Source organism: Podarcis erhardii, assembly GCF_964252035.2.
Source record: "Podarcis erhardii genome assembly, chromosome: 8".
Taxonomy (NCBI): domain Eukaryota; kingdom Metazoa; phylum Chordata; class Lepidosauria; order Squamata; family Lacertidae; genus Podarcis; species Podarcis erhardii.
In genome coordinates, this window is record NC_138499.1 from 58,698,723 (window position 1) to 58,817,628 (window position 118,906).

The 118,906-nt window shown below is 41.2% G+C and overlaps 8 protein-coding genes and 2 long non-coding RNA genes across 22 annotated transcripts; 8 read left to right on the top strand and 2 right to left on the bottom strand.

Annotated features, from left to right (window-relative positions):
* Positions 1-4,054: 4,054 nt before the first annotated feature.
* Positions 4,055-55,560, bottom strand: SLC66A2 (solute carrier family 66 member 2). Of its 3 annotated transcripts, XM_081873469.1 has the most exons (6): positions 55,268-55,552; positions 53,031-53,369; positions 42,398-42,531; positions 39,116-39,169; positions 19,610-19,826; positions 4,055-4,379 (listed from the first exon to the last, which is right to left on the bottom strand). In XM_081873469.1, exons 2-6 carry the CDS (start codon positions 53,258-53,260, stop codon positions 4,172-4,174), a joined length of 843 nt encoding a protein of 280 aa, XP_081729595.1. In that variant the 5' UTR covers positions 53,261-53,369; positions 55,268-55,552; the 3' UTR covers positions 4,055-4,171. The 3 variants fall into 3 exon arrangements, with proteins under 3 accessions (XP_081729595.1, XP_081729596.1, XP_081729597.1); XM_081873470.1 differs by lacking the exon at positions 39,116-39,169; XM_081873471.1 differs by lacking the exons at positions 19,610-19,826; positions 39,116-39,169 and having other exon boundaries at positions 4,219-4,379; positions 55,268-55,560.
* Positions 55,561-59,338: 3,778 nt separating this feature from the next.
* Positions 59,339-63,648, top strand: HSBP1L1 (heat shock factor binding protein 1 like 1; the record flags this gene model as incomplete). Its single annotated transcript, XM_081874995.1, has 4 exons — positions 59,339-59,574; positions 62,026-62,092; positions 62,671-62,765; positions 63,589-63,648. The coding sequence occupies exons 1-4, from the start codon at positions 59,530-59,532 to the stop codon at positions 63,646-63,648; spliced, it is 267 nt and encodes an 88-aa protein (XP_081731121.1). The 5' UTR covers positions 59,339-59,529.
* Positions 63,649-63,772: 124 nt separating this feature from the next.
* Positions 63,773-66,310, top strand: LOC309348363. The gene is made up of 2 exons (XR_014159351.1): positions 63,773-63,899; positions 64,206-66,310. It is a non-coding gene; the product is annotated as an uncharacterized lncRNA (long non-coding RNA).
* On the bottom strand, positions 66,145-71,854 carry TXNL4A (thioredoxin like 4A). 3 transcript variants are annotated; one of them, XM_081873508.1, is made up of 4 exons: positions 71,742-71,854; positions 70,502-70,674; positions 66,758-66,861; positions 66,145-66,390 (listed from the first exon to the last, which is right to left on the bottom strand). In XM_081873508.1, the coding sequence occupies exons 2-4, from the start codon at positions 70,652-70,654 to the stop codon at positions 66,219-66,221; spliced, it is 429 nt and encodes a 142-aa protein (XP_081729634.1). In that variant the 5' UTR covers positions 70,655-70,674; positions 71,742-71,854; the 3' UTR covers positions 66,145-66,218. The 3 variants fall into 3 exon arrangements, with proteins under 3 accessions (XP_081729634.1, XP_081729635.1, XP_081729636.1); XM_081873509.1 differs by lacking the exon at positions 71,742-71,854 and adding an exon at positions 71,524-71,584; XM_081873510.1 differs by lacking the exons at positions 70,502-70,674; positions 71,742-71,854 and adding an exon at positions 68,721-68,797.
* A 47-nt stretch (positions 71,855-71,901) lies between these two features.
* On the top strand, positions 71,902-79,965 carry LOC309348325 (putative 2-ketogluconate reductase). 4 transcript variants are annotated; one of them, XM_081873441.1, is made up of 7 exons: positions 71,902-72,036; positions 73,071-73,271; positions 75,064-75,448; positions 76,130-76,320; positions 77,827-77,986; positions 78,636-78,732; positions 79,616-79,965. In XM_081873441.1, exons 2-7 carry the CDS (start codon positions 73,104-73,106, stop codon positions 79,770-79,772), a joined length of 1,158 nt encoding a protein of 385 aa, XP_081729567.1. In that variant the 5' UTR covers positions 71,902-72,036; positions 73,071-73,103; the 3' UTR covers positions 79,773-79,965. The 4 variants fall into 4 exon arrangements, with proteins under 4 accessions (XP_081729567.1, XP_081729569.1, XP_081729568.1 ...); XM_081873442.1 differs by lacking the exon at positions 71,902-72,036 and adding an exon at positions 72,546-72,851; XM_081873443.1 differs by lacking the exon at positions 73,071-73,271 and having other exon boundaries at positions 71,961-72,036.
* Positions 79,966-81,308: 1,343 nt separating this feature from the next.
* Positions 81,309-87,520, top strand: LOC309348333 (glyoxylate/hydroxypyruvate reductase B-like). 2 transcript variants are annotated; one of them, XM_081873457.1, is made up of 6 exons: positions 81,309-81,822; positions 82,170-82,583; positions 83,371-83,542; positions 84,333-84,511; positions 85,044-85,140; positions 87,012-87,520. In XM_081873457.1, exons 2-6 carry the CDS (start codon positions 82,202-82,204, stop codon positions 87,166-87,168), a joined length of 987 nt encoding a protein of 328 aa, XP_081729583.1. In that variant the 5' UTR covers positions 81,309-81,822; positions 82,170-82,201; the 3' UTR covers positions 87,169-87,520. The 2 variants fall into 2 exon arrangements, with proteins under 2 accessions (XP_081729583.1, XP_081729582.1); XM_081873456.1 differs by having other exon boundaries at positions 81,309-82,583.
* Positions 87,521-90,144: 2,624 nt separating this feature from the next.
* On the top strand, positions 90,145-97,590 carry LOC309348224 (glyoxylate/hydroxypyruvate reductase B-like). 3 transcript variants are annotated; one of them, XM_081873260.1, is made up of 6 exons: positions 90,145-90,217; positions 91,083-91,467; positions 92,562-92,733; positions 94,391-94,569; positions 95,041-95,137; positions 97,180-97,590. In XM_081873260.1, exons 2-6 carry the CDS (start codon positions 91,086-91,088, stop codon positions 97,331-97,333), a joined length of 984 nt encoding a protein of 327 aa, XP_081729386.1. In that variant the 5' UTR covers positions 90,145-90,217; positions 91,083-91,085; the 3' UTR covers positions 97,334-97,590. The 3 variants fall into 3 exon arrangements, with proteins under 3 accessions (XP_081729386.1, XP_081729384.1, XP_081729385.1); XM_081873258.1 differs by having other exon boundaries at positions 90,161-90,386; XM_081873259.1 differs by lacking the exon at positions 90,145-90,217 and adding an exon at positions 90,582-90,656.
* A 2,218-nt stretch (positions 97,591-99,808) lies between these two features.
* Positions 99,809-105,605, top strand: RBFA (ribosome binding factor A). Its single transcript, XM_081873257.1, has 7 exons — positions 99,809-100,209; positions 101,543-101,585; positions 101,698-101,874; positions 102,295-102,407; positions 103,769-103,853; positions 104,804-104,880; positions 105,194-105,605. Exons 1-7 carry the CDS (start codon positions 99,824-99,826, stop codon positions 105,588-105,590), a joined length of 1,278 nt encoding a protein of 425 aa, XP_081729383.1. The 5' UTR covers positions 99,809-99,823; the 3' UTR covers positions 105,591-105,605.
* Positions 102,415-103,296, top strand: LOC309348226. The gene is made up of 2 exons (XR_014159301.1): positions 102,415-102,984; positions 103,229-103,296. It is a non-coding gene; the product is annotated as an uncharacterized lncRNA (long non-coding RNA).
* A 2,815-nt stretch (positions 105,606-108,420) lies between the features above and the next one.
* On the top strand, positions 108,421-112,459 carry LOC309348407 (nuclear transport factor 2-like). 3 transcript variants are annotated; one of them, XM_081873555.1, is made up of 6 exons: positions 108,444-108,555; positions 108,846-108,940; positions 110,246-110,353; positions 110,867-110,938; positions 111,198-111,296; positions 111,683-112,459. In XM_081873555.1, exons 3-6 carry the CDS (start codon positions 110,255-110,257, stop codon positions 111,794-111,796), a joined length of 384 nt encoding a protein of 127 aa, XP_081729681.1. In that variant the 5' UTR covers positions 108,444-108,555; positions 108,846-108,940; positions 110,246-110,254; the 3' UTR covers positions 111,797-112,459. The 3 variants fall into 3 exon arrangements, with proteins under 3 accessions (XP_081729682.1, XP_081729681.1, XP_081729683.1); XM_081873556.1 differs by lacking the exon at positions 108,846-108,940 and having other exon boundaries at positions 108,421-108,555; XM_081873557.1 differs by lacking the exons at positions 108,444-108,555; positions 108,846-108,940 and adding an exon at positions 109,480-109,630.
* Positions 112,460-118,906: the final 6,447 nt, after the last annotated feature.

Here is a 118,906-nt window from a genome sequence, read left to right on the forward strand (position 1 = left end):
TGGGCTGCAAAGAAAGATTAAACAGATTAAACCAGGCTTAGAACTACTGGAGATATGCCCCGTGCAGTGTCGCAGAAGCTGTTTGCCTTGTTTTTATTGAGCTGTATTTTCACACATTTGTTCTGAGAAGCTGGTGGAGATTTTGTAAGAAATAAAATTAAAACATTTTCTGTCTTTCCCTGCAGAACTGACTGGTGGAAATAATTTGACAACTATTTCTTTTCCATGTGCCCCAGTCTCAAGAAAGTTACTCATACCTAATACTCATTGATTACATCTGGCCCCATTACTTTTTCTGGATCAAAATGGTTATGTACTGTTGAACATAGTTATAAAGTATGGGCTGTATCCAACTAACTTCTATACAGAGTAGAGCCACTGACATTAATTGACCCAAGTTAGCAATGACCATTGATTTCAATGGTACTACTCTTAGCAGAAGTTGAATACAACTCTATATTTAATTGTACGAATGTGTAACCCTGTTTACTCCATAAACTTAATTGCAAAATAATTTGCTGCAGCTGATATGTGAGAACTTAAGGAATAAACATAAGACCTGGTAAACCATATCCATCTAATACACTCGCCAAGAGAGTGGATCAGTGCCTAGTATGAGCCTGTGTGAATAATGTGTTGGATTTTCAATCTTGGGGGAAAGCCTTGCTCAGCTACGTTCCACTAGATAGCTGAAGCACTAGACAAGACACTCCACTTCATCAGCATAATGTACACCAAAAAGGGCTATACAAATGATAAAATAATAATTCTGATCTGTTATTTTAGGAAACCAATTTATGGTGTCTGGCGCTCATTCACACCCCATCAATTTGTAGGATGGTGAGACAAACTGATTTCTACTGACATGCTGAACCCCCGCCAAAAGGCACTTCTCTATCTTACATTTGAAAGGAACAACAACTAATTCTGTGCACAACTGATTGGTTTATTTTTAAAAATTGCAATTGATAAATCAACATTAGTGCCATTGAGATATTCCATACATTCAGCAGAAAGATGGATTTAAGATTTACTTAATCTCTGAACCCTGATGCAATCGTGGTTACACAGATTTCTTTACCTGTAAAAAGAACTGCATTTTTTTTAAGCCAGTGATTCATTGACCTTTAGATGGTCTCCTGAATATGTGGGATCTGTTTGTATGCAAGCAATTAGTTCACCTGTGGCTGGGAAAATGTTTCAATGATCCAACCATGGAGCAAGAGTGATGGGTTCTTTTCTGCAGAACTTGCACTGGGTCATTTAAACATTCTCCCAGGTACATAGAAGCTGATCACGGACTAGCATTCCTACACACCTGGGAGAATGTCTAAAAGACACCTGAGATAGCTGTGGTCCCACTAGAAATGTTGTTAACTGGCATGCCTGAAAACAGCCCTTGTGCCTTTCCCTAAATACCTTGAAATCTGGGATTCATGGGTTCCCCAGCTCCTGTTTAGATGCCACAGATGAATGTAGCGTTTTTAGACACAACTCTATTGGCTTTTCTTCTGGCATCGGCAATCCTGGCATGAAGGAAATTGTTTGGATATTGACAACAAATGGTTATCAGTTTAACAGATCTAACTGTGAATCTGTGCACAGCGTCCTGGGAAATATTACCAATTTTACCATCAATAATACTTGTTAAACAAAGAGGCATGGGGGATATGCACAGACTAAGCTAACACACACTAGCTGAGTCTTAAGCCCCTTTTCAAAGAACAATTGGGCGGAGGGAAGGACTGCCCCATACAAAAATAAAGCACAGCGTTGCAAGTTACTGTTATGAAATCCTGTTGTACAAGTAGAAATACAATCCTCATTACAGCAGCATACAAGGGAAATAGAACTGTGGTGGAAATTTATAATTTAAAAGACAAATGCCCAGAAGTTCTAACACAGCCAGAACATTTGTGAAAAGGAGAACAATTAAACATTCATATTCTGCCATGCCACATAACATCAGCTAGGTAAGGTCACTTCAGGCATTAGGGAACAAGCATGGTAGCCAATCAATAGCACAAAGTCTGAGGTCAACCATAGCGCTTCACACTAAGCTCTCAATAAAACAGTTTTCATGAGGTTCTGTTTATATGCCAGCCAGGGAGGGAGAGATCCATACAGCTACTGCAGGATGATAGTAGCCTCTCCTCTTTCTTCTTTTAAAAAAACAGTCTGATCTCCAGGACAATTTGCTCCTCAGACATAGAGTGTCTAACTGGTTAGAAGAGGAAGTCCAGCCAGTTTTGAGGTTGTTCCGTACTCAACAGACGAAGAAATTAGAAGCAAATGTGCAAGTGCAGAAGGCAAATAATTCCTTTCCTTTCCTTTTTAAAAAAAAACCTGATAACAATTATGAAACTTCTCTGCCTTTTCAGTACAGAGAAGATTTGGCACAGCCAAATCTATTAAACGAGGAAGATGTCCAGCTAAAAACAGCTTTCGTAGATCAGACGTGCAAGTGCATCAAGTTCATCCATTTTTTGAAAACGTTTTAGTGTCTATTGCTGACCCAAAATACCATCCACGTAGCAGTTTCATCTAGCATTGGAGAATATATGTTTCTGGACAACCATGGCTTGTGGAGAGGAGAAAACAGTTCCTGAAGCACAGCATGACTGCATATTCCTTACCGGGTCAAAGCAGGTTCCTCCTGGCAAAGAGGAGTGGTCCGAAAAGTGGAACAGTTCAAGCTGTGCAGTTGCTGAATTCTAGATCAAGTCTTCAGTAAAGGAAGTATGCAAGTCTGAAACTGGCAAACATATTTTAGGTACAGATTTTCCCCAATCTTCATCTATGTTGCATGTAGATAACACAAATTCCCACCTGTATTTCATATACTATCTCAATTACCAGCCAAGAAGATTGCAAAAAGGAAGCAATCTTCATGATCTTAAAGGGCTAGAAATACTGTTAGGATTCTTCCTCCTCCTCAATATTTGGCTAATGCAAAGAAGACATTTGGCAATAAATAATACTAAGGAAAGTGTCAAGTTTCAGCTTTCTTTTTGAAAAAGACGCCTGCTGTGTTATTCATCACTAGGCAATTGCTCTTCTTCCTCCGAGTGGCTCTTGCCTAGCTTGGTCTACCTTTCATTTATTGAAGCAGACCGCACACCCAGGTAGTTTATTTTAGATTAAGATGCAGTTATATAGACAGTGCTCCCATTGTCAGTGCAGCTTAAGACTGTATGTCGGAAGGCATTTCACTGTGCCCATACTGGAAAGTCTCAGCTATGTAACACTGCTGGCTTCACCGCCAGACATATATGGGCACAGAGAGTTCAGATTAAGGCCTAGGCTACACATTTGGGTTCTTTCTGGCTTCCAAACGGCTACTGTCATAAATCCTTCATTGGGTCTTTTGGCAATGCCTCTACAGGGTTTCTCAACCTGCTCGGCATTTTTCCTCAGGTCTCTTATGACTGTAGCCACTTCAGAAAGAAGGCTGAGTTGTGTTAGACGCCTTCCTTCCCTTCTCTCTTCACAGCAACAAGTTGAATGCCAATTCATTATTTTTTTTCATCTGGCCATAGCATCAACCACTCCACAACCACACCTCACACTTTGATCTATTAATTGGACACACTGGTCCAGCAGTGTGTGCTTAACACATTTACACTGAATAAAATACATTTTCTTTACATCATTCATTTACCCCTTTCTTCCTAGCTGCAGCCTCCATCACCATTTGGAAAAAACAATTTTAACATTTCTGCCGATAACTGCATTGCCTTCATGAGCCCTAACTGAAATATAACAGACATTCCAAAAGTATGACCCTTATACATTTTATATAAATAGGTAAAAGCTTCAGACAAAATACTCCGATTCTTGTGATTGATTTTTTAAAAATAGCACTGACAAACATCCAGCACATATATACGAAGCGTGATGAGTGAATAAGACTTATAGATATGTCCATATATATATATATATCTTTAAAAAGCACCCTCATGTGAGCCCCAAAAAGAAAAATCCATTCCAATGGATTTGGAACACAAGGAAAGCAAATAATTAAAAACAATGCCAGGTCTGATACCTGGCTAGGTTTCCATGTTTGACGCTTCTATTTGCAGCCCATCAGAAACACAGTATTTACAACTGAAAGTGAAGCTGCAAGGCTGGCTCCAAATATTTTGACTGATAGCTGCCTCCACTTTGTGCTTTAAAGTGCCTTCGTACTGGCTGGGTGTGTTGTGTGTGAAGCTGGCTTTTGTGGGTAGCAGCTGTAGAAGTAAACCTGCAGCAGGATGGCCATATCAACAAAGACCTGTAGAAGTCCGCAGATAGAGAACTGGAAGGGAGCCTGGTTCACAAGGAAGTACATGGTCTTGAAGGTGTCACCACTGGTCCACATCAGCACCATCTTGACACTTAACAGGGAGAGAAAGGGAAAGCACTTTTAAGAAGAGGAAAAATGGAAAACTGAAACAAAAAATTATGACCGTAGCACAGCTACAGTAACTGTAACTGATTAAATATGAGTGACAGTTAGGATAAGCAAAGCACAATCATCAGCAGACTTTATTATCTTCTGCTATAATGCATGGCAAATCTAACATGAATGTGGATAGAGCTTTTGTCTACTCTTTTGCAGAGTAGCCAGTCATAAGCCATATAGTTCATACTAAAAATCAAAAGAATGTCACAGTACATAAAATAGAGAAAGCAAAATGTCTCTTTCAAACACACACATACACTTTTATTAATTTTTCAAATGCATAAACCGGTTCCTATATTAGAAGCCGTGATATTTAGCTTTTCAAACCAGTTATGACTAACCCAAGGTTATTGAGAATGAGCTGGTTTGGATCCTATTTTGGCTTAATGCATGAACTTTTTACCCACACAAGCAGCTCAAATCATAATTAATCTAGAAAGTATCCAATTAACCACAGTTTCCTGTTTGACCCAAAGCAGATAACTATGGTTACCATTTTCAAAAAAGCCAGACTCTTAACCCAACTTCAAACCATGGTTTTAAAGATTGTGTCTGGTTCCAAAACTGGCAAACACAGTTTCCTAGCTTGGGTGGAATGGAAAACTTTGGTTAAACAGAGCCTTCCTGGTTTAAGTGAGGCTTATGTGAAGAGAGAAGTCATCTTTCTACTTTTAGCAGCAAGATAGTCATAAAGCCTTGCTTTGGATGAGCATAAGATAGAATTTTAACTCGAGCTTTCCAGGTTCACTCCCCCTTCCATTTATTTATAGCTTTATAGCTTATCCCAACTCACTAGACAATCAGATTATGCACACATACCAAGAAATAAGAGAGTGTCTCCAAGTATATAAATAATTAAAAGAAGGAGTACCTTAATCATCATTACTTCGTATAAACTACCCTTGTGAGTCCTAAAGCACACACGGCTACCTATCTGTAACAATATTATTGAAACTTTTCTTTCTATTCAGGTATAATATTGAAGTGAAGGAAGTCAGAGATAGCTTTTATAATTTAAAAAATAAATTTTCATTAACACACTCTCAGTAGTGAAAGTCAAAACCACTGCCAGTTTTTAAGTGCCTGTAACAGTCTTAATGCATTATAAATGGACATATTTTTAATGGAATTATAAGCAGGGCCCAGTAAAAGCTTTGGAGTTCATTGTTATAATAACCTAAAATATATTATGCAATGTGTATGAAATATAATTGAAAGCGATGAGCACTTCAGCTCTTATTTACAAGTAATCAGACGCAACCATGTGTGTGACAAAATAGAGAAAACGTCCAGCATTTCTCTAACCAGTGAGAGAGAAAATGGAAGCAAAGAGAAAAGTGAAATGAGACAAGTTTATACTCTAGTTGACAGCAGTCCAGAAAAAGAAGGGAAGATCCATGTTAGGGATACGGTTATTTGTTTATGGTTCAATACAAGTCATAAGTAAAATAAAATATGAGGTGTGTAGCACAGTCCCCAACGTGGCAACTAAGAAATAAGCTCCACTGCATTCAATGGTATTTAATCTGTATTAAGAGGGCTCAGGATTACAGCCTAAACACAAGTCAACTTGTGTTTTGAAGAGAACAAAACTATCACAGCCGTGCATACACTTCATACAAACCCAGTTATAGAGATCACAAAATAAGCTTATGCAACAGATAAATTAATGCTTTAAAATGATCAATCCTGAAGGAAGGGTCTTCATGCTACGAGAGTTGCAATCCTCTCACAAGCTACTTAAGAGGCCCTGATATCTCAGTTTCCTGGGGATGGTGCCTGAAAACCCAGAAGCAAAACAGGAAGGACTTCATAGAAGAAGAGGCAACTTATCATAGGATCCCGAGCTACTGTCATTGGTGGTGACTGTTGCAAATGTAACTGCAGTCCATTCTGCTCATGCTAGGACTAGCAGAAAACAAGCTACATGCTCACACACCACATGGGGCATGCACTGGGAAACTGTTGAAAGCCCTGGATGCAGATACAGCTCTCTTGCATGAATCGATACCAAGGACAGCAATCAAAAGTGCAGCGGGGGGTTGCTTTCTGCCTTAAGGAAGACTGCCATTGTACTTGCACAGAGCATTTCTCAACATTTTAGTAACCCATAAGCTCCAACATTAAACCCTATGTATGCTTTGACGTTCTCATTAAAGTATTGAGACAACAGTGTTTATGGTAGCCTTTGATGCTGTATTGTGTGCAGTCTAAGAACAGGAATGATTCTACACAGTGTTTCAGTAATATTCACTATGCATCTTCAATCCCAACCCATGGGAAGCACTGTGGAGGCAAGACAAAACTTAGAAATGGATACATGGACATGCTAAACTTCTTTTTAACCCTGAACAATAATAAACCTAGGCAATTTATCACACACACACACACACACACACACACCCCGACCGTCTTATTTGACTGTGCTTTTTAAATGCTGCTTTAAAAAATATTTTGCACCCAACCCTACAGCCCTGAGTTTTTGCACATAAATACAAAAGAAAAACATTTTCAGATGTTTTAGTTAATGCCACATATTTTTTCAATATGCCGCAGTCACTCATTTATCAGTGCTTTGTATTTCAAGCCCACTTAAAAGGGAAGAAAAGATAAAGCAGTGCAGTTACAACCCCCTCCAGTTTAGTAAAAGTGTGTTTGGCCAGAGGGCCAGGGAGAAAAAAAAGGGAAAGTTGCCCCCACTCCATGCCCCCTCAGGAACTCATCTGGTACAATTAGTGACACTGGAAATTTCTGCTTCATGTGTGCCCCCATTTATGATATTATTGTCTCTTCACTGCACAAACTCAGCTTCCCTGATGAATAAGGGAATGACTTTTTTTTTTTTTTGCATATATCTAAGAAAACCAGGCTAGCTTTGCAGACACACCACTTTTTCCTATTCAGTCATTTCAGAATTTCATATGGGAGAAAGAGACTTTTGTAAGCTGAATAAAGCGTTGCCTTCTGTGAAGTCCAACAGCCGCTCAGAATTCTTTTTTCTTTTTTTTAGGATGGGGTGGTGGGAGAAAGAAACCCCAGAAAGGCAGGAAGCTAGAAGTAGCACACAATCTGCCTGGAAGCAAGAAAGAAGCCAAGTGCATGGACAGATAAGGAGGATTTCATTTCACAAAGGTTATTTTCCCCATTTTGAGCGGCTGTTCTACGGAACAATTTTCCTCTCCATTAGTAGAAGGGGGAAGAGATATGCAACAATGCAATCGTTTAATGAAAGATACAGAAGGCATTTTAACAAGCTGGGAATAAGCTAAGAAGACTTTGAAACCCTGCCGATTTAAAAATAAAAGGTCCAGAATGTGTAGAACTCAAATTTTATTTACCAAGTGTCTAGCAACCATGTAGTGTGCAGATCCATGTATATCAAACGTGTAACAAGGCTGTGTTAATGGTAAAATTCCAAAGGGAGAATTTAGTCTGACCCAAATGCTGCTATTACTAATACACTAACATTTCTATATTGGACTATAAAATAAAATATAGACCCAGGATTCTGAAGCTTCAAACAGACAGCAACAAACAAACAAACAAACAAACAAGAAAACTTGTTGCAGAATTTGGCAATCTCAGAAGTGTAAGATTTAAGACAGAAAATGAATGCTTCCACTATAGTACTGCATGGTCAACTTGAGGACAATCCCCAGCTCCTGGAGTTTGCCACCAAGTTCGATTGGTCAGTGGCCCTACAAAACCAACATTCACACTATACAGCTCTGCAAAATGCAAGTCCTGCTGCAGCCTCCAAATTTCCTGAAAAGCAGAAAACAAGCAGTATATGCCAGAACCCACAAAGTTAATACAGTGGTACCTCAGGTTAAGAACTTAATTCGTTCTGGAGGTCCGTTCTTAACCTGAAACTGTTCTTAACCTGAGGTACCACTTTAGCTAATGGGGCCTCCTGCTGCCGCCACGCCGTCGGAGCACGATTCCTATTCTCATCCTGAAGCAAAGTTCTTAACCTGAGGTACTATTTCTGTGTTAGTGGAGTCTGTAATCTGAAGCGTCTGTAACCCGAGGTACCACTATACATTTACAGCTTCAACTTCGTTAGTGTGTATTGATCACAAGAGGCTCTCCTCGCAGAATTAAGTTTTTCCAACTGCAGAATTGAACACACTTTGTTGCATATCTCCAGTGGGCTGCTCTTCCAAGTTACTGTGATCTGTCACCAAAGGACCTATCAGTTAGGGAAATGTTAACGGCTCCATGGCTGTCAGGAAAACAAAGCAGCAGGGCCAGGCGGGGATCAAGCATGTGGTGAACCGAGCCGCAACATGGCTGGTTAACTAGCAAGAGGTGCACGAGTAACATCGGGTCTTGCAACAACACATATGCCAGAGGGAGCAAAAGAAGCAGGAGCTGCTCTGAAAGAGATGTTATTGCCAGAGGCTCAAGCAACAAAAATAGCACTTCCCAGCGATGTAATGCACTCCAATGGTATCCAGTGACAACACACCTCCCCAGTACAAGCGCTTTTCTTATAGCTGAGCTCTTCAAAATTACTACTTTTAAGAACGGTATGCAAATGCAACAATCCAGTTATGCAACGCATAAAACTGCATTTACCACACACTGGCCTTTTTCCAGCAGTACAGCAATGTAATTTAAAATATGACAGAATTGATATTTATGCGACTGCAATTTATTCTCAGAAAAAACACCCAGCACCCCCCTCTCACTTTCTTAGTCAAGTACCTATGATACTACTTTTTCTGCACTGGCAAGGAGCACCCTACTATCCATGGGAAAGATACATTTTATTTTATATTTTGCATGCCACATGCCACATGAAAAGTAAAAACTTCAGTCAGTCAGATTTCTACTGTTTGTAGCCAGTGGCCATTACAACATTAACATACACAAAAACAAACAAGACAGTCCAAGAGAAAGTTAAACATAGAAAATATTCAGAAATGCAAAAAGTCAAACCTTGAACATTATTATAAAGTTCTGCAAGTCATTTAATATATTTTTTAAAATTTCCTTTGACAGCACTGCTTTGGGTCAAACCTAATATGATTGATATTTACACCTGCAATGTTTAAAAAAGCATGCTCAAACCTAGTCATCTCCAGGTTTTTCTAGACCTAAGCAAGACATCATGGATTCAGGGCTCATATTGAAATATTTAAGAAAAGGTTATTCTGTAAGCTACCCCAGGCAATGCAGTCCATTGCCCTGCTACTATTTCCTTGAGATTTTAATGTATATTTCCCTACATTCCACTTTGCACACTGTCAGGTTAGCACTTAACCTGAAACTCGGGAAGCACTTATGAAACAATCTTTGAATACAGAATTAACCCATTTTTGAGCTTCAAGCATTGAAGAGCCAGTTATGCAGACTGCCCAAATCGGACCACGGTGAAGCTCTTCTGTAATATGGACTGCCAAGAAGGTGCATGTATCTTCATTGCTCTGGAAAAGCATCAAGTGTCTTTCAAAAATAGATGAAGATGTGTCCTAAACCATTTCTATTTAATCCCTTCTCTGTGTCTTTCTGCTAACAAGAATGGGAAACCATTGTAGCTTCTCTCCTTTGCAGTGGCCTCTAAGTGTTCGGGTTCCAATCCTGAGCCAAAGCAGTGGTAGAAGCTGAAACGCCAGAAGTCAGGGCTGGCCAAACTCTGAAACATTAAGATAGCAGCTGGATTTCAGGGCAATCCAGAAACACAAAGTCTTAAGGAGAAGCAGAGGTCAAGCACATGAAGCAGTTCCAAAGTGGGTGCTATCAGATAGCATGGTTTAGAGGTAAAGCAGAAATCAAACACAAAAGTGGCTACATTTTCAAGAGCAAAGTACAGTGGTACCTCGGGGTACAGACGCTTCAGGTTACAGATGCTTCAAGTTACAGACTCCGCTAACCCAGAAATAGTACCTCAGGTTAAGAACTTTGCTTCAGGTTGAGAACAGAAATCACATGGCGGCAGCGGGAGGCCCCATTAGCTAAAGTGGTACCTCAGGTTAAGAAGAGTTTCAGGTTAAGAACGGATCTCCAGAACGAATTAAGTTCTTAACCCGAGGTACCACTGTATTAGCAAAGGTCCAAGGCCCAGGGTCAATGAGGGTAGTAGGAAGCAGGAACAGGAAGTTGGGTGCACAGAGCCAACGACTAGTGTTGTTCCAGCAAGTGACAGTCTTCATTGGGGAGTTATGTAGACTGGTCACCCAGTCCCCACCGACATCTCTTAGCCCAGCCTTCAAGGTTGTCTGCTTCTAAGGGGGTCCTTTTCTCTTGAGAAGTCTAGTTCTTTTGGACTTGAGCTGTACACTCCGTTAAACAGTGGATGTCAGTGCCTGCATCTTCTGGTGCCAGTATTCAACAGCTGAAAGAGCAGCAGCAGGTCAATCGAGAACGTCTTTCATGGGTCTTTCTGGTCCTCTACTGTTGATGGGCCTGGCGACACTTCTCCAGAGATGTTGGGGGTGTCTGGGGTAGCACTGGAGTCAGGAGATACCATAAGGTCTTCAGTCTTCATGTCAATGGGGTTTTCATCTGACGGGTCATCCTGGCTTAGGCCTGGATGACACTTAGCCAAATGAAAATTAGCACAGGGCATGGTTTATTGTTGAGGACACATTCTATGTTAGATGGAAGAAAACATCTTTTACTGGAGACCATGTGAAACTCCCTATGGATTACCAATTCAGACATTTCCACAGTCTTCCCCCCCCCCCCACCCCAAGGCATAGAGGCCATATTGTAACGTATGATGACTATATTCAGGAAAGCCAGACTTACACTCAACCAATTTGCCAAAGACAATTTTCATTTAAGCAACTTGGTAGCTCTTAAGTACATGTACCTTGGGTAGCTCAATAACAAAGAGAAATCTTGCAAGTGGGCATTTTTGTGACTGTGCTGCGAGAGAAACTGAATCTGCATACAGCTACTAAAATGGCAAAGGAGTTATTCTGGATCAAGTTTGTGAACACAGACAAATGGTCTTGCTTCAGTTACATGCTTGCTCCCAGGATAATGGCAAATTGTTTCTTAAATCCAAGCCACAGAATTAGACTTCAAAAATATACATGACTTTCCAGAACTTCTCTCTCTCTCTCTTAGTGGGTAAAGACCTCAGGTGGGTCATTACTACACTGTGGTACATCTCACTGTGCAAAATGTTTGTTTCACTAGTCTCAGTTATAAGACTCCCAGTAGAAATCTCACCATTATTAGTGTCATCTATCTGGTCTGACTGCTTATGCTAGCTTGCATCTGCCCTGAGCAAGTATTTTTACTGTCAATTCTTTGAACTTTCACTTAACCATTACTTACACTTTTCTGCTTGCTACTTGAAATGCATTATGAAAGATTGAGTCTACAGGGTTTTGTCTTCCCATCAGCTGCCACCACTTTGTGGAGAACCACCACCTCTAGCCCCTATTACTTAATCCTACGTAATCCTACGGTTAACTAGGGATAGGGAGGAATTTGGTTTGCATATCTCTGGGTGCTTAGCAATTTCTAGTTGCTAGGTGTTTAATATCTGTAGGTACAATATCCCGTTTTCTATTTATACACTCTTTTAAGATCCCTGCCTCATACAATTTAAATAAAACCTCTTAGATTACCAATGCAGCATTTTAATTCCAACTTGTTTCTTCAACCGCCTTTTACTACACATAGTAGCAGAGTATAGATATGAGACAAACAGAACTGGAAAATATGCCAAGTTTATTAAAGATAATATAAAATAATAATAAATGGTTTGCTTGCAGATTGGTTATTTAATAGTATGTGGTATAATAACTGTTCGAAATAAGTTGCTGTTGTTTTAAATCTGCTACTGTCACTTGGGCTTTGACTAGATGAGCCTTGTGGTTCCTTCCAACTCTAAACTTCTATGATTCTTTGACTCTTGAGACTGCTGCTGTCCACCTGACAGACATACATCAGTTTTCCTCTGAAGTCTTCTTTCTGCTGAAGGACTTAGCCAGAAAGGTCTTAACAGGTGTCTTCCTGTGGCCAGCTACTGACTAGTCAGAAGTTAAACTGGAGAACTGACTCTGGGGTTTCGCTTTCCTGGGTGGCTTCCCTAAGCTTCTGCCATCAGGGATTCTGAGCTCACTTTCTGCATCTTTAGTCTTTTCAGTATCTTCACCCTCTGACCAACCAACTGCTGCTTTAATGACTGACAGACTTCAAACAGTATTTTGCCCACCCTTATACTGCCTCCAGCCAGAACCAATTTTACCAATCATCAGGTCCTTCCTGGAATTCTGACTCCTCACTGGTGTACACCTAAGGACAAATTCTGAACAGAATAGCCACGAAAGGGCCAATCACAATTTAACCCTTGTCAATTCTCTTGACCCACAGAAAAGCTAGATTCTGTTATTAACTGCAATAACAGAAAACCTTGCATGTTGACAAAACACCTAGTTGTTTCTCGGCATACTGCCACATGTACATTGGCCTGGTTTGCATGTTAAAACTAAGCTGAATTATGGCTAAGCATGAACAAGTGGGTACAAAAAACCATGTCTAGTTTGCTTCTGCTACCATCATGCCGCTATCATGCTACCCACAGCCCTGCTGTGGTTTGCTTTAGTGTTACACAAGAACCCACGTTCAAGGTTTGTCTCACTACAGACAAAACTTAAGCTGTAGCCAAAGCTTGCTCTTTGCTTACTGCCCATGGTCTGTCTGGGAGACAAAAACCATGAGCTTGGGTGTGGATATAAGAAGACAAATCATGGCTTAGTTCTGGTTAGTGCTTTGTCAGGAAGGAGCAAAACAGCTGCAATTTTTGCAATAAGTACTCACAAGCTCAATTCGTTCATGCTTAACCAAGGATTATCACTTAGTGTGAATTAGGCCTTAGTATCTTTTCTGGCTTCAGTCAGAAGTGAACTGTCAGTTTTTCCCTACACAGTTGACCCTTTACACAACAAGGTACATTGACATTTTTGCTTACGATGCAACAGTTTCTTCACATATGCAAATACTGCCAAGAAAATAGAAGCAAAGAGGGTCAAGAATGATAGTTTCCTCTCTAAAATTCTAGAGTGCTTTCAGAAATTTTACAGAAATTTTAAAATGCTACATGTCTCTTCCTCGATGTAATGACACCCTAACTATATATATGCCACGAACATCAGTGCAAGTGTTATTTATTGGACAATTAAGATGCCCAGAAACTTAAAAGGCTCTTGCAGCAACACCCACCCCCCAAATATGCTATAATAAATGTGTTAGTTTTCAAAGTGCTGAAAGAAACTTTGCTGTTTTTGTAAGTAAACTATGCACATGATTGCATCCTTAGTATGGCTTTATTGCAGAAAGTCTATGACATGTGCCATCATAAATTTATTTATTTTATTTACTTGCTTGATTTATCTCCCAGCTTTCTCCCAATGCAGGGCCCCAAGGTGGCTCACAACATGAATTAAAAACAGACAACAAGGAAGCTAGTTAAAGGAAAATGCAAGCCATGAAATCAAAGAAGCTGTTGGGAATTTAATGGCAATCAAAATTCCAGATTGGTAATAATAATGCAATCCATGTCCCAAGCTTCCAAACAGTGTGCTTTTATTAATGGGGATGTTTTTAAAAGAACTGGCAGCTTATGACAATTTCACATCAGACTGCACCCTAAAAATATGGAATTCCTGAATGAGCAGGTAATCGTCCCTCTTTAAAGGCTGACGGGATGCAAAAGTTGGTCAACCACTAGGAGTTCTAAATTTGAAACTCATTCCGGCATGCCAATGTGCACAACCTCAGGAAGGAATTTCTTATGTCACTTTGCAGCAATCTCTCTGGCATTACAGCAACACTGACAATCTCAAGAGGAAGCAGTATGTCCAGCCCTCGTCTATCACAAAAACCAGTTGACCGGAATTGGGAAGGAAGAGCTCTGGCAGTTATTTTTAGAACATTGGCATGAAGCAGAAACCATATCCCTGAGTGAGTGCATAACATAATATCAGTGGTTTGTTACAGCATACTTTTTTTTGGGGGGGGGTATACACAGCCCTTCAGTAATAACATATGATAGAAGCTTCACAGCCGAGAAAGATGATCCAGAGTGAAATCTGTGTCACGCTCATGAAAGAACTACATCAACTTGGAATGTGTTTACCATTGATGGACTTGCCTCAGAGTGGGTGGGAATTAAGGTCAAATTCATCTACCAATCACAGAGAAGCAGAAGTCAGCAAGAACCTACCCACGTCAACATCTCTCTGGGTGGTTAAACACTGGCATCAAGTAGCACATGTGCGGCACGCAGATTCTAAGGATTCCAGGGTATTTTCTCATTTGCAGTGGGTTTCCTTGGTGTTGCTAGATTCACATTAGCAGCTCACCCCACAGGGTTATATTCCAGAAGCAGCCTTATTCCAAGGATAGTGCATAAAGCAGACCTACAGGCAACAGCTGCTTCATGAACACAGATGGCTTCTAGATTTTCTCTCTGGGTGTGCGCGTACACACATATATATTACCCTGTTGTTATGATCAGAACAATATATTGTGAGTTTTGATCTCATGCAACCAGTTCTCCCAAGCAGATACATGCTGAATCTAATGGATACCCCAATGCTCTTTTTTTGGAGGGGGGGTATCTGGTAGCAGAGTCAGCAATCTTGCCCATGGAATAGCACAAGACATGAAGCCATCAACACAATTGCACCCAAGTTCCCATTTCCAATGCTGTGAAGCTTCCTGGTACGTCAGAGAGCTCCAAACAATGACACAGGCACAAGACCTGTCATGAAGACAGCACTGTGTGACCGTGCCACAGCCCCCTGGCAAACCGTGGGGTGCTGCAAGGCGCTACACTGCATCCAATGCTATTTAACATCTATATGCAGTCACTTAAGTTATATCTCCCTATGTTTGCAGGAGAGCAACGTCATTTGGAAACAGGGGCCATGAAAATGGATGAGTTGTGCACCCTAAACTCCAGGCCATGGTGCACATAAACAAGCGCGGGTTATTTACCTTTTTATTCATAGAGACAATTGAGAACACCAAGTGCAACAGCGTTCTACTTATTTCTAATATGAATTCTACAAACAATTTAATGAGAGATTATTATTGCTTTGGGGAACAATTCTTGCAGGCTGAGGGTCACAGCAGAACCCACTATTATTAAATATAAATTTATTTAATCCTTCTTGCAATCCCCTCAAGAAGATATGAATTTATAGTGGTAATAAAATATTTAAACCCCAAGTTCAATTTAGCTGGTACCATGCCAATGATTCATATCTTTGTCTTATTATATTCTCTACACGCTCTGTCCATGCTATTTAAATATTAGGAGGTTTTCAATTACAGTAGAATATGAAGTCTCTCTCTCTTGTAAATATAAATATATATTAAAGTTTTCCTATTATAACTTTAATACTCCCCATAGCCTGAATCAATGGTCTTAAAATACAAGTGTTCCACACGAGAGCTAGTGAAAAGATCCTTAGTTAATTTTTGTGTCTTAATCACACCCTTCAGCAAGAGAAAGCTTTGGTACATTTAACGCCAGGGACATATAAAACTCCATAAATGGTGTTCTCCTCTACTGTTTATCTCTTCTCCCATGGCCATCATCAGACATAAGGAGCTTCCCACAATGCATTCGAATTCATCAATCTCCTTGTAGTGCTAAATCCCGCTTAATGTTACCAACAAGGTAATAAGCTGCAAGCAGTAATTTGTTTAGAGACTGTAATGTGTGCTGACTGGCACCAAAATTGTTCAACTGACTGAAGGGTAGAGGAACAACAGGGCCACTTTTAAGAGTTCTTTGCGTTGCCATGGGGTGGTGAAACTCCAAAGGACCAGTCCCTAAAGCTGCTGCTGCTGCCTGGCTGAAGAGCTAGAGGACCAGCAAGTGAAAGCATAGCCTGGATCGTTTATCCAAGCAGCACCAGCTTCAGCTTCTTGGTTCTGGTCTGGCCTTCCCACACACAGAGGAACAATCACAGGGAGATGTCCCCTGGAGCCACAATTGCTCCTGGATGGAGCATGCAGGAACATATACAAGCTCTCTTACAAGTGCACTGTTCCAAAGCATCACATGAAACTGTGGGGAAAGGGAAGCTCAAACTCTGTGAAGTTGCACAGCAACCTCTCCTTCCTCCCTTCTCCCACACTGCCCAGTCTTTCATCTGGTGAGACCATCTAACAACTAGTGAAATTGCAGCTACTGAGAAAATGCAAGAGCAGAGCCAGACCTGGCCTCTGAGGAGAGCTGGAGAGGGGTGGTGAAGATGTTGCAGAGGGGGGGAAGGGGTTGGCACGCCCTGCCTCATCACACATACCACCCCCTCAAATTGGTGGGCATTCTGCAAGTGTATGTGGTCAAACAAATAAATATAAGCAATAATATTTATTTTCTTACGTTTATATCTCACCTTTCTCCCAATCATGGAACTCTAATGGGGAGGTGGTATCAAAAAACCAAAGATATTCTAATGAAAAAAACTGGGAAATGAGTCACTGTCTAGAGCAGGAATGACCAACATGCTATCGTACAAATGTTACAGGAGTACAATTCCCATCATCCTTGAGCACTGGCCATGCTGGCTGGTGCTGATGGAAGTTGTAGAGTCCAACATCTGGAGGACAGCACATTAGCTACCATGCTCTTCAAATTTCACACAGCAAGCACCATTTCCTGCTAATATTGAATAAAGTCAAACCATTGACCTCTCTAGTCAAATATTATCTGTTCTGGCTGACAGTGGCTCTCCAATTCTCAGGCAGAGGGCTTTACCATCACTCGCTACCCTTTTGTAACTGAAAATGTTGAGGATTGAACATGAGACCTTCTACAGGCAAAGCCATTGCTCTTCCACTGAACTACAAAGTAACACCATCTCCTTCCAAAAAATAGAAAACAAAAAAGGGGTTCCTGCTTACTGCATTCACCACTCCTTTGAACATAAACAGCTACTTGAAAGAAACCATCCTAACTCTGAAAACTGTTCATATTTCAAAATTGTTCTCCTGTTTCATGCTGATGTAACAAAACGAAATAAAAAAGCAACAAAAGACAAAAGCAGACAGTTTCAGCCACCAGATTTCCCTGCATGTGCTGCCAACAACCATTAAAAAACCTCTCAGACCCATGACTCATCGGCTTCTGCTGGTGCACCTCATTCATAACTGCAATCCATTCATCAACACCAATGTGGCATTTAGTGATTAAATGAGGCTGGTTCTTTGCAATTCTTCTTTGAAAGAACATTCCTGAAGTGATTAAAAAAGAAAGAAAAGGCCCTCGCCTTGCATTAACCTTTGTAGAGCTCAAATCTTAATCAGCTTTTTTAAAAGACAAAGCAAAACAAAACAAAAACCACCGGACAAATGGCCATAAGAGAGTTGCCCAAAGTGTAAATAAGAAGTGGATCTCCAGAGTTTCAGAAAATAGTCTACATGGCCACGAGTGAGCTGATTAGCACACGCACAAAACAAAGCAGCTTTGGAAGATAGAGTAAAATGGTTAGGCAAGGATGAGGAACCTATTGCAGTCCATATGCTGTTGAACTCCAGCTCCCAGCATCTCTGACCACTGGCCATGCTGGCTGGGGCTGATGGGAAGCCCAACAACATCTTGGAGGGCCACAGATTTCCCATCTCTGCAGCAGAAGAAAAACCGAAGAGCTGGCAAAGAGTTTGGTAAAGAGTATGGTAAAGAGTAATGGCTAAGGCAGCAGGTGAGGATATGATGGTTATGAAGGAAGAGTGAGGAACGGTTAAAGGGGGTGTGGTAGAAGTTAAAGATGAAGAAGACTTCGTAAGAAAAGGAAGTTTTAGAGGTAGATACCCAGTTTCGGACACCGATACCATTTTATGAACTATCATCTTTCCTTTTCTCAGACATCACATTCTTGCAATATGTTAACATCCGGGAACTCTGAAATGCTGCATTTATTTCCTAGTTCTTTTAATCAGATGATGTCAAAGAAATTAAACATAATCTAACCACCAGTGATAAATTGAATCCTCTCTTAGAAAACAATTAACTTCCATTAAAATACTCATTTATAACAAGAAATGACTGGAGACTTACTGAAGTCCTGAGATGAATAGAAATTAAGCAATTCTTTACTTGATAGATATTACTAATGTGCTATTCTGGGAGCTCTAGTACTTGGACGTCAAGATTAGAATGGTCATTAATAGAATTATAACTTCTCTGCCTAAATTCTCTGCTCTGCAACACACTCTACACCCAAAATGAGCTCCAGAGTCTTATTAAATAGCAACTGCAATGCAGATCATCTAAGTGGGGGTGGGGGAATTGGTTTATAAGTGATGCAGGCTTTCCTTAGCATATATTCCAAAAGTATATTAAATTACTGGAAGATACTCCATCTGAGCTCACTTGGTAAGCTTCTCAGGCCTACAGTACAAGTATCAGTGGCCAGGACAATTACTATTCCTCATACACTTCACACATTTTTAACTTTTGGCTTATTTCCCTTCCTGTCCTTCTCATGAATTTCAGAGAAACTCCAGAAGCTGTAGAGAGGAAAACAGCTAGGTGGACTGGACTCTGGTGCACTCAGATTTTCAAATGTGTGTGTTTGCATGGGTAGATAGACACACTTGAAACCCCAGGGTGGTGGTGGGGTTAAAACTGCTTGGGAAAACAATTTCAAGCTGAAATGGCTAACAAGAGAAAAGCTACACATATCCTGTGCCTCCACTTTGCTTCTCCTTATCAACCCTCCCGTCCTGGAAGCAGCTTTTTTCCTTTTCTGAAGGGGCCATCAAATGCAAGTTTGATTGCAATGTTGAATCTGGACACTGATGGACTCACAGATTTTCAAATGGATGTCCTGCATGTGAAACCCCAGGGTGGAGAGAAGGGTGAAGGTATAGGTAAATTACCATAACCCAATGGTCCTTTTAAAAAAGGGAAAGGCTGCTTCAGAGAAAGGGGGCAATAAGAGAAAGAAAAGTGGAGGCAGAAAAGTTCTGCAGCCCTTTTCCCTGTTTGCCATTTCCAGCTTGAAATTACCTTTCCAAGCAGCTTTTCCCCCTCGCCTCCCCAGAGAGTTGTTGTGTTATTTTCCTATTTTAATCAAAGTAGTTCTGGGAAGGCTGCCGAAGCAATGAGAAATAATTACGTGTGTGAACAGAGCCAGAAACGTGAGTGAAGTATTTTAAGAGACATGCATACCATCTTACCTCATTCCTTCCGTTGACCTATTCTGATAGTTACGATAGAGCTGAGGGATGCCCAGCATGGCTTCAGTGAACACGGCAAGGAAGCCCAGAGTTTCAACAAAGATAGTTGAGTCAAGAGAAAGGTAAGTGATGTATCCTGTGACTCCAGTGAAAGCCAGAACACATTGCACATAATCTGTAAACTTGTTCCAGTGCCAGAAATAGTTCAAGTCAAAATCTGAAAGACAATGTTCATATTTATAAATAATAAACAAAAGCTCAAAAATAACCAATTCAATCAATAGTCTTTAGACATAAGGGGGTGGGGAAGTAATATTAGAATACTCAAGCAATGTAAAGAAACCAGCACAAACACTAAACTGGGAGATAAACTTGAGAATTTGACACACACACTAACAAAAAATCATTAGTAACGAGCAGTGATAAGAAGGGTGAAGGCGGTAAAAACCAAGCATGTGGTGATGGATAAAACTTAGAATATGTTCATGGTACACTGCAGGGCAGCAGAATGAGGGATATTTAGATGACACAGGGTTCAGAGACATGCTGCTATGATTTGCCACTAACCATGAGAAGGTTGCATCTGTATACATGAGAGAACAGAAAAGGGTATCATAGTGCCAAAACACACTTTGCGTTATTTGTGAAAAGTATTTCAGCCCAATTCCAGAATCTACCTAGAATGCAGCCCTCCAGGCCTCTCTACCTTGTCCTTGGGACCCCTCCCTTCTATTTCCAGGCCACATCCATGAATGGCTCTGCTCCATGCCCTCTTCAAGTGTTTTTGTCTGTTTTTGTATGGCGATAATAATGCTTGCTTGCTTGCTTGCTTATTTACTGACTTGCTCACTTGTATGGATGGGTGGGTGGAGAGGTGTAAGTATAGAAACCTCTGATTTTTGCATACCTGGAATGTAACCTACTGCATCCCTTGCTACAGCCAGTCCCCCCCCCCCCCAGCTCCATCTACCACTGGTAAAAAACAACAAGATACTGAAACAAAAGCCATGCTGATAAAGCACTGAGATATTACCACAGAGTACCACGATCATGCCACAGAACGAATGGCCACCAACACAGAAGTCTGAGAATCTCACACATACATTGTCTCACTTACAAATTCCCTTTTCAGTCAGTGTGGTTTATCTGGTCTTAGAGCTTGTTTAGAATATCTCCAGAGCCACGGTTTGGGGCATTGTACAAATGACCTTTGCAAAGAGATGCATGCACTCCCAATGATGGTACAGCTCACAAGCATATGTCCCCTTTCAAGGTACAGCTCATACAACTCTCTTTATCAGGAATGGGGAACCTGTGGCCCTCCAGGTGTTTTTGGACTCCAGCTCTCATCACTCCCACCCCAAATACCCAACGGTCAGAAATGATTCTCCTATCCCTGCTGTATGGGGGAATATGAGCAAGTTTTACATTTGCATGCTACTAAGACATGGAAAGCGGATGCTAATCATTTCCTCATTTTCTTTGGTCCAGAATTGTATCTAAAGTTAGTGCACACTGATGGGCTTGTGCACATGTTACACTGGAATGAGAGGGAGATATTACTAGGTGCTTTACTGGAGAGAAATCAGTTATCAAAGTTATGCTAAAAGCAGTCAAACGCATTCTTAAGGGTGCAATTAAACAGATGTATTTTTTTAAAAATGCAAGTCTATTTTGGTGCATAATAATTTTTTTGCTCCGTTTCGGATATCACCAGCCCTTTCTTCCAAGAAGAAGTAAATAATGTCATGTTGCTTTCCAGAATTTCCTTCACCACTCCCTAATGTTGCTAATCTTTCCTCAGATAACTAAACTAGTATTTTAAATCATCACAAACAATAGGGTTTGAATATTCTGCAAAGCTGTTCTAAATAAGTCACGTTACATGGCAAAATAATTACTTCTAAATGCCTTGGGGAAATATAAATAAAATGATATAGCAAATGACACACCTGTGAAACATTGCTTCCAAAATTCACCCAATACCTTTGTGGCTTTAAAATATATTTTAAATGACTGCATCAGTCTAGATTTGGGATGATTGTTTAGCAGCAGTTTATTTAACCCTTCCGTGCTACATCTATGATGGCTAACAACTTTTTAATGATATAGATGTCCATAGAAAATGTAGACAAAGACCATAAATCGCACTGTTACAACTTTTAACACTTAACTTGATGTTCTCCAAACATTTAATTTCACTAATTTTGATGGATAATGTTTTAAGAGTGTTGAAGCATACTGTAAAAATAAATAGTTTTTTAAAAAAGATATTGTCTTCTATAGAAACCAGGTTAAAAGAACCAGTTGTGTACACACTACCAAAAATAACAACCCAAAGCAGGTCTGAATGTACACTATCTCCTAAGAAGAACAGGCAAACAAGAGGAAATAAAAGACAACAGGAAAATACTGAAAGGAGTATTTGCTCAGAACATTAAAAATGGAAGGAGTTTCTTCTTCCTCCCTCCGAGTTCTACACAGATGAGCATTAACTTTCAGAGGGTAGCTATAACGAAACTCCCTACCCTATTACAGTCCAGTTACCAGCTGGCTATCTGCTCTAACAATATTTCAGAAAGCAGCGTGCCAGATTCCATGTGCTTGTAACAGAAAAGCAGGCTTGAGGGGTCTGGTGAGTACCAGTTTAATTGTTGCCAAGTGGTCTGTGATAGCAGGGCTCATCAAACACAGAGGCAAGCCATGCACTTCGGCTTCCAAAAAGGGAAGCTGCGCTAACGAAAGAAGCAAGGGAGGCAATCCGCTTTACATTTTTAAAAAGGAATAAAAGGCAGAGTGGCACTGAAATCCTATCCCATGGGTTAGTGCGTGTGATCAATAGTTTAAAAGCCGATTAAAACTTCACTCCTTCTACACAATGGGGAGCTTGAGCAAAAGCCTCCGCCATATATTAGCCAATGTGTGGCGGGAGCAGCAGAATCATGTTGGCCAGCTCTACTCCTAATCTACACGCTGCAACATCTCCTGGCATCTGCAGGTTGAGAAGAAGATTGGCGAGGGAGCCCTCAAAGCTCAAAGCCTGTACACTTATGGAGGGGCAGCAGGGCCAGCACCTGGCACTCTTGAGCAGGTGCCAGGGCCACAGCACCTGTCAAAGCCTACTTCTATGCCTGCTCTCGGCCCTCCTAACCCTGAACAGCCGTATCTAAGCTCTGTTTTAACTCCCAGCAATACCTGCAGCTTTGCATTATTCTGGGACACTGTGAGAAACCAACAACTCTTGCTTGGAGTAGGGCTGGGCGATATCTGTTTTTCAACATTGTGATATATCACCAACTAAACATAACGATTATACCGATATATCGCAATGTCTGAAATAAGGATGGAACTATGTAAAACAGGCTTCCTCAACCTCAGCTCCCCAGATGTTTTTTGGCCTACAACTCCCATGATCCCTAGCTAGCAGGACCAGTGGTCAGGGATGATGGGAATTGTAGTCTCAAAAAATCTGGAGGGCCGAGGTTGAGGAAGCTTGATGTAGAGGCATTGGCTGGCTTCCCAGCTTTTCCTGCACTGTGATTTTTGCATAGTGTGTGTGCACGCGCGCGCGCACACACACACACACCAATCATGAGTTATGCTATATCACCAGGTAAATAATTATGAAACCAATATCATAATATGGACTTCAAGCCAGTTTTGGACAATATATTGATATATTGCCCAGCCCTAGCTTGGAGCACTGCCATTCCAGCCAAACAAGGCTGCTAAGACCATTGACAGGGAAAGCCACTGCCCTAGACCCCCCTCAAGCCCAAAGCCAGCCCCAAATGGGGGTGAGGAGAAGAGCACGGGACAAGCACATCCAATGGGTAAAGTGAAAAAGCGCAAGCTTGCTTCCTCGTTATTCACAGCTTCTAAGTACCATGAAGTTTGCCCAACCTCATCGTCTGAGCTGTACATCGGCTCCAGTCCACTTGGCAGCCTCCCTTGGCTGTGTTTCATTGGAAAAGTGTCAAGAGATTCAGTCACAAATCTTCTACATACCTTGACGTTTGGCTTGTCTTCCTCTATCAATAAATAGGCAATTGCCAGGCCTAAATTAATGTATATTGAATACCAAACATCCTCTCTGAGGTTAGTCATAATACCATTAACTTTTCCTGCTTCAGTCTTCCTCAGTTACCCCACTCCTGCCTCTATGGGCCACTTCTACTCCAACACCTTGTGGTGTGAAGTAGAGTCTATGGGCTAATTCACAATATGAGCTGGCAAGAGCTGCTTTCCCAGGCCACACTATACATTGTAATATAGGTATTGTGAATTAATAATCTAAATCATAGTATTTTTTTCCCACTGATATGAAAAGGAACACCTGATTTCCCCCCCCCAACACACACACACACACACACACACACACACACACACACAAAACAACAACAACAACAACAACAACAACAACCCATATTGGTAAAATGGTTTGATGTTACTGAAGGTTTGATATAATTCACCAGCGAGCTGGCCTTTCAAAAGTGCAATGAAAAAGGCAAAAGAGACTTTGCACCAATTTTAGTTGCTAAGAGCACGCACGCTCTTGAGCTTTAGGCACTTCAACCGAAAACCACACGCACACACCCAAACACAGAGCTTTATAAAATGAGAAAGCTGCAAACTGATCTATCTGTTCCATCCAGGGTCACATCTCCAATACAGCAAGAAGAGGGGGGGTAGGGGGGAGTGGTGCAAAATGACCTGGCAACAAGCCCTCCCAAGAACCACACACAGACTGAAGTGAAATCAAGATGACACTGGTTTGCAGTGAAGTTAAATAAGCCCCTCAATGTGTATTCATGATGTTTTTTGCACAGCCACGTGCACAGAATTGCCACAGCACTCTTTCCTTCTTGCAAAAAGGAGCAACTGAAAGCACAGGTATTGGCCTGGTTCATATGCCACGTTAAACTAAACGTGGTGCTGCAAGCTACTGAAATCGTGGGTATTCCTCTCCACTCCTGCAGCTGGTCTGGCTCAACCTTACGTCTAATCCTGGGCTCATGGTTTGCTCCCCACAAATAAAGCATGAGTGGTATGACAAGAATAAATCTTGGTTACAAGCTCAGGGCTTGACTGCATAGAAGGAAACCATGAACCTAGATTTAGACATCACACGAAACCAGGCTATGGGTTAGTTCCTGACAGTGTGGAAGCATGAGTGGCAGAGGAGCAGAGTGCCCAGGGCCCAGGAGAGGGAGGTGCAACGGGTACATTGTACCCTTGCACAGGGTCTAAAAGGGGGCCCGATAGCAAAAAATTCCCTGGGACCTCAGAAAATGTTTGCATATACAGTGGTACCTCGGGTTACATATGCTTCAGGTTACAGACTCTGCTAACCCAGAAATATTACCTCAGGTTAAGAACTTTGCTTCAGGATGAGAACAGAAATCGTGCGGCAGCAGCGCAGCAGCAGCAGGAGGCCCCATTAGCTAAAGGTTAAGAACAGTTTCAGGTTAAGAACGGACCTCCGGAACGATTTAAGTACTTAACCCGAGGTATCCACTGTAGTGTGAAGACTAGCATTTACATTTTGTGCAATCCTACATTAAATGCCATGACATGTCGTCCAGTCCCCGTCCCCCCCGCTTTCTCTTCTGCCAAGTGCCCCACTTCTTTCAGCCAATCAAGAGGCGATACTAAAGTTCCAGCGAAAGATTTGAGAAGGCAGGCTTGCCTAGCCTCTCCTGCAGGCGATGTGCTCCACCTACTGAAGGGACTGCCATCTGTTGGCGAAGGGCAGCAGGTGTCAGCACTGACATCAGCCCGCCTTCAAGCAAAGGAGGGCAAAGCAACTCATTGCCCCCAGTATCATGAACAGATGAAGAGCAGACTACATCTGGCAAAATTATTTTTCCCAAACAACTCTCCTAAGAATCAGGAGATAGTTGATATTTGCACTGATTCAAATTATATTTGTAAAGGTCTTGATAAAAGCAAAAACAAAAAACCCCAAAAGAAAACCCCACCAAAGATATTTATACTTACTGGATTATTCTTCATCTCTGTGTATTTTTATTTGGACATTTTCTGACAAAAAGTGTTGTTAAATTGGAATTACTGGTTAACTTGAGAAACAGTGTTGTACAGCTCAAGTTATTTTGGCCAACTTGCAACAAGCTGCAAAGTTTGCAGGGGAGTTCTTGCAGCACTGTTGATGTTTTGGCCAAGTGAGCACAGCTAGGTGCTACAGTTTTTACTTATATTTAAAATTTTGCTTACTACAAATAAAGCTGAGACTGACAGAAAGAATGGTGAAGCCCGGAGAACAGTTTTACAGTTGAACAAAGGGAGATCAGATTCAGGTAGGTAGCCGTGTTGGTCTGACACAGTCGAAATAAATAATAAAATAAAATAAACTGCCCAGTAGCACCTTAGAGACCAACTAAGTTTGTTCTGGGTATAAGCTTTCGTGTGCATGCACACTTCTTCAGATACACATGAAGAAGTGTGCATGCACACAAAAGCTTATACCCAGAACAGACTTAGTTGGTCTCTAAGGTGCTACTGGACAATTTTTTAAATTTTTTATTAAAGGGAGATCAGTTATAGCATGTAATATTTTACTACAGAGGAAGGCGGCAGCTTTAGTCACATCCCAGCAGTGCCCCCTTTAATTTTATCTCGTATAAATAAACTGGAAACAGTGGGCAAAACAACTCTCAGAATTTTCCACTCCTGTTTAGGAGCAAATCAAAGTATTAAATGTATTTGAATTTACATAGGAAAACCCTCACTACTGTATCCCTACAACACTCCACATCTGCATTTCTGCCTTAAGGTCTTAAAATGCTAGTTTTGTGTGAGCTTTATATATCATAGTTCATAGAAATCATGATCCATAAAATTATGTATGTTGAGAAATGTAGTGGTATAATGAATAATATCACTTACTTTCAAAATAGCATCACTTTATCAGTGTGATTTAACCCTTAAATGGATAAGTGGGGTGATATTTACCCCACTACTTTCCCATTCTATATCACCATGGCAACCGCTTCAGTACTATTTTATGACAGAGTCTAACACAGCATTGTCACATTTGGTACTAATGTACCAGATATAGTAGAATTTTAAATACTAAAGTACAGAAATATTACTACTAATCTGCTACCATTACTTCTACTACTACTACATTATTAGTATATAATATTTGTCTTTTTATCTTTCCCTCTTTTTTAAAGATATAAAAATATTAATTTATAAATCATCTTTCCAAAATGTATTCTCATGAATTAGGAGGCCAGCAAAGAAAATACAAGAAAAATGAAAAGGGGGGGGGGGTCAACACTCTTTCCATGTGGATTAAGTGCGGCATCAAAACATTTTTTCAATGAACTCACCTATAGAATTGAAGCAAGAGGAAACTGTTGGAAATCTCATCACCATATGAGGAGCGGTTGATTTGGTTAATCATGTACAGGATTTTGATGAAGGGGCAAATGCAGGAAATGGAAATGGAAGACAGAAAGAAACAGACATACAGACACATATGGAAGTAAATTTGGAAGATGAGAGGAGTAATCACAATGTAGGCCTTGACATTGGATGTATCACCACTGAGATCCCATCTCATCACAAGGAAATTCATTGGGATACTTTTATTGGTAGATCAGGCAATAAGAAAAACAGTCAAAAATAAGGAAAGGAGTCAAATCTGGAAAAAAGAAAAAACTAAAACTTTATCTCGATCCACGTAAAAATAATAAAAATCTCCCTATATCCCAGCAAGGGGACTTGAGAACAAAATGGCTGTTGTATCTCAAACTTAGACCAGTGTGTCGCTAAATCTGATGTGTAAACGATTATGTTGGCAATTAAACCAAATCAAGAGCAGATGATCCCCAAGATTCAGGCTTCACTGTAACTGAGGACATTGGGGCAGGATTCATCAATGTTGTGATGACATGTGTTACTATATCTTTAAGCTGAAGACAATCTAACAAACTAGCCTGTCAGTTAGCGCTTTACTTCAGTTGATTTGATATTGCACAAATATGACTGCTTGTTTATTGATGGCATTATCTGTTCTAAATTACTACACTGAATATAGAACGTCATATGGGCGACAGCACAGGTGTCAACTGTCCAGCCCATACAGAAATGAAGTGAGGCTTCAGCCTGCAGGACTATGTTACATGGCCTCAAATGCGAAACTGATCTTACTTCCCAAGGTCAACTACCTGCAAAATGTTTTCGTGGCCTTGTAGAGAGATGCAAGAATAAACTGTTTGCTAGATCCTATAGCCATGGTAAGCCCACCAACAAAGATTCTAAATCCCAGCTGAGGGATATGACACTTTGCTTCCTACGCTATTGTTTCAAATACAGTGGTACCTCTGGTTACGAACGGAATCCATTCCGGAGGTCCGTTCATAACCAGAAACCGCTCGTAATATGAGGCACGCTTTCGCTAATGGCGCCTCTGGTACGCAATTTCTGCTCACATCCTGGGGCAAAGTTCGCAACCAGGAGCAGCTACTTCCGGGTTAGAGGACCTCATATCCCAGAGTGTGCACAACCAGAGGTACCGCTGTACAAAAAATTGGGGGGCAGGGTCCTAAATGGACTTTCCTATTCCAAATGCCGTTTTCTGATTTTATTTCCAAGACACACTGCATTCTGCGAACACTAAGTATGTACCATCTCCATTGGACTGTCGAGGGAGGAGCTGCCCTCCCTTAAGTTTTTATTGCTAAGTATTAGTTTGGGTTTTTCCAAACATACTAGAACTTCCTTTTCTGATTAGTCCAGTTTTAGCTACAGTCCTGTCAGCACTTACCACCCGAGTTTTCTGTTAGGAGACGTGGTACCAGGTGCTTAGTAAAATATTTTATTGTAATCTGTTATTAAATCCAGATGCAAAACCTACATAGAAAAGAAAATATTGACTTCTGAACAGTAATGAGTTAGACAAAAGGAAGGAAGTTGAGAGTAGGAAAAACCCTGTGCAAACACAAGGAGGTTAAGCCTCAGCGAGTCAGCAAGCTCAGAAAGCCTTCACAGCAGGATTGAACTTGTGTTTATCCCATTTCTCTAACAGTTGGCGGAGAGGGAGAAGGTTTGTGCTATCAAAAGAGATTTCAAGGTTAAGAAGTCCTGGCAAAATAAGAAAGATGCATACTCATCACTGTCAGCGGAAAAATAATTGGGTAGCAGAAAGAGTGTGTTAAAAATACAGGATTCGGCAGCAGGAGAGGGCAGAAGACCGTTGAGAGCTCAATTAAAACTGTCAAAAGAAAAAGTTAATGTTTCTCAGTAAATTTTAAATAGAAATAAATACCCCACAAACTTCCACACAAAGTAGAGTTAAGCTCCGAAATTGTATGGATAGCATTCTCAACTAATGTGTTTTCAAGTGCTTTCTCATAATGAATAAGAATTTTTATTCAGGAGAGATTTGTCGGATCCCTTTTATTGATCTATTTGCTTGCTCAAAACGGGGGGGGGGGGGGGGAGAGAGAGAATTAGAAGAGAAGCCAGGCAGGTTTAAAAGAAAAAAGAAAGGGAGCTTTTCTTCAGCTCATCAACTGTTTCATCCATTCACTTGACACAGAAACAGAAACAGACAAAAGTTCTATGGTCATAACATTTCTAAACAGGCAGTGTTTGACTCTGAAAAGCAGAGATGGCTGGACCTACAGTTTCCTTTACAGTGGTACCTCAGTTTAAGAACAGTTCTGTTTACGATGGATTCAGTTTACGAACTCCGCAAAACCGGAAGTAGTGTCCCTGTTTGCAAACTTTACCTCGGTCTAAGAAAGGAATCTGAATCTTGGGAAGGCACCGGTGGCGGGAGGCCTCATTAGGGAAAGCACGCCTCTGTTTAAGAACAGTTTCGGTTTAAGAACAGACTTCAGGAAAGGATTAAGTTCATAAACCGAGGTACCACTGTACTAGAAATTCTGACCCCTGTTTCCAAGCTCTGTGGGAGCTGGTTGTGGGACCCAGTAAAGGCACTGAGTCGGATTCAGAGGTACCCAGAGCAGAACTCCAGTAGATGTGGAGGAAAAAGCTTTAAATTCACTGGGCTTGGCTCAGTCGAATGGAGGGGGTGAATATACCAATGTATCCCAAGCTGAGCCAAGGGGGCAGGGTTTACACCAGCGTAGCCTGCTTGTGCTGGGAATGTCCCAGCTCAGCAGATATCCATTGGATCCTAAGCCATTTCCTTAAGACTTGCCTCCTAGATCCTGAATGGCTCCCTGATTCTCCAGTTAGCTTTCAACATCTATTTTATACTGACCAGAGATGAGTCTTAGCATATACTGCCAACAACAACAACAAAAAGATAAATCCAAGAACGTACCTTCAAGATCAGGGGTAGGCAACCTAAGGCCCACGGACAGTCCGGGAATCAGCATGTTTTCACATGAGTAGAATGTGTCCTTTTATTTAAAATGCATCTCTGGGTTTTTGTGGGGCATAGGAATTTGTTCATTTCCCCCCCCCCAAAAAAAATAAAGTCCGGCCCACCACATGGCCTGAGGGACAGTGGACCGGCCCACAGCTGAAAAGGGTTGCTGACCCCTGTTCAAGATGCTAACTCTGAACCCACCTTTAAGATGCTTACTCTGTTAGCATCCTGAAATATGAGTCAAGAAGATCACTGCTGAGAAAGGAAGAGTGGGGAAGAGAGTGGAGTAAAACAACCTAGTACAAGGGTCAGCAAACTTTTTCAGCAGGGGGCCGGTCCACTGTTCCTCAGACCTTGTGGGGGGCCGGACTATATTTTGGGGGGAAATGAACGAATTCCTATGCCCCACAAATAACCCAGAGGTGCATTTTAAATAAAAGCACACATTCTACTCATGTAAAAACACCAGGCAGGCCCCACAAATAACCCAGAGGAGCATCTTAAATAAAAGCACACATTCTACTCATGTAAAAACATGCTGATTCCTGGGCTGGATTTAGAAGGCGATTGGGCTGGATCCGGCCCCCGGGTCTTAGTTTGTCTACCCATGACCTAGTGTATACTGAGTCCATTTTAACAACCACCTGAACACCCAAAGGCTTTGTTGGGTCAAAGCCTACGGAAATGAAATCCAGTGAAACATTCTGAGAAGCTAGGTGTAAAAAGTGCATATGGAAAATAAATACATACACCCACACACATATTACAGTGACTAACAAAACAAATTTTAAATCCTAACAGCAAACCATTTCAGCTTCTGCTTCATCCCTTGCTCTGATTAAAATGATGCTGTTTCCAAGGTGGCAGTTCTGGAGCTTTGAAGGTGGGCTATTAGAATGACCCTCATTTGCTGAAGCCACGTGATGCTAGTACTATCATCTAGATTGAGGTCATGTGGTGCTAATGGGTGCACCCAGTTGTGTACATCCCTTTTTGCTAACATTGCTGGATCTGTTGGCATCTCTTTAGCAATTCAACAGGCTGTGGTTCTCAGAAGTGGATCCTACCAGGATCCAGAAAAAACTTGTCTGAAGTACTGTTTGATGCCAACATGAGCCAACAGTGTGACGCGGCAGCTAAAAAAGCCAATGCAATTCTGGGCTGCATCAATAGGAGTATAGCATCTAGATCAAGGGAAGTAATAGTGCCACTGTATTCTGCTCTGGTCAGACCTCACCTGGAGTACTGTGTCCAGTTCTGGGCACCACAGTTTAAGAAGGACACTGACAAACTGGAACGTGTCCAGAGGAGGGCAACCAAAATGGTCAAAGGCCTGGAAACGATGCCTTATGAGGAATGGCTAAGGGAGCTGGGCATGTTTAGCCTGGAGAAGAGGAGGTTAAGGGGTGATATGATAGCCATGTTCAAATATATAAAAGGATGTCACATAGAGGAGGGAGAAAGGTTGTTTTCTGCTGCTCCAGAGAAGCGGACACGGAGCAATGGTTCCAAACTACAAGAAAGAAGATTCCACCTAAACATTAGGAAGAACTTCCTGACAGTAAGAGCTGTTCGACAGTGGAATTTGCTGCCAAGGAGTGTGGTGGAGTCTCCTTCTTTGGAGGTCTTTAAGCAGAGGCTTGACAACCATATGTCAGGAGTGCTCTGATGGTGTTTCCTGCTTGGCAGGGGGCTGGACTCGATGGCCCTTGTGGTCTCTTCCAACTCTATGATTCTATGATTCTATGCTTTATCTATTGAAGATAAAGGAAAAAGAAATATACTCAACAAGAACTTGCCTTTTTAATGAATGCTCCAATTTGTTATGCGTCTTCTATACAGTGGTACCTTGGGTTAAGTACTTAATTCATTCCAGAGGTCCGTTCTTAACCTGAAACTGTTCTTAACCTGAAGCACCACTTTAGCTAATGGGGCCTCCTGCTGCCGCTGCACCGCCGGAGCACGATTTCTGTTCTCATCCTGAAGCAAAGTTCTTAACCTGAAGCACTATTTCTGGGTTAGCAGAGTCTGTAACCTGAAGCGTATGTAACCTGAAGCGTACGTAACCTGAGGTACCACTGTATTTTGCCTTTGCTTCCAAGTAGAGAGAAGGAATCACCACCAATGTATTAATACAGGAAGATGCATACATATGGCACAGCTATTTAATTTAATCATTGCAGGCAAATACTATTTAATTTCAATGTTAAGTATCATTTGCTCAATTCACTGCATACTGAGCAACAGGCAGCATCATTGCACGATCCTTTAGAGATAGGCGTAAAGAGGAACAATTGTGAAAATACATGAAGCTTGTCCAGCCAAGACAACTATGAAAAGCGAGGGAGGACAGAAAGCAAGATAAAATACTAACAGAGCAAACTGATGCACGTTTACTCAGAGGTATATCCCACAATACCAAATGGGGCTTACACCCTTGCTAGTGCTTTTAGAATTACAGCCTAAGTCATTTATTGTCTGTCATGTAATGTGGGGTGTTTCAAATACCCCAAGAATGAGCAAACTCTCTAAAATACAGCCACTAAAGCATTTCACATGCAAGAGAGCTTTTTCTGCTCTGCTGGGAAGATTACATAAGGCCCAGATGCTGTAGTAAGATGCACCACATCTCTAATATGCCACATTGAGACTAGACATTTAAAAACGTCAGCAGTTTCTTCTGCATTCTAGGTCTCAGCAAGACCAGTTTTTGCCTTCTACCAGGTTGTTTTGATCTTTTCTTAGGATAGATCCAAATAAGTCAATGTTCAAATAATTTCTCCCTGTTCTATACTTGGCCTACAATACATGTCCTATAACATGCTTCACTTCCAAGGGATTTCATGAGCAAACTGTTTCCTTGCAATGGTTTTCGAATATTAGGGCTATAATGTATGAGCCAGCACTGTGGTAGCATAATACTAACAATACAGCAAAATAGCTGTAGAGTACTATAGGGGCACACCCTTTGGGAATTGGTCACATCCTGGTCCCCATCTTTTCTGGGTGCTTTTCTGCATGTGACAATATTACAGGTGGTAGCAGTGACAGTACTTGCAGGAGGTGATATATTTCAAAAGCATTAGCATATTTAACATATATGTAATAACATACAAGCTACATATGCCTATGATTTTGAAATGTGACTAATCTTGCAATGCCACCACCTGAATTAGGTCGTACGTATGTTCCTATAAACAGAAAGCTGTTTGCCATCTAAAATACAGTGGTACCTCGGGTTAAGAACTTAATTTGTTCCGGAGGTCCGTTCTTAACCTGAAACTGTTCTTAACCTGAAGCACCACTTTAGCTAATGGGGCCTCCCGCTGCCGCTGCACGATTTCTGTTCTCGTCCTGAAGCAAAGTTCTTAACCTGAGGTACTATTTCTGGGTCAGCAGAGTCTGTAGCCTGAAGTGTCTGTTACCTGAAGCATCTGTAACCTGAAGCAGGTACCACTGTACCTGCTATTTGACAAAGCTGAGTCTCCAGAGAATATTTTATCTTGGAAAGTGGGAAGGGGTAGCGGTGGCAGGGGCAGTGAGAATTTCTCCAAGGCATGGAAATACAGCCTGCTCTTCCTATAGGCCCACTGAAGCAATGCAAAGTGAAGAAAATTCAGGGTTTAATCTCTAGCCATTCGTGGGGGGTTTTTTTTACTCCCAAAATCATAGCATTTTGGCTCCAATAAATTTTATCCTAAATGTATACTCATCATGCTTACATAAATGCTTTCAATATTTAATGGCTGCATTTGTACATTTTTTCCAAATATAAAAAATAAAATCAATTCCCTCCTTTCATCATCCCTCCCCTATTCTGTAAATCCCAACATTTGAATGCTACGGACGAGCTACATCTACCAATTACATCCACTATCAGAACCCTGAATACCAGAGAATATTGGTTCTTGTTTTCCCTTAAGAGCTGAAATTGCTTCTTTTAGTTTAACTTATACAAACTGAAAACAGTAGTTTCAAGATCTAAGAGCACCCTCATGTGGTTAGATACAGCAGTTGCATCATTTTTAGAAGTTTAATTGGGATTTTCTTTTCTTTTCTAATAAGACCTCATTTCACTCTTGCGGGGGGGGGGGGGGGGAATGTTTCCTGTTACCCACAAATGCTCTTTTTTGAAATCAAAACCAAGTGCTCTTTCAAAGTGCAAGACTTATCTGTGTCTGGAATTAATCACAGTCAGCTTTCTTTTCCATCTCCTTATTTTGACCAGTTTCAGGATGGAAGATTCCTGAAATTAAGAATCAGACTGAATTCCAAAACAACTGGATGCTCAGCTTAGTCTCATCATTGGCTATGGAAAAGGAAAGGAATGCTAGCAAGAGAAGCACCTCAGCTGAACTCAAATAGTGGACTTGGACACATACACACACTCACTCTCTCTATTGTTTGCTTTGACGGGTAATATGTTAATTGGTTCGCTATTTTGGCTTCTAGTAACAGAAGAAAGCAGTCAGGAACAACAGGCTGAGCTCCAAAACTGTAACTGCTTAAAGTAGGACCTTGCAATACACGGCAGAAGCAAAATAATCCATTGTTGAAATATTCATGTGTTCTGGTATCAACCAATTAAGGCAGTCACATATTTAATTCCATATATCTGAGGATCATCTTCTTGAGGGAGCCTGAAGCAGTGGCTCTCAAACAACACAAACGCTTTGACCCTCATTAATCTCTATGAAATGGTAACTAAATTAACATTCATAACTGGAAGCAGGCTGATCATTTCAACAGATGGAGACGAGAAAGGAAAGGAAATTGGTGGAGGAAGTGAGGACAGATCATTTTAAAAACACAGGAAGAGGTGAGTGGTGCCACCTGGTTGTTTTTAAATCAGCACAGCTTTCCCCCCCAGCTCCTCAGTACATCCTATCATTTTAAATTTGTACACGTGTATAACTTGGAACATATAAATGCAGCAATAATTTTCTCTCCACATATATATAGCAATCGTTTAAAAAAAACAACCAAGGAAGACGGATTAAGGCAAAAAAGGGAGGAAATACCAGCACCAAAATTAAAATAATGGATTTAGCCATGGCACTATTTTAAAGCACTATATAAATGAAATTTTATGATTAAAAGATATAGCACTCCCATGCTGAGTTGGCAGCAGCCAGTAAGAACAAGTGCCCTAATACTCCAGTCCTGGAGATGGAAAATGGTCCCATTACAAATGTTCATAATTAATCTCATTTTAAAACAGGAATAGCCAATGTGGGGCATTCCAGATATTGTGGACTACAACTCCCATCATTATTGACCATTGACCATAGTGGCTGGGGGTGACAGAAACTTAAACCCACAACATCTAGAAGGCACCACATTGGCTACCCCATTACATATGACAGGTATTTCCTCGAGGGAGTGGAAGGTTCACTGATGATAAAAGCATGAGGACTGGTTTGGAGGTAGTTTGGTTGCCCTTCCTGACACTATTGATCCTTATGTAGACAATAGTGTTTGAACCCGCCCCCCAAAACCAAACTGCATGCAGTATTAGCACACTAGTATCATATATTCATGGAAGTGTAGACAGAATCATTGAAACATAGACTATTGAGTTGGGAGGGACCCCAAGGGTCATCTAGTCCAACCTGCTACAATGCAGGAATCTTGCCTGCAGCTGTCCCTGGGTGGGCTTGAACCACCGACCTTCTGGTTAACAGCCAGACGCACTGAACCATTGCGCCACAGAGATGCCAATAATCTTGAGCATGGTAATTTGAACACACTTTATGACTAGTGGAACAGGGGGAGAAGAGGTCTAGCATTATCCTCTATGTGCAGATTGCAAACACAACTGAGGAATTTTGATGGCAACCAAGAATGGCTAGATACTGCAGCAGGGTATCCATGAACTGCCATGAGATATCATTACTAGATCCATATAATAAAAGGAATTTAGCTTCTCAAAATCTAGAGACTCTGGTTCTCCAGTTTCCTTGGTAATTACCAAATCAGCTGGCTGGGGATGGCAAGAGCCCTACAAGAACTATAATGTTAGAGGTCAAGCAAACTTTTCATCTCACCTGTGACACTAAATCCGCAACAGCATTAACAAATGACTAATTTGTTCAGAGCATTGTTGTAAACAGCTAGCATTCTCTTTATTCAGAGAATGATTCTTCCAAGATGATAATCCAAACATGTTACAAGTGTGTAACTTGTTGTTTAAAGGAAAACATTAATCACCTTCAAAATATCACTAGCATTAATGAGTTAAACAATGTATTGGGGGGGGGATCAAGTTTTTTTTAAAATAAAAAAATACTCTGTTAATTTATTAAGAGGACCAAAGGCTTAATTTGAATATTAAAATTTGCTTGAAATGTTTTATTCATTATCTTTGCTCTTCATTTGTTTCCTAAGTTGTTTCTATTCGAAAACAGAAAGCTATCCATATGCTTAAGAAAATAAAGAGTCCACTTTCAGAATAAAGTACTAGTTAAAATTGTTCTCCTAATTTTTCTTTTTGGGTGTAGAAGAATCAATGACACTAAGTGGTTTGCTAGACTGCTGACAAATATGCTCAAGAGGGACCTCAGAGAGCATAAGGAAGTAGCTCAGTTTGTGACTGGAAGGTAATACCAAATGAGAGCTCCAATATCATATATCAGGTTTACTGAACTTCTATTCATCTAAACCCCCTAGGTAACATTGTCACTCTAATATACTATAGCGTGAAATAGTAGTGACAGTTTCCAAGGACAACGGATACTCAGATAAAGTGGAACACATCCTTCTTTGAGCTAACAGCACTTTACAAAACTGTATGATCACCTAAAAACTCTGGTTTAACCAATTTCAAGAATAAAAAATGGAAAGTATTTATTTTACCAACACATACATTTTAAAGTGCATTCTGCAATATGCAGGCATAAACCACTCTCATAATTTAATCGAAGCACACACAATTTAGATATAAAAAATGCTTTAAATATGAGAAAAAGCAAATTGTTGCTCACAGAAAGAGGAAACAAACCACCCCAGAATATGATTAATAGTTCTCTTTAACTTAATTGTCCTTCCTTGTATTCAGGAATCCCATTATAGAAAAGTTTTTGTCTCAGGAAGATCTATGCACAGCAGCTTCTCAGCCAGCAAAGTGAGGAATGTCACATGATCCTTCCCAACTGGTTGGCAACATGCACAGTGTGGGAGAATGTATAACATTGATCTGAATGGCATGGCAGCAATATGCAAATCATTCACCTCACTGGCCATTACTTGGTTCCTTCCCTTTGCACCCACCCCAGGCAATATCATCAGTAGGCAACATCACAACACCAAGCCCACCAGTGGCATTCTAAGGCACTGGTCCCTGAGGTTGAGCCCCAAGTACCACCTGACCCTCAGGACTCTGCCCAGATCATGCCCCATCCCAGGTCACACCTGCTCCATGGCCTCCTCAACACACACAAACACAGATACCACACATATATAAAATGCCACATATTAATATGCACACATACATCACACTCTGATTTTTGTGCGGCTAAAATGTCGCCTATTGTTTAAAAGTAAGAGTCATTTCCCTACCCTCTGGTGCACAGGCTGCATCATTATCATTTTTATAGGATGCAAGTACCCCTCTCCTTCAACCCACCACACTTCATTATCAGTTGTCCGTTACTGCAAGCGACTATACAGAGTGTGCTTAGTCACAGATTCTGGCATGAAAGCATAACTGGCAAAGCTCTTCTTCACCTTTGAAGGCTACATATCCATTTCAAGTAGGCATGTTGAGAACTCGCACACCCATTTTAATGAGCTGGAGCCAGGCCTGTAAGCACACTTGAGCCGCTAAGGAAAAATATTTGGCTTTTTGCCCCCACAATCTGCAAGTTTTGCTAAAGCACTTACTTTTCCACACATTCACAAAGTGCACATTTTCATTTAAACCTTGAACCAGGTTTGTGTGACTCCCAGCACATGCCCTGATTGATACTGAAATTAGCTGGCAAGTCTGCTAGTTGAATATTGGTACATAAATATGCATTAATGCAACACTTAACTTTCTCAGGCTGTATTATTTATTTTTTTAACTTGAAACACTTGCTAATAAAACAACTTTAGTAAGCTTTTTCTGTGTTACAGGAAAAAAGACAAATGAATAATATTTCAAACCTTCTAAACTTCAACATATTATTGTTTTCAACCATGCACCACAAATAAGAAAGGAAGCAGAAATGTAAACAGGGAGTTTCAAGCAAGTTTACATCCTGTGAGTTAGTAGATCTTTGCACAGCACACTGGTAAAGATCACTACAAGCTAATGATGGAAATCAAAGAACAAAAAAAGATGCAGCAAAGGTTTTGCAAAAAAGAAAAACCCTTTTTTGGAAAAAGATGCAGCAGAAAATGTTCTGAACAATAGAATAATTAAACTCGCACACTGAGAAAATGTTATTTCCTCCAATTCCAAAATGTAAGGAATATAAAATACTTTGCAGCCTCTTAAAAAAGTGCCTCCTATTGCAATCCATTCTCTTCCGGCTGCTTCAAGTTTTGCAACAGATTCAAACCTCTTATAGGCTTGGATTATATTTAATCTCTGTGGCAGAGTTGTCACACAGAAACCCATCTGTTCAGCTCTAAAATGCAATAGCAACATCTGCAGGTGCCATATCTCATAAATCACCTGGATTTTATTTTCCATCTCCTACAATTTACCAGATGCTGGCAAGGGAAGTTGAAAGAACCTTGCTATGGAACTCTTACTCTTGAACTTCAGGCATGAGAAGAATACAACATTATTATTGAGTGCATAAAAAAGGGGAATAAAGGGAAATAAAGATCAATTAAGAATGTGCACATCAAGGGACCTAAAAATTGGCCAGAATAATATTTTGAAGATAAAATATGTGGAAAGGAGTAAAAACTTGCTTGAGGAGCAAACCTGAATGCATCTTTTTCCTCAGTCAGTGTTAAAACTGAAGAGGGATTTTATTATTATGAAAAATGTAGCACAGGCATCGTCTTCGTAGAAATGATAATCATGCATTCATTTCTAACATGACAAAAATATTAAAAGGGCAAAAAGTAAAAATAAAAAGCAGTGAAGAACAGATGGTGTTCAGATGGCAACCTCATGCAGCTTGGGTTTGTAAAGTACATACCCAGAAAGGATCTCTTGGGAGGTGTTTTGATTTCTTCATCCTTACTATCTGCAGCTACATTAAAACATTGAAGAGAAAGCAAAGACAAAACAAACTAGTTGACTCCATATAATAGCCAGCCTCTTAATTTGCTATAAATTAGTTCAGGGTTAGTATATTTTGCTGGTAGTCATGCTGGAAGGATTTGGTTATTTTAGTTCCTGTGCTGTCTACATGACATTCTCCCCTGGATTTTGAAGCTAGATACAGTAATAATTGAGTCACAACGCACTGCTTAAAAAACATCTGAGAAATAATCTGAAATATACCGTATTTTTCGCTCTATAACACGCACCAGACCATAACACGCATGTAGTTTTTAGAGGAGGAAAACAAGAAAAAAAAATATTCTAAACAAAATAGTGGATATATGATTTTGGTGGTTCATGCTGTGGCCACAGACATGTGATCTGACAGTGAGTTTGGAGTAGCCCAATGCAAAAATCCTGAGGATCCATGTGGATCCATGCTTTGTAACCACGGAGGAGGGAAGGAAGGGGAACCATGGATCCTCTGCTCACGACTGCAGCAGATCCCCCCCGCCACCCGCAGGCATTCGCTCCATAACACGCACAGACATTTCCCCTTACTTTCTAGGAGGAAAAAAGTGAGTGTTATGGTGCAAAAAATACGGTATATTTACATAAACATAAGAGAATCCACAACTTGAGCAAGTATTTAATGCAGTATATACATCAATACCAAACATGAATTATGTTGTCTTTTTACACTACTCTTAAAGAAAATCTAAGAGGTTCTGTTACTTTATTTTGCTTCTGTTACTTTATTTTGCTTCTTCTAAGGCAACAACAAAATCAATGTTCTAGTCAGCTCCATGGCTGAATTAACCTTGATTCTACCTGCAAACTGGCTAGCCTAACTTTGCATTCTAATACCTGGGCTACAAACACACACACACACACACACACACACACACACTCAGGATACCAAATCTGAGCAATTGTACAGCTTTTCGACACTGGAACACAGTGACCTAGCTAGTACAGGCTAGTCAATTAAGTGCAAAAACAGACAGATCACAACTACATATATGTCTACTTAGAAGCAAGCCTCATTGAGTTCAGTGGGACTTATACCAAGGTAATCATATATAGCACTGTAGCCTTAGTGTTTGCTACAGGGGTGTTTCAGGTGTTCATTTTCTTTCTTCTTCTTCTTCTTCTTCTTCTTCTTCTTCTTCTTCTTCTTCTTCCTCCTCCTCCTCCTCCTCCTCCTCCTCCTCCTCCTCCTCCTCCTCCTCCTCAGCAACATAGCAGGCATATCAGAAACTCACAGATCAACTGTGATACATTCCAAGATTCAAAGTCTTGAATTTTGAGGAAACAGACACCAACAGGGTTTTGAAATGGGAGCCCTCTGTACACATTGCTCCAGAAAGTAAAGTATTACCACAAAGGTGAAACAGGACATGATATTAACTGTGCAAACACAATTACCGTAAATGTGCAGGTTCTTGTTGTGTAAACAGCAATCACAGTAAAGTGTGAGAATCCAATGGAAGCTTTCCTTTAATTGCAAACAGCATTAAACAGAGGCCTTTTTACTAGGACTGTGGCTGGGAAATAAAGAGTTAAACTACCCCTCCTCACCCTTCATAACCCCAAACCTGCTCAGGCTTTCCTGTTACATAACAAAAGGCATGCACATTATTTGCATTCACACAATTAACACCAAATCTAATTTAGCTCTAAAGCAGCTGGAAGTTGAACTTGTATGAGCCCTATGATATTTGGGGGGGTTAGGCTGGACTTGTAAAGAGAATTATTTCCAGAGTGAAAAGGAACCCAGCAGGAGGAATGGCTCTCTAGTCCAGCACTGCTGGCCTGATAACTATATCAATGTGATGGAGAAAATGTGAGGGGAAAACTTTTATTTAATAATAATAATAAAATAATAAATTTTATTTAAATCCCGCCCTCCCCAGCCGAAGCCGGGCTCAGGGTGGCTAACAACACTAAAATAGTGCAACATTATAAAAACATTATAAAAATTAATTAAAAACAAAATTGATGGCAACCATAAACTAAAGTTTTGTAAAGTTTGCCAAAGGAGGGAGTCAGGCTGCACCCTGACCAAAGGCCTGGTGGAACAGCTCTGTCTTTCAGGCCCTGCAGAAAGATGTCAAGTCCTGCAGGGCCCTTGTCTCTTGTGACAGAGCGTTCCACCAGGTTGGAGCCGCAGCCGAAAAAGCCCTGGCTCTAGTTGAGGCCAGCCTAACCTCTCTGTGGCCTGGGACCTTCAAGATGTTTTTATTTGAAGACCGTAAGTTCCTCTGTGGGGCATACCAGGAGAGGCGGTCCCGTAGGTATTTATCGAATTTCAGCCATGACCCCCCAAAAGTCCATACAAAAGCAGAGCAGAAGTTGCTCGCAATTTCAGCATTTATTTCCAGCTTCCCAAAGTTATCTTCTTAAAAGATACTTATATTGGAATTAACAGAAAAGCATCTCTTCCTACCACCTTTCCTTATTCCTCCTGAGGAAAAGGGTATTTCTCCATTATATGCAAATGAATGAATACAATCAAGGAATACCTTGTGCTGATCATTTCCATGGTGCCAGCATTCAGAAGAAAAGCTCCAAAGGATTCCCCCCATCGGACCCAAATACAAGCACACAGAGTGAGTTTTGTACTACAATATGCTTCATTCTCTCACATTATCTCATAGCATATTTCATTAGAAAATGTAAATGCCCTAGGCCAAGCAATTCATAAATTAAGGCAGCTATCTTGCATTTTAGGATTGCAGCATTTTCTTTTTTAAGTAAGCATATATTGAAGAATCAAAACAAACTGACAACCAACAAAGACGTAATCAAAACAAATTAAAACTACAACCTGGAAAGTATCAGGTTGCTCTTAGGATTGGAGATCAAAAAGTGAGACCACCCTTCTCCTACAGGCAAAATACCATTTTGTTCTGCAATTAACCCAGAGCTCAACTGAATTAACTTTTGCAACAAAACATGACACCAGCTACTGAATAGGATTTGGAATATTCATAAGAAAGCATTTTTAAAGCAAACAACAAATTTCCAAAAAACAGCCGATTACCACAAGTCAGGCTGAATGTTCTTTTACTACAGGATTATTATTATTATTTTAAAGACAGTTTTATATAACATGTGCCAAATTACAGTTCAGTAACAAAAAAAAAACCCAACTGCAAATGCAGAAGGGAAGGGCAGTACATAGGATCACTGGCCAAGGGCTTCAACTAACCTGAAAAGGAGCGCCGTTTTATGTTCAGCTCATTTGTCACACGTACTTCAGTGCACAGTTTCAGCATCAGTAACATTGTAATTATCATAATGATGCTCTGCAACAGTAGAGGGGATTCAAAGTGCCTCCCAAACCTGGAAGAAAAGATGACAAGTCAAATCATGAACATTCATTCTACCAACTTCAACAGAAATAGTCACACACACACAAATGTGGATCAAAGAATATTTATACTCCATACTAGCCCAAGTGTTATTCAACAGCCCTAACCCTAGGATGCATCTGGCAAGCTGCTGGCCGAAGCTCAGTGGTAGAACAACTGTTTTGCATGCAGAAGGTCCCAGGTTCAATTCCCAGCATATCTGGGTAGGGCTGGAGAAACACCTCTCTGAAACCCTGGAGAGCCAATGCTACTCAATGTAAACAAGAGTCTGACCCAGGACAAGACAGCTTCCTATGCCAAGACAGGGCTATTGCAGCACCAGACATGAGCAAAACATTGCAGCACAATGCTAACCAGAAGTCAGTCCTACTGAGTTTATGGGGTCACTTCCTGGTAAATGCAGGCTGGATTGCAGCAATGGCCAACTTTTTAAAAAATAAAAAATCCCTCAAAGCAGGCCTTTTCAAATGTGGATGTGCACTTCTTTCTAGGGGCATAGGTTCCCCCCAGGGGAGATGTAAAGGTTTTTTTTTCAGGTCTACCCTACGTGGCTCTTTCTGACCAGGCATCAGACGACGTTTACTTTTACAAGCAATTTGCAAAATACAGTGAGTAAATGTAGAAAAGGATTTTGAGGATATAAATTTTGTTTAAATAACCCCATAGAAACAATCCCAGGAAACAATCCCACAGAAGTTGCTTAGCTGGGTGGTGATCCTTCGCGTTAACTAAAGGATTCATTGCAGTGTTTGAAACTCCCATTGTTCTAGGTGCATTTTGCGACCAGGAATTTCATTAGCGCAAGCAGTTTCTGAGCTCTGGGCACTGTAGTGTCCCTAAGATTTCAGATTAAAACTGCAGAGTGGAAGGAAAGGAGGACCTTTTTCCCGCCTACTCACTTCCAGCTACTTTCTGAAGACTGAAGAACAGACCCTCTTAAGAATATTAGGGGGTGAAGGACTAGAGACCATGTGAAAAATAAACATAATATTTTAGCTGCAGTTCATTCATTTTTGGCTTTGTATTCTTGTTATAAAAAAGTGCGCCTGGACATTCCATTGTTGCGCCCATAACCTAGGTTTAAGGTCTGTTTAGCTTCTAGCTTTCTAACACTGATTCTTTGGAGTGATGGGGAAATCGGAGGATTTTTGAGGATATTTACAGTGAAATGGTTGAGATTATGTGGACATGACTGCCTTTCTTCTGTGCTTCTTGGGGTCACGTGATACAAATGAAATTATGTAGGGTTAGTACTTCATCTTCTCAAGAACTGCTTTTAACAAGAAGAATGCTTTCCCCTAAGTTTAAACTGATGTATAGAATTCAGTCTCTCGTGAAAACCACTAGAGGGAGATCTCTTCACTTCCTAAGCTTTAAAAATAATAATTGAAAGACACACTCACAGGAACAACTAACTTCCAAAAGATTATCTTAAATATATATTGCACATGCACACATAAACTTACTAGCAACCCAACCATGTGAATGTGTGCAATATGTCCAATCCTTCAGGGAAAGGATTTCAGACAAATGGGGATTTGCTGCAGTCACCAAGGGACAAATCACATCCAACATGCTGAAAATCACATATATGCTGCACTTAATCTCCACAAACTTCTCACCTTAAAAATGGTTACAGAGATAATGCTATATGCACATACAACCTGTGTCACATGCTATGCACCATACTGGAAATGGGGAGGGGCTGTTTTCTGATGTACAACATGTGTATTAGGGGAGAGTTTCAGCAACCCTACAGTGGTGAAGGAAAGGTTTCTACATAATGCCTATCACTCTTTATTATTCTCACATTCCAAAGCTGAGCTGTAGTTTAATCCAATTCTAAGTTAGGTCCCAAGTGGGGTGGGGAGGGAGAGAAAACTAACCATGAAACTTCACTGAAAACACTACACCATAAATAGCAGATTCTTTTAGTTCTGTCCTCCTCCTTTCCAAACTCAAACAAGCTTCCCACAGTTATAGCACATGATGTTCACAAATCTTCTAGTACTTTGAGAGGACTTGCTAGAAATGATATGTTTATGAACAGTGTCACTTCTATAAGCAAGTTTAGAAGATGGTAGGAGGAGCAACTGGGTGTGGGGCAGATGAGGAGGCTGAAGACTGGTAAGAAGGCCTAGGATGTAAAAAAAAAAAAAAAAAAAGGATAAAGGACAAGGGTCCAGAGTTAGGGTAGCTGATAAAAGAACCATAGCAACAGTACGCTAAAAATAGGCAGCCGCGTATCTTCAATAAGTATTACTGAGAGCCAAGCAAAAATTAATTTAGGAAGCATAGGAAATCAACTAAGAGTGAAATTAAGAAACAAGCCATCCAAAAGAAATTAATTTACTACTGTCTTTTAGCTATGTTTCCTGTGGATCAGGATTTGGATATCAGCCAAATGTTACAGGATAGTCTACCTTTTATGGCTGCATTAAATCCTAATCATAAAACCTGGGCATGACCTTCAATAAGAACTGGCTGCTATCCAAATTCTTCTTCCTGAATTGCATAGAAGCCTCCATAATCCCCTAATAAATCTCATGGGTAAGCACATGCAAAATTGAAGGGTTATAAAAGGAAAAAAGCTGTATCATTCACTGACTATTCCGAAGACTATTGGATCTGCAATATTTGCAGTTCTACGTATATTGCAGTTAGTGCCAGGTTAATGTATTTCATCATCCTAAATTCAGTTATGGCCTATGGCCAAAAGGCAAATGAACTGTAGGAAACATATGCCTGAAAATTGGAGGCTCCCACTTTCAACTTAATTTTTTTAAGGAGTCTTAAATCATAACAATCACCCTTCTCCATAAAAACCCTCTGTTATCCTATGCTAACTCCATTTACTTTCTGTCATTATCACACCCTCCATTATGTAGACATGTAGCAGGCACTAGCACAGGGGTGAGAAACCTCCAGTTCACAGGCCTAATTAGAGACAGCACAGATCCCCATTTGACCTGACAGACAGTTTTCCACACCACACTTGCTCCTGATTGTGAACTAACAAGGCAGCTTTGCTAACATCACAAATCAGCTGATAGATGCAGACTTCAAGCCTGCTGAGGTTGGCTGAGCTACCTGAACTTTCCATGGGGAACTCCGTGGTGAGCAGATCCCAAAAGAAAAGTAGAGCCTGAAGTCAGCATCAAACAGCTAATCGGCAGTCACTTCAAGCCCTGCTTGGCTAGGTTCAGATGCTCATTTCTATAGTGCAGCTTGTTGCAATACGAAGGGAAAATGGATCAACTGGCATCATAGTGATGTCAGCTGATTTGACTGGTGGGCAGGTACTTCTGGCCTCTCAAACTGGCCTGAAGGTAGAGGAGCCTACAATCTAGCCTGCTGATTAAAGCCAATTCCCCACTCCTCCACTAGCATAGTACAAACTCCCTGAGTAGATCAATGGTCCATCTAGACCAGTATCCCCTCTCTCTGAGTAGACAATACTGGTGTTCAAAGGAAGGGTGCAAAAACAATGAACACTAATCTAGTACTCCATTTCCTGTTTTCACTTCCAACACCAATCTATATAAATTCTGGAGAGAAACTGCCAGGTATATTGCTCTTATCAAGCTAGGCAACAGATGTTGATTTGGTGCTTGCTAAGTTGGTTTGTCATTTTTTGAATTGTTTAAAACCAGGAAGTAATACTGTCACACTGGTCAATCAATCTTTTACATAACTTGGGGGGGGGGGGGGAGTCTTGTTATCCTTTAGTCACCAGGAAGTCTGGAAGTAGTATGCCGCTTTCCACACACTGAAATCTAATGCAAACACTTGCCTTTATCTTATCTACGGTAAGCAGGTAAGATGCTAACAGTAAGAAAATGTGTTGCCGTTTAGTTAGGTTTGCTGAAAATCTGGACTTGAGACGTAAACCAAATTTTATTCCCTCATTTCAATTCTGACAGCAGCTTGAGATCCATTCCAGAAGATGCAAAAACAATAGGCACAGATACAGTAAGTCGATTCACTCTCAGCGTCTCTGAAGGTATGTTATGGAAACGTGACCAAATAAATTATGGGAAATGTGTTATGTGGTGTTGTAGTGGGTGGGACAACTATGTGAGGAGAATTGCTTCCACTCAGACATGGATATCATTAAATCCAGTTCAACTAGCACTGAGGTTCCTAAACAGCTATAAATTACAACAGGTTTGTCATGCAATGTCATTTGCTTGTTTGCAAAGATAAAGCAGCACATATTAAAACTTAACAAACAAATGGGTCCAGTTTTCACAAAGCATGGCAGAATAGTAAGCCTCCCTTTAAGAAACAGCAAGTGATATTGCTGTGGACCCCAGCGGCTGTTTGAAATATCAATTTTTTAAAATAGCAAACCTGAATGACGTCATACTCCATGGATGGGATTCATTCAAATAATAAGCATGGCCACACACAAGGACTTCCACTAGCATAGAGGTTTGTCCCTAGCTCCCCTCACTCTCCCCAAATTGGCTTGGAGAACCCTCAGAACAGCACATGGGGGAGAAGAGGGCAGACCATTTTATCAGAAAAGCAGAAGTGTTTGCAGCGATGAAGCAATCTGCTTAGCATTACACTGAATTCTTCCACATCTCTCCAACAGTTCTGGGATCAGTTTTCCCATGGTATTTCAGCTTCCCCCCTCCTTAATTCCTTAAAAAAAGAAGAAGTTTAAATCCATTTTAACTTATTATGCTACTGAAATGGAGGGGAAAGCGACACTACTTTGGCCCTATGGATAGTGGACTAAAAGTATCATCAGCCCATGTCTGCATAGCCAACAGTGATTGGATGTGAAGTCCCAAATCATCTAGAAAGCCATCAGTTCTGATCCCTGTTGGCTTTCAGAGTATAACTGGAGTCCACTCTTATCTCCACCAATTTTCTCAAAATTATACCACTTAGAAGTCTAGTAAATACTATTTTATTTATTTAACAAAGTTTATATACTGCTTGATTATAAAACCACTAAGCAGTTTACAAGTGTATAAACTTCGTAAATAAATAAATAAATAAATGGTGGGAAAACCTTAGAATTTTATCTCCATTATAAATTCAATTTTTATGCTGCTACAAAACTTCAGAAACATTATAGTAGTAGTTTATTGAGCTAGGTGCTCTCTTCAACACAAGAGTTTTAACACTTTCCCAGTTAAAATTATGGTGTCAAATGTATCTCAGCAGTTTTGCTGTTAAACAATATTTTTCTGTTTAAAAAAAAAACCTGAAGCCAACTGTGGTCTTTCTTTCCAGCTATAATTTAGAGGGTCCAGTGAACCTCAGAGCAGATGGATGCTGTTAAAATAAAAAAGTGGCAGAGAGTTAACCTTGGATCTCTGCTGCTTCTCCTAACCCTTCCTTGTGTCCCTTCCATCCCACTCAATATTCCTGAGATGTCTTTAAAGATTGCAAGCTTCTATTTCTATGCTTTGTTCTTTTAAGCCTAATTTACACTGTGGCACCTAATGCTGAAACATTTCACTATTAATAAAAAATATTATTTATATTAATAAATAAATATTATTTTTAGCTTTGACCCAGAAATTCTTAATAACCAAGACATTTCATTACCCTTGGGTGGCCTCAGTCAATTTTTTGCAATTTCCCAGATGTCAGTATGTGACCTAGATCTTTCTTTCTTTCTCTCCCCCCCCCCACCTCTCTCACATACATACTGCTGAGAAGCAACATGAGTTTTTCCATCCTTTGGCAAATCTGTCCTGCCCACCCGTGAATAAGTTATAAATATGGAATGTGAAACCGAGAGGTTTCTTTCCCCAAGAAAAATGGGATATGCAGTATAAGGAATACAGGCAAAGGCAAACTCGGCCCTCCAGATGTTTTGGGACTACAACTCCCATCATCCCTAGCTAACAGGACCGGTGGTCAGTGATGGTGGGAACTGTAGTCTCAAAACATCTGTAGGACCGAGTTTGCCTATGCCTGGAGTAATATCTGCTCCCTACCACTACCAAACTGACTCTACTTGGCTTCTTCTTTGCTCACTCATATTATTTTTTCCTGAAGACCTGTCATAAATCAACCTTGCCCCACTGACTTTTAAAATAAGCATAACTGGGTGTAGTATGGCTGCTCATATTGCATTGCCTGTCTCCCAGTCACTGCTGTAGAGGGATGCTGGAAGATGATTCTGACAGGCCAGACAATACCTCTTGCCTGAAGTCTGCCTCCATGTCTTACCAAACCTCACTTCCCCAAACTTGGGTGTGTGGGTGTGTTTTTAATTCATTATGGCTCTTTGCCTCTTTCCTGTAAGCCTTTTCCTGAATAAATTCCACCCGAAATTTCTTCCCAGTCCTGTTTGTTTCCTTCCAGCCTATCTGCCCTAGTTTCATTAAATCTCTGCAACCAAAACTTAATCCACCTCAGGTCCTGTAGCAACAAATGCTGCTCTTGTTACAGCAAGCACCCCAGACGTTTTTCTCTTTTTTTGCCTCTCCAACAAGTTCCTGGGGAGCGAAGTTTGCATTGTCCTCTCTACAGCTTGAGACTTTTTTAGACTTCCCCAAAGTTTCCCCTTACCACCATTATGCCAAACCAGTTAATTTGTGGAGGGAAAGTTAGGTCAATACTGTATGACAAATTTTTAGCTGAGATACAAGTCTTTCAAACAAACTTCGTGAAACAGTTTTTAGATTGAGTTTACAGAGTCTGGTTCATAGCATTACTGCTAATCAATTAAGATGCAATTTCCATCAGCATCAGAAGTTCTATAATTTAAGCATGAACATCATAGACTTGGCTCAGACAGAGCAGAGTGCAAGACTTTTAATCTCAGGTTTATGGGTTCAAGCCCCACGTCGGGCAAAAGATTCTTGCGTTGCAGGAGGTTGGACTAGATGACCCTTGTGGTCCCTTCCAACTCTATGATTCTATGAAACAGAAATAAATACATCTATGAAATTTTGACCATTAGTAGAAGCATAGCAGAAGCATAACCACACAACGGATTACAACTGACTATTGTGCTGATTAAAAGCCAGTTTATGCTGATTCAAGTAGCAAAGCTTTCTCTGTCGTCACTGAACGCTCAACAACTTTTAAACAGGGAAAGGTATAAATGAAAATCCAGTTACAACTCCGCATGTTTAAAAAGTGACTAATGAGTTAACATTTTTGACCTACAACACACACCACTAAAAAGCTAGCAGCACCCATCTTATTCTCCTTCAGGCGACACAAGATGAATTTGGACAGTGGCCAATCCTCTGAAGGTCGGATGCAGGATTTACAGTGCAATCCAATGCAATCAACAGAGAAGAATGCTCTTCAGTAACATTTGGCTTGTGTCCAAATTCCTGGTTTCACATTACATCCATGAGAGCTATAGCAATCCGACCTAAATGGCCATCCATAAACAAATTAAAATCGGGGGATGGGTTATTTCCCCAAGATTCATGGATCAATAAATAAATAGCTTGGTTGCAGTGATAAAAATAAGACATTGACATGGGGAAAACACCCCTTAAGATCAATAATAAGATGATGAGAGTGCACTGAACAGGACCAGAGTGATGGTAGAGAAATACTGGCATAGAGGTAAAACTGAGTTATTCATTCACTGACTTAAAGTCCCAAACTCCCTAAGCCCAGTGTTCATTTGACATTAAGATGAAGTATTGAAATTGTACATTACAATAATCCTAGGGCAAACCCAGTTACCAAACCCAGCACTCTACACACAAATGCCTATCCACTTTACTGTGTTTGCCACAGACAAGTATGGCTTATCAAAATGAAATGGGCCTGTTTATTTCCTGTGTCTTTTCTCATGTTTCCCAGAACTTAGAACAAACACCATGGCTGTCCTTTGATAGGGGGCAAGGGCAGGGAGCAGCAGGGACATTTAAAAAATACAGATGCATTTTCCAACACTGCATCAGAAGAGTATGATTAGTTGTCTGACCTTGTGTGAGGGCGACAAGAGCAGTATAAGGGCTCAAAAAAGGTCCCCAGAATGTGCTTCTTGTACAGTATTTATTTAATACACTGCTGACTGTCACCTTGAAGCACCTATCTCTAACATAGAAGAATACCTGCTAGGAATCACATTGCTAGAAAAATAATGATGGGAATTCAGAGGTCTGTGAAAAAATGTTTAGAGGACTGGAAGTTAAAACTACTTGTTTTTGTATCTCTTGCAGACAGCTGAACCACATACTACTATCCCAGAAAAACAGGAGTTAGAAATAATTTGTAAATATTAGATTTGTGACAGAACTATTAAATTATAACATTATTTTCCAAGAGAGGTGGCTGTGTTAATTTGCTGTAGCAAAAACAAAAACATTTTGTGAAGCCAAATTTATAATGACACAAGCTTTTGTGAACTAAAGTCCACGTAATCAGATTCTTCTTCTTATGTTTCCTTTGTCGTAGGAACTTTCCTGGTTTATGATGTTTACATTTTATGAAGGGAAAGGAATCAATGTTCCAAATAAAAACGTAACTATACAAATAGACCAAAGCAGTAAATAAACATAATGGCATGTGTTATGGTGTTACCCTACAAGGGTAACAATAGAACCAAGCAGCATGTCAAAGCAATGGTTGGACATTGCCAAAGCAATGGCAAAATACTCTCTCACTATACTGTAAAATTTGTTAACTTGCAATAGCTATTTGAGACATATCAGGGTGACATGCACTACACATCTAGCTAGCTATGGCTTTTCAAGCAAAAGTTTGCAGACATAGGAAATAATCCAAAAGAGTCTTGCAAAGAGTCAATCAAACACGGTGGGTTTGTTTGTGTATCTCTATCTCTATCCAACAAGTTACTGTAAAAATCTCAAGTGCCTAATCCAAAGTGGTGCATGGGCAGGATAAACATTTTATATAAACAAATAATCAAATACTGTTACGAAACCATGAAGCTGAATGATGATAATCAAGCTACCCTATGCACTTTTCACTTCAGTTAGTAGACTATAACCATTGGGGGGAAAGGCAGCAACGACACCAGATTTGCCAGTTGCACTCATTGCTCCAATTAACTATGCTAGCCTTCTTCAACTTGCTGCCCTCCAGGTGTACAACTCCCATCAACCCTCACTCCTGGGTCGAGCTGGCTGGGGCCAATGGGAGTTGTAATCTAAATATCTGGAGGGTATAGGGATGGGAAAGGCCGACTTCCACAACTGACCTCTATTATTTAGAAATTAGGAAGTTTTAGGATCTTGATGCAAGAAAGTTACGTATGTGGAACAATCTTCTTTGAGGTTGGTGGGTGGGGCATCAGTCCACTACCCTTTGTCTCTTCCTCAGACTGAACTTCTCATAAATTGAGTTGTTGGTTAGGGATAGTGTACAAAGTTAATTATATTTTATTATGAAGCAAAGTTCACCATATAAAGGATTGGTTATGCTAGCTTTAATGCTGGAGCCCATTTTGACACCTGTATACTAACAGCAGAAAAGTGGGAAATATTTTAAGAACAGTAGGAGGGCCACAGATTGCACACAGGAATATTGTAGCCCAGAAGATTTCTACAATAAATGACTACACAGATCAACTGTTAGAGGACAGCCTCAAGATTTACTGAGTTACTTATAAGCATAACCTTCTAATAGATGTGCCAAAAAATTCACATTCTGTGGACTCCAGCCATAACTGGAACAGTAGAAAGCAAAGCAAGAGATTATTTTTGGGAACACAGTGCAAAGCAACACAAAACTAAAAATTAGGAAGACAAATCTCTTCAGCTCCAGACCCTCAACCACTTACATAAAGAATCCTATGGGTTAGATCCATACCAGGGCTGTAATCTAAACCACACTTAGAGTAAATTGGACTAAGCCCTATTTAATTCATATTAAAACATAGTTGGGTTTTTAGCTTTATCCATGCCTACTGTAAATCCACTGAAATCAGTAAGCATGATTAAGTCTGGATCTGACCCTATGTGTTTGCAGCCAAATGGATAACAAAACAAAAAGAGGGTATACCTGGGCAACAAAGCATGCTGTGACTCACATAGATAGCAAGAAATCTGTGAGACTATTTTAAACTCAATATTCTGTTTATTTTATTCTCCCATTTTAAGTTTTTCTTAAAAATATTGTGTGTGTGTGTAATTAAACTTTTCAGATTCAGAATCAAAATAGACTTTTCCATAATATTTTACTCTCTCTGCTGTTGTATTACTGATAGCCAATGTGTTGCAGCTCAGAGTGGATTGGGATTGGGACCAAGAATCAAATCTAGGATGAATCCTTCTTCTACTTCAGTTTTGTATGACCAATGTAGAATTTATGAATGATAATTCACAAAGCTGTTCACAATCAACCACTGAGTAAAAGAATTGTGATCTTCAAGCAGATTTTATGTTCCTTCTGTGAAGATTTCTTTGTGATGTCCAAAAGGCACTTAATCTCACAGCATCTCTCACATCAACATCCAGAAACTCAAGAATAGAGAAAACATTCAAAGTGGTATAAGAGTCAACTTACCAGAAGAGTATCCTTAAAATGTTTGCCACTAATAACACTAAACACACGTAGGTTGAAAAGCCCTCTGCATTCTGTGTCCTTTTAATATCTCGGTATTGTGGCATGTATGGCACCACACCTCCAAACACCATGGCTGCAGATGCACCCCAGGATATCAGCTGCTGAATCGGAGCCACTAGCCACTCCCAGCCATCCGCCTCCATGATGGGCAAAATGAAGTCCCTTAACATCAGGGCAGCTGCTGCAAAGGGATCCCCCTTTTACTTCTTCCTCAGGCTTTATTGGCTTTTATTCATATCTAAGCAATCTGTCATTCCATGTGTCCTTCTTTATGCAGCCCTATCAAACAAACAAACAAACAAAAATCAAAGATAAAATCTCAAACTTGTACTTGTGTAGAAAATGATCTCCTGTTACAGCAAGTTGGGCAAATCACAAAGCACCACAGAAAGTCACCCTTCTTGAAGCCAGTCCCAACCAGTGCCTTTTCTACCATGTTCAACAATGGATTGGTTGAGTACCAGGACTATGGAAGTCTAGTATCCCTAGAAATGAAATCCTCTCAGAAAGAACGTATATAAAGGTGCACACACAGTCACTATAGGCTTTTCAGAAAATAAAGACCGCTCATTCATTATGCTACTGGTTCCAACACATCTCTCAAAATGTAGCAAAGTAATGTAGTTATGGGATCTTCAGGTTACTCCACAACAATAGAGCAGGCAAGATGACTGTGCAAGTTACTTGGCATGCTCCATTATTATTTACAGGAATAACATGCAGCCACTTTCAGGGCTTAGGATAACTGTTTAAGATAACTAGAGTGGTACCTTGGGTTTATTACTTAATTCGTTCTGGAGGTCCGTTCTTAACCTGAAACTGTTCTTAACCTGAGGTACTTTAGCTAATGGGGCCTCCCGCTGCCGCCAGCGCGCGATTTCTGTTCTCATCCTGAAGCAAAGTTCTTAACCCGAGGTACCATTTATGGGTTAGTGGAGTCTGTAACCCGAGGTACCACTGTACTGCAGAAACCATACTCAAAGCAGAGAGTTCTTCAATGAGTTGCTTCTCTGTGGTTAAGAATGACTTGTGCCTTCAAGTTCCATCTCTTTTGATATTACCAAACACATATCTGCACATGTTTTCCCCACCCCAACTGAAGATGACATGACACAACCTATGTGGAAAGCATCTTGTGAATGGCTCAATACATTTTCAGGTTGTAAGAGAATGCTTGTCAGGTCATTTCACTGGATTTTTGCCATAAATTATTGTTATGACCTGCACTATTCAACCATGAGTAAAATCAGCTCAATTGGAAAATGTTTTTAGACTATATATACATATCACTGCTGCTATAATCTTTGCAGAGGCATTTCCTCCTGTGTGTGTGTGAGAAGAGGGTATTTCTGTTAGAAGACAACACTTGACAGCTGCACTTTTATAACTAGTTGATTTTTTTATTTTAAATCAATTAAAATCTGCTGCCCAATCAACTGGGAGCACTTTCTGAAAAGTCACATGAAATCAAATATCTAACCAATTAATCAGTGAAATATATCTCTTTGAAATCTTATTACCCCACTAACTGCTTGTATGGTGTAAAGACTATAGAGAAAGGAAAGGGAAGTGACGGCTCTAACAAAAAACCCAAAAAGAGAGAGAGAAGAGAGGATCCCAAAGAAGTTATAGTAAAAAGAGAAACCAGATGAAGGAAATGAAAAAGGCATGTCAAGTGCTACCGAGGATGGCTAGACTAAGATGCACAGGAATAGCTGTGACAGCTCTTCTACATTCTATTTTTGAGGAAACTTTGCAGACTTCCCATATACGCATCCTACTGAGCCTGCATGATCAACTGTGAACTGCTGCGAAATTAAATGACTGAGACTCCCGCACAGCTGAGCCATCTCAGCCTCCAGAGGACAGGCAGGCTTTGGGGGAACTGGCCGCAGCCTTCACAGGAAGAGCCTTAAAACAGTTCGGGAAAGGAAGGGGAACTTTTTGGAGAGAGACATAATTCGCTTATCCCGACGTGACTGATGCCTGCCTTTTGAATGGCAGCCTCCTGCTCTAGCACAAAGCCACCGTTCCACCTTCGACTTCCCTCATACTCATCCTAGCAACTCTCCCAAACTCTCCCCGCCCCCGCCTCAAAAAGCAAAAGGAGCTCTGCGCGAGCTGCCCAACAGCCAGAAAGTGCTCTGGGACGTGACCTCTCGCAGCCTCCATCTCACCTCGCCTTATCAGGAACACTTACGCCGCCGAGGGCCCCTCGCACCGAAACCCGCGCATCTCCTCCTCTTCCTGCGGGTGCCTGAGGGAGCAGCGCCGCCGGCCACCGACCTTCCTCCTCCCCCCCCCCGCCCCGCGCCACTCTTCCGGCCCCCGGCCCGCGACGCCTCCCCAGATGCAGCAGCTCGCGCCGCCACCGCCGTGCAGCTTCTTTTTTGCCGCTGCTCTTTCTGAGCGGTTGGCGACAATAAGCAGAAGCGCTGGGCAGCGAGGGAATCGGCCCTGCCTATGTGACGTCACGACAGCCAGCAGCGCCTCCGTCAATGGAAGGAACCGCCCCGCGCTCCCGGCCCCGCGACTCCTGGGTCCTAGCGAGAGACGCGTCCGCGACGATTTGGAGAAGCGGGCAAGAGGAAGCGACGTCCCAGTTTATTTGTCTTTTTAAGAACGGGTACCTTTTTTTTTTCTGCCCCAGTCTCTCTGCCATGCGAATACTGGAGTGTGCTTGGTGGGATTGCTTTCCCCAAGATATGGGGAGAGGAAAAAAGTGTTTTTTGGCAGAGCAGCATCAAGGAAGGTGTTTCTAAAAGGCTTTTCAAATGACGTCATCCTCGCCAAAGCAACAGCAGAGAACTTGCTATTTTTAACTATTGGTAAAAAGTAATTGCTGGTCCGTTCCACCAATCAATTATCAATTTTTTATGCACTTTATGTAAATTCTTGCCTCGAACAGGACTTGTGATGACCTTTGAAGCAGTGAACCGATGGATAATTGACTTCCGTTATTAGTAGTAGTATTTATTCCCTTTTTTATATTCAAGGTTGCTTTTAACCAAAGCAGAATTCAGAGTTTTAAATGCCAAAACGTCAATAAAACCAGCTCTCTAAAACAGGGCTGGGGATTGGGGAACTAGTGGTCCCCCAGGTGTTGTTCTAAGTCCTTGTAGGAAATGTAAAGCTCTGGAGTGCTACTGATATTCCTCAGAGATTACTTCACAGTTACTGTTTTGTGTGCATGTATACTCTATTCTCACATGGTTGCTGAAATGGTCATATCTAAAAAGGAGGTTCCAGCTCCCAAAGAAAATTCAGGCTACAGTACAATCCCAAGAAGAACACGGTTCAATGGGATAACAACCTTTATGTTAATAGTAGTGATATGGCTGTACAGAGGCACCCCTCCAAAAACCTCTGCTACTGTGGGGGCTCCTGAAGCACTTAGTAAAAGTATGGATGGCTAGGAAGCAACTGGTGATGGAAGTTCTGCTAATGATAGTCAGTATAAGACCACAAAACTGGAGTGTTGCAGATAGTGGAGCAGGACCAGCCATGGATCAGCTGAAACCTAAACTGCTACATTTAAAGATTGGAGGCTTGAGACAGGCTCCTCTGCTACATCAGCCTTGAGCTGGGGCAGCAAAACATAAAATCATTGAATTGTAGAGTTGGAACAGACCACGAGGGTCTCTCATGCAACTCAGTAAATATATATAAGAAATATGTTGCTGATATATTGATAGCAAAGTAATACCAGACACCTGAAAATGATCTAGAATGTGCTTTTTATTTTATTTTAAAGTGATCTGTGATATTTCATGCATCTCAGTTATAAGCTAAATTACTGTCAAAGGGTCAGAGAAACCTTTGTTCCATAAATAGCTTTTCTATGTCAGCTTAAGTAACAGCATATACTTCACAGTTGCTAGAGGTCACACATCTCATGTGGCAGTCATCATGCATCTTGTTCTAGCACACACTTGCTCATATCACAGCCTGACTATAATGAATCCCATGCAGTTCTTTTTAATGGCTATGATGGAAGCTAGCTTCAACCAGTCACACAAAACAGTCTACCTCCCTTTATTTTCTTTTATCAAACCGTGCATGAACAAGGAAACAATGTCCTGCTGGAACTGATTATCTGCAGGAGAGAAAGGCAGGAGATGAACCCCCATCGTTCAGCCCAGACACTGAGATCCAGCACCGAGGGCCTTCTGGCGGTTCCCTCATTGTGAGAAGTGAGGTTACAGGGAACCAGGCAGAGGGCCTTCTCAGTAGTGGCACCCGCCCTGTGGAACACCCTCCCGTCAGATATCAAGGAAATAAGCAGCTATCCTATTTTTAAAAGACACCTGAAGGCAGCCTTCTTTAGGGAAGTTTTTAATATTTAATGTTGTATTGTTTTTAACACTCGATTGGGAGCCGCCCAGAGTTGCTGAGGAAACTCAGCCAGATGGGCAGGGTATAAATAATAAATTCTTATTATTATTATGAAGAAATTAACCTTTGGCAATGCAGCAGGCTTCATTCCTCAATTTCTTTTCTTTTCTTTTTTACTAAGATATCCCACCCTCTTCATTATCAAATGGCACACATCCAGCATTTCCCCTCAAGCCTAATTTAACCACAAGTATTCCTGCCAGCCTTTCACCTACAATTATTTTTGCAGATTGATACAATCTGTAGAGCTGGAGGAAGCACACAGTGGCCTCTGACACTAGCCAAGGGGCCAAAGGCTTTTGGAAAGCTGCAGCCCCTGCCCCACCATGAAGAAACTGTGGGAAGAGAAATACCATTCCATCTTCAATCACATTCCCATCTCACCTATCCTTCCATTATTATTGGATGCCATCTTCGGTTCTCACATCTCAATTGCCAATCCTCAGCTTTCCCCCTTATCTTTTGTCACATCTAACCAACATGGACAGGGGACTTTATAATTATACTGCCCAGCATACTCCAAAATAAAACACAAATCATATTAAGAAGAAAATGGCAGTATTTGGTCTGTGGCTCAGCAACGTATGGGGCTCCCTAGCTGAGCTATGGTGTTCTGTGTGGCACTGGACAAGTAATTTTTCCTCCCCACAGTTGCCATTTATGACATGGAAACATTTACAGTTCATAATGAATCTAGAAATGCAGTTGAGATTAATATGATAAAGTTTAAACAACACATTCGCATGTAATCATCAATAAGAATCTTTTTAATAATAATCTTTGTAATCTTTGTAAATACGGATATATTCAGTCAGGTTATCTGTTTATCGTTTTTTTGGATGACTCCCAGAAAGCTCAAAGAAAAGCAGTCACAATCTACAGTACTAGTATAACTTGTTCTGCCAGTCTCTCACACATATTTTCTCAGCAAATGCAAGCCATCTGTGTACTCAAGAGTGAGTAGGAACATTTGAGAGTATGTTTCAACCTTAATTATGGTTGCCAGACACTCCTCCTTTAAAGAATTCCTCATTGACAACTCCACGGAGGTATGTGGCCTGTGTTTCCTTTCAAATATTATGGTCAGCATCTCAAGAACTGTGAAACCAGTTCTGCCAGTCCAGCAGGGCTTTTAACTTGTTTTCTCTAGCATAGTCTCCTTTCCCTGCCAGATGACAGCTAGATATTGAAACTGAGGGGCGCCATTGAGGCTCCCAGCCTCCCTGTGTGTGTGTGTGTGTGTGTGTGTGTGTGTGTGTGTGTGTGTGTGCAAATGGATGCCAAACTGGGTCTTTGATCCTCGGTTCGCCTGGGACATACATGGTGCACATCTACAGTGGGACATACAGAAACCTAAATAATGATGAAATGGCCATACTTACCAGGATTGTGTCTCCTCTCCCTTGTTTTCTTGATGTTATGCACTTATGAATTAAAAGGTATTTTTTTCCCCTTTTAATAGAAAAGTCCTTTCTTGTTGTTTTTACTATATTTGATGGAGGGAGGGGATTTATGTTCAGAGCCACTAGAGAGAGAATACTATATACATTAATACAGTGATATTTTTTCTGGGGGGGGGGACACATACCCCTAAACATTGTGTGAATCTAAGTTTGGCCTTATTGAGGGGCAGTATTTCAATATGAGTAGGAAAATGAGAGTACCCCTAAACATTTTTAAAGGGGGGAAAAAACCACACTGCATGAATACATCCCTCAACTTGTACTATGCGTTGAAACATCCAAGCTGTGCCTTGAACGTTGGAAGTTGGCAGTTGGCGGGGGAACTAAGCGCGGCCTTCCCCCAACGGCTGCCGCCTGGCGACAAGGCACGCGGGCGGGACGCTACGGGGGCGGAGGCGTCCAGGCTCAACGGCCACCCCTACCCCGTCGCCGCGCAGGCGCGGAGCTGAAGGCGCGCGCCGCCGCCTCCCGCTTCTCCCACTGGCCTGCCAACCAGCGGCCGTTTGAGGAGGGAAGAGCGGGAAGGCGAGGGACGAGGCCGCGGCGGCGCCACCACAGCGAGGGAGGAAGAGGAGGACAGGATGGCGGACAACGACCCTCAGAGCGCCAGGGAGCTCTCTCAGTTCGTGAGTGCTGGACGCTGCCTCGCACTTGGCGGCGCCTCTTTGGGCTGCGTGGGTTTTAGCCCGAAGGCTGCGCCTCCCTCACGACATGTGTCGCTGCGTGGAGTGAGGGGACGGGTCTCGTCGCTCTTTTGGCAATAAATGGGGCGTGGGAAATGGGGTACTACTTCTAGCGGGTCAGGGAGAAATCCAGCCGTCGAAGATTTCGCCAACTTGGAGCCGCAGGGAAGGCGGTCCATATTGGGGGGGGGGTGTTCTTGCCCCTCAGAAAAAAGTAGCTGAAGGCAGAGAGGGCAGAAATAGAAGGGAAATAGAAGGGAAATAGAAGGGACTTCGACGACACGGTTATTCCTCTTAACTGAAGGTGTCACGTCCTATGTTGCCACTCTGGTAGTTAATACCACTTTCAACTTTGCCTTTACTCCAGGCAATGAGACTATATACTTTTAATTCGTATCACAGTCCTAACCAGGAGATAATAAACGTGAAATATTCAGATAAGTGCAGGAGTCTTAAAACGATACTTTCAATTTAGTAATTAATCCTTGCCCCTGTTTCATTTTCATACTTCACAGGCGTGTCATATAGGTTGTGCCACACAAAGAAATCTTAGCTGATTAATAATGAGTTTTAGTCAAATCGGTTCTCGTCTGTCTGCCCAAATCAGCATACAAGACAAAGCGGCTTTAAAGGGAGAAACAGTTTGTTCTCATCTTAGACTTAGATGATGTACACATGAGCTGCAGAGGCAATGAGGACTTGTATTGCATTTCAAAAAATTATTAACAGTGCAATAATCTTATCACTGTAGCTTTTTAGTTGATGAGACTGCTATATTGCATTAACTAATTAATCAACAAAAGGTTGCTGTACTAATAGCCACCAACCCATAGTTTCACTGTTCATACACAGAAATTCATATTTGTTATAAGTAACAAAAGCCACAAGGGGAAGTGTGCCTACTTGAATTCTATATATCTTAATCACAATTGGTAGAGTAAATGTAACTTTTAAAGTATATACAATACAATCATCCTCTCTCAGCTGGATATGGGCATGTTTTCTATTTTTAGGATGCTGACAGGTACAGAGATACTAACTTTACAATACATGGTTGTTGCACACTCTGCTTACAAGATTCTCATTTCCCAATAGCATGAATAATGGATTCATCTTTGAGCTTCATTGTTCTTTTTAAATTACACATTGATAATTACAGCTTCCATGTCAAATATAAATTCTTGGTGTGCCAAGCACTTATGCAATCATTTCTGCCCCCACCCCTGAGCATGTTAGTAACATTCACACATAAACAGAAATGTTACACAGAAAAAATATGTTGTTGAAACAGATAGGCAGAGCAATCTCATTGTGATGGGTGGGCAGATTTAATGGTGGAAGAAGCACTGTGTCTGAGTCCCACTGGGCTTGTCATTCAGTTTTCTTTCCCAACAATTCCAGTGTTCTTGTTTTTTGTTTCATTTGGTTTTCAGTTTTGCTCCTATTGAGTCCCATGGGACAAATTCCCTACACCAGCTCCAGGGCTGGTGTACTTTTCTTCTAATTTGGATGGTCTATCCAGGAAATGGAAACTTTGGATCCAATGCCTCATTCAATCTGCCCTCCCCCAGAGAATGAACTATCTTGCATCAGAGCACTGGTGCTGCAGAGCTGTAACCTCTGTGGCCACAACAAAGAGGTCTCCAAGAATGAAATTCTCTCTCCACATTCATACTGAGGCATCTACAATATCCTTTGCCCTTAAGAAAGCTTCTCAGTGACCATAGGACTGTGCTCTTCCATTCATAATCTTACTTTTCCTCTGAGTCCCTCTATCCTTACTTTATCTAGACATCTACTGTACTGTTGTTTTAAACCACAATTTTCCTTGGTCCCTGAGCCATGGGCATAGCTAGGGTTTATTTTAGGAGGGGGCACACATTGTGTTGGGGGGCAGAACCGAGTTATCTGCGATGCAATTGGTCAGTTAAGTATTTTTATTTATTTACTTGATTTAGGGGGGGGCAGCTGCTCCCCCTGGCTACACCCATGGGTCCCTCCATTCCTACTTTACTAGATATCTGCACTTGTTTAAAACACCCACTTTTTTCTTTCAGGATTCTTTCCTTCTCACTGTACTCAACCTTTTCCCTCTTCCATTCCTCAGCTGACATGTGAGAGAGATAAAGGATGTGGAGCCCTAAAATATTCCATTGTATGAAGGTACTTTATGCAAACCTCTGCCAATGTTCAAAATTGCTGTTCTCCTTTGTTTCTTACATGCATTTTACAATATGTACCTTCCTTTAGTCAGCCTTAATACGTAGCTAGCATTTCCTATCCCAGTGTACAAAATCCAAGCCGACTATTTTTATGCCATTTTATTACAGCAAATTGATGGACTCATTTTCCAACAGCATAAACACATTTTGCTAACCGTATCTTTTTTTCCAGGCAGAAAATCTACTACAACAGTTACAGGAAAACTTTCAAGCACTGGCGGACAAATTACTTCTAAGAAATATCCTTTTCAGTTTATTTTCTAAAACTAATCACAAATTCTGCCAATTGATCACACTTTTGAAGCCATTTATGTAACCTGCTTGATTTATAATTACCAATTTTTTTTTCAAAATAACTGCTTATGATTCTAAAAGTTGGATAAAAATACATTCAAATATATTGTAATAAGAATTGCTAAAAAGAAATTGTACTAATTGCCTGGAACAGCAATCAGTGATGGGAATCCAATAAATCTTATGCAAATACATAAGGGAGCCCAGTAGCTCTCATTTATTAGTTCAGTCCTCCAAGGGCCATTAAAGGGCCATAGAGAAGCTATACCAGTCATTTATACTGACCAATGCCTTTAAAACAAAAATCTTATGCCTACACAGAAGTAAGTTCCATTGAATTCACCGAGCATGCATATAGGATTGTAGCCTGTTTTCTCAGTCAAAACCACTCTTGACTGGCATGTCCTTCAGTTTCATGTCACTGAGCATTAGACTATACCTGGTGAAAGGGCAATCTGTCTTTCCACTGCTTGATTACTAAAGACAAAGAAAACAACCACAATGCTCTTTAACCTTTTATTACCAGATGAAATGGGCGAGCGCATAGATGATTTAGAGAAGCATGTTACTGGACTAATGGCACAAGCTGGGATAGAAAACACCTGTGAAGAACTAACGGTAAGATTCTGGTTATGTTAAATAATGTGGTATTGATAGTCATCTGTCTGTGAGTATAATATTTTTGAAACACCAGTTCAGACGAAAACACTCTCAGTGTTCTTTTTGTTTGGGCTGCAGTAATACATTACATTGATTGATTGATTGATTCATTCATTCATTCATTGGATGAAGATTAATAGCCACCCTTGAATGATACAGATTTATTGATAAAATCCTTTTCAAAACAAAACCTTTTTCTTTCTTAAAAAGACCAGCAAATAGCTCAACAGAGAAGGCTAAATCATTAAAAAAATATTGAAGTCATGAATACATTTTTTACAAACAAAATTTAAAGTACCTGAGCAAACTAGTACATTTTATTTAGCTCGTACATGTCAAAAATCCTGAGTGTAGGACTGCGCTTCACAGAGAAGGCTCTTCCATGTCATTACCAAATTAGCATCTCCTAACAATGGAAAGTGAGGGAAATCCCCCTTTGCTAACATTAAAGCATGGACAGGCTAATAGAGGTAGAAGTTAACTCAAGCCAATGAGAGAAGCAGTTATTTTAAGAGTGTATTCAACAACTGAGTACTCAAAAGTGCTTGGGTGTGGAAAAGAAGGTATGAATGCATAGTAGTTTAATTACAATGCAAATGTAGGTGAGTTTCTGCAAGACAGATAACACTCAACTGAGTAGGGAAGACATACAGTTACAGATAGTTTATGGAAACTAAAATTAAGTAGATGCAGCATGTTGCAGAAGAATGGCATAGCAGATGCCTGTTTAGCATAGCTAAATATTCGGTCATAAGAATATTCTGACATTATATTGTTCTAGTACAAAAAAATTCACCAGAAAAATGTGTCTACTCATTCAATGGCATTCTTTTCATTATAAATTAGAAGAATATGTAAATGTGTAATGTGATAATGAAAGTCTATTTAGAGGCCAAATTCAGGCCTGATGGTTTCATTTTCCTAATTTTAACTCAAGCCTTGTGCTAATATTAATTTTGTACAGCACTGAAGAGGGAGACATGAAAACGACAAAAAACCTACGCTTGGAACTGAATAACTGTATGGCTATAGCGGAAGAAAAATCAAGCAGAACATGTAAAGTCACTTGCATTCATTATTTCTCTAATGAAGGTATAATTTGCTTTTAAACACTTTCGCACGAGTCAAAGTCATTATTCATCCTTGAGATCGGTGGACTACTTAAGTTTACCTGTGTGTCTAACATTAGAATCACCCCAACAAACACTGAAACCTAGTTTACTGTAACAGTGAAGCATAATATAAACAAACACAGATTATGTTCATGTAAGTTTCTATTGTATTTTTGCCCACGGGTTCTTATCTTTCCCTAGGGTTGTCCGCTGTGCCAGTTTTGTTGCTCAACAACTTTGGGCAAAACTAAATAAAGCTCAACAACCCTACTTTTCATCTTGGTAGATCATACAGGGATAAATGTTATGAGCACCAGATGAGAAGAGACTATACTAAGACTAACACAACTGGGAAAAAGTTCAGAAGTTTGCATTCTCCTATGTTCCCTCCCCCCCCACCTCATTGGCTGACTAGTACCTGTATGAGTTGTATGTTTTGAACTCTGACCACTGCATGCCACTGGAGCACAGACCGGCCAGAACTAAATTGATTTTAATTCTCAGGATAAATTCAAGATATTAGGTGTCTTAATTATGTAAGAACTGTAACCCAGAAGCACACAAGCCCATGTCAACTTGTAACACCATTAATTATGTGAATTACAAAAATAAGCCTAGGAACCAGTGGCAGGTTTATAGATACGCACAGAATTAGGGCCCCCTGAGTCTGAGCAGCCCCAAAATTATTAATATAAATTTTTAACTGAGAGGATACTTTTGAAACAAATAAGGAATTGCCACTGCTGAATTATAGTGTTTTAGTTTTGTTTCTACAAAATATTTGTGTGTAGAGGCCAAACAAAATCTTTCTTTTTGAAAGAAATTCCTATATATCTCCTTTCATTAAAACTGTAGTAAGTAAAGCTAATGGACTCCTGGACAGGTAAGTCCAGTCAAACTTGACTATGTGGTGTGGCGCTCATCTCACTTCAGGCCGAGGGAGCCAGTGTTTGTCCAGACAGCTTTCTGGGTCATGTGGCCAGTATGACTAAACCACCTCTGGTGCAACGGAACACTGTGACGGAAGCCAGAGTGCATGAAAATGTCGTTTAGTTTGCCGTCACAGTGGTACCTATTTATTTCCACTAGTATGCTTTCGAGCTGCTAGTTTGGCAAAGCTGGTACAGAGCAACGGGAGCTCACCCCATCGCACAGATTTGAACGGCTGACTTCATAATAATCAAGCCGAAGAGGCTCAGTGGTTTAGACCACAGCACCACCCGCGTCCCTTTACCTTTTTAAAAACATAGCATAATTATGCTAAGAGGGGAGGAAATAAAAGAAGGGAGGAAAGTTGCCTTTTTTCTTCAAAGACATCCTGGGACATGTATTTCTTTTTGGCCAGCAATGGATACTGTCTGCCTTCCAAATTTCTTAAAAAATCTATACTGGAACTGCTTTAGGCTCTGAAAGTGGAACACATAAAACACTGACTGAATTCCCTTATTACAATGATTACTTAATATTACAGTGATTTGTATCAGTTGGTGCTATGCATGTTTTCTGGTATCCATGACACTTTAGATTTCCAGATTCTAAAGGTGAGCCTTAAACAATTGCTTGAATCTAAAATTCCTGCTCTGTAAGACACTTTCTACTTGCTCACACGAGAGGGATAATTCATTCCTATCCCTCCTATCTACAGACCTCCACACCCCCTGTCCACCAACCCTAGCCATCTGGTGATAGGAGAACAGTATTTGGATCCAAGCCAATCACAAAAAATGTGCCTTGTGGGACTTATACAGTGGTACCTTGGTTTTCGAACTTAATTTGTTCTGAGAGTCTGTTTGACTCCCAAAACGGTTCAGAAACCAAGGTGCGGCTTCCAATTAGCTGCAGAAGCTTCCTGCACTCAATCGGAAGCCGCGTTGGATGTTAGGCTTCCAAAAAACGCCCACAAACCGGAACACTTACTTCTGGGTTTGCAGCATTCGGGAGCCAAGCCCTTGAAGTACCAAGGTACCACTGTACTGTATTTTTATATTCTGATGAAATATGGTTTATGTTGTCTAGAGGCATTTGTTATGTTTCAACTGGACATAGCTCAATCCATTCCTATAGAAAATAATAGTTTTATAAAAATATTCTGAAAAATGTAAGATTCAAAACACTTTATGTGTAAAAGACATACTTTATTTCTAAAATCAAGTAAGATTTTTTTTGCATAAAAAATAAGATAACATATTTACATAAATTCAAAAATATATTCACAATGGAGACGAAAGCAAGAACACTTTATACAAAGTTTGAGTTTACGAAGCTCCAGAAGTAGACTTGTAGTAAAATGATAAAATGATCAATATCTGTATTTGGTTGAGTAGTCCTTGGGTGATACAACAAGACCTCTACCTTTACGTGCTCCTCTATAAACTGTTTCTATGATGTCAATCATCTCTTGTTTGTCCTCCATTGCCCAGTTAATTTTGTTGTTGTTACCAGTGCCTAAATCAATCATTATGTGCTTGTTTCTTTAAGAAAGGAAAGAAAAATGGGGAAGGATATTATTAATATATTATAGTTACATAGTATTTCATGTAGCCCCCATGTTCTGCAATATATACGCCTCCCTATCTCCATCTACATTTGGGCAGGATGGAGTGATTTACTTTAATGTATATTTCCTTTATACTAAAACTAGATTAGATTAATGGGGTTGTATCCAGTGCTGTACCAGTGGTATTCAACAGAAATTTGTAGTATTACAGACATCAATAAAGTTACTCTATTCTGCAGCTTATTTAGTTGCACTACATGACACAAATAAACAGATTCGGTCAAAAATTAGAGAAAGCCTAGAAAACACTTATCACTGATAATATACAAGTTATAGTATACCTGAAGAAAAACATGACTGTACAGGGATCGTACAGTTCATACATCTTGTTGAAGTCTGGTACTTCGGTGATATCCACAAGATAAATAACAGCAAAATTTTTCACCTATGGGAGAGGAATGTGTGTTTAGAACATACTATGTTCTAAAACATTAATTGTAAGCAAAATAGCTTCACAGTACAGTGGTACCTCGGGTTAGACGCTTCAGGTTACACAATTTTGGGTTGTCCACAGGGCTGGACCCGGAAGTACTGGACCGGGTTACTTCTGGGTTTTGGCACTCGTGCATGCGAAGTGCTAAATCACGCTTTGTGCATGTGCATAAGCACCAAATCGCGACCCACACGTGCAATGACGGGGCGCTGTGGGTTGCGAACGCTGTGGGTTGTGAACGTGCCTCCCGCATGGATCATATTCGCAACCCGAGGTTCCACTGTATTGATGTTTACAGAGAAACATGCTCACTGGGATTTGCTTACCAAAGGATACAGGTGTTTCCCATTTTGTTTCAAAACGAAAGACACACATAACAAGAACTGAAACACAGAATACAGTTTTATATTTATGTTCAGGTCCAATCCATTTGCACTTATACCCAGTAGCGGCCAGAATTCAACGATTGTTCTTCTGCAAGCTTTAGGAAATCTCAAGCTATTACAGTTGTTCAGTATTAATTTGCACATAATCTTCATTAGTTTACAGCTCCCACCCAATGCAATAGGTCATACAGATACTGTGGCAGTGATGATTGAAACAGCTTAATTTTTAAAACTACACTGTTCTGCAATTGCCAATGAGTTTAACACTTCAGACATATTTTACTAGCATATAAAAGATTTGGGAAGGAGGAAAAACAAGAAGGTCAGGGTCGCCAGTGTGGTGCCTGTGGGCCACAGTGTACCCACCAGTATCTCCTATAAGACCCACAAAAAGTCTCAGTAAATATCCCTTCAAAATTCACAATACAAGAAACTTTGCTGTTTCTGCTCAGTTCCTGTTTACCTCTCCTATATTAGACACACCCTGTAAACACATCCATATTTCATTGGATGTCAGGACTGGATACAAAAAGGGGTGAGGGGCTGCCAGCTCTGCAGGAAAGGGGTGACATAACTGGGCTCCTGAGCCTCACGGGGGGGCCACAGAAAGAATGTTGTTGGTAAAGGGAGCTGTGGACCCAAAAAGGTTGAAAACCTTTGCAACACACTAATATACACATAAACCTGTAAGAACCTGTGCATAAGTATCTATTTTTAATACAGTGGAATATATGTTTCTTAAGGCACTTATAACCCTCCTACAAGACTTATTGAGAATTCTGAAAATTTAAAAATATTTGACCCTTGTGTTAGTATTAAAACCCTAAAACATGACAAACTTTCAATGCTCAAAGACCAGGAAATAAAATGTCTCATTATGCCAAGGAGTTCATTTTTTATTTTGAATGCTAGAGACAGAGAGACCCCATTCCGCTTACAAAACAGTATTTTCCAAAGTGGTTTTACAATCAATCCATCTCCCGGGGACTATGGGAATTGTAGCTTTGTGAGGGAATAGGGGTCTAGCAGCTCTCAGCTCCTTTGACAAACTAGTTCTAAGGGTCCTTTGGGGGAATCTATGACTGTTTAAAATATTCTTAAAAGCCTTTTTCTTTAGCGGCACATATTGGCAAAGTTTTTGTTTTGCTGGACCTGACAGGAAGTCACTGTTTTTAACTTTTACACCCCAGAACTGCATGGTTATATTGGAAATTATGCATAGTGTATCAGAGAAGGAGCATAAACAGTGGAAGAACAAGCTGCACTTGCTGGAAATTCTATCTAAGAAAGTGACCAGCATGGAAACTGGAAACTTCAGTGCTCACTGTCAACTAAATTTTCTCCCAGTGCAGAATAAAACTGTAGCATAACAATAGGTTTGCATGATTGTTCTAGTGTAAATATGCAGTACAACTGATTACTCACTCTTTGTACAGCAGTGATATCCGAACAGGACTTGTAAGCAAGAAGATGAGGAAGGATCACCCTCTTTAATCTGCTATTTCTGCAGAGGGAGATGTTCAAATACAAAGTTACATTGTTCTTTTCCCCCCACGTAAAATTTAAGTGCCAATATGCTTGCCAAGTTACTAGTTTTTCAGCTACAGTGGACGCTCGGGTTGCGAACGTGATCCGTGCGGGATGCACATTTGCAACCCGCAGCAGCGTGTCTGCGCACGTGTGGGTTCCGATTCAGCACTTCTGTGCATGTGCAAAGCGTGATGTAGCACTTCTGCGCATGCGTGACTGCCCTTCATGTGACAGAGTCCTATTTTATTTCAGCCCCCAAAACTTCTGCAACTACCTTTAGCATATTTGCTGCTTTAAAATATATGCCAAACCTCCCTCATCTACCACCTATCTAAGTACCGGTAAATTCTTTACAGTGGTATAGAACACTGTTTTTCAAACTATGTTCCAATAATGCAGAGGTTCCTGGAAGCTTATCGGGGGCTTGAAGGCATTCTTAATATCAGCACCCAAATTGTGGAATGCCCTTCTTTCCCAGATCCAACTGGTGCTGAAACTGATAGATTTTCAGCATCAGTTAAAAACATACCTATTCGCCCAGGTTCTTTGCTAAACTGGTATACAGTTGTGTAGCCTGCTCTCAGTGACTTATCAATCTGTTGCAAATGATTAAGAATTTTTAGTAATTTGTTTTATGAAAATGATTTCATTGTGAATGGTGTATTTATTTTGTATATTGTAAACCATTCTGGGATCATTTTTAATGATAAACAGGTTAGATGAATATTAAGATCGGCATTAGGTCTACCCTAAACTATGGCTTGCAAATCCCTATCAATCTTCCTCTCTGATACAAAGCTGTGGGAAAATTAGGGTTCCATTCTAGGATATAATTTCAATTAACATGATGCAATAATCAGGTCTGAAATGCTTATCCAAGGCTTTAACTACATGAGGTAGTTAAACCCCTAGAACTTTCTTCAATAATGCAGGAGTGCTGCAGCAGATAAGTAAAGAGCAAGCTTCCTCAACCTCAGCCTTCCAAATGTTTTTAGGCCTACAACTCCCATGATCCCTAGCTAGCAGGACCAGGGGTCAGGGATGATGGGAATTGTAGTCTCAAAACTTCTGAAGGGCTGAGGTTGAGGAAGCCGGGTAAAGTTTTTCAGTAGAAAAGCTGATTTGGAAACAATTACCCTACAGTAAGAAACAGTTAACAAACAAAATTAAAGGACCACAACTGCATAAAACAATCAAACGAATGGCAATATAACATTGAAGAAATACAAGAACTTTGCCTTGTGATTCCAATTCAATTTCATTCTTTGCAACCACAAAGATTACAAGTTTAGGAAAGTCAGTAACTTTTGTATTCTGGCAAGAACCAATATAATTCATTATTATAGCATAATATGAACTTTCCTTTGCTCCCCTCCCTTGTACCGCTCCCACAAAATTGTGCTCCAGGGGGTTGGAAGACCCTCAGGCAGGTTTCAGGAGTGCTACAGAGAGGAAGTCTCATGATACAAGAGGAAGCCTACTCACATGACTCTGGATGTGTGCAACCTTTACTGAAAAAAATATTTTACATTAAAACCATGCATTTCAGTTGTTCCTTCTCAGATAAAAATGTAAACAAAATAATTGGCATGTTTTCTCATATATGTTCTTGGTTTAATATATAAATATGGATTAAATGGATATAATACAATATCAATAAAAATGAAATACAGTACCTTCTCAGCAATACTATATAAAACTTCGTCCATTTTCATACATGTTGGATCCCAGTCATGCCCAAAACGAATGACCACCACACGGTCTTCTTCTGAAAGAATGGCCTGGTCTACTTGCCAGCCATTGTGTAAATGTGGAAGCATATACGACATTTTCAAAATATGTGTAAGACCTGTGGGAGAAAACAGAACAAGACAATAATTTACAGTTCAGGTTCACTGTGCTCAATGTTACAGAAAAAGGTTTGATTCAAGACAAAGCAATTTGTTAGATTTTGACTGGTAAACTCACGAAGTGAATTCTTGTGTAAGGCAAGCAAATTGTTATATAATTAGTTTACCCCGTTATTCCAGCCAAGGTTAAGCTACCACAGCAGACTGCATAGTCAATTATGGGACATAATTAGGGATGTGTTGATGGGGGAAGTCAATTCTTCTGGTCCATGACAGTTGGTAATAAGTTCAGATTGTTCTCTCCAAAAGGAAGGAACAGAAGAACTTACAGGTGACTTTGGGGTCTGGCTGGGATCAGCCAAGAGAAAACAAGGGCACGATTAAAGGTTAATGCTAAGTTCTAAATCAGGCATGTCCAACAGGTCGAATGCAATCTACTGGTTGATCACGGGGGTGTTCCTGGTCAATCCTGATCCTGGTCAATCTTTGGACACCTAGCGATTTTTAATTTTTTAAAAAAGGGTACATCACTGCCAGTGTGTGTGTGTTTTTTTTTGTGTGTGTGTGTTTTTTTGATGCTGTGAGTGGATCACAGTCTCTTGGGAGTTTGCCTGCTCTAAATGACCTGGAACCAAAAAGATAGACAGGACCATATGATAGACCCCAAATATCAATATCATTTTTAAATGGCCCTTAATTTGAAGGCTAACCCTTCAGTTACCCTGGGATAAGGGCATTTTCGTGTTTTTTGCCCTGGATCTGTAACACCTTCCCCTGACATCCCCTGATCTCCTCCTAGGTGAAGTGCCTATCATATGCCCAGGCCTTTTGAAACCATTTTATCTTACATCCTCTTAGTGAAGTCCTCTTCCCTCATATTCCAGCTGCTCTCCTGTCTGTTCAGGTTTTATATACTCACAGCTCTCTCTCTCTCTCTCTCTCTCTCTCTCTCTCACACACACACACACACAATATAATTGCGGCCCTCCTAACGCTGCTGAACTCCTCCGTCTCCCGACCATTCACCCGCCCGCGGACTCCAGCCCGCCAGATAACAGCCACTCACCGAACGCAAAGGAATAACGGCTGCAACGGCTCCCCGCAGTCGCCTCGAAGGACACGTGCGCGCTCGCGACGACCGGCGGCCGCCGAACTCAGAGGCCGGGCGGGGTGGGGGGTGGGGACGGGTAAGCGCCGCCTAATGCAGTGCTACGCTTAGCTCCGCGAGGGCAACTGAAGCCGTTTGCCCGCTTTTTGTTTCGCCACTTCCGGAGAGGTTCATTTCGCGACGGAAGTAGAACGGCTGCTCTACCATCGACGCCTGAGCGATGGGGACGAGTCCATTGCAAAAGGAAAGAGAGGTAAGGGGGAACCGTTCTGGTAAAACGAGTACCTGTTGCGTAGAAGAGAGTGGTTCTGACAGCTATGAAGCCCGCGTAGGCGGCTACCATAGGGATGACGTAGGCGGCTACCTTGGGTTGACGTCAACCGTTTGGGAAAGGTTGCTCGCCGAAAGCTTGTCTAGCGGAGTTCTTGGTTTTGATGGTTTCTTCCAACCCGTAAGGAAAAGCGAATCGAGAGCTAGGATTGATTGCTCGGGTCTGGCCGCAGTTCTTGCCATTGCCCCCTCCTGCGGGCAGAGACTTGCAATTAAGACTCTTGCCAGCTTCAGACCACGTGATCCTTTTGGAAGTATCTTTCTCCTAGACAGCTGTAATACATATTGTTTTTTTACATAGATATGCATTTATTTTAGCACCATGTGTAAACTATGAAAACATGGGCTGATAATGGCTTCCCCCTGCCATATTTTTGCTCTGTAGACAGGGCAAAATAAACATAGCGTATTTTATCCAGGTTTGATACTGTAATGAATTTTTCCTTGGCTCCTAATGGATAATACATTGAGCATTTATTTTTAATTGAGAAGGTTGTAAATGCTGTTAATAAATATATGGAAACCAAGTATAAGACTGGGATACATCCTTGTTAGAAATGTGTACGTACTAAGAAACATATGTGCTGTGTGCATAGCTCACATTCAGGCAGAGCCAAGCCAGCTAAGGGGCCTTAAAAGCAAAGTTAAAGAACTGACTGTACTCGGTGCTAAACACAGTGTGTGCTGTAGGAATCAAGAGATACACACATTGTTTAATCCATTCCCCTACTAAAACTGGTAAGTTAGTTACAGCAGAAACTACTGTTAATCTTGGTGTAATCTTTGTTAAAAGTTTTAAACATCATTTATTTTGAGTGATTTATTTTGCTGGCTCCACAAAGGGTTTTTAGAATATAATTGCACTGTTACTTTTTTTTATATTCAGAAATGTCTGCTTTGGTATCAGCTAAATTTTCACAACACTAGCTTGGATTTAAATTGTTGTTTCTTGGACAGGTGTTCCCAAAACACTGTGTTTAATGTAGGATTATGCTCAGAGTTAAAGCCTTCTGCTTGGCACAGTCTGTTCAGCTGGCTGCTGCCTGGGTGAAAGTCTCCAGCACGCATTGGTCTCAGTGGGCAAAGACAAACATTACCTGTGTGCAAAGCTACAGAACTGAGCAAAACAGCACTGGGGGAGCAGCTTACCAGGCCAAGGTTAGTACCAGGAGGAAGCAAATTGCCTTGTAGACATATTCCTGTTGATGATTAAAGTGCTTATTGTGATTATTTATGCTAATCACATAATATATATTTATTGTGATTATTTATGCTAATCACATAATATATATAAACCCATGTGGCTATATTGCATGTTAAGGCTTTGAGTGAGGGAATTACTTTTCTTATCTCTAGCTTGCTGAAAAACAGAGAGTTTATTCCTTAGCAGGAATCAGCTGAGGGTACTTGTACTAGGCGGCCATTAGTAGCCCCTGGACCAAATTATAGCCACCTATATTTAATTGCATCCTGGGAATGGAATGGGGTTGCTGCCAATCAAAGTGGCCTTTTGGCAAAAGTCACTGCTGACAAAATCTGTGGTGAAATATGGGGACAGAGAGATGTAAACTGTTCCAGTGCTGCAAGACAGCTGTTCCGCCACCTCTCAGATGGGCTCCATTGCCATTCTAAGAGAACGAGGGAAGTCTTCATGGTGAGTTGTGGCACCTCTTTTTCTAGAAAAATAGCACTGCCCACAGCCTTCCATTTGAACACATTGCTTCACACACCACAACTGATAATTATATGGAAGGGTCCATAGTGTTACATGATGCCTTTTCACTTAAATGTATTATTCATATTAGACAGAAGTTAGTAAGCATATCATAGAAGGCAGTAACTAATGGGGTCCCTCTTATGTGGGTTGAAGCATACATATAGGGCAGAATTTGGGTGTGATGTGTATGTTTTAGTGGGGTGAGAGTTGTATATTGTGACCCAAGTTGTGCCTTGCCAAGAGGGAGGCTGAAGATGGAAGGGTTCCTTGACTCTTTAAGAAGTTTTTTTAATGTGCTGCTATGTTTTGAGGGCTTTAGGATTTTATTGTTTTATGTTCGATTATATTACATTTTGTAGTTTTTCATATTCATTGTTTCTTGTATATGCATATTGTAGTTATTATTTTCAAGACCTCAAGGTTACTGCCTTAATATTTAAGCAATATTTAAATACTGTATAGGAAACAATAATTTACTAGGTATTTTTCCTAATAAATCATCCAAAGTAGTGTATGCTGTCCTTCTCTTAGGATGAACAAAATTAGTTGATGTTGGTGTTTCTATTAAAAGATAAGCAGCTAAATCTTGTGAAGTTTTTTTGTCCTATAACTGGCTGCAGCTCATTTCTTTGTACAGAAGCTGACACAGTCAGAATCAAAACTGATAAAAGGCTAATTTGATCAGCATGAAGCATTCTCAGACATTTTTAGAGAGGATCCCATTCCGCTCCAGCAACTAAGCATTTCCTCTGCATCTTACATGTTGAATGTAGCTTTATCATTACATTGTAGTGTCTTATTGCCACAACTGGGCAAGAAAATATGCATGTAGAAAGTCATCTGTTGCAATTAAATCCTGTTGTAAATTAAATCCTCCTGGGTATAGTCTTTTTCTTATGTATAAAATCTTTATAAATGTCTAAACACCACAAAATGCCATAGTAGTGTACAACAATATTAAAACAAAGGAAATAGAAACAAATAAAGCAGGTCTCTAAAGAGAAATCCGATAGTGCCTGTGAGTCAGCTCGTCCTCCTGGGAACGCTTTTAGAAATAGATGTTTTGAGCACCCAACCAAACGTAATTATTGTCAGAGACTATCTAACTGTTAATACAGAATAATGCAGAATTCTGAGACTCCAGTTTACATCCTTGGATATTTTCCAGTGGCTTTATGAAAGCCTAGTTTTCTGTTTTCTGTTTAACATTTCTCATCATCCCCTTTTTTTCAGGGTATGGGAGAAAAAGAACTGCCTGGTGTTTTGATCTGTGAAATAGGAGGCGCATTTGGTGTACTGGAGAGCCATGTGGAGTTCCTTAAGAAACACTTCAATCTCATCACCCTGAGAGAGTTTCACAGAAACAAGGACGAACTTCGTGAAAAGATCAAGTCCATTTTTGTATTTGAGTGCAGACCTCTCATTGACCGGGAACTTCTTGAAAGCTTGCCCAGCCTAAAGGTGGTAGCAAACTCAGGGGTAGGAGTGAATCATTTGGACTTGAAACTGATTTCAAGCTTTGGAGTAAAAGTCACCAACACCCCACATGCTGTTTCTGACTCCACAGCAGACATAGGCATGGCCTTAATGCTGGCATCTGCAAGAAGACTAGTGGAAGGTAAAGTCATTTTCTTTTGTAGTTTGTGTAAGTTGCTGTGGACACATTTCAGATTTTGTGGACACATTTCAGATTTTGTGGGACATAACTTGCACTAATATGTTAAGATTTTGAGTTTACCACTCCCAGTATCAATCAGTCCTTAGATCAGCTGATCAATAGTTATATGATAATGCCCATGATATAGTGATAAATAATAATACAGGTATTTGCTCCCTTTTCCAGCTATTCAGGTACCAAGTAGAAATTACCTTTTAAACTGAAAATTATGGAGTACTGTACTCCAAATTTTGGCTTGCTTCTAATTTGTAACTGAAATTGAGTCAGAGCCAATATCCATTTAGCTCCACATTTTAAACCTTGATGGGTTGAAGCTCTTCAAACTCTTGAGCAGATGTTTCTCTAATCCTTCCATACGAGATCCCTTAACTAGATTTAACAGTGATGGATTCTGCTAACCTTCCTTAAATTTATTCCCACCTATATTTTTATGTGCTGCTTATACAAATTCTAAGTAGAAATATGCCTTACAGGGACTCCCATTTAGAGCTATCTTCTGATTTTCAATAACTATTGTAAATGGTGCAAGCGCGTTTTCTAATTTCTGAAATAAAGCTGTTGTAAGTACTAACACTCTTGTTTCTCATTCGCTGCTGCGTGGCTTCTGCTTTTGTTTTTTAGGTTGTCGTATTGCAACATCTCCAGATACCACACATTTTGCGGTTGACTGGCTGGGAGTAGAAGTTACCCGGGCCACTCTTGGTATCATTGGGATGGGCAGCATTGGGTATAAAGTAGCCAAGAGAGCAAAAGCTTTTGACATGAACATCCTTTATCACAACAGGAACCGTAGGTATATCTTTGATGAAGGTGTTGTACAGTGCAGCCCATGCAAAATTAACATGGGAGTAAGTCTCATGGATCTCAGTGGGGCTTACTCCTGAGTAGACATGTACAGGACCTCAGCCTTAGTAATTTAACTTCCAATGTATTGGTAATCTAGGTTTCTATGTCTGTTGCAAGCAGTTGCTCGAAACTACCAATCTCTGCACCATGTTACAGTGTCAGTCTGTGTGTAGTCATGGAGGCTAAGGGGCTGAGACAAAAGCAATTCCTCCTTCAGTTGAGACTATTTTCATCTCTACCATTAAAGTGAAAAAGTCATTGTATGGTGGGGTTGCCATATTTCAAGAGGTAAGAGTCTGGACACAAAAAGTTGTTGGGCTTCCTTAGGGCAATCACCCACCAGCCCCTCCATCACTGCTGAGCCTGAGCTGGCCACACCAGAGCCCAGGTTGCCAGAGCCACCCCCCCCAAAAGAACGCCCACCAAAATCCAGGACATTTGCTTTAAAATGTAAAATCACACACACACAAACCCCCGGATGGGCATGTAGGACCCCAAAAAGAGGACATGTCTGGGAATTTCTGGAGGTATGGCAAACCTACGTGTATGGTGATTCTTCTTGCTAATATTTTGAACACTGAAGTGGAAAGCAAGTGATTTTTAAAGACATGGTGATTTTCAGACTTACAATATTGTAAAACGACCACACACCCACACCCACACCTGCCTGTTCAGAATTAATATATAAATCAGGGTTTATTAGATTTTTGTCTTGAATCTGTTTTTGCAGCATGCGCAGAGCGACACATACAAAATAAGGGTAATTCTGCTTATCTCCAGTATCGGCAATCAACACCTAAAGCAGGGCACACAAGGAGGTGCACTAGAAGACTAGAAGATATTTTCAAAGGATAGTAATCATTTTTTAAGAAAATCACTGCTAGCCAAAAACACATGCAGGCTCCCATGTTCCTCAAGTTTTAAGATTCTCATGATCAGCCAGCATCTTTTAGCAATGCCCTTTGGCTGCCTTGAAAGGCAAGCGTGTAGCACCATGCAAGGAGCAAAAACTGATGTTCACATGGATGCTGCATTGAATAGGGAGGGATGCAGTGGACTTTAAATGTTGCCTTTTGACCTAAAATTTGGCTACCCATAGGAAAGAATCCACGAGGAGCTCCCAGCCCCTGTCAAGTATTTGTTCCTCCCGGGCAGCTCCAGGGACGAGAGTTACTAATACAGTGGTACCTCAGGTTACATACGCTTCAGGTTACATATGCTTCAAGTTACAGACTCCGCTAACCCAGAAATAGTGCTTCAGGTTAAGAACTTTGCTTCAGGATGAGAACAGAAATCATGCTCCGGCGGCGTGGCAGCAGCGGGAGGCCCCATTAGCTGAAGTGGTGCTTCAGGTTAAGAACAGTTTCAGGTTAAGTACGGACCTCCGGAATGAATTAAGTACTTAACCTGAGGTACCACTGTATAAGTGACAATTGTCACATTTATTTCCTTCCAGGAAAGAGGAAGAACAGGCAGTTGGTGCCACTTATTGCAGAAACATAGAAGACTTGCTCCAAGGGTCTGACTTTGTGATGCTGGTTGTTAATCTGACACCTGAGACACACAAGCTCATTGGGAAAAGAGAGCTGCAGCTGATGAAACCCACGGCTACTCTCATCAACATCTGCAGAGGTAGGGGATGTGTGACTACCTAAATGTAAACTTCAGCTATATACATTTTTCAAATACCTATTTTTGACTATATTCCATCCTTTTCTCTGTATTCTTTTGTGTGAAAGGTGATACATTTCATCAGCACTAACAAAGGGTGAGGCCAACAACCAGTTTTCAGTGTCAAGAATCAATATGGATTATTTTGAAACCAGTAGTATTGGGGGGGGGGGCAATCAGGAGTATGGTACACAAGAAAAAGAAGGGGGAAATTCAGTGGTAAAGAAACATACACTGGGTACCTTGGATTTGGCACAGCTGTGGGTTTCATTACACCCTAATCCAGATGTAGAAGGAAGGAAGGATGGAAGAGCAATATCACATGAAGTGGCTTTATTGGTGAACATTAACAGGTTTGCTGCAAAGGAAATGGATTAAGGACTGGATTCATAAGCCTTTTTACTATTTTGGGTCAATCAAAACGTGTTTGGGGAGATAATGTGGAGAGTCCCTTAGCTCCTTAAAATGTGTTCTTTGGCTGCAATCCTAAGCACACTTACCTAGGCATTAACTCCACTGGACACAATGTTGTGCTTTTCAAGTGAACAATGCAAGAAACCAGCTTTCAGTCTTTATCATGAACTACTTTATGACTTTCTGTCCATATCAGGTGCAGTAGTTGATCAAGATGCCTTGGTAGAAGCACTCAAAAATGGAGTTATTAAGGCTGCAGCTTTAGATGTGACTCACCCTGAACCATTGCCAAGGTAAAATATTACCAAAAAACACACCTTTGCTGCTGTTGTTTTACTCCTGACATGGAATAATTTTTATTCATTGGTCTAAAACTTCAACATTAAGGCATAGATGATCATGATTTGCCTCTGTTGCCGCCTCCTTAATGCTTGATGTGTTCAGAAACCTGTGTGCATGGATAGTCATAAATATGCCTTCTTCTGAATTCATTTTGCCATTTCTTCTGACTGACCAGAGTCTCAGAGTATTTGGATTTAAACAAACTGAAGTAACACAAGAAATCATGATGGTAGAGGTATTAAATATAACCCATTACAAGCTCTGTAGTACAACAACACGATAGCATTTGTGTTCAGGGCTGAGATAGCAATCTGTCCCTTGTCCCGAGGTCCCAAATGCTTTTTCTTTGCCATCTAACGCTTTGAAACAAAACAACCTTCAGATTGTATAGTAGGCGGCAAAATTTGTTTTGCTGCTTTAATTCATTTTCACTCAAACCTGTACCGTGCATTTGAAATGCAAAAATAGAGCAGAATTGTAAGGGGGAGTTCTTGTTCTAAGCCTAGAACATAGACTGCATTGTTCTAAGCTTTCTATCTAACAGTACTGCTATACAAACAAGTTTATAGGTGATGAGAACTTTGATTCAGAGCACCAGTCACTCAAAAGCAGATCTTCATAGGGATAGCTCCTAAAATGATTTAGTAGATAATATCACACTTAATGATTGTGACCTACACAGTGTATAGAAGACATCTCAGTGGAAGCTAACTTACCATTAATCCCCCCCCCCCGAATTTGGAGTCTTTTTCAGTGCAGTCATATAGCAATATAGTTACTTTGATCTGCCCATGCCAGATGACTTCTGATTTTTCTGTTATGGCTTCCTTGCAGGGATCACCCATTATTGCAACTGAAGAATGTTATTATAACTCCTCACATTGGAACTGCAACTGTGCAAGCCCTGCTTATGATGACAGAAGAAGCAGTGGAAAATATACAGGCTGTTCTCAATGACCTCCCCATTCCTAGTGAAGTGATCCCCCAATAGTTTGATGGAGAACATTAATAATCAGTGGCTGGTCAGCAAAAGGACATTAACTGCTAAGTAACAATGGAGAATGAAAATCAAAACTTATCCTACGTAGTTTTCATTTATGGCTTCCCATACTGTAACTATTTTCTGTAATTATATTCTTAAGTAAAAGAACTAATAAATGTTGCTCCAAGGCTTTCGAGCACAACAGCTGGCTTTCTGATTCTTCCAGCCCTTTATTTGTACAAACAGATATTCACTGCAGCCTACATTTTCAAATCAAATGGAAACTGGTTTGAGGAAAAGCACTAGGATTCTTCAAGTAGCTTTAGGATAGTGTTGAAAACATCTCTGTCACGTGAGAGATTTCACGGGTGCCATTTGCTTACCCAATGGAGACTGGTGTCTTTAGGATATAAGGTTTTAGTTACACATATATAAAACTTGAGTATAGGAAGGAGGGGCTCACACTCCAGCACATCTTGCTTCCCCATTAGGAAGAGTATCCACACCCAGTTGTCTCTGGCAACATGACAAACTTCCATCATGCAGAAGGAGGGTGCTTAAGAGGGCCAGTTAGGTCATCAGCTTAACAAAGAAACTGGTTTGAACAATCCAGCAGTTTCTTCTACTACATGCCCCATCTTATAGATACGAAACTACAGGCTTGGTGGAGACCCAAATCTGTAATCCAAACCAACCTCCCAATCCTACAAAAATAGATATGAATTGTGACTGTCATGGGTACTGTATTCCAAAAACCAACAGTGGGGAGCATCCTGGAGCCATAGAAAATAGGGATGTGCATGCAGCCTCAGTCACTTTCAAAAGTAAAATAATACATAATACCCAGTGGAGTTGCAATACCAAATTCAACCGCAACTGATTAAGAGGCTGCTTGGTGTTCTGTCGGACATACCATGTACAGGTTCAGCTTCTGTACCCTTAAAAATGTGAACTGTCCCAAACAGCACTGTTATATCTTGTCCTACACATGCCATTTGCATGAGGAAGATGACACTCCCCAATATGCTGCAGTAGCCATCTTGTTTCCCCTTGCATTTTTGGTTTCCCAAGAAAACTACTGACCACTGTTGGCTGCCCCAGCTTTTGAATGTCTCATGTCAAGCAAAAGCGGAATCCATTCATGGCATAACTGAGAAGAGTGCAAAAAAGTGGTTGTTGGGTTTTTTTTACATACTAAAGCAAAGTGATTGGATTGTACCCAACACTATATAAGAGGAGTTCAACTTGAGCAACACCACATTCCCTACCTCCAGTGGCGTAGTGTGGGGGGTGCGGGGGGGGCCGGCCGCACTGAGTGCAACATCTGGGGGGGCGCACTCGCACTCGCAGCTCCCTGCCCCTACCTGGCTCACTCACTCTCTCTCACTGCTGTGCGAATCCGATCCGAGCCGCCGGGTCGCCACCCACTGTGGAGGGGGGGTGCCAGGTGTGCGGGTTAGGGGGCGCAAATTACTTGCCTTGCCCCGGGTGCTGACAACCCACGCTACGCCACTGCCTACCTCTCCCTTGCAGCCCCCTCATGTGTCCCCAGACTCTGCTCTGGGGGGTCCTTCAATGCTATGGAGCAGATTTTGAGTTAGGGGTGCTGCAGGAGAGAGGAGTGGGATGTTTTGTGCAAGTGGAAGTCTGCTGTCCAAGTGGAACGGCGGTGCTGGATGCAACCTGTTGTGTGCATTTGAAAACATTTCTTTATATTATTAAGACAATGTTGAGGTTATAATCAAATAAAGAAGTGCATTGTGGTTGAGTCAGATTTAGCAAACAATGTATTTGGAGTGGGTTTTTTTTAAAGAAACAATATGCCAAAGTTCTCTCTGTTGATTTACTAGTAGAGAATTATGCATATCTTTAACGCTCATGGATTGAACTTTGTTGGATAATTAAATATTTTTAAATTAGTTTGAATTATACCCATACTTGGCAAGCAAAATGGCTTACAAAGTAACTTGATAAATTCCAATGTTCAAAGTTCAGCAGTGCTGAGATTTGCATGCTACTATTTCAAGACATCCTTTCGATGAGCACAGCTTCACAAGCGGTATTGTGTTAATTTTTGAAGTTTCCTTTTCTCTTGAAATAATTGCTTCACAGATAATCAACCACACAGAGGTTTTCTTGCAATCAAGCGGTATATACATTTTCTTAAATAAATAAAATAAACAGGAATGAGTTTATGAGTGCTATTGTACAAGTCTGGAAATTTAAGGATCAGGCTTTGTGAAGTTTGATTTTAAGAGATTCAGAAGAGACAGGTTTACATCTTTCTGACCATGTTGGTCTTCCACCAATTCTTTGTATATTGTATGTCTTGCATATTGTATCACAATGAAGGAAAATAATCCAGTATTTTGTGGCGTGGTTTGATTGTTTCTCTATGCTTTTCAGAAAACTAGTTGTCTCCCATCCTTTCGAAGATCATGCAAGATTCCAAGTTGCCTCTCTTACTGATCAATGAAGTAGGTGGCACCCTGGGAGTCTTAGAAGCGCACGTGCCGTTTCTGAAGAAACACTTTCAACTTATCACCATGAAGGAATTCCTCGAAAGCAGAGAATACTATCGTGCTCAAGTCCAAGCTATTTACTCGTGGTGGCATAAGCCAGTCATCGACAGTGAGCTGTTGAAAAGTCTGCCTAACTTAAAAGTGATTTCAAGTGCAGGAGTGGGTACCGATCACCTGGATTTGAAGCTGATCTCTGGGTTTGGAGTTAGAATCGCCAACACTCCTCATGCTGTCCACAGCACTACAGCAGACATTGGCATGGCCCTGCTGCTGGCAGCTGCCCGAAGACTCGTGGAAGGTAACACTGACAATACTGTACACATTTCTTTACAGTTACCCTTGTCTCATTTTCCTGAGCAGTGAGAGGTTCCAGGGCGGAGAACTTACCCAGATTTGATTCCCTTTGGAAGGAGGTAAATTGAGGCTGGTGTCAGGGATGAGGAGTCAGAATATTATTCAGGTGATGGAGCGGAGGACTCCAAAACAGAGGACATGTATGGCCAGACCCAGAAGTGCTGCTACCCAGTGAGCTTGTGGAGTCAACATAAGCCTGGCCAGAGGAAGTGGCGCTGTCATCCTCTGACTTGGAAGACTCCATGGAAAGTGACGTGCAACCAGAGTCTCCCACGTTCTGTTGCAGGAAGAGATTAATGCTGAGAGCTAGGCCTCTTTAAGCAAAGCAGCACCTTGCAGTATGGGTGAGGCTCACAATGGGGAGGTATCAATGCTGCTGATATACAGGAAAGAAGCTCGCTTTGTTCTTTGCTGAAACAACATACAGTAGGAGCTTTCTGTTCAAAGAGTACAGCCTGAGCCTCTGCCTTCAACCTGAACCCTTTTCTACCTAGTATTGTGTCAGGTTGCCCTGTATCCTACCTGTTTGTGTATATGAAATTTTGCATGCAATATGACTTTTGTTACGATCTAAACAAATAATTTAACACTGATGTATAATGAAAAACCACCTATTTACAGCCTCAACTGAATAACTCGGATTTCTTACAAAAAACACCTCCCCCCCTAGAATTCTGTTTTTAATTAACACCTCTTCTCCACCCGCCACCCCTTATTTTGTCATTTTGCAGGTTGCCAGATTGCTGTTTCCCCTGACACAGACTATTTCTCTAATAACTGGTTAGGAGAGGAAGTCACTGGGGCAACTCTGGGTATCATTGGAATGGGAAGCATTGGGTATAAAATTGCTCAGAGAGCCAGAGCTTTTGAGATGAAAATTCTTTATCATAACAGGAACAGAAGGTAAAAATACACAGTTTGATCCTATACAAAATAGAACGTATCTTCACCTCTAAAGCTGTTTTACCCCCAAATCTTTGTGCATGGGTATAGAGAAAGACCAGCTGGTCTTCAGACGTGAACAAACACAGCTGTACTTTTCAATCCATATTTCTGCTTAATGTGATGAAGAGAGGCTAGCCTATCGTGCTTAGAAAAGGTGAGCCATCCGGTGAGAAAAAGATAAGGATAAATAAGGGCCATTTCACACAATCAAATTTCAGTTCTTAGTAAATGAGGAAACTGGCTAAGTAGCTTGTTCCAGCATTCACCCAAATCCTATGACCATATGTGAAGTCTTCCTGCTAGTCTTCCAACCCTCCCACTTTTTTCTACAAGAGAGCCATGATTTAAGGTTGATATTCATCCTGAGTGATGTCTGAATTTGGCTTTTGCTGTGTTCCGTTTCATCCTCACTCTGGTTTTTGAATCTGTTGCTTTGCTAGGGAGAAAACTAGATACTACAAAAACCACAAGGACTGCTGAAAAGAGCCAGGGGCAAAGCTCTCTTCTTCCCTTCAGTAACACATTGTGGAACTTAGCTGTAGTTCTCCTGTACTTCTTAACCTCATCATGATGGAGGGAGGGAGAAGCTCTACTACATGCGGTTGCCATTTTTGGTGTGTGTTTTAATAATATCAGTTTGCTAGGAAAAATACAGGGGAGATTGGAACATTATTTGTGAATTCCACCCCCCACCCCCCAAGAACCAGCACTTGTTAAACAGATCATCCTTGTTGTTTTTTTCTGTCAGGAAAGAAGATGAAGAACAGGCTGTGGGTGCCTGCTATTGTGGGGCAATAGAAGACTTGCTCCAGCAGTCAGATTTTGTGATGCTGGTTGTAAATCTGACACCTCGGACGTACAAACTGATTGGGAAAAAAGAGTTGCAGCTGATGAAACCCACAGCTAGTCTTATAAATATCTCTAGAGGTAGGTCATAAAGAGCTGCTTGAAGAAAAATATTGAGTGTTAGGACTTCAAAGCACAGCACTGTCTGAAAGTCCCTTTGCAAAAAGGCTTTCAAGCAGCCCAGTGTTCCCCTTTTGAGCAGTTGCTTTCTGAAGAAGCCCTGCATTCTTTATCACAACATGTGAATCTGTGCTCAGCTTAACATCGTAGTTTGTTTTGAGAGAAACAAACTACGAGTGTTGGCTCACAAATTGTGTTATATCAAGGCTCATGGTCTGTTGCTCCCAGCTTGATGAATGGAGGTGTGTAATGAGATCGGTTCAGCAGCATGTACTTATGTTCTCCTTAACTCGGAAGGTGGTGGTCTCGCCTTCATTGGAGCTTTTTTAACTGAGGCTGGATGGCCGTCTTTCATGGATGCTTTAGTTGAGATTCCTGCACTGCAGAGAACTAGACTAGAGGATCCTCGGGTGCCTTCCAACTCTATGATTCGATGAAACCATGCAATGCACCGTTACCCAGCGGTTATCATAAGAACATGATTTCCACACAGGGCAAGTTGTAGACCAAGATATGCTTGTGGAAGCTCTTCAGACTGGTGTTATTAAAAGTGCCGCTATGGATGTCACTTACCCTGAACCACTGCCCAGGTAAACAACTATGTATTTATCTATTTTAAAAAAATGAATGACTATAAGCACGTTGTAAAGACTGCAGGGAAGCATAGGTGTAACCAGTGCTAAAGTTCAGACTGACATCTCTGCCTTCTTCCACTCTGGGAAGTAGCAGGAGAACCTATATAGTACAAAACATGCTTCCTTTCCAAATTGAAGCCACGAGGCAATGGAAGGACAGTGTGAGCAGGTGTTAAGTACAGTGGTACCTCGGGTTACATACGCTTCAGGTTACAGACTCCGCTAACCCAGAAATAGTACCTCGGGTTAAGAACTTTGCTTCAGGATGAGAACAAAAATCGTGCTCCGGCGGTGCAGCAGCAGCAGGAGGCCCCATTAGCTAAAGTGTTGCTTCAGGTTAAGAACAGTTTCAGGTTAAGAATGGACCTCCAGAACGAATTAAGTACTTAACCCGAGGTACCACTGTAAATGTTTGAGTTAGTGCTGAAACTTTCTTCTGCAGCTGGGATTCCTAACTGCATCTTAAAACATCCCTTGCCGCCCACCGAGGCCCCTGCCCCTCCCAATTTGTTTAAAAAGTGTCTTTGGCTTTTTTGTTACTGTTTGTTTGGGAGGATTACTTGCTTTTTTTGTGGAGGGGAGTATAGTCTGCTTTTAATCTTTGTTTTATTTGGGGATTGGGGTGGAGCCTATTTTTGGACGTGCAGTTCTGAGCATGGCCAGTTTTTTGTCTATAAAATGGGAATTTTATGCTGTTCCCGGGAGTTTGTAGATTTCCGTATGTTCCTCCAGACCAAAAATAGTTGGGGACCCTGCAGTTCGAAGGCAGTCCTATAATTGTAGTGATTATCCCTGCACCACAGTTATACAAGCATTATGCCAGTGCATTATAGTTGAGATCCCATGCACCTTTTATCACACAGATAAAACAGGAAAGGTGGAGCCTTATTCCATTCATAACAAGCAGCCAACTCTATTTCTCAGTGCAACATACCTCACACCTACAACCTCTTCCTCCCAAAGACATAGGCTTATGGTCAGTTGTCTGACTGCATAGATAGCTGACAGGATACTCCACACATGAATGTATGGCATCACTGTGATTGGAGCAAACATTTTGCGAAAGAGTAGGCCATACAGTCCAAGAAGAGGAGGCACTTCAGCCATGAGTTCTTAATGTACAAGGAGATATCCAGAAGTTTAGTGAGAATGAGCAACACAATGGGAGACAGAGGGTGGGGTTTTGAGTCGTCCAGGGCTCCCCACTGACTCCAATGTGAGTGTTTTCATTTTGCATTACCTGTTCTGCAGTTATAATTGTGTGCTGGTGCCATGGACGCTACCAGCACCTGAGGTTCTCTCTCCTTCTACCTAATGCCCAAACTTCCTCAGTTCATGTTGTTGAATCAGTTAAACATGCATTAAGCAGCACCAACGCAACAGTGGTCCAACACCAATGTAATCTACAACACTCGCATGTTTTTGAGCTTCTAACATGTAGGTGGACTCAGGGGTGACCCACTCTCTAACGGCGAGTGTAAGTCGTGGGTAGGATTGCTCTGTTAATCTTTTATTTTAGAAATAGAAGTTACATAGATCCATAGTGATTTCTTTATATATAACTACACATTAACTATTATACTCTACTAAAGCACCTGTATAGTCAGAGGGAGTAAATATTAACCACAGGGGCTGAAACTGAAGGGTACACTTGCTTATTTTCAAACCATTTGACTTTGGTACATTGCTAGAATATGGATGACGGCCAAGTCAGATAACTAAAATCCTTCAGACGGTGGATAGCTCTAAGTACTTTTCCTTCATTTGTTTGAATGAATGCCACTTCCTATATTCATAACCAGTCTTTTTTATCTTCTTCTTTTCAGAGATCATCCGTTACTAAAATTAAAAAATGTTATCATAACACCACATGTTGGTATTAAAACACACAAAACTACTTTTATGATAACAGAGGAAGCAGTAAGGAATGTATTGGCAGCTCTTAATGGTCTCCCAATGCCCAGTGAAGTGCTTCCTGACTAAACTTGCGGGCTGTCATCTAACATAGCAACATGGAACTATTCTACATTTTTCTCTAGTGCAAGAAACATATTGACAGATGTATAAATTCAATCTGAATCTCATGCCTCATGCAGCTGTGTTTGTTCTGGACTGAAGACACAAAACAAGCCAACAGGAGATTTCATATTTTGTTAACTCCTCATCATAGTTATAGCAGATAATGTCCTTTGTTACCATTCACACAATTAAATTTCAAATAGTGCTTGCTCGTTAATATGAAAAACTGTTGTGAAAATTTCTATGCTTGCATTTTAAATATTATATACAATATTTATAACAAAGAAATAAAAATAATAAATGTGCTTTGAAATTTGCAAGTGAGTTACTACTTTCACAATAATTTGTAGCCAAACCGAGCTTTGCTACCTGGTAATCAATTAAAAAATTGGAAACTGATTGCCTGATTGCCATTTCAAAGTAAACTTCTTCTAAAAGGTTTAAAATGAAGTACCACCATGACGACTTTAAAAGTTATAAATTGGATAATTTAATATCTTAGTGACAGTTCTTCCAGCCCTTTTATTTTGTCAAATCGCCCCTCCAAAATTAAGTTTTCTGTGAGGGCTTTGGCACAACTCGCTTGTTCCATGCTACCCTAACTAAGCCTCCTACACTGGAATTGGAAATCTTCGCACTTCATTTCTCTACCCTAGCCAGTGGGAGCAGCAAACCATGCAAAACAGGGAATATTGGAAAGACTGAACATGTGACCTCTGTTGAGAATAGGTTTATCAATGGCTGCTAGTTACGATGGCTATAGACAGCCTTCAGTCCCTGCATGTAAAGCACATTTCAGGTAACATTTTTTTAATGCTAAGAACCTCAAAGAAAATAATAAAGTTGAAACATAGATTTTTCTTTTCATTTGTTGGGGGGCAGGGAAGAGTAGGTGTTTTTGTGACCAACATCAACATGCTCAAGCAACCTAAGTTTTTTTGCCTTAAACTCATGTGATTTTGTTCCTAACATAAAATTTATTGCCAGTTCACCAATGAGAAACTAAAACTATCAATACAATAAAGGCTAATCAACCTATTGTCTATTTTATTGTATGAGCCTTATCCAAGAAACCATGAACTTTAGAGAGAGAGAAACAGAGGTATTCCGAGTTGCGTTGCATGTCATGCTTCTGGTTGTTTTACTCACATGTGAAATAGCATTTTGAAAAACTGTTGGCAGAACCTGAAACCTTGGGAAATTATCTTTAAAATTATATATGAAAATTAAAAAATGGGTTTGTAGGTTGACATTTTCATGGAATTGCGGTTGGGGTGCATCAACAGGAGAAGACCAACACATTCATGCTCTGCTGTTTGTTTCCCATAGGCATCAAGCAGGGCTCTGCTCATGTTACTCCGTAGTTTGTTACACTATGGTTAGTCCCATGTTCATTTTTTCAGTGGAGGACAAATGAATAAGTCTTCAAATGACCCATTTGTGGTTTCAGAACTGTAGGAAGAATTGTTTGGTGTTGCTCTTTGACCATCTATCTTCCTGAACTTTTTCACATGCCCATCTAAAACACACAATTTCAAAACCAGAAGGAGCAGTTTGATGTTTGCACACCCCATTTAGTCTTTGCATACCCTCACAGACAGGGCCAGATTTAGGTTTGATGAGGCCCTAAGCTACTGAAGGTAATGGGGCCCTTTACATGTCCAGCTGTCCTTTGTCAACAACAAACCGTCACTGTTTTTGTGTGTTGAATATATGCTATATAGTAATTTATGGACCTAATAGGCATCTAAAGCCATTTGCACATAACAAAATATGTATTTTATCAAAGTAATTGTTGAACTGAAAGACAAGAAGTATATTAATAGTGAAATAAAATTAAAAAGAAGTATATTGGGGGGGGGCAAGAGAGTGGGGCCCTAAGCTATAGCTTGTTTAGCTTATACATAAATCCGGCACTGCTCACAGATAATATTTCATTAAGGACGGGCTCCCAAAATACAAACAATTCATTCAAAGTGAACAGGTGGCAAGTTCTGTTTATGTGTAGAGGCAGGTACTGAGCTTGGGAGAGCTGGCACATGCTAGTAGCAGGACTAGGAGTGGAGAAGCCTGTATTTAAGATTTCCAATACCTATCAAGCTCATGGGTAACCTCAGCCCAACCTACATCAAAGGGTTGACGTGAGGATAAAATGGATGGGGAGAACTGCTGTTTACCATCCTGAGCATCTTGAGAAGTAAACGTAAATAAATGACAGCGTATCCAGATAATGCCAAATTGCAAAATGCTTGTTATTCTGATCTCTTTTTCTTCAACTGATAAACTTATTTCCCTTCCTTTGCTGCTGGCTGCCAATATTTCCCCCTTTGGGTAAAATAACCGACAGTAAGAGGGCTGTGATTACCCCTAGTTACTCTTTTATCTGTACAGCAGATTTCCTCCTGCAGGTCCTCCTAGCTGAACTAAGCTCCACTGCAGCTTCGCGGTTTCCCAGCCCAGGGAACAAAGTCCTTCCTTGCCGACTCCTTAGCTGGTGAGCCAAAACATTCCGGAGTTTATTCCCGGGTGATTTCCACGTCCCTCAGCTCTGCTCCGAATCAGCAGGTACCAATTCAAGAGCAACCTTCCTGAAGGAGCTGAAAGACGTTTTTTTTCCACAAGGTAATTTGTATTTCACTCTCTCTCTCTCTCTCTCTCTCTTTCTCTCTTTCTCGCTTGCTAATCTTTATTATCCTTTTACTTGACGCCTTTCCCCCCTTTTGCATCTTCTAAGGGGCTGCTTGTCTGTGTACGAATTTCCTAAAGGCAAACATTCTCACAAAACTAGCAAGCAAACCAGCCCCTGCCCTAAGCGGAAGTTCCTAAATTCCATGGGGCTTATGGATCTCCAGAAATGTCCCATCCCTAATTGTCATTTGCTCGGGTTGGTGTTTAATTCCAGCCAATAAGAGGGGTTTATGCAAATTAATAGAGAGGGGCGGGGTCCTTATCTGAGCTTTTTCCGGGGAGGGGGCACGGATCGCATTGTGTCTGCAGCTCAAGCTTTGTGACAGTAGGCAATTCCATTCTCACCGGGGGAGGGAAGGAGTTGTAATAGTCAGCTTTTGTTTTAAATTGGGGCGCACTTTTTCGGAGAAATACACTTGCGCGAAGTGAATCCTTTTGTTCCTTCGTTTGCATTTGTTATCGCTGAATAGCAACTGGAGGCGTCATTTCACGAGGTGATAGTGACTCACGTCTTGTAACACTTGTTTATGAAGTTGGTTTTGTATTTAGTTCGTTGAATTTCTTCTTAAAATCCAGATATCTATTAAATTAGGGGAAAGAGTTGTGTGCACTGCAGTGGCGGAGGAGGAGAAATACAGCATTCAGAAGCATTGTGTGCAGTAATATTTACAGCAGGGTCCAAATGTTCATCTTTTGATATGGTCAGGATTAGATTACAAAACGTCTAGTATGTTTCATGATGCTATTTAGTTTTTCTCCTTTATGTAAGTCACTAATCTGTTTCTCAACAGAATTTATACTAAGAACACTCCATTCTTGTATAGATTACCTGGACTCTCTTGGGAGGAAGGGAATAATAATAATAATAATAATAATAATAATAATAATAATGAAAGCCTTGAACCTTGTTGGGCACTTCCACCTTGATCTTATTCGTGTTTACTCAGAATTAAGCCCTGCTAAATTCAGTTGGGTTTACTCCCAAATTATATCTGCATAGATTACACAATTTTGGACTCAACACTTCGGAATGCTAATTAGCAGTCTTGGATATCCTTATTGTATAAAGGATGTATAATCACAATGAACTAGATAAAAACAATAATCTGAAGAGAAACACTGCTGTCTTCACATTAGTTTTAAAAAAATGAGTTTTGATATATAAATTCTTTTTTCTATACTGTATACAGACCATGGAAGAGAACGAGCATCCATATACACTGATAAATGTTATAGGAGGCCCAAATGGAGTATATGAAGACCATGTGGAGTTTCTGGAGAAACATTTTAAGCTCATTACCATGAAGGAATTTACTGAAAACAAGCAAGATCTTAGTCATAAAATCAAAGCAATTTTTATGTGGTTTCACAAACCAGTGGTTGACAGGGATCTCCTGCAAAGCTTGCCTAATTTAAAGGTGATTGCAAACTGTGGCGTAGGCGTGGATCACTTGGACCTAAAACTGATCTCCAGCTTTGGCGTGAAAGTAGCAAACACCCCATTTGCAGTTTCCAGTCCTACAGCAGACTTGGGGATGGCTTTGATGCTGGCTTCTGCCAGGAGGATTGTGGAAGGTACACTTTAGCTTTCCAATTAACTTGCTTTAAAACATGGTGTGAATGCAACTGATTGTGTACGGGTTGCTGTGCTTAAAAGTCATAGAGTGATCAGATAAAGGAAATTATTAAATGCTGTTTGTTGATAAAAATTTCCAAACAAATCCTCCCTAGAAAACGTTTGGTCTTACAAAACACCTGCCCTGTAATTACAGTCTATTGGATTTTGCAAACAATTTCTTGGACGAGGAAGTTTTTTTCTCATGGTCTACAAGCACTTGATTATATAGGCCTATAAACAGAATTAGGCATGTGCAGAGAGGTCTATCTGTAAAATGTCTATATAGTCAGCAGAATGTCTGTATAGGTTGGAGAATGCCTTGTTGAACTAGCAAACACATGGATAAACCTGTTCTACATCATTTCTAATATACATAAAATATACAGCCTAGCTGCTGAATACTGAAAGTGGATCACAGATAATTGCACTCCCACAGATGTTTGATTTTGATCCACTCGCACAGGTATCCTTTGAAGGATGTGATGACATCCTGCTGTTGGTAGAACTATATCTTCATATCTGTTAATTTTATGTATTTATACTACGTTCCAGCTCAGATTAAGAACTCCCACAGGCAAGTTCACAACAGTCCATGTCTTAGTTAGCAAAATCAGAGAGCACTGAAAGACAAAGTAAAATGTTTAGAACAAAAATAATAGCAAGATTAAAACACACTGGTATCATGACATAATAAAAATGTCTTAATTGGCAAAAAGAGGAGGGGGACAGATAAACAGCCCTAGGGAGAGATTTCCATAATTGGGGTTCTGTCAATGAAAAGGCCCCACCCCAAACATCCCCACCAATCACTCCTCGGATGAGTATAACTGTATATTTGGGCTAAAAAGGTGTGTGCCTTCAAGGAAGATTTGGGACCTGGTATGTAGTACCGTATTTTAGAAATCAAAGCAGTTGTTGTTCAAATACAGCTCAGAGCTCTTAAAACCAGAGCAATTTTCCAAGCTGGGATGGGCATCACACCGTATGTTTGTTAGCTGATCTCCTAAAACACTGCAAACCCTCATTTTCTTTTGTCTGTCTGAATTTCTAGGTCATCAGACTGCAGTTTCTCCTGACACTAAATGTTTTATGGCTGACTGGTTAGGAGAAGAAATTAATGGTGCAACGCTGGGGATCATTGGAATGGGCGCTATTGGGTACAAAGTGGCCCAGAGAGCCAGAGCTTTTGAAATGAACATTCTTTATCATAATAGGAACCGGAGGTAAACCTCTGCCTGATCTCGGTGTTTTAATCTGATTTTACCCACCTGATAACTTCAGCATTTATTTTGTCACTGTCTGCATAAATCCATTGTGCTTTAACTGAGTTTCCCTGGACTGCCTAAACATTTACTGTGAATGTTAATAGAGTACCTATTAAACAAGGCATACTTCTCTGAGAAGTGACAAGGTCATGAGTAGGAATAGAAAGATCTGTCAATTTCCATTCTTTCAGTTTTTCAATCTTACATTTGGTTCTCTATATCTCTGCAACAATTGGGGAATTATTATTTTTTAATTTTCCTCATGAGAATTCATCAGTATTATAATGCAAATTTTCCCAGGTGAAGACATTTTGGATTAAAGTACACATTTTTGCAAGCAATTTTTCCTAACACACTGCATTTTTAATGTTAGTTTAACTAATACATTCAGTTTTATTCACACTTTCTCCTAATATATTCAATTTTGCTAACATTGTTTGTGCATTGCACAATTCAGACAAGTACAAATTCCCAAGGATAGCTGTATTTTCATTTCACCAGTCCTTTCTAATATCTCCTTGTCTAGTCACTGGGCTGGTCTTACTTAGGTTTGATTTCTTTTGGAAGAAGAGGTCACTGGGGACTTAAGGTGTTTTGGTAATATCTGGGTTTGTTTACAAATATAAAATGTGATCGTAGGTGGAAGCAGATAGCACAGGATTCCTACAAGCAGAAAATCCACTGCTGCCCCATCTAACCTCCATAGGGAATAAGTATTCCCAAATGCTTTTTTTACTAACAGCTCGGCTGTTTTACTGTCCACCCACCCCCGCCTCCAAAATCCTGCCTTTTTACACACACCTTAGCTGGGAGGAGGAAGAAGAAATAGCACTCCCCCCCCCCGCCCCCCCGGCTCTGATGGATTTCACATTCCCTATAAATTTCTGTTTTGTAGCCCTGAATGCTGGTTGTGACTTGGAGACAGTCTTGCGACCTTCCTTCCCCCAAAAAGGATGTATATAGCTGGTACACCAGCTTTAATTTGGCAAAAGCACTTCTAGGTAGGGTTGCCATCTTTCAAAAAGTGAAAATCCAGACACCTTTTTTTTGCAAAGTTGTTGAGATGGTTTTGGGATTTTTTTTGGCCAGCTTCCCCCACCCCAAAGTCTCAAAGAAAGAAGATGTTTTGAGCTATTATAAAGGAAATTAACCAAAATTTACACTTCTGACGTGGGTTGCCATATGTCCGGATGTTCCCGGACCTGTTTCCTATAGCCGAATCCCAGCTATGTCCAGGAAATTCCGGACGTATGGCAACTCTTGTTACCTGTATATCCAGAGGTAATGCTGGTTCCAGGAGAACGCCCAAACAATGTACAGTTCCACCCAGAAGAACCTGAAAGTTTGTTCTTGGATTAGTACTTCCACTCCTAGTTTGTATCTTCATTTAAAAAAGAAGAAGTTTCAGTTTATTATTAAGTCCTTCACTGATCCTTGACAAAAGGTCTAGGATTTTATTGGGAAAGGAAAGAAAGAACTAGGTATCATCTGTATATTGCTGACACTAAAACTCACAGGATGACCTCTCCTGGTGGTTTCATGAAAATGTTTAACAACAACCTGGATGTTATTTTTGTTAAATGCTTAACTAGTGCTAAATGTTTGTTTCCTGCAGGAATGAGGCTGATGAACGGGCTGTTGGTGCTGTTTATTGCCCAAAGTTGGAAGACTTACTCCAACGTTCTGACTTTGTCATACTGTCTGTGAACCTGACACCTCAAACACAAAAACTGATTGGAAAAAAGGAGCTGGAGCTCATGAAACCCACTGCTACTCTTATCAACATCTCAAGAGGTAGGATACCGAATCATGGTTGGGCAGTAAACCACATTTTCCTGGAGAGAGGCTCTAGACTGACGATGCTCCATTACTTTGTGGAGTCAACACACAAGAATGAGAGATGTTGGGGGAAATCATGTCATCTCCAGCAACTGTCCGCTGCACTTGTTTCAGGAGATTAGTCTCCTACTTTTTAGGCACTGTTGAGCTAGATAAGCCTCTCCCAACCTGGTGTCCTTAAAATGTTTTGGAGCACAAATCTCATCCATTCCAGCAGGCAGTATAGAATGGTCCATGGTAAGGGATTATGGGAGTTCTAGCCCAAACCTGGAGGGCACCAGATTGGGAAATGCTGAGCTAGACTGGAACAGATATTGGACTCACACTATAGTTCTGCAGAAATCTCGGCTGATGGCATTTCTATATTGCTGTCTATATTGCAGTCTATGTTTTGGTTCAAATAAAACAGTACGATTTTTTATTTAGGTCAAGTGGTTGATCAAGATGCATTGGTGAACGCACTGAAAAATGGAGTTATTAAGGCCGCAGCTTTGGATGTGACATATCCTGAGCCATTGCCAAGGTAAGAATGGTTTCACATGAAAATGCTTAAGCAGAAATCAGAACCAATGTTTGTCCATAAACTATTTGGTTTGCTATCGATTGCCACATCATTAGCATAATCAATGTCCCAAAATGTATTCTGACTCATTTCTGATTTGTCTAAGGATGTATGAATAAGTTTTGGTCTTCTAAGTTTCTTATTTTTCTAATCTTAAATTCATTTCTCCACATTTCCACAGCAAATGTGCTGATTTAAAGAAAAAATCTTCATGGAAATTCACCAGCATTTTTGTACAAATTTCTCCTTAAAACCACATTTTTATATTTAAAAATGTTTGTAATTGTTTTTTACATTTCCCCCCTTTTATGGCTGCAACTCTTCTGTTTGTTTTTATGTGTATTTTGTAATTGTATATTTCATTGTTGTAGCGCACCCTGGCACTTCACGTTAAAAGGCCAGTTAGAAATCTAATGCATTAAAAAAAAAAGTAACATCTGGAGGGTTCCATCACCAAGGGCAATTTAAGATGAAGCAGCTAGACGTTTACTCATGGCAATTGTTAATTCTTCAGGTTACTGCAGATGTGCTATAGGGTTGTTATCTAGTATTAATCAGGGTGGATCCATTAAATTCAATGAATTTAAGTTGGAATATGACTTAGTTGGGTATCACTCATGGTGTGTTGATGCAAACTTTACATTGTAATGGCTCTGAAATGTTAACTGGTTTGCATAGGCAAGGTGGTATAATTTTAAACTCCATGATGCACAGACAATACTTATGCAATCAGTTTAATAACAGTTGCTCATGGACCTTGGAATTCAGATTCCAAGGCCTCCTTTGACCTCATATGTGCAAAACTCCTTAAGTCATGGGTAGGCAAACTAAGGCCCAGCGGCCGGATCTGGCCCAATCACCTTCTAAATCCGGCCCAGGAATCAGCGTTTTTTTACATGAATAGAATGTGTCCTTTTATTTAAAATGCCTCTCTGGGTTATTTGTGGGGCATAGGAATTCGTTCATCTTTTTTTCCCAAAATATAGTCTGATCCCCCACAAGGTCTGAGGGACAGTGGACTGGTCCCCTGCTGAAAAAGTTTGCTGACCCCTGAATTAAGTGAACTGTGAAATTGCAGCACCTATGCAAATGGCTGTCATGACAGCATAAGAGTAGATCAGTCATTCAGACCCCTTAAGCCTTGAACCTGTTAGCAGGCAAATTAATGGACGCAAGCAACCTTTTTTTACTATTTCATTGTATAATGCAGATGCGAATCTTACTTGTATTTTGTGTATGCAGAAAACAATCTGAAGGTTCCTTATTCAGTTCCATCTCTATGTACACTATCTGGAACGCCTCAAATGAAGGAGAGGATACAAATGTTTACAAATAGATTAAAATGTGATGTGTGACTAGCGGACACACAGAACATACCTGTCATTTAGATACCTTTTTGCAGTGCTTTTTTCTGGGGGGACACATACCCCTAAACATTTTGTGAATCTTTGTACTTTTGTCCATTTACTGTATTTATTTCCCCCAATTTGAACTATAAAATGGTGATTTTCTTGAGTCAAAATGACAGTAGCCCTAAACATTTTTTTAAAGAAAAAAAGCACTGCCTTTGTGACCCTGAACTGATTTTAAGACTGGGATTTGATTGTGCCTGTGATGGCATGTTTTAGTTAGTTTCCTTCCAGTTATAGAAAGGACTGAGAGCAGTGGAGGGTTCTGTCAGCAGATGAAGGGAGGTACCAGTAATTTTCACTGGTTTCCCTTGAAGTCACCCTCTCTATCCCTCATGCTGTACAGAGCAGATTTTCATGGTCATGAGACATTTCAGGGAGAACAAGGAATCAGTCACGTCTTCCCCTTCTCCTGGCAGAAGCATCCTGTGAACAGTGCTCTGTGTTGGAATGTTTCTGCCAGCAACAGCCTTGTTAGGAACCAAGCCTAAATTAATAATCTGTTCATTTTCACAAACTTTTTGTGGTAAAAATAGTGGCATAGTTTACTAAGATTTTAATTAAATTTCTGTTTTATTTTCTTTCTTCCTTCAGAGATCATGCTTTATTACATTTAAAGAATGTCATTATAACTCCTCACCTTGGAAGTGCAACTTCAAAAGCTCGCCATCTGATGATGGAAAACATGGTTGAAAGTATCTTGGCTGGTGTCAGTGGTCTCCCAGTCCCTAACGAAGTGCATGTATAACATTCTCCATATGATACAGATGAAATGTTAATTCTGTGTACATTTCGCTGTATCTGTCTCAATGTTTTCGTATGAAAATTACGTATTCAATTTTTATTTTCAGTACGGAAAAAAGTTTGTACTTATATTCAGATATGAAAGAGAAAAATGAATGAATATGCTATTTGATATGTTTCCTTTATTGTATTGTTCAATTTGTTTCACAGGGCTTTGCTAAATGGAATGGAAACACAAATTAAAAAAATTAAAAGTTGTAATCTGTCCTTTTTTCTGTTTTTAAAAAAATATTGCTGGATGAGATCTTTAGCACTGGGATATTAAATGAGTGTGCTGTAAAACATCACAAGAATTATTCTGAAATGTCCATGACATTTGTATAGCTACAATCAGTCCAATCCAAATAACTTTATTGTACTAGCCATTGGCCATGACAAATCTGACTCAGAAATAAATACAAGCATGAAGGGTGTTGCACCACATAGTCTCTGTTTAGATCTCTGTGTTTCCCTTACAGTTCACTGCTATATTATCCAGGATACAATCTGTGTGACATGCTGTGGTTTCTCATATATTAAAGTTTCTGTTTTGAGAATTATGAAATGAGATACACTCATAAGAGAAGCAATTGATGTTGATTTATTTTACTGGATTACATTTAGGTGCCTATATTTTCTTTGTAAATATGATAGCCATAGTTGTACGTCCCTAAAACAAGAGTTGACATCTCCATCTCATCAAGGGTTTGGAAGCAGGAAAGGTTATAATAATGGTGTTCAAGTTTAAGAAAGAGAATCACAAGAGCACAGTAAACAAAAGTTCAGCAGAAAAAATGGTATGTTGCCTGATGATCCTACATAAATTCAGCGGTAAGTACCACCAAATTTAATGGGATTTGGGCTGCCGTCTTAATCCTACTTGCCTGGGAATAAATTCAACAGGATTTTCTTCCGCATAGATATGCTTTGTTATTCCCTAGCAAAGGAGCACAGAATTCAGCCTCAGTAAATACTCAACCATTAAAAGCCAAATAAAAATAGTCAATAGAGGTTACATACATCTTCAAAGCACAAAACATACAGCCACATATGCACAGCATTCCTCTACAATGGTTATCTGTCTCCGCACACCAAACATATCAGCACTGAACAGCATTAAAATGAGACTGATACAGAGGACACTGATCGCCAGCTCATCTCTTCCTCAAAAATACATATTCTGGAGCAGCTGTAAACAGTCCCACTCTTGCACTATTTGGGGTTTGAAATATGTAGCCTTACTGAGAAAAAAAGAGAAAGCACTCAAATGTATGATGAATGGGTACACATTTCAACCTTAATTGACAATGAATTGCATGGAATTTGGTGGAACGCACATTATTATTATTACTACTATGGTAATAATAATTTGTATTGTCACCCAAGATATCAGACATACCATCCAGATGGAGCAATGGGAAAAAATTGTGGAAGCAAGATAAAAGATTTATTGCTTGTTACACAATGAGAGAATCTTACGAAGATGATGTATAGGTGGTATATGACTCCTAAACTGGCTAAGATCTACAAATTAAAAACAAACACTTATTGGAGATGCAATATGGTAGAAGGAACGATGTACCACGTATGGTGACGATGTGGGAAAATAAAAAAATTCTGGAGTAGTATTCACGAGGAACTGAAAAATATGTTTAAAACTTCATTTGAGAAAAAACCAGAAGCGTTCCTGTTAGGCATTGTATCAACAGACATCCCTAACAACAAGTAAAAAGTGTTTTTATATGCTACAGCTTCTGCCAGAATACTAATAGCCAAAAATTGGAAAGAGGACATTGTCCCATCAATAATGGGTTGGCAAAATAACCTACCGGTATGTGAATTTATAGAATGACAGCAGCTTATCAGATATCAATCAAAATAGAAACTAAGGAAAGAATGGGAATGCGGGGAAGAATATATGACAAAACATCGTTCTAAACAAATTTATTGATCTGCATTGACTAGTTTGTAAAGCTAAGATATTGACAGACGGTTTATGGGGAAAATTCAAACAAAATACACAACAGAATAGAATAAGAAACAAAAACAAAAGAAGCTGAAAAGTGGTGGAGGGAAGTCACAGGGGTAGGAATAAGGAAAATATATATACAAAGAGATTTACATATGTTAAAATGTGTAATTGAATGTAATGATGTAAATAAAATTAAAAATATCACCAAAAAAGAGAGATCAGTCATAAGATCAAGCCTACACCATACATGGTTCCCCCCCCCCCCAAAAAATAATTTGTATTGTCACCATCAGCATATAATTTACTGTAGTAATAACAAAGCAGCAATATTCACTGCATGTGCACGGCCACCTCGCAACAGAAGCGATCGGAAAGCAAACGCGCGCGCGCATTAATGAGAAAGCGAAGCATGACTGCCGAAGGGCTGCGCTTACCGACTCAGAAGCGCCGGGCGCCGCCAGGTGTTCAAGGCTGCGAGTGCGGATGCTTTGCGGAGAGAAGAGCGCTTCATGGCCGCTGGGGGCGCTGCGGCAGCTTCCCGCGATAGACCTTGCCGGGGCCTTGCGGTGCGACGAGGAGCAGCCGCGGCCGCGGAGCTGCTTCCAGCCGATGGGGAGGTCTTGGAACTCCTGCGCGGCGAAGGGTCCCGGGCTCGCCATGTGGGGCGTTCGAAGCGCGGCCGCTGCAGCCTTTGCCAGCAGCCGAGCGACTCCGCCTCCCCGGGCGGCAGCCTGGTGGTGGCGGCGGCGGCCTCAGGACGGCGGCCTCGGCCTGCCTCCGCTGGGCTGCCCCGGCTGCCGGGCTCTGCGCTGCTCCGCCGTCCTCTGCGGCTCCAGGAACCAGCTCAAGAAGTTCCTCTCTAAAAAGAAGTGAGTAACGCACCCCCCCACCCCGAATATTATTATTATTAATAATAAGAATGACAGCCATAGATTTGCAATACTTGCCTTACCTCTCTGAGTAAGGCAGACTTCTTTTGGGAAAGGATAAAGTCATAGAATTGTAGAGTCAGAAGGGATCGCGAGGGTGCAACCCCCCCCCTGCAATGTAGGAATACTTTTGCTCAAAAGGGACTCGAACCCACAACCCTTAGATTAAGTGCCTGGTGCTGAACCAGCTGAGCTCTCACGGCTGTTCACTAGGCCCTGTGCAGAGTATCAGTGACACTTGCTGCCCAGGAAGCTCATAAACGGCAATGAATTGTTTTTCTGATCCCACCCAGCCCCCTTAAGGAGGGGATTGGGCCCCTCCTTTAGCACTTTCTACTGATTATTATTGTTATGAGTTGGTGGGGGGGCGGCAGGGAAGTAGAATGTATGGGAGATCCTTCTAACCCCGGATCCAGTAAGGATCCAGGCTATTGTTGTTATTGTTGTTCCTGTTTCAATTTATATAGTGCCCTTTATCAAAAGATCTCAGGGTGGTGTACAGCATTAGAAATACATTACAAAACATCAAAAACATAGTAAAAAGCATGCTGACAGACAGCCTGATAGTAAAATCATCATCATAATAACCGACCTCTCCCCCACACTTTCGCAGGGCAGGCCATAGATTATTTAAAAGCCATAGGCTTGGGTAAAGAGCATTGTTTTTGCCTGGCGACTAAAGACATGTAATGAGGTCTCCAATTGAACCTCTCTGGGGAGAGCATTTCACAAATGGGGAGCCACCACAGAAAAGGCCCTTTCTCTTATTGCCACTCTCTGAACCTGTCTGGAAGCAGGACATAGAGAAGGGCCTCAGATGACAAGTGCATCTGCCCAGGGCCGTCTTTAGCAGATGCAGCGCTGGGGTGCAAATATCCACTCACCGCCCCCAAATTACCACAGATGGGGGGGCGAAGCTGCGCACTGCCAGCCATGGTGTGTGTGTGCGTAACTCTCCCCCATGCCGCTGTGGGAGAGCAATCCCCACAGAGGCTTGGGAGGCAAGCTGCGCATGCGCCAGCCATATGGTTGGCGAGGCGCAGCTGGCGGGTGTGCAGGGAAAGGGGAGGCTGCCGACAAAGCCGCGCAGCTCCCCCACTCACTGGGGTGCTCCTGAGAGGCTGGTGCCCTGGCGCAAAGAACCACTAAGCCATATGGGAAAGACGGCTCTGCATCTCCCTAGAATAGTGCTGCTGTATTTTGACATATGTTTGATACATTTTGCTGATGTTAAATCCATAGAACTCATATAGTCTCTCTTTTTTTTTGAAAGGAAGAAGTTTTGGTATGATAGTCCTGCACTGGGCTCTTCCCTGGTAAGCACAGACAGATTTTTAAATCGGAAATACAACTACGATGGAAAAGTAGGTCATGGTTGATGCACAAGATATTCCTCTCAGCAATCTTTTTTGTTTTTTTGTTTTAAAGGCACACAAGCCATCCAACTTGGCAAGTATTTTAAAGCTTCATCCACCAAAAGTGAAGACAGAAGACAGCATACGTAAAAGAGCCCTAAATGTTCTGCTGTTCAAAGCTGTGAGAGATGTCCTGAGTACCTTTGAGGCTGGCCAAGAAGTTTATGACCTCAACGTGGAACTGTCTAAGGCAAGTACAAAAGGCGTCAATCCAGCAAAGTCCCTAATATAAAGTTGTGAGATCAGAAATGTAATAGGACCGTCAAAGCCCAGTCATGAAACCTGTTCTACAGATTTCACGATGGTTTGTTGCAGTCTGACTGCAAGAACTGTAACAGAATTGGAAAAGGGCCTGTAGTCCAACCCTTGGTTAATGCAGGATATTCATCACTCCCTGTCGAAAGTCGGGCATAAGTAGAAAAAGTTGGATATGGGAAGTGAACAGCTAGATACACATGTATTGTTGTCAGGAATTGCTTTGCTTAGGTAATAGTAATCCTTTTCTTGAACCTCTTGAGTGTAATGGGATTGTTGTCACTGCCCTCTTCCAAGCTTAGAATTCTTCACCATGTAAAATGTGCCCTTACAACTGGCATTTTGAACTCCATAGGCGTCCCTCACATCAGATTTTTCAGTATGTCGTATCTACTGGAAGACTACTGGCAGTGTGGAACATGATGACTACATTGAGAAGGTTCTACAGAAGAGTGGTCCACGTATAAGGTACTACAGTGTTGTATCCAGAGGAGGGTGAATGTCCCTGTCTAGAGGCCATATTGGTAACTTTAAAAGGTACATTGAGTGTTGGACTTAAGAATATGTGGTCAATTGACTGGTTTATTATTCGACTGGTCAAATTTCCAAAGTCTAAAATGCCACTATGTAGGTGGTATAAAAACTTTTGTCTAACACTTTAAAGATGGTGATTCATCTTTAAAAAGTGCTTCTGTGATTAGCATAAATATTAAACCTGTTCACAATTCAAGTATCTCTTTAACTAATACTTTAAAAATAGTTTACCAATATATGATTGTCTAACTCAGGCATGGCCAAACTTGGCCCTCCATCTGTTTTGGGACTACAATTCTCATAATCCCTGACCACTGGTCCTGTTAGCTAGTGACGATGGGAGTTGTAGTCCCAAAACAGCTGGAGGGCCAAGTTTGGCCATTCCTGGTCTAACTGGTCAAATGGTGTTTTTGTTACTCAAATGCCCAACTTTAGCTTGCTTATGTTACACCGTTAGGCTCGCAAGCACCTTCAGCACATGCGGAAACATGTATGTACAGTGGTACCTCGGGTTAAGTACTTAATTCGTTCCGGAGGTCCGTACTTAACCTGAAACTGTTCTTAACCTGAAGCACCACTTTAGCTAATGGGGCCTCCTGCTGCTGCTGCGCCGCCGGATTATGATTTCTGTTATTATCCTGAAGCAAAGTTCTTAACCTGAAACACTATTTCTGGGTTAGCGGAGTCTGTAACCTGAAGCGTATGTATCCTGAAGCGTATGTAACCCGAGGTACCACTGTACTGTTTTCCTTCAGTTACATTCTTATGCAACATGCACAGACAGAGATGCATGCTTTGCTCATGTGCACACAAACAAATACACTTCTATGTAAGTGTTCAAAATAACATTTTTGTGTATACACAGAGCAGTCCATGTTACTTTTCAAATACATACAAAATACGTTTCTGCTTCCCTTCATTGGTACCTACTTGACTGGGATCTGCAAGAATCTGCACTAGAAGAGGAAGCTGTACTGCTGAATAAACAGGAAAGAGTGGCTTGTTTCCTTTGCATCACTCTCACTTTGCAGGAAATCCCCACAAGGCTACAGCTAGCTGACATGGCCCTGTGCAATGGGGTTTGCCACAAAAGTTGGGTGGGCCTACCTTACACTTTGAAAACTGGATAATTTTCCAATAGAGTAATTAGAAGATGTTACAATGCTTCATTTTCTTCATTCTATCTTTGTTTTTTGATTCTGATTTTCTTCAAACACTTAACAAATGTTGTAGCTGATTTTAATATTAGATGTTTCTCCTTCCTTCCTTCCTTTCTTCTTTTTTTTTTTTTACAGACACCTTCTGATTTCACATCAGGTCCTAGGAACCGTTCCTTCATTAGTGTTTGTCAGAGACAAAGAAGATGCTGCTATAAGAGAGGTAATGAAGAAATTGCATAACTGTATTGTTAATATGCATTGTCAGGGTAATTGCAGCATGGAGATGGGATACTGCTCCAACCCCTCCCCCATCCCACTGCCAGAAAAACCAGGGAAAGCCATTTTGGGATGCATTCATAGCAACTTGTTAACAGAAATATACTATTGCACTAAGTTGATCCAGGGCGGGGTCCATTTTTCAGTCCAAAGGCCACATTCCCTCATGAGCAACTTGCTGAGTGGACAAGGGTCACATGCCAGGCAGGGCGAAGGGGTGTGGCCAGTGGCAAAAATGGTAAAATCAATGGGTACGGCACTTACCTGTGTACAATATGCTACATTCCAATTGTGAATGTCAGAATTTTCTACACATGCATCCATCCAAGCAATTGAAAGGTGTTATCACATTTCAGGGGCATATTGTTTGCACAACACATTAAGCCAAGCTATGGCTTACTGGAAGTGCACAAACATGCAAGCTCCTGGAGAAGAGCTTGCAGCCATTTTGCTCCTCCTCAGTCTTTTTTTGTTCCCAAACCGCACCAAGCTAAGTCAAGGATTTGACTTAGTTTGTCATTCAGACCCAGGCCTGTGATTAAACTGTCTCACTAACCACTAGCTGTAGGCAAGGTTTGTTCCTTTTTCAGAATCCACACCAGGCTTCCTTAGCCTCGGCCCTCCAGATGTTTTCGGCCTACAACTCTCATGATCCCTAGCTAGCAGGATCAGGGGTCAGGGATGATGGGAATTGTAGTCTCAAAACATCTGGAGGGCCAAGGTTGAGGAAGCCTGACCCACAGAGTAAACCCTAGATTGACTTACCATGATGTCATGTGTACCAGACCACTTGCACGGTAACAAGGGCTTACAACTTATTTAACTTCTTGACTGTGCAAAGAAACGGCCCTATTTCTGGATATCTTAAATGCGTGTGAATTTATCTTCTTGCAGATTGAGAAGTTATTGGCAACTGCTGATTTTGGGCCTGAAGAAGAAGGAGGAAAGGAATCAGTTCAAAATGATTTCAGGTATAAAATCATAAACACAAATGTAACGCTTTGGTAAAACTAGTTAAAATATTTTAAGATGCGTTTTCAAGCTACTGTTGGTTTGGTTAAGAGTTGTGTGCCTGTGGTGGGTGAAAGACTTTTCCACTCCTCCTTCCTACTGTAGTCTCAGTGTTCCCTTCCTACAGTGCAGTATCTGTCTCTCTAATCGAGGGACCCTCCAGAACATTGTGGGCTGCAGTGGGAGGGGGGAAATCGGCAAAAATTCGGCAAAGGGACAAGTATCACATACAGTTAGGGCTACAGTTCTTACTTTTTTATCCCTTTCTTGCAGTGAACAACGATACACCAAAGCCACCACATACCTGGACTCGTCCCTTTCTTGCATGCGTGATAATCTGTTTGGAATTGATCATGATGCATTAAATAAGCAAATAATTGAATACAAAAAAATGACTAAGGACAAGGAAATAGAAGGAGTTGGATTGTCAGAGCAGCAGAAGCAACAGCTGGCTGAGATACAAAAGCGCAAGAAAGTGAGATGGAAGAAAGCCAAGAAACCTTTTGATGATGGAATTACACCTCAGAAATACCTAATGGACAAATACAGTGAAGATGATTGGGACAATGACACTGTGTCCTCACATGAACTGGAAAATGAACTGGAGGATGAATTGCAGGAAATGGAAGATAGACTGGAAGTAGATAACAGTACCACCGAGCACAAGTAAACTTGTAAAACAAAACTAAGTTGGTATATATACAAGGAGTTTAAAATAAGGATTTTGCTTTCACCATTAAAACAGCATATAGAGGAGGAAAACCATAAGTTTTTATAGAATAGTTTATTTTTTAAAAAAATCTTGTTTCAAACTGTTTTTATTAAACAATTGGACAATTCTTCTCAGCTGTTCAATTTAATTTGCACAATAACTTACGTTTGAACAACAGTGACTGTACCAAACTATCTTCATTATAACTTGTATCACTGGAACTTAATTGGTATCCCAGTAATAACCATGTTTACCATTGACAGGGTCAGTCTTCTATCACATTTTTTCCAGCAATCTTTACAACAGCACTATGAGGTCAACTAGTAAGAGTACCCCCCCCCATTATAAGACAAGATGACACTTAATGTTAGTAGTTTTCTTACAGCCACCCACTGAGATGTGTTGAGATTAGAAATAAATACCTGGCTAATGCTCTTAACTGTTTTACTATACTAAGTCCAAATACTACGACCAGTAGACATGAGACATGAGATTCTGCAATGCTGCAGTATCTCCAGTGAGAGACAGAACAGTGGCTCCAATAATTTTACTAAGAAAGTGGTCTGCGGGTGATAACTGTGACAATGGATTGATGGATTAAATAACTGTGGCTCCTTCCATAATTCTCTTCCCCAAAGCAGCCATATCAGAAGTGGTCCCAAGATAAAGACAGTAACCTTGTTATTCAGCATGTTGGCAGGTAAGCCATGCAGCTGTGTGTAGGCTGGAGGATAAGGGATAGATCTGGCAAAGTTACTACTAGTAGTACTACTACTATTGCTTCTTTTCCAGCTTGCCATCAAGGACTTCAAGATGGTATACTAGCTTCTTTCTCTCCCCATTTTATCCTTCTAATGGCCTTGTGAGGGGAGGGAGAGAGATGGTGAATGGCCCATGGTCACCCACTGAGTTTCATGGCTTAAGTGAAGGTTTGAACACAGGTCTCCCAGACCCTAGTCTCAACAAAGATTGCCAGCCCCCTTGAGGCCCCAGGGCCCATTTGTAAACCAGAGAAACTCATGGGCACCACACACATCATAACATGTTGAGTAAAGCAGAATGCATCTTCCAAGTCTAATTTTAGAAGGGGGAAGGGAACCTGCGAACATCAGGTAAGGTCTCTGGGCATACCTGTGTCCATTGGCAACACCTGCTCTAACTGTCCCACACTGGCTCTAAATAATGGCCTGCTGTTTTCCCATAGTTAAAACTGGAATTTGTTAGTGCAAGATGTGATGGCTGCCACCTTAAATGGCTTTAAAAGAGGACTAGAAAAAATCATGGATAATAAGGCTACCAATGACTGCTATTTGTGATTGCTGTGTAGCAACTTCAGAGGCTATAATGCCATTGAATGCCAGTTATTGGGTAAGGTAAAGGTAAAGGGACCCCTAACCATTAGGTCCAGTTGTGGCCGACTCTGGGGTTGCGGTGCTCGTCTCACTTTATTGGCCGAGGGAGCCGGCGTACAGCTTCTGGGTCATGTGGCCAGCATGACTAAGCCGCTTCTGGCGAACCAGAGCAGCGCACGGAAACACCGTTTACCTTCCCGCTGGAGCGATACCTATTTATCTACTTGCACTTTGACATGCTTTCCAACTGCTAGGTTGGCAGGAGCAGGGACTGAGTAACGGGAGGTCACCCCGTCACGGGGATTCGAACCGCCAACCTTCTGATCAGCAAGTCCTAGGCTCTGTGGTTTAACCCACAGGGAGAGGATATTTATTTGGGCTTCTTGGTGGTTGACCACTAGGAAACTACAGTTAGAATGGGACTATGGTCTGATCTAGCTCGGCTTTTCTTATTTCGTAGGCACTGCACACATCGTACATTTAAAGCACTGCCCCCAAGAATCCTGGGAAATGTAGCTTCCCCCATCAGAGCTACAATTCCCAGTTTTCTTGACAAACTATGCAGTTCCTAGGCTTCTTTTGAGGGGAATATGTGCTTCAAACCTATCGATTCTTAAGGAAATCAGCCCTGAGTGCTCACTGGAAGGACAGATCGTGAAGCTGAGGCTCCAGTACTTAGGCCACCTCATGAGAAGAGAAGACTCCCTGGAAAAGACCCTGATGTTGGGAAAGATAGAGGGTACAAGGAGAAGGAGACAACAGAGTACAAGATGGCTGGAGAGTGTTCTCGAAGCTACAAACATGAGTTTGACCAAACTGCAGGAGGCAGTAGAAGACAGGAGGGCCTAGCGTGCTCTGGTCCATGGGATCACGAAGAGTCGGACACGACTAAACAACAATAACAATGTGCTTCAGATATATGGTTTTTAGGTTTTTTTAAAGCCCACTTAAGAACATTAGCATTAACATTGGTTGCCAGCAACCATTTCCGGCACCCACTCGGGAGGAACAGCAGCGTTCTCTTACAACCACTTACTTGGGATTAAGCCTCAATGAACTAAATTGACTTATTTCTGAATAGGCACCCACAGGATTGTGCTTTAGCCCTGCTGACCTCTTGTCAGGAGTCCATGGCACCTTACAGGCAAATACTTTTCATTGTGCTGTGAATTCTTACCCAATAACCTTTCTCCCTCAAAAGCTTTGAAAGAGCGAACACGTATAAAGCAGAAGTTGAGCCAAAAATTCGTGTTTTCGCCTACGGATTTTAATGCATGCTCTCCCAGTTTTATCTCATGCCAAAGATTCTGCATGGCTAATTTTGCACCCACTAACCGAGCAGCACTGCGACTAGTAGAACAAGGAAGTGTCTCTTAACATGCCGCTTTAGGAGCGAACATCAAAGCCAGCCCAGTATTCCAAATCCCTTTGAGGTAGCGGCGCTCAGGCGGCCATTGGCCGAAGAGGGTGTGACGTATTCTAAATCGCGGGGTCGGCGCGCCATCTGATGGTTCTAACGAGTTTGCATCCGTGACCCACGTGCTTGTTGGACAGAAGTGGCTGCTAAGGAGGTGGGGATACGGGAAAGTTTCTTTATTTTGTGGGGGCGGGAAGACTTCGAATGGCACCAAATTTCCAGAGAGTTACTGTGTGTGTGTTGTGATTCCCAAAATGCGGGTGGATTCCATATATTCATTCTCCCAACCGGGACGCGGTGGGGGGAGCCATCCCCACGTGCGTTTCAAGCCCTAGGTGGTCGGATTCCAGAAGCCCCCCTGCAGGTTGCTCCCGTGCATCCGGCGCGGTGGCTGAATCCTTTCGCTTAAAATCCGAATCGGTTTCCAACCGACTTCTTTTGTAGACTGCTGGCGATAGGCTGGAGATAAGCAGAGGGTTGGAGTCGAGCTGGGAAGGAGGTAGCGCGCAGGCGACCACAACGGGCGTGCAAGCTGCCGGGTGAGTCTGCCGCTTGGGCGCCAAGATCCACGGCTGGGGAGCAAACGGCGGGCTTTGTTAGGCGTGCAACGCCCTGGCGATGGGGAGCGGGGTTTGGAATGGCTGGGCGCTGCATGGTTTGGAAGTGGGTGCAGCTTTTGAACGCATAACTGCTTTTAAAAGAGAGCGGTCTGATCAGGCATTGCACGTTAGGAGCTTGCTTCCTGCACCGATCCTTTCCCTAGATGTGCACGAGTTTCTCGCTTTTGCTCCCTTATCCTCGCTTTCCCCAGTGCTCTTCCAACATTTGCCGGAGCAGCTGACCCCCCACCCCACCCCGCCTACCCCCGGGCTCGAGCAAGACGCAGGGGCGGTAGTAGCACGTGGCCTTTCCAAAACTGGGAGGGGGGTGGCGGCGCTCGGGGTAGGTGAGTGAAGAGAAGCGACCTCGTTGTATTTTCATAAGTTCGCGGGAGATGAAGCGCGTGGAGCCGGCAGTCAGTTTTCCCGCTGACGACCTCCGGATGAAAATGGGTGCTTTGCTTCTTTACGCCTAAACGGAAGGGGCATCTATCCACTTACTCCAAGTCAGCACGTGAGGTGTCCAAGCTAAAGGAACCCCATTAAAGGCGTTTGTGGATCGCGCAGCCTGATCTCACGAATGTTTAATGGGATCGGAGATCCGCCCTGCACCGTGGGGCTTACACCGAAGTAAGCCCATGCCGGACTGGACCCGCTTCTGATGACCCTATGCATGTTTATGCAGAAGTCCCCTTCAGTTCAGTGAGATTCCCCAAGTAAGCCTGTGTAGGGCTGCAGCCTCAGTCACAGTGCTGTTCTATGCATGCCTGTTCCCACTTCATCCCATGGGATTTACTTTTACCTGCGTAGCACAATGGACTGCAGTCATATTTCTTGATCCTAGGCATGTTTACATGGGCATCCCACTGAATTCAGCTGGGCTTACTCCAAGAAAAGTTTCATCCTATACGTGTTTACTTAGAAGTAAGTTCAACCAGTTTCCAAGTAAATCCTGAGTTTGTCCAGAAGATCAAGGGCAATCCTAAACATGTTTATCAGCAGTAGGTCCTGCTGTCCTGTCATACCCAAATGATAAGCAAAAGAAAAATAATAAATTGAAAATTTAATATCTGAGTTATTGTGCAACTTTAATGTTTACTCTTTCACTCCTACTAGGCTTAAATGTGACCATAATCGGCTTAAGTTGTACATTTATACCTCCAGACATAGTTCCATTGTGGGTGGGCTTGTGACTGTCTAGGTTTTGTTAATTAAACATGCCTAACGTTCGTTTTCCCTTTGTAGGCGTGCAGAATGGCAGAAAGACCTATTTGGGAGCAAATTGGAACAAGTTTTATACAACTGTATTACCAGCAGTTTGATACCAACAGGGAACAACTAGCTTCACTTTATGTATGTACCAACTTACCTTTGTTTAGACTGTTTTCTCATTGGCCCTGGGTTATTGACTTGGCATCTTTGTTAAAGCAGCAAAAGTTAAGATGTGGTTGAGGTGCCTAATCAAAACTTGGGTCTGTTGATGTTGTTGTTTGTGTTTGTTAATAACAAAATACTGTAAATTTTAGATCCCAGGCAGCTTCCTTTTATTCCTATCAGTAGTTGAAGGTAGAGTCTTGTGATTGAAGCTTTCCAAATATTTTAGGCATAATAGTGTGTTTTCTTATCGGTCACAGTGTTGCCCCCTTCCAACGTGAAGTGCTTGCAGTTTGAGCCAAGGACCCAAAAAATACTACCATAAGTTTTGCCAAACTTTTTTGGGGGGTGCAGACAATTGTGGGAAGCTGAGTAGGATGAGGAGTGGAGCTCCCTGAAGGCATCTTGCCTAGGGGTTGAACCTGTGTTCAGAACTTGCTTTTCTCTGGTCTTTTTAATGTATAGGTTTTAGTAATGTATACCTTTTTGCAGACAGATGCTTCTTGTTTATCATGGGAAGGGCAGCAATACCAAGGAAAAGCATCAATCATGGAAAAATTGCTGGTATGTTCCTACTTAAAATCAGTAGTTCATAGAATTGTAGAGTTGGGAGGGATCCAAGGGTCATCTAGTCCAACCCCCTGCAAGGCTAGCTTGCTGCCTGTTGTGTAAGTGTTTTTAAATAATTAAATCCAATAGTTTAACCGAGGAACTGAAAAGAGAGCACTGATTGACTTGCTCTGTTTCTCATGTGTTTGCATGTTGCTAGTATTCTATCTAGTAAGCTTGGCAGGTCTAACACTTGTTCTCTTTATGGTACTAGAGACTCCCTTTCCAAAAAATTCAGCACAACATAACATCCCAAGATCACCAGCCAGCTCCTGACAACTGTATCCTTAGTATGGTTGTTGGTCAGCTGAAGGTAAGTTTGGAAATTAATTGCATCTTTGGCATGTGCAAAGCGTTTAAATCTTTGGCTACCTCATTGTTAAAGCTGAAACATTAAAGCGTCCGAACAGAATTTTATTTATTTAAAATATCATAAACCGAGCAATAAAAATGGAAAGTGTGTGTGTTAGATGCTATACAATACATCTGCCACATAAAATGAAACAGAAGGTACAATGTAATCAAAATGACATACTGTAAGATTTCGCTGATTTATCTTTTCATTGAAATCAGCGAGGCATAAAAGGGCTTAAATCTGGTTGGATTTTGCTTTATTATGTTTAAGACTACTATGGGGCTTCTGTTTACATGATGGCCATATTTATACAGAATCTAAAATGTCATCTTCTCTTAATGTAGGTGGATGATGATCCAGTGATGGGATTTCACCAGTTGTTTGTTCTCAAGAACATTAACGACAAATGGATCTGTTCCAATGACATATTTAGGTTGGCTCTGTACAACTTTGCTTGAAATCTCTGTTCTCAAGCATGCCTTTGAGATCGTTCATCTCAAAAAAAAATTGTAAACAAAACTTGGTTTTAAATTTGCTTGTATTCTTCTTCATTCTTTTGCTTGGTGATTGACAGAACATGTATATTCTGTTTTAAATGTTAAGCAAACTCATTAGGATGATCATTTCCTCAAATATACCTTCATTTTGCTCCTGTACATCTGTCACATAAAACCTTGTGTATATAAAGTACTGTAAGAATGCTCTGCTTGTCTATTTTAATTGCATTAAACATGTTGAAACTTGCATAAAGGATCGCTTTTAAAATTGCTCTGAAATTTAGCTCTGAAGTAACCACAAGAAGTCCTGTTAGTGGACATGAGGGAATAACCATTTTCTTAAATGCATTTCCTTAAATGACTACATATTTCATATCCTCATGTTATTTGTTGATATGATGGTATGAACTCTGGGTGAATTTGCAATGCTAAGTTTGCATTTTGAATATATTGTTTGCATGAAGTCTGAGGTGGCTGGAGCCGTTCATTATCATGGCAAGACAAGCCCCATGTATGTACCATTGTGCTGCCCCGTGTTTATGGAATTTGTTACGGCTAAAGATCTATCAGATATGAGAATTTGCCCATTCATATGGACAATTAAAGCTTTTCTTTTCAAGCAGGCTTTTAACCTCTCAAGTATAATTGAGCTGTATTGAATATTTGGTTTATGTTGAATATATTGAGCTCACCATGAACACTTCCCTTATTCTCTTATAATGGCAATGGCACCTACTTGAGAGGTGACGGAACTGAATTCTGGCTGGGAAAAAACCTCTGGACAGTTGTCTTCAGCAGAGGCATTCTTAATGGTCTGAATAGGGGAGCTGTGGGAGGAAGAGCTGAAAAAGAAGCTCCACCAGTTTAGGAGCTCTGCTGTCCTGACAACTTGCCCTGACTTGGTGTGAATTAGATGGAGCACATCAAATGGATCATCCAGAGAACTTCTGTCAACCAGAACCAGAGAACTGCCCTTATAGGAATTCTCATTGCCGCCTTTCTTTCCTTTGTAGGCCTGGCACAATTTGGATACGCCTGGCTGGACAAAAAAAAGTCAGGCACCCAAGTCTTTAAGGCTGTCAGTGGCTACTAGCCAGCCTGGCTATGATCCACCTCCCCATCACAGGCAGTATGCTTTTGAATACCAGTTGCTTGGAAACACTGGCATGATTCTCAGCTTGGCAGACACATACCTGCACTAATTCTTCAGGCCAGTCTAGGTGTTCAGGACAACACTTTGCTCTTATTTGCCGCAACTCCATAAACTTAAGCAGTTGGTTCCCTGTCCAGTTTATTTGTGGAATTGGAACCAGCGCGTGCAGAAAGACCTTAAAAGCAATAGAATGCTGCAAAGTGTGCCGGGGGAAGAAAATAGGTTTTGTCACTTTTCATTTTGATTTTTGTATAAAATTTCTACTCCACTTTTTGATCACATGATCAAGGCAGCTCACCATAGATTGTAATAGTAGACACACATATACACGCGGTCCAATAGTTTGAAGTTAGGGAATCTCCAGTCTGCAGGCTAAATTTGACCTGGCATGGGTCCCAATTTTACTTGCGAAGCTGTTTTCCTCCAACCACACCCACTTGTCCCACTCCTGATGGTATATGTGACTGCCTCTCCCATATCAACAAAACTGGGCCCTTGGATCATCATATGAGGTGATCATCACAAGAGGTCCAAAGGGCAGCAACCTGAGAATGGGCCTTTTCTGTGGTGGCTTCCCAGGGAGGCTCCTGGCACATTCATTACCTATCTTTAGGCAGCAGGCAAAAAGATTCCTCTTCTCCTAGGCCTTTGACAAATTAAACAGTCTATTACCTTTTAAACTGAGATGGGGGTTATTGTTTTTGTTTGTTACTGTGGTAAGTATTTTTGTGTTTTTATATTGTGAACCATCCTGTGATCCTCGGATGAAGGGAGGAAATCTAATAAAGAAACAATATAATAAGATGAATATGAGGCTGGTAGAGATGTCACTCGATGACCTGTGCAGCCGAGTCCCCCATGAGGAACTTGATTGCTTGTGCTGCCAGTTCCTGCCTGAAAAAAGCAGGGTTGAAGTCACCCCCTATCAGATGATGGCCAGTGACCAAACCTACGGATCAGCAGCGCTTCAAAGCACCATGCAGGACTGTTCGTAATCCTTCAGTGGTGCTTTGAAGTCTCAGCATCTCTGTGGTCTCAGGTGATTGGCAGGTTGGCTGCACTGCCCACGTGTCAAACCTGGTCCACATGGGGTAGGGGAGCTAAGGAGCAACTGGCCCCACCAGCCAGATCAGGTCCCCGATCCCTGCCTTGGCTAATGGAGGAGGCCAGAGGATGTTTCCCTTCAGCTCTGAAGCCCCAGGATAACTGGCAGTGGAAAAGATTATTTCTGGCAGGGACTGGGGATGCAAGCTCTCTGCAACTGCTCCATCCCTGGCTAACCGATAAAGCCAGGCTGGTCTTGCTGCAACATTGTTCCTGGGAGACACAGAGTGCAATTAAAGGAGCAGCAGCCCATACTTTTTTTCCCCATAAAGGTAATTCCTAATCTAGCCGCCGCTCTGAGATGGGAGCTTTATCAGTGATGAATATTTTGGTGTTGAATTTTTATGCTGGCTGTCGCTTGTAATGTGCAAAGACAGACTCATCAGGTTTCGCGTTTGATGTGGTGGAAGTCTGTGTGATGGGCGGGGGCGGGGGAGGAGGAACCTTCTGTCCGGGGCTGCCTGACCCAGGGAATGGGGATCACACTGTCGCTGACTGTGTGCTGGCAGCAGACAGACCCAAATGCCAAAGTCGGCTGTCTCCCCTTTTTCCCTTCCTTCCATCCACACAACATTGGGCCAAGGCCAGCAGGTTGCCTATAACATTTTACAATATCGAGTTTAGATAGTGAACTCTTCATTTACTAAAGAGTCATAAAGCTATCAAGGGCTGCTAGCTATGATGTTTATGCCCTGTCTTTGTTGTCAGGATGCAGTAGGTCTCTGAATACAAGCTGTTGAGAATCGCAGGAGAGCTCTGCTGTGCCCAGGTTCTGCTTGCAAGCTTCCCTTGAGCACCTGGCTAACAGAGGGCTGAACTATATGGGTCTTTGTCCTGGCCCAGTCGTTTCTTTTTATGTTCTTTCAAGCTTAATGGTAGAGCAGCTGCTTTGCACACCAAAGGTCCAGTCTTGACATCTCCATGAAGGGATGGACAGACTCCTGTCTGAAACCCTGAAGAGGTATTTCGAGTCAACAGAAGTAGCTAGATGACTGACTCTGTATAAGGGAGACTATTAAGTGCCACCTTTTGAAAGTATAGACATACCTCGGGTTACAAACGCTTCAGGTTGCACGTTTTCGGGATATGGACCTGCCAAAACCCGGAAGTACTGGAACGAGTTACTTCTGGGTTTTGGTGCTCGCGCATGCGCAGAAGTGCCGAATCGCAACCCGTGCGTGCACAGACGCGGCGCTGCGGGTTGTGGTCGCTGCAGGTTGTGAACGTGCCTCCCGCACGGATCACGTTCGCAACCCGAGCGTCCACTATACTGTATGTGAAAAGGATTGATTGAGAGGTCTTAGTAGACCACAAGCTTAGCGTGCATCTACAGTATGATGCAGGAACAAAAAAACTGAATGCTATTCTAGGCAGCATCAACATAAGTCTAGAGTCCCACCTCACCTGGAGTACTGTGTCCAGTTCTGGGTGCCATAATTTAAGGATATTGACAAGCTGGAATGTGTGCAGAGGAGGGTGACCAAGATCAAGGGTCTGGAAACCAAGCCATATGAAGAACAGTTGAGGGAACTGGGTACGTTTCGCCTGGTAAAGAGGAGATTGAGAGGAGAGATGATAGCCATCTTCAAATATCCAAAGGGCTACCATGTAAGATAAAGCAAGCTTGTTTTCTTCTGCTCTGGAGGGTAGGACCTGAACCGATGGATTCAAGTTGCAAGAAAGGAGATTCCGACTAAACATCAAGAACTTTCTGAGAGTAAGAGCTGTTCGACAGTGGAACAGACTCCCATGAGAGGTGGCAGACTCTCCTTCCTTGGAGGTTTTTAAGCAGAGGTTGGATGGCTATCTGTCTTGTATGATCTAGTTGAGATTACTGCATTGCAGGGGATTGGACTAGATGACCCCTGGGGTCTCCTCCAACTCTACAGTACTATGATACTATGCACTTTTCGCGCCGATGAATTCTCAAAGCAAAAAACATTAACAACAGCAAAAACAAAATATAGTGCAACATCCAAAGAAAAATACAAAAATAAATCAGCATTATTATGTTACCAGCAAGGAGAATAATACAATGAACTACAGCTCAGTTATACTTAATTGTCCATATGAATGTGCTAAGTTCTCATATCTGGTGAATCTTCAGTCGTAACAAATTCCATAAACATGGGGCAGCAAGAGAGAACATTCTTTTAGTTGTCAAGGACAACCTAGTTTCTCAAAGCAGCAGCACCTTCAGCAGAGATTAATTACTGGACCTTGATGATCAGGGAGATACATATGGAAGTAGGCATGCCATCAAGCAAACAGAAATTACACTCTATAGGGCTTCAAATGTAAGAACTGCTGGTGCTGTGAAAGATTGGAAACAGATTGCTGTGAAACAGATTGGAAACCAGTGGAACACGTGTAGTATTAATGCTCCTGGTGGCTACCACTCTTCACCAGACTTGTTGACACATTTTTGCCGAACTGAACTTTTAGAAGTGCTTTCATGGGGTGTCCTCCATGGAGCACAGTAGCATAGTCCAATCAAGAGGTCACCAGGGCATGCAGTTGCAAGGTCTCTCTTTTCCAGAAAAGCATAGAACTGATAGATGCAAGCTTAGCCACAGCCCTCACCTGAGAAAGCAGGAACCCTGTATTCAAGGCTTCCTTGCAACCTGTGAACTTGTTCTTTCAGTGGGAGTGTGATTCCATACAGGACAGACCATTCTACCACTTCTTTGACTTTAGAACCATCCATTGTTAGTATCTGCAACTTCTCTGGAGTACATTTCACTGTGTTTACTTTGGTCTAGTCTGCTTCTGACACCAACCAGATGTTCAAGGAAGACATCTGGTTCAGATGGAAAGGAGAAAGAGAGCTTGGTGTTGTTAGCATTACAAGGACAACCCACTCCAGATTGCCTCTGCTAGTAGTTTCATGAACATATAAGCATGGGAGGCAGAGTAGATCCCTGTAGGACACAGTGAACAAGGTTCATTGGGAAAGAATGTCTTCCCATCATCATATTCTGGAATTTTCTGATCAGGTAGGAGCTGCATGACTGCAAAATAGTGCCCTCTAATGACCAGTACATGTCAGACAGAAGAATACCATCATCAGTGGTATCAAAACCATCTAAGAGGTCCAGGAGAATTAGTAGGGTCATACTCCTGTTTTTCTGCTTACCAAGGTCATCAATCCAGACAAGCAAGGCAATCTCAGTCTGAAATACAACCCTTTCCTACTGTCGTCATGTTTTGTTTTCCAGTGTTTGAAAAGGTTCTTTCCACTCTCTGAATCAAGCTCAGGTGTTTAGTCCTTATTTAAAGCTGTCCAGTTCTCATCCCCAACTACAGTCTATATTATTATTGTAGTAGTATAGTGGATGCTCGGGTTGCGAACGTGATCTGTGCGGGAGGCATGTTCGCAACCCACAGCGCCACATCTGCGCATGCGCGGGTTGCGATTTGGCACTTCTGCGCATGCACAAAGTGTGATTTAGTGCTTCTGCACGAGCGCCGAAACCCGAAGTAACCTGTTCCAGTACTTCTGGGTTTTGGCATGTCCGTATCCCGAAAACGCACAACCTGAAGTTTCTGTAACCTGAGGTATGACTGTAGTAGTAGTTTAGGGAAGCTTTTAATGTTTAATAGGTTATTATATTTTAGTGTTTTGTTGGAAGCCGCCCAGAGTGGCTGGGGAAACCCAGCCAGATGGGCGGGGTATAAATTGTATAATAAAATTGTTGTTGTTATTGTAGTAGTAATACCCTGCCCATCTGACTGGGTTGCCCCAGCCATTCTGTGTCGCTTCCAACAAATATAAAAGCATAATAAAACATCAAACTTTAAAAGCATCCCTATACAGGGCTGCCTTCATATGTCTCCTAAAAGCTGTATACTGTAGTTATTTATCTCTTTGACATCTGATGGGAGGGCATTCCACAGAGTAGACGCCACTATTCAGAAGGCCTTCTGCCTTGGTTCCCCGTAACTTCACTTCTCGCAGTGAAGAAACTGTCAAAAAGCCCTTGGAGCTGGACCTCAGGGTCTAGGCTGTATGATGTGGGTGGAGATGCTCCTTCAGGTATACTGGGTCGAGGCTTTTTAGGGCTTTAAAGGTCAGCACCAACACTTTGAATTGTGCTTGGAAATGTACTGAGAGTCAGTGTAGATCCTTTAGGACCAGTGCTATATGGTCTTGGTGGCCGCTCCCAGTCACCAGTCTAGCAGCCACATTCTGGATAAGTTGCAGTCTCCAAGTCACTTTCAAAGGTAGTCCCACGTTGAGTGCATTGCAGAAGTCAAGTGGGAGATAACCAGAGCATGTACCACCCTGGCGAGACACTGCACAGGCAGGTAGGGTCTCAGTCTGTTCCAAATGATCTCTTTGAAGCATGGAAGCTGTTTCTGCATGGTCTGCATCTCTTTAACAACGTGTGTAAACAATAGCACATGAATGGGAAATAACAGGAGTTTCATGGGAAGTAACTTATACAGGTAGTTCAGTGTTCCATGTTCCAAACAGCACCAAGTGTACTATTGCCAAGGTATAGTCAAAGTGATATTGTTGACCATCATCCATGACCATCCTTGGCTGAGATTGATGGGAGCCCAACACCACATGGAGAGCCCCATGTTGGCTATTTCTTCTGTTGCCTATAATATGTTTAATTACAATGGAACTTGCTTACCTCTTGCCATTGTATTATCACAATACTGACACCATATTTCAAATATATATTATATAGTCACCCCCCCCAAATTTTTTCCTGCACATTGGGAAGACAGAATCACGAAAGTCCTATTTTGTTGCTGTCACTTAGATTAGCAATTCTTCAACAGATCAGCACATGAGGCTAAGA

Coding starts and splice junctions, on each gene's coding strand:
- LOC309348333 (XM_081873456.1), top strand. CDS start 82,202: ATGCAAGATTCCAAGTTGCCTCTCTTACTGATCAATGAAGTAGGTGGC. Junction 83,543..84,332: donor TATCATAACAGGAACAGAAG/GTAAAAATACAC, acceptor TTTTTCTGTCAG/GAAAGAAGATGAAGAACAGG. Junction 84,512..85,043: donor TCTTATAAATATCTCTAGAG/GTAGGTCATAAA, acceptor ATTTCCACACAG/GGCAAGTTGTAGACCAAGAT.
- LOC309348407 (XM_081873556.1), top strand. CDS start 110,255: ATGGCAGAAAGACCTATTTGGGAGCAAATTGGAACAAGTTTTATACAA. Junction 110,354..110,866: donor AACAACTAGCTTCACTTTAT/GTATGTACCAAC, acceptor ACCTTTTTGCAG/ACAGATGCTTCTTGTTTATC. Junction 110,939..111,197: donor CAATCATGGAAAAATTGCTG/GTATGTTCCTAC, acceptor TTATGGTACTAG/AGACTCCCTTTCCAAAAAAT.
- SLC66A2 (XM_081873469.1), bottom strand. CDS start 53,260: ATGTTAAGGGACTTCATTTTGCCCATCATGGAGGCGGATGGCTGGGAG. Junction 42,532..53,030: donor ATTTTAAGGATACTCTTCTG/GTAAGTTGACTC, acceptor CTTTTCTTCCAG/GTTTGGGAGGCACTTTGAAT. Junction 19,827..39,115: donor TCCCAAGAGATCCTTTCTGG/GTATGTACTTTA, acceptor ATTGTCTTTCAG/ATTTTGACTTGAACTATTTC.
- TXNL4A (XM_081873508.1), bottom strand. CDS start 70,654: ATGTCGTATATGCTTCCACATTTACACAATGGCTGGCAAGTAGACCAG. Junction 66,862..70,501: donor TATATAGTATTGCTGAGAAG/GTACTGTATTTC, acceptor CCTCTCCCATAG/GTGAAAAATTTTGCTGTTAT. Junction 66,391..66,757: donor ACAGTCATGTTTTTCTTCAG/GTATACTATAAC, acceptor CCTTTCTTAAAG/AAACAAGCACATAATGATTG.
- RBFA (XM_081873257.1), top strand. CDS start 99,824: ATGCTTTGCGGAGAGAAGAGCGCTTCATGGCCGCTGGGGGCGCTGCGG. Junction 101,875..102,294: donor TCAACGTGGAACTGTCTAAG/GCAAGTACAAAA, acceptor TGAACTCCATAG/GCGTCCCTCACATCAGATTT. Junction 104,881..105,193: donor TCAGTTCAAAATGATTTCAG/GTATAAAATCAT, acceptor CCTTTCTTGCAG/TGAACAACGATACACCAAAG.
- LOC309348325 (XM_081873441.1), top strand. CDS start 73,104: ATGCTCAGAGTTAAAGCCTTCTGCTTGGCACAGTCTGTTCAGCTGGCT. Junction 73,272..75,063: donor GAGCAGCTTACCAGGCCAAG/GTTAGTACCAGG, acceptor CCTTTTTTTCAG/GGTATGGGAGAAAAAGAACT. Junction 77,987..78,635: donor TCTCATCAACATCTGCAGAG/GTAGGGGATGTG, acceptor TGTCCATATCAG/GTGCAGTAGTTGATCAAGAT.
- LOC309348224 (XM_081873260.1), top strand. CDS start 91,086: ATGGAAGAGAACGAGCATCCATATACACTGATAAATGTTATAGGAGGC. Junction 92,734..94,390: donor TATCATAATAGGAACCGGAG/GTAAACCTCTGC, acceptor TGTTTCCTGCAG/GAATGAGGCTGATGAACGGG. Junction 95,138..97,179: donor TATCCTGAGCCATTGCCAAG/GTAAGAATGGTT, acceptor TTCTTCCTTCAG/AGATCATGCTTTATTACATT.